At 37.5% G+C, this 144,179-nt stretch overlaps 1 protein-coding gene and 1 long non-coding RNA gene across 2 annotated transcripts; one reads left to right on the top strand and one right to left on the bottom strand.

Annotated features, from left to right (window-relative positions):
- Nucleotides 1-40,043: 40,043 nt before the first annotated feature.
- On the bottom strand, nucleotides 40,044-41,836 carry LOC118900771. Its single transcript, XR_005021220.1, has 2 exons — nucleotides 41,710-41,836; nucleotides 40,044-40,759 (listed from the first exon to the last, which is right to left on the bottom strand). It is a non-coding gene; the product is annotated as an uncharacterized LOC118900771 (long non-coding RNA).
- Nucleotides 40,766-135,160, top strand: ZNRF2 (zinc and ring finger 2). Its single transcript, XM_036863496.1, has 5 exons — nucleotides 40,766-42,090; nucleotides 94,803-94,898; nucleotides 122,932-123,037; nucleotides 130,761-130,840; nucleotides 133,755-135,160. Exons 1-4 carry the CDS (start codon nucleotides 41,640-41,642, stop codon nucleotides 130,816-130,818), a joined length of 711 nt encoding a protein of 236 aa, XP_036719391.1. The 5' UTR covers nucleotides 40,766-41,639; the 3' UTR covers nucleotides 130,819-130,840; nucleotides 133,755-135,160.
- The last annotated feature ends 9,019 nt before the right edge of the window (nucleotides 135,161-144,179 follow it).

Raw genomic sequence — 144,179 nt, 5'->3', positions numbered from 1 at the left:
GTGTTGACTGTTATTAATATTGATTGCTTTTTTTTCTTCCTTGGCCCAGAACTAAAATTTATTGAAACAGCAGAGCAAGTGCCTTGCTGTTGAAATTCTTTAAAACCAATCACCTAAAATACACCCACTATTATAACTGGAAGCAGCAGCAAATCAAGAGTAAGGTGTTGGGGTAAGGTGGTCTGCCCTGGATTCAAGCAATAAGAGGGTCCATTGTCTCTAGAGAATTTTAAAAATAATTTTTTAAAAACCCAAGTAAAATTAAAAATTGTTCTGCTTTTTATTGTCACCAGGTGCCAACATTTCCAAACAATATAAGTGATAAAATTGCCTCCCCCTTCCATCTTATTTGCTAAGTCCTAAAGGATGGCTGCAATTAGTTTCATGTTAGCACATTTTTGTTAGTTATGTTTTTATAAATACTGTATTCTCCTGGAGAACTCCCAGTTATACCATCAGCCTCTGACACTCCAGACTCAGGTGCTAACAGTTTCAGTCCCTTCAGTTTGTCTCCAACCCCTGCAGCCCTTCACACTCCTGAGTGAAAACGGTAGACTCAGAAGCAAGGATGAGAGCTCAGGGCTTGTAAAGACAAGGAAACGAAACTTGAGTTACTTCAATTCTGTGTGACTTCCGGGAATTCATCTTAGTATTTAAAGTTAAAACAGCTAACAGAAGGTGAAGTGTGAGGTGTGATAGTTTTGTTTTGCAGATGCAAATTTTAGTTCATGATATATTTTATCACAGTTGAGTGATCTTTTAAAATGAAATCCCTCTAAAAAAAAAGTGAAATCACTCTTAAAATTATTTATTTGTTTTTTAAATTAAAGAACAAATTCAGGAGATTGTGCTAATTTCTGATTACTACAGAATTTGTGCTGAAAATAATTTTGTTCTGTAGAGGAGGATGGTAAAAATGATTTGCTCCGATTAGATTGTTATGCTGCCCTGGTGCTACTATTAGCAAAGATGGGAGAAGGCAAAGGAAAGTGAGCAAACTACCATATTTCATCAATCCTGAAATGTATATCTTTATTCACATTTTAACCTATCAGAAATCAGAATGCATTTCTCAATCACCATTGGTCGGGTAGTAGTCATGAAGTATTGTTGCCACTGGAGCCTGTGCATCAAACCTAGCAACGGCTTGGAAGAAAATCCTGGTGACAGGGACTTCCCTGGTGGTACAGTTGTTAAGGCTCTGCGCTCCCAATTCAGGGGGCCCGGGTTCAATCTCTGATCCAGGAACTAGATCCCACATGCATGCCACAACTAAAGAGCCCGCCTGCCGCAACCGAGATCCAACGCAACCAAATAAATAAATAAATAAATATTAAAGAAAAAAAATCTGGTGACAATAATGGAGCACTCTTTAAGAAATGCTGTAAGAAAAAGTAAAAAAAAAAAAAAAAAAGAAATGCTGTAAGAGCAACAGCCTTGATGGAACAAAGTGCTGTGGGGAGGGCAGAAGGGAAGGATGCCAAAAACTAGGAGTGACTTAGAAGAGTCAAACTGTGAGTAGGAAATTTTAGGAATACTTGAACCAATTTATTTCACTTTTTATTTTGATATATGAATGCACAAGAGTGATAGAAGATAAATGTCAAAGTATAAGGATCCTCTTTCAATAAACAGAAAATTTTGTAATTAAAAAAAAAAAAAAGGTTTGCTCTGTTGACTGGAAAAAAGTGCACAACCTAAAAGTTAGCCTTACTGAGGACTATAGCTGGGGACAGCACCTCTCAGATAGCTCTGAGGAATTGTTCCAAAGAGGTACAGGAAGAGCCAGGGTATATAGGAGTTTCTGCTGGGAGAAAAAAAACAAAGAAACAGGTAGTCAAATATCTAAAGATTACTGCTAATCATAAAAAAACCCCAGACATGTCAAGTTAATTTTAGTGCTTTTCTATCTATGGGAAGATGCAAGAATCTGGGCTTATTGAAATTATTCCTTTGATATGTACTGTAACTACCTAGGGCCAGTATCCTGTTTTTCTCCATCCTGAATCCCCTCAGGGTGCGCTGTAGGGGGCGGCTGCATTGGCTGAGGGCTGCAACATCCTTTGTTTACTGACATGGCAGGTGACATTCTTTGTCCACAGCTCCGTAGCAAACATATATGCATATGCACATGCCACTGCATAGGAACCAGAGGGACCTTAGAGAGAACTGAGCCCAAGCCCCTCACTTGACAGCTGTCCTAAGGGGAGTTGTCCCAGGTCACCCAGACAGGAGGCAAGGAGAGCTAGAGGGAAGTCCCCTAGCTATGGCTGGGCTTTTTCCATCGTCCATGCTCAAGTTAACTGAAATAGTGCTACAGTGTTGGTGCTTCGAAAACTGTGGTAAAGAACCCATTTCTACAATTTGCAATCAGATACTAGTACACAGCTCAGGCCACTTGTGGCTCATTGTATGGGGTCATTTCATCCAAAAGGTCTCCCCCTGCTCAGCAAGACAAATGCCGATCACTTGGCTATAGCAACTGTGTCAAGTTGCCACCACAGTTTCTAAACCAGTGACAGTTCTCAGACCAGCTTTGAGTAGCTCTGTACCATGTCATACAGGGTCTATAACAAAGGTGGATGATCAGGAAAACATCCCTGGATATTACTACGCAAATGCTTAGCCTTTGGGTTGCTCTGTTTTTGTCAAATCCCTGAACACATTCTATGAGAGTTAAGAGTCCAGGTGTGAGCCAGGGTCACTACTAGCTCTGTGGCTTTGGGCCAGTGCCTAAACCTCTCTAAGCATGAGTTTCCTCATCCGTAGAGTGAGGGTATATTAGTACCCAGCTCAAAGGGGTCGACAGAGGTATGTATGTGTAAACACCAGCGGCGTCTGCCACATAGTGGGCTCTCATAAGCATTAACTATTATCAGTGTTATTGTTACCTGAAAACTGGGTTCGCCTCTTGGTGGGTGTCGAGCCAATAGACAAAACCAGGCCAAAGATCAGAAGGAAGGATCTATTATTACTTGCAGCAGGTAAGGAGAACACTGGGGATCCTTCCCGAAGCAGTATCTCCCTGAACAGCAAAACTGGGGTAGTTTTAAGCGAAGAGTACATGCATAGTCATGAAGGGGCTTAAACAGAGGGGAACTCAGCAGAGAACTGGGGCAAAGGTCCACAGAGTCCAAGCTTTAGTTGATTGAAGTCAGGAGGGTCAACATCATCATTCCATCCTCCACCTGGGTGGGAGCCTTAGTTCCTGCAGAACTCAAAGATATATTATGTCTACCCCTTGAGGAGGAACTAGGACTTTGCTTTATCACTGTACTATTCTTTGAAGGCCTTTTTTCTGTTCCTGCATGCCTTTGTTCTCTTAAGATCATTAATTACTGACACCTGTTCAAGGGCAAGCATTGCGGCCAGGCTTAGATCACAAAATGGCTTAGGCCAAAATGGCTTCTCTTATGTCAAGAAAGCCATGCCTGGTTCTTTTTCTCCGGGGCCCCCCTACCTTATCTGCTTGCATTATTAGCCCTCCTCTCCTTTTTGGGTTGAGGAGATGTGGGTTACGGGTCAGGGTGTAGCTACCATTGAGGCAGCATAGGGCAGAGAGCCCTGAGGCAGGGATCAGGCTTGTTGGCTCTGGCTCTGTCCTCTGGTGACCAGGGATGAGTCCCCAGGCTGCACGGGCAGTCAGCAAGCCATAGCGGGCACTGCCCGGGGCCAGGCCTTGCGCCGGGCACTGACTGAGAAATGGTCTCTGCCCTGGAATCTCTCACATTATGGAGTAGGCAGAGACGCTGACAGCGCACAGTAGGTGCCATCACAGAGGTCGGAACCGCGGGCAGCTCGGTGGCAGCACGTGAGCCTCTCCATCCTGTAAGTTCTACGTTTGAGCCCACGGAGTGAGCATGAGTTAGAACGGTGTTACAGGGGGATACTTTCCCCTTCTTTGCCTCCCGGGAGGAGACATTTTGACCGAAAGACACTCTTTACTCCCTCCGGGTGTGATCTGAGAGGTAAATCTGGGAGAACAACTAGGAGCTGGGTGCTGCTGGGCGCTCGGCTTAGCGGCTCCCTCATCTCGCCTCTTGGGAGCCTCTGCGGGTGAGAAGCTGGTCCTCTGTCTGGGCCCCAGGGGCAGGCTGCCACCCATCCTGGGGCCCTGTGGGGACCCCCCAGGCCAGCTCTGCCTGCAAAGGTGGGGGGGCTTGGCTGGTTTGGGTTTCAGGTCATAGATGCATTTGGTCCTCCCACTGAGCCATTCTCCGACTTCACCTTTACCAGATACGTGATACATGTGGGGCTCCATTTGCCAATACTCTGATTTACTTCTCAATAAGTTTGGAATTTGGTCAAGATAGAGGGGTGCTATTTCTTGGCTCCCTGGGGGACCCCAGGAGTTAGACATTCCATGTCATTAGACAGACAACAAGCTCCTTGCTGTGGGCCCACGATTATGTTGACAGTGCCGCATCTCTGCCTGGGGCGCATGTAATGGTTGTTCACTGATATTGGTTAAACCGATTAACAGTTTCAGGGGGCTGAGCAGAGGGAAACAGGAAAAGCTTCAGAGAAGAGAAGATGTTTTATTCAAGCTTCAAAGGATAAGAAATCTGCCAACAAAACAAGGTAGACAAAGGCACTCTAAGACCTATGAGGGATGGGGCATGTTCTGTGACAATTTGTATGTCCCCATCTTTCCGAGAACCAGTTTTCTTGTCTGTAGAATGAGGATAAGAAAACTGCCCTTGCCTCCCTCACAGGGTCCTTGGGAGTGTCATATGACATACCAGAGGCAGAAATGTTTTAAAAACTGTAAAGTGCTGTACAAATCATTATATAATACTCAGCCACCAGCATAAACATCAACTGTCAGCAGAGAGGGTCAGAACGAATTTTTTTTTTCCAAGTTGATGAATTCTTTTAATCTTTTATAAATTGAACTCTCCCAGAAATGATTTTCATTAATGTCCAATGCCCACAATTGAACCACCAAGCTTCTTGGCTCCTACTAAAACACTGATAAAACACAATCTGGCTTGCCTTTATGGATATCTTAAAAATTATATTTTCAGAGAGAACAATAGAAAAACAGTGTTGTCAGTTTGACATTCCTTGCTAGGATATTTTCAGGCTGCCAATGTCTATATGCAAACAATACATTCAGAAACCAAATGAGTGCTTTATGAATTTCTTTCTTCTGCCCAATTTGCATAGAGGGGAGGCCAGTAGAAAATGTAGTGGCAATCAAATTTCAATGGTAATGAAACAATAAGGCGTTTCTGACTGTAGGTGGGTGTTGAAATAATCATGAAAGCAGCAGCTGGCTCCTTTCTCTCTTTCGTCCAATTAGGAGCTGTTTTCTGTGCGAGGAATACTCAAAGGCAATCATACCTTGATCCTCCTTGTGTCAAAAGTCTGTCTGGAAGACTGACTTATCATCCAACGCCATCTAAAAGCAGAAACAGCACATTTATTTTTCTGTCTCAGTATGACACCACCTCAGAGAAAGGTTGCTAGCTTTGAGCAGAAATCTTATTTCCTTCCTGGTGGGTAGGCGAGGGCTGCGTCTTCTAGGGATTGGAGAGAATTGTGCCAGTAAGTACCCAGCATAGCCAGCTGCTGGCAGCAAACAAAGGGTCTCCGTGGGACACGTGAGAAAAAGTGTCCGTTAGGGCGAAGAGGTTCGGAGTACATCCGCATATTAGCGGCTCTGGGAAGAGAGAAGCTCTGTAAATAATCCACTTGCAGACAGCTTAATATTTTGAACATAGTAACAGCCCACGTGCAGAAACCACCGGATAGGGCAGACAGCAAATTTCACTTCCAGCAATACAGTTGTGCTTTCACGGCAAACGAAGGTTCTGGCAGCCCGGGGAGGAAGAGGAAAGAGAAGGAGGAGGGCTTTGAAATACAGCCGTAGCCTTCCTCCTGCCTCTGGGGTGCCACAGGGAAGGAGCTCTGTTGCAGAAGGGATTCTAGCTATGGACTAGAGCCAGTGTCATTTTTTTTTTTCAGACTTAAGACAGTTCCGCAGTTGCTGACAGACTTCAGAGTCTGTAGTGTTCCCTGGCCACCTCTTGTATGTGCAGCGTGGTGCTAGGTCTTCTGGGGGATTCGGAAGAATCATCATCATAATCCCTAGCATCCGTAGAGTGGTGTATGCTTTACAAAGTGTTCTTCACTTAAAGTGTTGCATATTTGTGCCGATAATCATGAGAGGTAAGAAAGAATGTGGACGTTATTTCCCTGGAAGAGGGGTAAAATAATAAGACCTCATCATAACAATAGCTCAAATGTATTGAGCATTTACCAGACTTATTTTCTGAATTGTCACATTTAATTCTCATAAGCCCCTTATAAAGGAGGTACTATTATGATCTCCAACTTGTAGTTTAGAAAACAGAGGCTGAGAGAGATGAAGTGAATTGCCCAGGTCAGACCAGTAGGACATAGCAGAGCCAAGCCTCCAAGCCAGCTGAAGGAGAGCCTGCAGTCTTCTGAGCCCCCAGCCTATGCTGCCTGGGTCCCCTCTGTTTTGACACAGTCCTGTTCCCCCCCAGGGGAGAGACATTCAACAAGCATTGAGAGCCCACTGTGTCAAGAGCAGCTCTAGACACTGGGGATGCGTGCATTCATTCAACAAATATTTCCTGAGTGTTCATTACTGGCCAGGCACTGTTTTGTGCTCGGAGTACATGAGCGAACACTGGGCCTAGCAGACAATAAACAAGATGTGTTTAAGGAAATAGTATAATATATTAGAAAGTGATAGGTTCTATGGAAAAGAGGAATCATAGGGCACAGTAAAGGGGACCAGGAGTGCTGGAGTGGGGGTGAGGGGACAGGATCCACTTGTGCAGAAGGTGGTCATGAGAGCTCTCGTTGAGAAGGTGACATTCAAGTACATATATTGAAGGAAGCGAGGGAAGTAACCATGCCTTTACATGGGGAAGAGTGTCCCAGGCAGAGGGAATAGGGAATGCGTGGTGTGTTCAAAGAACAGCGCGCGCAGTGGAGAGCAATGGGAGATGCGTCAGAGTGTAATGGGGTGCCCGGTCATGGTGGGCCTCGTAGGCCATTGTACAGACTTGTCTTTCACTCAGAGTGAAGTGCAGGACCCTGCCAGGCTCTGAGCAGAGGAGCAGCTGGTTCTGGCTTCTGACTTGAAAGGACCACCCTGGCTGCTGTTTTGAGAATGGACTCCAAGGGGCCCGGGTAGAGGCAGAGAGGCCAGTTGGGAGGCCACTGCAGTGATCCAGGTAAGAGAGGATGCTTTTTTTTTTTTTTTTTTTTGACTCGGCCTGTGATGGTGAGAAGAGATCAGATTCTGCATGAACTTTGAACGTAAAGCCACACTGCTGGTCTACCCAATCATTAGACCAGTTGGAACCTGGTGAAAAGAAAGCTGCTTTATAAAAGAGGAACAGAACATAGGAACTTGTGAATGGTGATTAAAAAAACTGAGAAATAGAGCCAGCTAGGAATGAACTATACTTATAATGACCCAACAGAAAGCACGACAATTGTAAAACTAGAAGACATAATAAAGTCTTTGTTTTTATTCTTTATATCACTGAATTCAGTGTAGGCATGCAAATAAGTGAGCCTTACTAGCAAAGCCATATCATTTATAACTTTATCCTCGTGATTGTGCTGTGAGCACAGTCCATAGAAATACAGTATTGTTGGAACCTTTGCTTCTTTGTTTTCCAAGCTGACCTCTTAACTATTTTAATCCATTGGGAAATGCAAATAAAAGGAGAAAAAGGGAGCAAAAGAATGCATGTATTATTTAACTGTTCCTGATCCCTATGACGATGGACACCTTGTGATTATGAGAACTGAAAGGAGATTGGGTTTTTCTTTTCCTGTAGATTCCATATAAGATACTGATTCAGAAAACAAAAGTGGCCAGATGGATTTGATTCACATCCTATTTCATGAGAGGACAATGAGTTGTACATAGTGAGGAAGGCAGTCATCCTCCGGCTTGGTGTTTTTATCCTCTCTAAAGATAGCAAAGAAGTGTTTTGCTGTTAAGATGGGTTGGATCATCATTTGACCTTTGTTCACGGATAAGTGTGGGCAGGAGATGAGTATCAGCAATATTTACCGACTGACTTTTGTGTGCCAGCACTGTGCTATCTTATTCACCTTTGTATACCCAGCTTACAGTCTTTGAGTTTTGCCTGATATTGTTCTTTATTGAGACGCACACCATATTGAATGTTCACAGTTGAATGAAGATCTTGCTCTCTGCTTAGTTGTCTGCTTAATCATCTTATGTTTTATTTATTTATTTATTAAAAATGTTTTATTGAAGTACAGTTGATTGACAATGCTGTGTTAGTTTTAGGTGTATAGCAAAGTGATTTAGTTATACGTACACGTATATGTATTTTTTTTCAGATCCTTTTCCCATATAGGTTATTACAAACCTATGAAGTTTAGTTTCCTGTGCTATACAGTAGGTCCTTGCTTATCTATTTTATATGTAGTAGTGTGTATATGTTAATCCCAAACTTCTAATTTATCCCCCCCCTCCTTAATCATCTTATATTAAGGGGACATTATTCTCAATGGAGCCGACTCTCAAAATTGGACTCTGATGCTGGATTCAATTCTAAGCATCAGAATCTAGGCTGGAAGATCTATACACTCCTGCTTGTCAGGTGGCAAATTGTGCAGCCAATATCAGACTGTAGGTTAAGAAAGCATGAACCAAGTTTCCCATAAGGAAACAACTATGGGTAAGTGTCTAAGCTTATTCTCTTCAAAATATGTTTAAAAAAACTCAAGGCATTCTTATTAATCAAAATCACTATTTCTGGAAGTTCTAGCCCCTGAAAGACAAGAAAATGAAATAAGTAAACAATACTTTTGAGAATTAAGTAGAAGTAACAAAAGTTCAATAAGGAGGCACTGCTAGAAATCACCTTATACGTCTTTGAGGAAAAGCTCAGAAAAGATCACCAGTGGCTGGGCAGAGCATCAGACATCAATTTTCTCACTTAAGGCAAAAGGGACATTTATTCTTTCATTGAACTTTGTTAACACTCGAAGGTGAGATCAGAAGAAAGGGAAAAGTTTGCAAACCTCATGTCCAAGAATAAAAATGTGGGGCTAAAAACTAAGTCTTCCTTATTTTTTAACCATCTCAAAAGGGAGTCAGACATTCCAGACCAAGGACAACCACTGTAGGAACTCTGGATGTATAGTCAGATTTCTCACATTTTTAAAAAACAATTTGTATTCAGGAGCAATGATTATGAGATCTTTGTCCTATCCTACAGCCAGATTTGAGAAACCCCCAGGAATACAGTAGATGGTGACTGAGGTTGTAGCTAGGCTGGATTTGGGGAAACAGAGTGCCATGTGTTTAAAAATATACCCCAAATTCAGCTTGGAGCTAGCAGATAAATCCAGCACTGAGAATGACTGAGGGAGGCAGGGATGATAGCTAGACCTCTTGGGGGTCATCTCAAAGAATATTAGAATAATTTTTCTTTTGGTTTCAAAATCTCTCCTCCATAGCTTTCAGTTCACAGATCTTTGTAAGTGTGTCTGTATCTAAAAAGATTCCTTCATGGTAAGGCATACTCCCCCCTCCCCACTGCAGTTGCCATGGAAACAGCACTTGCCCATGTGTCAGGAGCTCACACACACACAACACACACACACACACACATACAGCAGATTAATAGATTCTCAGGGAAATGCCTTTTATGCCTTCTCCTTCTGGTGTTCTTTATACTTCTAAAAAGACACATTCAGAGCCAAAATTCTACTAATTCCTACCATCCAATTGTTATCTATTGTGTCCTTTGTTTTGATGTTAAAAATTCTGATTTTAGGTTTTTCTTTAACATAATCTCTCCTGGAAGTGAAATAATCTATTGATATTATTCCCCCCTTCACCTACCTCCAACTTTTCTCCCACCCCTTAAATGAACATACTGTAGATCTCAATACATTTAGTTTATTAACTAAAAAGAAACCTATTTCAGATTCTACTCAGTTTCTTTGATGAGTATAATGATGCATTTCATGTATTTCATTTCCTTAAATAGTCTCTACCCAAAATACTAGTTTTAACTGGCAAAACAGCAATTCTTCTGAAGGATGTTGATGAATCACAAGTTCATGTGAGTATAGGACTAGAGTTATCTGGTTTAGTTTTTAATCTAAATGAACTTGAAAAGAAACTAAAGGAAAATCTGATGCAGGGAAATAATTTATTTCAACCAGTATTTCTTGAGCACGTACTATCTGACTGTATCTAACCCAGTTCCCTTGAGAGCTGATTCTGATTACATGGAGAAGCTCATGATCAGCCGTAAGGCCCATGGGTGCAGCATGGTGCACGAGGGTCGGGAAACTCACCTCGATTTCACCACCAGTTGGGAGCTTTCACTTCAACTGAATTGGGCCATAGAATTGTAACCTGTAAGATGAGGAACTTGAACTAGACTATCACCTTGGTCCCTTCAGCTCCAAGATGCCACGACTATAATTCAGCTTCAGAGCGGCCTGATGGAGGCACATGGTTGATTAAGCAGCCTTAGCCCACAGTCCCGGGAGTGACTCAGCCGTGGCCCTGGGTGAGGTCTGACACCCATCGGTCTTCCCACCTCTTGTTGTACCCACATCTATCCAGTGCCTCAGCCCATGGGGTGAGATAGAGCTCCTACCAAAGTGTCCCTTCGGACCATTCCTTCTTCTGCCTTCATCAGCTCTGACTGTCCTTTGTCACAGCCCTACTGAGGCTTGCCAACCTGATACACTCATTCACACCAAGTTATCCAGTGGGCTTTGTTTGTACTCAAGGCAACATTCTTTAATTGTAAAGTCACTTTTTGGAGCTACCAGACCCTAGTAAAGTCTCCAATTTAGTTCCTACAACTTTCCTTCTCACATGCTCTGCTTCAGCCTCAAGGGCAATTCCTGAAACTCACCAAGCTCTTGATTACCCTGGACCTTGGCCTGAGGCCGGTGCTGCTGCCACTGCCCAGAGGACCCCCCTCTCCTCCCCCACTCAGCTGCTACCTCCTTCCCACCCTTCAATCTCAGCCTCAAAGTCTTTTTCTCCAGCTGAGCCCTGGCTCTGCTCTCTTCCTTCTTAGATTTTGCTACCAAATATTACAACAATTTCATAATCACTTAATGTCCATCTTCCCCAGGAGATGATGAACACCACGACAGCACTGCACCACTGTACACCCAGTGCGTGGCCCACACAGGGGTTCAGTTAGTAACTGTCAAGTAAGTGCATGGATGAACAGATGAATGAAAACACCGTCTTGACCCAAAGAAGAGACAAATGGTGGGAATTTCAGGCCCTGGCACATGCTGAGGGGGGAGAGACAATTTTTAAAAAAATTTTATTGACGTGTAGTTGATTTACAACGTTGTGTTAATTTCTGCTGTACAGCAAAGGGATTCAGTTATACATATATATATATATATTTTCATATTCTTTTCCTTTATGGTTTATCACAGGATATTGAATACAGTTCCCTGTGCAATACAGTAGGACCTTGTTGTTTATCCATCCTATATATAATGGTTTGTATCTGATAATCCCAAACTCCCAATCCTTCCTTTCGCCACCCCCCTCCCCCTTGGCAACCACAAGTCTGTGGCAGAGACACTTTTAACAGGTAAAACTTGCCTCTCATCTCTATCTGCAGTGCTAACCTAGCTCTTGAAGGACAGACACCAGCAGCAGAAAACATCATTTACTACTAAATGGTCTATAACTATTTGTCAACAGTAAGGTTTTGACTCATGATGAAAGCTTTCTTTATATAAATCCAAAGCATTTTACTTTGTGTTTGGGCAAACATGTTAGTGACCGCAACCCTTAGACTGTGAAGCACAATGGTAGGGACATTAGACTGAGATAGAAAAGTTGAGAAACTTGCTGCTATCTCACAATGAGCCTTTGGCAGAATGGGGACCAGAATCCAACTTTGGCCGGTCAAGTCACTTTGCCTCTCTGGGCCTGTTTCCTTCCTCTGTAGATGATTTACTCCCTTCCCCTGCTCCACTCCTCAGTGGACCCTGAAACTCCTTGATTTACATGCAACTCTTCTGACGTCAATAATGCCCAAATCCTTCACATGTTTAAAAAAAAAAAAAGGAGTATAGAAGTATGTCAGGCATTTAATTAACACTCATATAATATCGTTTTTAGATTTGTGACATTTGTGATTTATCAGCTTTTAAACATTTGTTATATTCTCTAAATAAATATTTACATTTATATCTTAAAAAAAAAACACATGTAAACTTTTCTTTAAATAATTGGCTTATAGAGTACACATAATCTTGGGAATAAAAAAAGGCATTAATGTTGTTTTTGCTGTCCAGACTGTTGCTGGCAGATTTACAGTTGCCCTACTTATTCTATTTGTGTGTCTGCAGCATGGATAGGTGACTGGTAGATTGCTCTCAAATCTTTGAATATCAGTTCCAGCTTTAAAATAGGATTTTGCATCCTGTTTTCACCACTAAATCAATGTGAATTAGAAAAATTATTTAACCTCTTTATGTCTGGTGTTGTGTTTGTTTGGTTTTTTTCATATGTGAAAAAGAAAGAGTAACTTTTTCTACTTCTGTCCCGAGGAATTTGGCAAAGGCTGTTGGAATTAGTGTCTGTGGCTTTGCCATTTCCATGGAGAGGCCTGACCTCAGGGCTGTACACTGATACAGGCTTGCCAGGGATTTGTGGCACCTCTGCTGCTGGGTCCATGGAAGGTTTCTAGAGCAAGATGCTGATTCATGGAGTTATGTGGCCTGAGAAGACAGATGTGGTGTTACTTCTAGAACAGTGGCTTCCTAAAAAACCAGTTCCAAGCGGGTCTTTCTATCAATGAGAAAAAAAGGATAAATGTGGTGTGTGTGTGTGTGTATGTGAATGTGTGAATGTGCGTATTGTTGCCAACTGTTCTTTCTTCTGATATAATGTTCTTCCTATTTTTTGGCGTTAAATTGGTGTTTTTAACAGCCATAAAATGTACTTGTCCATAAGATTCCAAAGTCTGCTTGGAAACACTGAGCTGAAGGACAACCTTGTTATTGTTTCCTAGATCTTCTGTGACCTGGTTTTGTCAGTCAATGATTAACTTCCCTTGGCTAGCAGAGATAATCTAAGCTTTGGAAATCTACCCAGCTTCTTAAGTGGAAGGACACTAACATTTACTGAGTGTATACTGTGTGCCAGGAACTGCATTTGGTGCTTTCATATCCATTATTACATTAAATCTCCTTAGTAACTCTATGAAGTTGGAAGTATTATGCCAATTTAAAATGGGAAAAATCTGAAGCTCAGAAGACAAGTCACTTGATCAAGGTCCTGAGCTGTTAACCGGCAGTCTGAATTTGAACTCAGTTTGTCTGAGCCCAAAGTCCATGGTTTTCTAGCCTCACTAGCCTATTTCTCAAAATAAAACCACTGGACACATATTTTAATCTGGGATATACTTTTGATGTCAATTGAAGGCTATTTGGGGAATGGCATTTTAATCCTGATGCCTAAAAAGAAGTCATGAAAAGACTTTAGGGGCACAGAGACTCACCGTTAACAGAGGCAATCCTGGGTTGACCAGGACTGGTTAATCCGTTGACACCGGGGCCTCTTCTGGTCTGTTGAGGGTGTAAGGGACTCTGAAGAGGTTCCAAGGCCAGGGACCAAGTGAGACCAAGTGCCCAAGACACACTGTGGCCCTGAGTACCTTCCAGAGCTGGGCGTAAAATATCTGGATTATCTCTTCTTTTGTATAACCTATCCTCGCTTCTCCTTCTGTCCATAAGAATGATCGATGTTGACTAAATTTCATGACATAGAAACAAATGGTTCATTTGCCCTCCAGGGCCATAACCAGCAATTGACCTTGTATTCAGTGATACATGGGCCAGTGTTTATTTCTAGGTCTGATACCTTGTTTTATCTGTGATTAAATTATACTATGATGATGACAAAGAAAGGCTAATGTTCTGTATTGTCAAGACTTTATTGTTAAGGAATCAGTTCAAGAGAAGGCCAAGTCTTTGGGCAGAATGACGAAAAGTCTTTAAGCCTCAGGTTTGCAAACTTTAGTTAAAAACTGTAGAGTCCTTGCCCTCTTGTCAACAGGTCTGGGGTGAGGGGCCTGGAATCAGTATTTTAACAAACAGACCAGGGGACTGAGTGCAGGCAAAGGATCCAAGGAGCACACATCAGGAAACAGTTCTAAGATACATTTCATTCAAAGGGTATGTAATCATTCATTTGCTCAGTGGAGGCTTTCCCTTTATTGCTTTTTTTCAACCGACAGAGATAAAGGACAGCGATTTTTTACCCTAGTGCTGAGATTGAAGTGCATAAGCCTCCAAATAACAACTCATTTTCTTGGTATGTTTCAGTATGAAAAATGGGCCAAAGAGAAAAAGCCTTAGCTGTGGAGAATTCCAGAGGGTTGAGGTGGGGGAGGGGTGATGACCAAGTAATGCTAAAGATCCAAGAGAGGACAGCCTTAGCATACCCTTCAGAAGGACAAGGAATGTGCTGGGCCCCTCAGCATGAAGGCCATAAATCTGGACTGGCAGTCACTCTAATTCAAGTCCTTTGGAATTTCCAGACGGTTCTGTTTTTACTGAGTATACACGTCAGCATATCTTTTAAATGCTGCCCGAAAATACCAGTGCTCTGGCTGGATGCCATGCTTCTTCAAGGTAACCCGCACCATTGCAGGGCTGTCTTCGTGGCTGTTTATGGGCAGGGAGACATTGGTTGATGAGCACCTGAGCCGAACCAGTTGCTAAATATACTAAATGTCTTCCCTAACTCTGCCAGTGCCTCTTGGGTAAGTTGTGACCATGGAGAGTCACAAAGAGTGAAGGGCATGAAGGATGCCTTAGGAAAGGAGAGCTGGAATCTGAGGCCGGTGGCAGAAAAGCAGGAAATACAGCGAAAAACACTTAGTCTGCTGTCCCCAATGAATTGGGGAAACTAGGTCAGGGGTGGCAAAGTTTCTTTAGGAGGATTAAAGCTGAAGGACAGGTAGTGGCTCTGTGCCCTGAGCTGAAATAGATTCGAAGACCAGTCTCAGCAGTGATCATCTACAATGATTGATTACCGATGTCTGCCAAGGGCTCAAGAAGGGGCATACTCGTGTATAGGTGGCATACTCATTGTTATACTCTAGGTGACATGGGGCTACATTTTGACCTCTCTGGCTTTTGCTGATCTCTCCTTTCAGAGACACGCACCAGATCTTTCTTTCTCTCCATGAATATACATGGCCATTTCCATGCTGCTTGAATAAGAGATTTATAGTAGTTTAGGAAAAATCTCTTAGAGGTATCTGGGCTAATGAGCAGTAAATGCCACTCCGCATGTGTCTCTAAAAACTATGAACAGGGAAATCCCTACAAGTTGGCTTTCCCTGTGTAGTCACTTATTCTCTTTGCAACAGATGTCCAACGTGTCAGGTTCCCCCATGCCCTGGAACCAACTGTCACCCTCAAATTCCCTGGAGTTTATCATGACTGTGGTAGAATTTACAACATCTGTCACTGGGCTTCACATAGAAGACATGGTAGATTCATATGAATTATGACGGTGAAATCACCACTACTTTCAGTCATAACTGAGCTCCCTGGACCTGATGGTGTTGATGTTCCCAGTTGTGACTGGCTGAATGGATGGGAAGTGGTACAGAGAGGGGACTCACCGTGCTTCCTTACCACTCCACTGCCTGGCTTTTGGCCATTTTTAAAAAAATAAAAATCAAGTTTCCTTAAATGTTAAATAATCTTGTCTTCGGGGACACTCTCCTTTCTAGAAGGTGTGCTTTCGTTGGAAATCACCAGCCTTTGATAATGTAACCAAATTTTCTAACAACCAAGAGTTTGCTTTGCAGTTCGACCTGAAAGTGTTGTGTTTTGGGCTTTTAGGGAGTTGATGTGCTTGTGGTACTGGGCTGCGTTAGTCAGGGTTCTCCAGAGAAACAGAACTGATAGGATATATAGAGATATACATAAGAGGAGTTGTATTATAGGAATTGGCTCGTGTGAATATGGAGGCCGAGAAGTCCCATGATCTGATCTGCCGTCTGCAGTCTGCAGGCTGAGAACCAGGGAAAGCTGGTGGGGTAATTTAGTCCTAGTCTGAAGGCTCAAGAGCCAGGAGCACTGACTGATGTCCAAGGGCAGGAAGAGATGGATTTCCCAGCTCAAGCAGAGAGAGGGATTTCTCCCTTCCTCCAGCTTTTTGTCTTATTCAGTTCCTCAGCGGATTGGATGATGCCCACCTGCATTGGTGAGGGCGATCTTCTTTACACAGTCTACTGATTCAAATGCTAATCTCTTCCAGAAATCATATTTTACCAGCTATCTGGGCATTCCTTAGCTCAGTCAAGTTGACACATAAAATTAACCATCACATGGGTTGAGAGCATAGTGCCTTAAAAAATCATTAAGATTTAGAGAAATAATGGTATCTTTCAGGTTTAAAAGGAACAGTGAGTGATTTGATTGCTAATGCTTATCGTAGAAAAATGCCATTGAAGAATCGTGTGGGAAAATACAGAGGAAACTGCAGTAGGATGGTGGGGGTGGGGAGATAGCTTTTGGCCATTTAACCTGTATTCTGTTAAGTGACTTGACAATTCTGCTTGTTGCCTTGTCAGCATAAAGTAGAAGTTCAGGAACCACATCTGACTTCAAATCCTAATCCATCATTTACTAGCAGTGTGATCTTGGGCTAGTTATCTAATCTCTCTAAGCCTCAGTTTTGTCAATTGTGAAATGGGGGTAATAACAGCTCCTACTTCATGAGATTCAATGAGAAGGTATGCCAAGTAATTTAGCACTGTGTCTGGCACACAGCAACTGATAATTAAGTATAGGCTATTTTTATTATTATTATCATTATTTACTAACAGTATGGTGGGAAAGGTAAGCACTAGGAAGCAGGAGCCCTTTCCTCAATTACTTACTTAAATTAATAATTACAATAACAACAAAGTAGCAAACACATGGCTGGGGTCCTTACTATGCATTCATTTTCAACCCCCCAATGAGGTAGGTACTATTATATTATCATCCCTAACTTATAATTGAGGAAACTGGGTCACAGAGAGATTACATAACTTGCCCAAAGTCACACAGCTAACGAACAGCAGGACCAGGAGTTGAACCTAGACCTAGTTGAACCTGTTTGCAGAGCCAGCATGCTAAACCACCATGACACATTGCCTTTTGGCTGGTGGGGCCTTGGCTGGTGGCAATGGGTAGACCAATAATCTGTTGGGATCTCCTCTATGTCTGAGATCTATGATCCCTTGTAAATGTACCTGATTTTAGATTTATAGTTATGATCTGTAACAGATAGTAAAAAACATGGTACTAAGTCCTTAGGCTGGGAAACTCTCATACATTTCACTTAATACAGTCAAATGGTACACAATCCAAAAGTAAAGGGCACATGGTGTAAAGTCTCTTCTTACACCATCATCCAGCCAACTAGTTTGCCTAGAGGTAACTAATGTTAGCTAAAATGGGGTTGATTCTGAGCAAATTGTTGATCTAAACCTTACCTCTTTACTATCCAAGACATTGTTGCCATGCCCCACCTCCCCTCTCTGTACTTACTTCCTGGCTGGAGAGAGAATTCTTACCTGGCTAGTGCTTCCCTCTCTTTTCCTCATCCCCGTTCTAACCCCACCCTGGTCTTTCTTTCCCAACTCAGACTATTAGCACTTTCCACTAAACTGAAGGGAACCTCAGAAGACTGGGATTATCTACTTTTTCTTCTACAACCCTCTTCTCTACCATGACTGTTGTTCTGAGTGTATCACCAATTAATATACCATACACATTGTGAAGTATAAGGGCTGGTGCATCTGGACTCCTTAGGGAAACTAATTCTCCATAGTATTCCTAAACACAGAAAGAAATAGGTTTTTCTTTTTCTAAGTATTCTAGTACTAAACCTTGTAGCTCTAGATGTACAGGAATGGACAGACGTTATGACATGTTATTGATCACATTTAATGAAAAGCAAAAATTATAACATAACAAACTAAGTATATATATACACATTGACTAGCACATTAAACTGCTAACAGTGAATAAGTTACACGCTAAACATTTTAACTTTTTATGAGAAGCATGAATTTCATATATATATATAATTTATATAATTTTCAGCTCTTTTCCCCCCTTTTTAATGTGATAAAATATAGATAACATAAACTTTACCATTCTGACCATTTTTAAATGTACAATTCAGTGGCATTAAGTATATTCACAATATTGTGCAACCATTACCATCCTCCTAGAGCTGTTCCCACTGGCTCTCTCCCTTTCATGTTGTCATGTGTGGAGAGAGAAAACATAATATCAGCCATGGTCATGGCCCCTCAACTCGGTGGGAAGTCAGATTGGCTCCCTAAGGTTACTGCAGTATTCTCTCTCATCTCCTTTACCCCGGTTCCCTTTTCTTCATCTGACTCACCTCACCTTACAACACTCCCACTCGCTTCTACTCCACTTACACATGTAAGCATACACACACACACACACACACATACACACACCCTTCATTACCACCTCATACAAATCTGTTCATCAGAAGATCTTTTACTAACCTTCCATAGAGTCTTTGTCGTGTTTTGGTACAATGTGGTTTTTCCCCCATTCAAAACTAAACCTGTTCCCTTTATCCTCAACACCCACCTTCTAGCTACATTTCCAAGCCTCTGTAAGCTTTATGTTTGCTGAGAAGTTCCAAGCAATCCAGGTATTTTCATGGTCAAATGGCTGGGGGGAAAATGGTGCAGGGTCAGGCAGACATAGGGGATCTCTGACATTTGTCTTTCCCACTTCAGGAGCCCTGCTACTTCCCAGTGAGACAGTGCTTTAAGATTTGCCCCATTTTCATCTCAATGAGAACTTCTCAGACAAACAAGATTATACTGATATCTTGGATGCGGCTCTGTTAGCATGTACTCTTCACTCATTTATTTTGGCAAGAGTTAATCTTTGCTGTGACCTACACAAACTGGCCTGGTGTGGATCAACTTCAAGTGCATTGAAGGGTAGTTTGACAATAGCAGAAGCAGTAGCAGCATCTCTGCACAGTCATCTAGTATATGTGTTTTTTCCGACCATACCTTCTGATAGACCATACAAGCACAATGTGAAGGCAGCAATTAATTTTTCTTTGGTTATTGCACTTACTGAAGAAGCTTCACCTGTGAGGTCTATGCATGCTGGCACAGCATAGAGACAGCCCTGCCAGAAAGAAGAGTCCTTTATTAAGACAATGTTTTGTGTGCCAGGAATGTTGAGATTCAGTGCTAAGGTATTTTAGTCCTTTGGAAATCCTTGGGGGAAAATTAGTTGGAATAGTTTTGTAGTAATAAATCCAAAGACTTCTGATGCAGGACCAATCTCTTCCTTGCTTTTCGAAAAAAACTAAACAAAACAAAAAACTGTTACCCGGTGCAATATGCATCGTGCAATAAAGAGTTTTAACTTCAGTTACAATTCAACATGTACTGAATCGCAATTATTGGCTCTAGGCTCTGAGGATGCAACACTCTTTAAGATATAATTCTTGTTCCCCAAGAGCTCATTGCAGTGGGGGAGACAGAGACTTAAAGAAATTAGAGCTGTGTGATAAATACTGAAAGCGTGTAGGAGGGATGGAGATGCCACAGAGGAGGAAGTGATGAACTCTGGAGTGTTCAGGAAGGCTTTCTGAAGGAAGTGGTGCCTGCAGTTTGGAAGGATGAATAGGAGTTAGCCTTGCAAACAAGGTGGAGAAAGGGAGGTCCTCCCAGGTAGAAGAAACACTAAGGGCAAAAGCAAAGACAGCTAATCTGTATAGGGAAGGCAGTGAGACCAGGAGTTAAGATAAATTGGAAGGAAATGGTGAGATCAAGAGCCTTAAGGTGTTAATGAAGTCTTTTTTTAAAAAATTGAGATATAATTCACAACCATAAAATTTGCCCTTTTAAAGTATCCTTTAAAAGTGGTTTTTAGCACTTCCCTGGTGTTCCAGTGGCTAAGACTCCGTGCTTCCACTGTGGGGGGGGGCGCGGGTTCAAGCCCTGGTCAGGGAACTAGGATCCCGCATGCCATGCAGCGCGGCCAAAAAATATAAATAAATAAATAAATAAATAAAAGTGGTTTTTAGTATATTCCCAAGGTTGTGCAACCATCACCACTATTTAATTCCAGAACATCTCATCACCCCAAACCCTGTACTCATTAGCAGTCACACCCCTTTCCCCTCCTCCTGGCTTGCTTCTGGAAAACACTAAGCCACTTTCTGTCTCTATGGATTTTCACTATTCTGGACATTTAATATAAATGGAGTCCTATAACATGTGGCCCTTTGTATCTGGCTTCTTTCACTTAGCATAATGTTTTCAAGTTTCACCCGTTACTTCATTCCTTCTATGGTTGAGTAATATTCCATTGTATAATATATCCCATTTTGTTAATCAATTGACAGACAGTTGGGTTGTTTCCACCTTTTGGCTATTATGAATAACACTGTTTACACCCTTTCGTGTGACATGTTTTCAAATCTCTTAGGTGTATGTTTAGAAATAGCATTTCTGGGTATTATGATCACCCTATGTGTAGGGTGTTTTTGAGGAACTATTAAACTGTTTTTCAAAGTGGCTATGCCATTTTACATTCTGTGAGCAAACCTGAGGGGTTCCAATTTCTTCACATCCTACCAACACATGTTATTGTCTGTCTTCCCACCACCCTCATGATTCTGTTTTCTTTTAAATTATTTTTGTCTGTCTTTTTTATGATAGCTACCCAGTGGGTATGAAGTGGTAGCTCATTGTGGTTTTGACCTGCATTTGCCTGATGACTAATGATGTTTAGCATCTCTTCATGTGCTTGTTGCACATTTGTAAATATTCTTTGCTCATTTTTCAATTGGGTTATTTGTCTTATTATTACTGAGTTGTAAGAGTTCTTTATATATCCTAGAAAGCAGACTTTATAAGATATATGATCTCCAAGTATTTTCTGTTGTTAAGATCATATGGTTTTTGTCCTTTATTGACATGGTGTAGCACATTGATTGATTTTCATATGTTGAACCAACGCTGTATTACTGGGATAAAAATCACTTGGTCATGATAGTGTATAATCCTTTTTATATATTGCTGGATTCAGTTGGCTAATATTTTGTTGAGGATTTTTACATCTGGATTCATAAGGGTATCAGTCTACAATATACTTTTCTTGTGATGACTTCATCTGGTTTTGGTATCAGGGTAATACTGGCCTCGTAGCATTAGATGGGAAGTGTTCCTTCCTCTTCTATTTTTCAAAGGCGTTTTGAAGGATTGTAAACCTTTGTTAGAATTCATCAGTTTCTTCATACAGTGAAGCCTTTTGGTCCTGAGCCTTCGTTTATGGAAATTTAAAAATTATTAATCAATCTTTTTACTTCTTATAGGTCTATTCAGATTTTGTATTTATTCTTTTGTCCATTTTGGTAGTTTGTGTCTTCTAGGAATTTGTTCATTTCATCTAAGCTATCCAATTTTCTGGCATAACAATTGTTCATAGCATTCCCTTATAATCCTTTTATATTTCTGTAAATTTGGTAGTAATGTCCCCTCTTTCATTTCTGATTTTAGTAATTTGATTCTTCTCTCTTTTTTTCTTTGTCAGTCCAGCCAAAGGTTTGTAAATTTTATCATATTTTCAAAGAATCAATTTTTGGTTTTATTGATTTTCTCTATTGTTTTTCTCTAATTTATTTCTACTCTAATCTTTATTGTTTCCTCCCTTCTACCTAATTAGGGTTTATTTTGCTCTTATTTTTCTAGTCTTAAGGTAGAAGGTTATTTTATTGATTTGATATCTTTCTTCTTTTTTAATATAGGTGTTTATAGCTATAAGTATCCATCTAATCATTTCTTTCACTGTATCTCATAAAATTTGGTATGTTGTGTTTTCATTTTTATTCCTCTTAAAGTATTTTCTAATTTCTCTTGTGATTTTCTTTGACTTATTGGTTATTTAGAAATGTGTTGTTTGATTTCCACGTTTTTGTGAATTCCCCAAATTTTCTTCTGTTAATTGACTTCAGTTTCATTCTATACTGGCCCAAGAAGACATGCTGTATACCTTTAATCTTTTAAAATTTCTTTTAAACTTGGTTTATAGCATAACATTATAGTCTATCCTGCAGAGCATTCCATGTGCACTTGAGAAGAGTGTGTATTGTGCTGTTGGCAAGTGGAGTGTTTTATAAATGTCTCCTAGGTCTAGTTGGTTTAAAGTGTTGTTCAAGTCTTCTGGTTTCCTTATTGATCTTCTCTCTAGTTCTATCCATTATTGAAAATGTCATATTGAAGTCTCCAAATATTATTATTAACTTGCCTCTTCCTTCATTTCTGATAGTTTTTGTTTGTTTGTTTGTTTTTGACACTTAAGTCTCTCCTCAGTTAGCTTAGTGGTTAGGTAATTATTAGATAGAGATTTCCTTAAATGTTGGGAACCAGTGAATCTCCCAGTCTTTACAGAGGGTCTCCGTGTACATGTTGGGTCATGCCTTCAATATCCAGTCAGGCAATTGACAACTCTGCCTTAGCCTACACTTCCTACTTGCACACAGCTTCAAGTTTAGGTTACACAGAGGTAAAAACTTAGGGCCTACTTGGGTCTTTCCTGAGCTCTCACACTTGCACAGCTTGAGCATGTGTACAGCCCCATGCATGCAAATGGCCTTCTAGTTTCCCAGGAGTGTGTTGGAGTTTTCTAAAGGCCCTATGGGCATTCCCCAGCTTTTCCTTTTAAGCTTCTAGTTTAGCCTATTGTTTGCCAACAGTTATCCACTGCCTCAAGTAGTAATGAAATTAAATAATTGCCTCTAAGTATTTTCAACAAAAGACCTCAGGGAAAAGACTTTTCACACTGGGTGAGCTCCAAAGAAGTCAAATAAAGACTGCCTTATGATTGGAATATTCCAGGGAAACACCAGAGAGGTCAAATCATGACAGTTCTGTGAGAATGAGTCTTTGAAGGTGCTCTGGTTTTATTTTACCCTCTCCAGTTGCTGCCAGCATGCTGGTTTTCACTGTGCTTGTTGGCTGTTGATTTTCAAGGATACAGAGTTGGGGGATGTGGGTAATGGGAACAGGACAAATTAAGCTCACTGTTCTTAGTGAGATTCAACTGCTTTTCTTGAATAAAAACTCCCTGGATTGCTGCAATATTTGATTAATTTCCAGAGTTTTGAAAAAGTTGATTCTGACAATTTTTGCCAGTTTCTTCATTGTTTTTATGGAGGAGAGAATTTTCAGAGATCCTTACTCTGCCATTTTCACTGACATTACTCCAATGAGGTCTTAATGGGGAAAACAAGTACACATTTTGAAATAGTGGAATAGTTTCAAGTAATGACAAGATCCGGGGTAAGATCATGGGAATGGATAGCTGGAGTGGAGTGTAGGTAAATGTTACTGCTGTGGGGGAGAGGGGCAGGTAGTGGATTTTTGAGGCCAGGCTGATGAGAGGGTAACATGGTCTGTATGTTTATATCCTCCCAAAATTCATGTGTTTAAATCATAACACTGAAGGTGATGGTATTTTGAGGTGGGGCCTTAGGAGGAGTTACCTGAGACTGATGGATGGTAGCAATGCCAGTGTTTGAAATTTGAGAAATAAAAGTTATTGTATGCATAACCAGTATGATAAAGCAGTGATAGAGAAATTCTCAAGGTGGAAGATGACCAAAAAATTTAAAATGAGAATTGTAAGAATATGAAAATTATACCAAGATAAAAAATGGAGAGCCGTTATCAATATAACCAATATGGTCTATCAGTAGGAACATTTCTTAATGCCAACAAATTATTTTCACTCATCCCTTCGTGCATCGGGAGGTGAAGGCAAGAATTGCAGCCTTGATAGCTGTATCTTCTCGTAGAGTTACCCTCTATTCATTCTTCAAGGGAGTCCTCATTCTCTGAACTTTGTATTACCTGGGTTTCTCTCTAGCTTTATATTATAGTAGAGCCCACAACTTTCTGTCGCTGGAGATGACCCACCACGAGGACAAGTTTGGTAACCTGCATATCTTCAGACCAAGGTTAGTCAAGGCCTCGAGAATTCAAGGTGCCCCACACTGTCTTTGTCTTTGGAAAATCACTGCTTTCTGCAAGCTCTGAGGGCACTGATTGATCCATCTTTGGTCTTACACACAGAATCATGAGTATTCATTATATAAAATTCTTTTAATTGACATTTTCACTATTTATAATAGCTAAGCTATAGTGGCCTACAACATATGTGCAAAAGCATTATGCACTGAAATGCCCTAACTGGGCCATTACCAAGTTACATCTGAATACAAGACCTCAAGATTTGGGGCTGGAAAACACACTCTCAGCATAATTGCTTAAAGCTACCATCAATCTGGACAAGGAAAAGCACTTTAAGTTCAGCTCTCCTGACTGTGACAGTGAGACCCAGGGGACCTGGGGTAAATTCAGCTGCTTTTTTCTAACCACATGTTATACCAGACTTAGAAGTAAACAGCATGAGGAAAATGAAGCAGGGAAACTGCCTCCCCTTCAAGCTGCTGTAACTCCTTTTTCTGCTGGTCGTTGTTGACCTCCTGGAAAGAGTGGTCTATATTTGCCTTCTAGTACTCATTCCCAAGCAATCTTCAGTAAGCAATGGCCTGGCTTCCGCCTCCACCACTCTAAAAAGATCAACAGTGAGGGATGCTGTCCTGTCAAGGATGATGTCAGTCTTTATCGTTCTCCACCTGTTTGAGACTGCTGAATGAATAACTCGATCCTTTGTTCCCCTATATCTCCCATCTCCACCTGTGAGCCCCATGCCTCCAGCTCTGCCTGTTTGACACTGATATTTAGCGAATATCTCCAGCTCAACATGCCTCAGATTGTACAAGCTGTTTCCCCCAAATCTGCTTCTCTTCTTGTCTTCCTTAATTCCCACATCAACCAGCCTGGAAACGCTGAGTCCTTACATTTCTCTCTCTCTCTCTCTCTCTCTCCCCCACCTCCCTCTCTCCCTCTCCCTCTCTCCCTCTCCCTCCATATATTCAATTCATTCCGTTTCTGAATAAACCATTCCTAGATGTCTCTTCTCCATCCCCCCTGTGTTCCTAGCTCTCCTCCTGACTATAGGCACCCCTTCTGCTTTCCAATCTGCATTGCTACCAGAACCCCCTCTATAATACACACATCTGAACATTGTCAGGCCTTAGAGGTTTCCCAAAACTAGGGTGACTGAATGACCCTGTTAGCTCGGGAAAGTGCAGTTTTATGTGGGGTGTTCTGTTATCCCATCTGGTTAGCATGCCCTTCTACTCTCAAAAACGACCCATTTGGATGATGAATTATGTGGTCATACTACCACGGCTGACAGGATAAAATCCGAACTCTTTTATCTGACGTACAATCTGGCCCCAGGCTAACTTTTTGGCTCCATACTCTTCCATCCTGGCCACCGGACATTCCCCAAACACACCAAGCTGTTGCCACCTCATCATCACTGTCCATGCTATTCCCGCTTCCTGAACAACTTTCCCCCCATTTCCCATTTACCGACTCCTCCTTGACCTTCATGGCCCAGCCAAAATAGCACCTCTCTTGTGAAATACCATATCCTGCCTGGCCCTGTCTCCACGTGTCAGAGCTTGCCTCCCACTATCCCCCAGACCCCCACCTGTGATCCTATAGCAATTTGTTCAAACCTCTGTTTTAAACTGGTACAACACTTGGCACATTGCAGGTCTTCAAAGTGTTTTGAAAAAGAGGCTTTAGAGAAGCATGAAGCTGGGAGTATTTTCTCTGGCTCTGATTAGAATCAAGAGCTTTTATCCTCCATATGGAACATGCTTGAGAAAATCCGTCATGTCAGAGCCAAGTCTGTGTCTTCTTCATCTGTAAAGTAATATGGAAAATAATTGCTTCTACCAAAACCTACCCATGTGAACTCAATAGGGTAGTAAAAACAAGTCCTGCTGTTGAACTATAACATGTTGAAATGAAGAGATGAGCTTTCCATCTTTTGTTATCTGTCCCCACAGCCTAGGACCTGTGGAGGGCAGGGGCAGGAGGAGATTCTGAGATCTGGCAGATGGCTAAATAGAGAATGTACCTATGGGGGGGTCAGAGTGATTTATTCCAGTACAAATGAAACTGATTTGAAGAACCATTTATTGACCATGTACATGGGTCAAATACCGTGCTAAGAAGTTTACATACCATTTCTTTATGTAAAGCCAATCTTGTAGGATGGATATTACGAGTTCCCATTTTATATTTGAGAAAAATGAAACTCAGAGAGGTTAAGTAACTTACCAAGGACACAAAGCTAGTAAGTGGAGTGGGAATACATAATCATGATACTAATAAAGCACACGTATGTGCCAGGGTCTTTATGAAGTATGCTGCTTGGTCTTCACAACCACCCTATAAGTTAAGATACTGTTATGTTTCCATTATCAGATGGGAAAACCTTTAAGTAACTAGCCCAAGGTCACATAGCTAGTAAGAAACTGTCCCAGGCAGTTTACCCCAGGAGCCACATGCCTGGTCACTACCTTCACTATCTTCCAGGTCTGTTTGATTTTGTTATCTTGGTTCATTCTATATTGCCAGCCTCCATAAGATACTCTTCCATAGCTCCTCAAAGTCAGCAATGATGCAAACCAGCAGCATTGTATGTTCCAAAATTCTTGAGCCCCACTCCAGACCTAGGGACCCAGAATCTGCATTGTAACAAGATCCCAGGTCCTGGTCTAAACCAGTGGGTATCAACCTTGTCTGCACATTGGACTTCCATAGGGATCTTGAAAGAATCCAGATGCCTGGGTTCCACTGACAGTAATTCTGCTTTGTCTGGGTATGGTCTGGGTATTGAGCTTAAAAAAAGCTTCCCAGGGGATTCTTATGTGATGCCAGGTCTGAGAACCATTCCCTTAAGCAAATATAGCTTGTTGGTTCCTTCCTTCCTTCCTTCACTCATTTCTCTTACGTGCAATTGACTTTGTCAAAGTATAGGCACAGCTTTATGGGGAGATGAAAAAACAATTACAATATCGTAGAATAAGCACTATGAAAATCATTATCCCGTGGGCCACGGGAGATCCAGAGGAAAGCCTGACGTCCAAGTCTGCATGAAAGAAACAAGGCAGATTGCTCCCAGGACACCACATGAGTCTCAAGGGCAAATAGGAGCTCTCGGATTTGTTGAGGGGGATGGTGAGCTGGTGTGGGTGAGGGGAGAGTTCTGTGTTTACTATGAAAGTTAGAGTCATAGAATTTGAAGCCATAACAGATTATAAAGACGATTTGATGAGTACAATGAAATAATATTTACCTTCACTACATGTGATGCACTTTGATGTTTTCTAGTCTTTCAATACTCTTTTCTTTCGTTAGGAAAAAAAATACTGGTCATGCCTAACTGAACTGGTTTCCTGCACCACTAATGGGTCACAACCTGCAGTTTGGAAGACCTGACTTAATCCCTTTCATTTTTCCTTGAGGAAACAATAACCCAGAATATCGAAATAACTTAAACTGGAAGAGTGAAGAAAAATATGTTCAAATTCCAGTATGAAGGATTGGTGTCAGAAACAAAGAAAGCCTTCTGTATGGTTTTGGTTGTTGGATATTTCAGAAGGACTTGCCTTCCCTGGAAGTCCTACCCATTTTCTGGGAGGCTAAGTCACAGCCTTGTAGAGAAGGCAAGATGGTGAATTAATAAATGAGGTGTCCAGGTTCTTTCTAGCCCCACTCAAATATCCTATTATATTAATACTACTGAGCAGGAATTCTCAGTTTAGCTGGGTTTGGGAAGGGGTCATTGCCACCTGGGAGTGGGGAGAGGGCCTTATTAGAATCACCCAGGGCCTTTGTCTAATGTACATGACTCCCAGCTATTCTGATATGCACCCTGACCCTTTAAGGCCAAAATTCCAGCTGACAATTTGGCGTATTGAGGCTCTGGTTGATGGAAGTGTATCATACCACTCCAGTGTGTTGGGAAAGGTAGGGAAAACAAAGGTGATAACCACTGATCTCCTCAGCAATGGTTCCCCACCTTTTAGGCTTCACAGGCCAATAAAAATTCAAAATGAGCTTGGGAATCAATATCAGGGTGCCAATGTTTCATTGTGTCAAATAAGGAAGTAAAAAAATCCCAAATAAACAAAAAAGCAAATCCCCCAAATCCCTCTACAACTATCATAAGATTAGAAAGGACATAATCTTAAACAAAAGGAAAGTTTTGTGAAATGAATATGTTTAGCTTTAAGAAATTTTAAAGAAATTTTAAATTTGGTAACAGATAATTTATCATCTTAACCATTTTTAAGTGTACTGTTTGGTAGTGTTAATTATGTTCCATTGTTGTGCAACCAATCTCCAGAACTTTTCATCCTGCAAAACTGAAACTCTGTACCCCTTAACAACTCACAATTTCCCCCTCCCCCAGCCCCTGACAACCACACTTCTACTTTCTGTCTCTATGAATTTGACCACTCTATGCACCTCATATAAGTGGAGTCAGACAGTATTTGTTTTTGTGTTTATTTTTTAGTTTTTGGTGACTGACTTCTTTCACTTAGCATAATGTTCTCAAGTTTTATTCATGTTGTACCATGTGTCACAATTTCCTTCCTTTTTGCTCTCTCTCTGCTCTCCACCATGTGAGAATACAACAAGAAGACAGTCCTTTGCAAACCAGGAGGCTCTCACCTGATACCAGATCTACTGGCACCTTGATTTTGGACTTCCCAGCTCCAGAACTGTGAGAAATTAATGTCTATTGTTTAAGTAAAAAAAAATAATATCTGAATAATATTTTATTGTATGTATATACCACATTCTTTTAATCCATTCATCCACGGATAGATATAGGTTGCTTCCACCTTTTGGCTATTTCGAATAATGCTGCTATGAACAGGGTGAACAAATCTGTTTGAATCACTGCTTTCAATTCTTTGGGGTATATACCCAGAGGTGGGATTGCTGGATCATATGGTAATTGAATTCCTAATTTTTGGAGGTACCACCATACATACTGTTTGAAGACAGTTAGCTTTTTTTAGATAAGGAAGCAACTACTGCATTGTCCTAATTTTTCTTAGTTCACTGGGAAAACTTCATCACAGACCTGCATTGGTCTGTAGATCAGTGCCTAGAATTACTGCTCCAACAGATATAAACTTCTTCCTGAAGCTATTTACTCTTCAGATGAGGAAATCTGGATTCTTTATATCTTGCCTGACAAGAAAGATAATTAATTTTTCATCATAAAATATCCAGTAAGTAGTTTGGAAAAGTATACAAAAACCATTAGCTTGATTACACTAAATTATGAAAAACAAGACCGTTTCTATTATTCACTTTATCAAGCCATCGCCATTTCAAATTTGACTATGGGGCATTATCCTTCTAATATTGAGCATTGAAGATAACAGACACTTGTTTTCCCCTGCATAATGACTGAGTTTACAAACATCCTAGAGGAGATGATCTTCCTTTCCAAAACTCTTGCTTCTCTGAAGTTCCTATGTATCAAGTTAAGTAAATTTCCTGCATGGTGGGTTTTTAAAAAATTTTCTTTAAATTGTACATTTTCAATTCTTTGTGAGCTCCAGAAGAAACTCCTCTGCTACTAAAAGTCATGAGTTATTATCAAATAACTATAATTCAGTAGAAAAAATTCCTGCTGTTTTAAAATGAAGTCTTAATCGTAGCTGCCATTCTCCTCATTAATATTGGCCTTGACAGTATTTTTCATGTCACCCAATCATTGGAGGGGGGCAGGCATGAAGAAACAGAGCAAAATTTATAAGTAGCATGACATCTGTGAAAAGACATACTAGAGAAGTCGGAGAGATGTAAGGCTGAACGTTTAATTGAAATGTTGCGTTTTACTGAAGAAATTCCAGATCTCTCCTAATTCCTCCCTGGAATTTCAATGAATCACAATTTTAATGTATTACAAATTCTAAAAAGTAACAAATTGTCATTTCCAAACGTATGAATCTGCTGTTTGCAAAAGTCATGTCTGAAGTTCCTTCCTATTCGAATATCTTTTCCTTTTTTTGCTTGCCTCACCAAAGGAGCTCAATTATGGAAATGTTTTTACCTCTCTCTTATTTCTGACACTCAACACTGAATCAGAGATGCCTCATGGAGTGTTACATGTGTGTGTGTGTTTTCTTTTTGCTCTTTCTCTGCTAAATCTGTGTGCTTTTAGTGCAGCACATTTCCCATCTGTATGATTTGCTTGAAGCTTGGTATTTATATGTCATAAAAGAAAATGTTCTAAATGTATGAAGAGAAATACATTTCGTTGTAAAATCTGATTAAGTTATTCCATACTGTTTAAGTCTGTTTGTTTCAATGAGACAGTTGTAAGGACCTGTTGGCATTAATCTTTTAGAGTTTAATATTGGTTCACAATTTGCCCATGCTATGAAAATGAATCTGCATCCAATCATTTCATTAGACCTGTAGACTCTTCTTCCATTCCCACTGTTACTGATGTGGGTCAGCCTCTCATTATTTTTTTTTCTGGTGGTAAAATATACATAACATAAAATTTACCATTTAAAGCATTTAAAAATTTTTATTTTATTGAAGCATAGTTGATTTACAATGTTGTGTGAATTTCTGCTGTACAGCAAAGTGATTCAGTTATACATACATATATTCTCTTTCATATTCTTTTCCATTATGATTTATTACAGGATACTGAATATAGTTCCCTGTGCTATACAGTAGGACCTTGTTGTTTATCCAAAGCATTTTTAAGTGTACAGTTCAGTGGCGTTAAGTACATTCACATGGTTGTGCAACCCCGTCATCATTTTGTACCTGTACAGCCTTCAGAATCCAGTCTTGCTTCTAATTTTGCCCCCTTTAAGGAGAGAAATAGAAATTGAATATCTGTGTTGACTTATTTTCACCATGCATCGGAGAAAAATGGAAAAAATGGAAGGGGCTTTCTTTGCCATTTCTTCTGTGCTTTAGGCTACATAGCTGATGAAGATCAAATGCAGATAAAGTTCCAGGGGCAAAGAAGGGCATGTATCTGCTGCACTTGCGCATCCCTGAGGCAGATTATTTCTTGCTCTGGACATCACAGTCTAAGGGATTGTTTTGTGAACCTGGAAAACATAAATGCTCTTAAACTCATTTGGCACTAAAGTGTCTGGCCACCAGAAGCACAAAAAGGCTTTTAGAAGTATAATCTGTAGCTTTATAATGTGCAGAAATGATAATTTCTAAAAATTAAGATGCGAAACTCTTAGATGGCTGAACTTTGTACCGGTGCACACAGCATAAAGGAGTCTGACCAGCCTCGGCTCCACCCACGGCCGCTGACGTCACCTGGTCCGTCTTCGGGTCCGCGCTGAGTCTTAAACCTTCTTGGGGGGTAAGTGCATCGAAAATGAGGAGCCCGTTGACACAAATGGTTTCAGGTTTGGAGCCTTTGGCAGTGCAGTTTTGTTATCACTAGATGTCAGTGTGGACTTTTCCGACCGCCACCCTCTCTCTGCAGGAGATGTACCAGACAGCACCCTGGGCCCTTCCCCAAGTCCTGGCAAACGCAGGGCTATTTTCAGAACTGTAATTTCACCAAATATATTATATATTTACACATTTTAACTTTTCAGAGTTCTTTTAAAACACAGAAACCCTGAACCAAAGGCTGTACTTTTTAATGCTGTAATCGTCTAATCTCAATGCTTGCATTTGGAAGGCAGCCTACCAGGCTGTTCTGAGGCTGGTAATGGGAAGTCCCAGCTGTGTTCCACTTAGGGTCTTTTAAAAGCAGCATGCGACCTCAGATACCTGTAGTGCCCAGCTTCAGGAAACCAAGCATCTTATGCTACCATGGCTCAAGAGTAGGGCGGGAAGCCAAGAAAAAATATGTATGATTAGCTACATAAGGATTTCATTGGCCATGTTTACTAGAATATTTATTTATTTATTTATTTATTTATTTATTTAAAGCAGCTTGTAATCAGGGAGCTTCTGAAGTCTTAAAGAACAGTCATTATATTAGTTTCTTATGGCTGCTGTAACAAATGATCACAAACTTAGTTGCTTAAAACGGCACAAATTTATTATCTTGCAGCTTTAGAGGTCAGAAATCCTAAATGGGTCACACTGGGCTAAAATCAAGATGTTGGCCGGGCAGTGTTCCTCTTGGAGGATCTGGGGAGGATCCATTTCCTTGCCTTTTCCAGCTTCTAGAAGCTACCAGCATTCCTTGGCTCGTAGCCCCCTCTGTCTTCAAAGCCAACAATGGCACATTGAGTCCTTCTTGCACTGCATCACTCTGCCTCTGCCTCTCCTCCTCCCTCTTTCATTTATAAGGAACCTTATCATTAAATTGGGCCCACTCAGATAATACAATCTCCCTATCTTAAGACCCTTCATTTATTTACACCTGCAAAGTCCATATTCACAGGTTCCATGGATAAAGGCATAGACATCTTTAGTGGGCATTTTTCTGCCTATCACAGTCATTATTTTAAATAAAAATAGTATAAGATGCAATTTTTGAGGTGATGAACTTTTTAATAGCCTAATTCCGTGTGATAGAAAACTGCTGTTTGTAGTAAACTGTGTGGGAAAATAATAAGGCCTAAATTTCCTTCAGTCATGGAATGTTAACAAGGAAGAGAAATAAATTTGCCACACCCAGCATTAATATTTGGTGGCCCTCCAACCTGACTGTGCACAGCACTACCTCTGCTACCCCTTGTGACTCCCCATTTTCAGGATGTCGATCCTAGGAATAGCACTGAGTTGGTTCAGGGTGAAGACACAGGGAGAGCGGGAGACATGGTTCCTGCACTGAGAAACATTGTGCAAAATGAAATCCAGGGCTCTGAGAAAGCTGTTTATAGCCCTGTGCAAATTCAGTGTAGGATTGGATGCCTAAAGCCAACAGAACTTAACCCCATGCCTTGCTACAACCTGAAGGCTGGTTTTGTTCTGCCTTGTAAAGCTGAATTCATCTCCCACTTCTCAAATTGATCTTTCCTACCTAGTGCTCCCAGGGACCCGAAAGCTTACCTGTCATCCTTGAGTGTCCCTTCTCAGTCGTGCACAACACCCAATTGGTCTCCAAGACCTATGGTGGCTATTCCCTTAATAGCTTTTGAATCTGTCCTACATCAGTCTCCTAACTAGTCTTCCACTTCACAGTGCTTTCCTCCCTCCTATCAGGAAATTCTCCAAAATACTGCTTGAGTTATCCTTCTAAACTGTATATATATTCATGCTACTTCCCTGTTTATGAAAGTGGTTCCTTTTTGTCTTCTGGATTGATTCTAACCTCTTAACCCAGCACACCAAGCCAGTTAGACTCTGCCTCAACCTGCTTTTCCAGCCTATTCGCTCACCTCATCACCTCCTACCCTTCGTTCCAGCTGTCATGAACTGCATGCCGTTCTTCAGATGCTCAGAGCTCTCCCTTGCTTCATGCTCCCTCAGCCTGGAATGCCTGTGGCTGCTCAAGCCAACTCTCTCTCTCTCAAGATTCAGCTCAGTATCACTTCTGGGAATTCATCTTTGTCCTTCACCCAACCCCCATCCCTGCACTCGGCCCCAGCATGTATTTACCACACTGCACTCTAATCATCTCGTTATTTATATCTATGTCCTCTGACTCTATGCTGTAAGGTTTTTGAAGGCAGGGACCCTGTCTGGCTTAGCTTTGCATTCCCAGTGATAAGCACAGGGCCTGGCATGACAAATGCGCAGTCACTTTTTGCTTAAGGGATGAAGACATCTCCAGTGCAGGTCCCAAGGTATTCTGCTGTTTCCATGCACCAGGGATGACCTAGTTCAGGGCTATGTTCCAAAACCTACCCGGTTTAGACCTGTATCCCTAGAGTGCAGCCAGAGCCCAGCTAGCTTCTGGGAAATAGAGGGCGGGGCAAGTTGAACAGTAGCTCTTATTGCTCTGTTTTCTTTCTGGTTGCCAGGGAAAGATCATCCTGCAGTTATGAGTTTACCACTTCCGACCTGGCCTAACCTGGGGGCATACGTCAATCAATAGCAACTCAAAGGGAATTGGCCACCTAAGGTATGGACTGCCCTGGATGAAAAGTGTAGAAGATGGCAAATGGGACACATGCAAACTTAATGCGGTAATGACAGCCTGCTAAGTCAGTAGTGATTCAGGACAGGTATTGTCACTGCTGTCTCTCGTGATCCACAGCAGTTACTGATGTCTCCTGTGTGCAGACTGTCTCAGAAGCAGGCACTTGTAGGGAGTTAAAAATAAAACAGAAACAGAGTTCTGTGCTTGGGAGGCTTATGTAATCTAGGTCTAAAATAAGGGGCTTGCTTTTATTGGGGCTTTTGGCTACCTTTTCGGGTAAGGGAGGAAGTGGTAAGGGAAAATGTCTTATAATACTATTTAATCATTCATGTATAACCATAGTGATTTCCGCAAGTGACAGGAAGCAGGGAGGTGGTGCATATGCACTGGAGGAGGGACCACATGCATTCTGTAGCAGAGAGCTATTTTTTCTTCAAGCTGTTCTTCGTTTCTGTAGGCAGGGAAATGCCCCTCGGTACTGACCTCATGACACACCTGTCCACTAAATGTTGTGTTTTTTCAACAGTATGCCCCTCATAAAGAGCAGGGATTCCTTTTAAAACATTCTGTATGGAATCTGAGCGTTTTCTTCATAATGGAGGAAAACCATCATGCGTTGTGGTCGTTTTGTACTAACGGTTTTAAAACAAGGGCTTTTAAAGATTTTTAAAAAAATACTACTTGCAATCCAAAGTGGATTAATTGAGAAGAGAGCATAATATAAATATTTAAGCTCTTATTAATACTCCACATCATTTTGATAAGCAAGAATTAAGTTATTTTTATTAGTAGTTGCTTACATTGTATCTCGTGCTATATTTGGAGAGAAAAATGATCCCAGAATCTATGTTTGACGTAGCTTAGGGATCTGGCCACTGATTGATTAACATGAAATGCTTTCACAACACATTTAGTCCTGTTCAGGACTCCGAAGACTCCTTAGTGAAAGCGTAATTTAATTATCCTATAGAATCAAGAGGTTTTTTTTTTAAAGCTTTAGATATATTTCAAATAGCTAGTCCCTGGTCTCTTAATAACAATTTCTTTTCACATTTCATACATATACATACATGCGTACACATTCATCCATCCAATGATAGAAAGATGTAGGTTTGTCATCATGACATGTCATATTGTCATCAATATTAGAGTAGTGATATACATACTTATTAGTAAATTACTACTAAACAATTTTTACCAATAAATTCTCAAGTGCCAATATATATTAAAATTATAGGGGACTTCCCTCCTGGGGCAGTGGTTAGGAATCCGCCTGCCAATGCAGGGGACATGGGTTCGAGCCCTGGTCTGGGAAGATCCCACATGCCGTGGAGCAGCTAAGCCCGTGCTCCACAACTACTGAGCCTGCGCTCTAGAGCCCAGGAGCCACAGCTACTGAAGCCCGCACGACGAGAGCCCGCGTTCCGAAACAAGAGAAAAGCCACCGCAATGAGAAGCCCGCGAGCCTCAACAAAGAGTAGACCCCGCTTGCCGCAACTAGAGAAAGCCTGCGCGCAGCAATGAAGACCCAGTGCAGCCAAAAATAAATAAATAAATAAATTAATTAATTTAAAAAAATTATACAAAGTGGTAAAATCAGTCCCAGTCAGTGTCAGTATATATTAAACTGCACAATATCACAACCTGCTAGAGGTAACATGCAAATTATTACAACCTGCTAGGGATAATAACATTGAGATTAAAATGTGTGTATCTGTTAACAAATTTCAAAGTAAAGAGAGACTGAATCTTTTGAGACTCACAACTACTCTGTGAAACTGGTATTATGATTATCTGCATTTTACAGAGAAAACAGTTTTAGCCAGTTTAAGTGGCTTGTCCTAAACCCCACAGCAGTGCTAGGCAGAGCCAGGGGCGAACGCTGGCCTGAGCTTACATACTTCATGGTGTGTGCTTATAATCCTCTCATGATGGCTCCATCCTTTGGAAGACAGGTATGATTGATTAAAGAATCAATGAGAGTAAAGGGAAGGAAGTATTTGGCTTACTCATGACAGAAAAATAAAAGTGTGTTAAAGATATTATCCAAATTTTTGATGTTCTTTGAAAAATTACCCAACAGTGCGATTCCTAAATATTCCTCTAAACTGACTTCAGTTTTATTAAGATCTAAATTTCTAATCACTACTAAAATCTTTTGTAGGTGGATTAAGATAAATTTTAATGTTTAGATGCCTCATTTATTTCTTTGAAAATGAAATATAAGAATAGGAAAAAAGCCATTTAAAGATAGGTAATTATACATACAGTCCTATAGTTTGGTAAGGAGACTAGGTAGTATATAATACCCCTCCCCCCCAAAAAGAAGGCAAAACCATGGCCATCTTTTAAATACTATAATGAGAGGAAAGTGGGATGGCAGAGACTTTAGCAGACAGTGTAGGGCTGGTGCTGACTGCAGGACAGCATGTGGGAGGCTATGGGCCTAACTGAGCAGATTAAGGGGTGTGACAGGTCTTCTGCCCGGTGCAGATCTGCTGTCCTACGTGTCAAAGACCTGATCCATCACAGCTTTAAAAGAGTGGGCAACAGAGAAAAGAGAAGCACAAAAAAGAGTAAGTGCCAAAGGGAAGAGACTCACTCCAACTGCAATTCAACTAGATAACGGCAAAATGATTGGTCAGGTATTTTTATTGAGAAGCCCACAACTAGCTTATCTGTTCCAGTGTGGGTTTCTGGTCACCAAATTTGTCAACATGAAGTGCTTTAACAATACAAACTACTTGTGAACCCCAAAAGTCTGTGGTCAAATATCATCATTTAACCCTGTCAGGAGGAAGAAAAACAAAGCATAAAAAAGCTTCAAATACTGGAAATTTTAAAGAGCTGGGGCTCTGGTCTCTTGGAGAGTCACTGAGACATTAAAACAACAGTTCTGATTATGTACAGGAGAGTGTCATTTAGACCAGTACTTCTCCAAAGACGGTCGGACGTCCTGTGGCATCAGCATCACTGGGCTGCTTGTTAGAATGCACATTCTCAAGGTCCAACCCTGATCTAAGGAAGGAGGATCATTGAGGGTAGGGCCTAGCAGTCTGTTTTAACAAGGTCTCCAGTTGATTCTTTCATGCACTAAAGTTTGCAAAGCACTGATTTAGACCATCGTCTGTCAAACTGCAGATTACAACCCATTAGTGGGTTATGAAGTCAGTTCAGCAGGCAGTAACCAGCATTTTACAAAAGTGAAATGGAATAGACTAGAAACTGGAGTGCATCCCACGTAGCATGGGTATGATCTCATAAAACTTTGTTCAGTTCTATACATGTATACTGATTTGGATGAAGCAGCACTTTTAATTTTTGAAGAACTGGTAGGGTAGAATAAAGAAGCTACAAATTTTAAATGAAGTCAGAACTGTTTGGCTGACAATAAAACACAGTGACAGCTTAATGTGGATTCCTGTTTGGAGAGAGACAGAGGAGAGAGGAAAGAGGGCCAAGGAAAGAACAAAGCAGGCCAGTTTCATAACTCCAGAATCCTCGAGGTGAAAGAAACAAAAAGTCCCACCCAGAGAGGAAATAGAAGGGGCATCTACCACAGGGGAAATGTCAAGGAAGATAAGGTCATGTGCGACCTTCAGGAAACCATTACTGAAGCTGGAATATTCATTCACTCCTTTATTCATTCATTCATTCATTCACAGATCACTTATTGTACCGTCACAGGTCCCAGGCACTGTGTTAGATGCTGGGGGTACAGATGTGAGGCCTGTCATGGACAGTGTTGTTTAATGACAGCCAGAAGATCAATAATAATACAATCGTGCTGTGAAGATCAGTGCTGTGAAGGGATTATTAACACAGCACTGAGTGGGAATACTGAAGTTAGCCTGTGACGATGGGGTTAAGAGTTGGGTGACAGGGGAGATCCATATGGAGAGGGCATTTAATCAAGATGATGACCACATCTTTTTTTTTTTTTTAATCTTTTTGAATTAGTGTTTTTATTTTCTTTGGATAACCACATTTTAACATGATGTTCTATTTTGAAACTAATCAGTTGTGCTAGATGGTGTTTCTAGATACACAATTTAAAGCAGAAGGAATTTAGCTGATCCACACGGACACAAAAAATGTTTCTTTATGATATTTTGATGGCTTAATACCAGGAACTGACACTTGAAATTTTTCATGTAACTTTGTTTATTGTAAAATGTTTTACTAAGATTTCATATCTAGCTTAGATATTTGATAGCCTGACAATTGTTCGTGTGTGTGGCAAAGACATGCTTGCTATGTGCTTGCCAAAATTTTTTCCTTCTCTTCCTGGGCACACACACAAAACCGCATTTTCTGACCCCTTTGCAGGTAGGTTAGCCTATGTGACCATTTCTGCCAACATGGATAGTGGGCAGAGGGATGCAAACCCTTCCAGGCTTGGCCAAAACTTCTTCCAATATCTGCCCCTTTTCTTTGGCCAGCCAGGTGCACAGGATCTAGTGACAGACTCTGTGAGGGGCCCAGGGGCCTGCTTAGCACTAGATAAGAGCCTGGGTCCCTGAGTCACCCCTTGGAGAAGAGACACCCAGGATTGCCACTTAAGTGGGGAACTGTTCAGAGGGAGATGAGAGGGTGTACCAAGTGAACTTGTAACGTGCTTTCATTCTATCAAGACCCTGAGGTTGAGGGGCTTGTTTCCACTGCGTGGCTTAGCCTGCCCTGACTAAGATGCCGTCCCTGGCACTGAGTAACATAAAACACATGTTTATGAGCTGAATGAATGATCATTACAACTCCAATTTTTATCCTCTGTATCCAATGTTCAGCCTGTAAATGGCCTTCTCACTACTCATTTATTCAACAAATACTTACCTAGAGGTTACTGCTTGTCAAGCACTGCAACAGTGAGCCAAAAAACCACACTTTCCATGCCCTCATGGAACTTACAGTCTTGTGAGAAACAGACATCAATAATCAAACAAATGTAAAATTCCAACTGTTTTGAGCGGTGTGAATGCTGGAAACCTGGCACTGTAAGGGGATTTTTTTCCTAGGTAGGAATAAATGAATAAATGTTGAGTGCTTTTCAGGTGTAATTAATGTCTGGGTAAAAATCACTTAAAAATATAGGTTTGGATGTGATGAAGCAAAGTATAACTAAATCTGGATATGAGTAAGAGTCACAGAGTTAAATCTTTCCATTGAATAGTTTTAACTAATAAATGGGGTTTGTTCCATATTATAGTTATCTAAACTTTTAAAATGCATAATGTATAAATGATGTATAAAATTTTATACATGATAAAGTATATAATGATGAGTATGAAACTCTTTATCAGTTGTTAGCTCCTCAGAGACTTGCAAAAGTCTTTTACTCCTTTTTAAAAATCATAGTTTATTACTTTTCTCTATTAACAGTAAGTTCTTGCCATATTGGTGACAAATTCCTGCTGAACCACAGTTCTGCACCCAAGGCCTCATTCAATAAAAGTTAAATAGGATCAAATCACTAGATGCCTTCTTAAATGAGAGCTTGTCATTCTGGTAACACTTTGGTGTTTCAAACTTTTCTTTGCTTACCAAGTAAACGTTGGTTTCAGTAAGCTCATACCCAAGATGAAAGAATGTTAGATTTGAATTGAGTAGCTTTGTTTGTGTGTGTGTGTGTATACATATATACACACACACACATAACACATCAATATCTATACATATATCCTTCACTTCTGTTTAAAAACTTGATTCTCATACCTCAAAGAGTGATAAAAATCATTACAAAGCTTGATAAAAATGATTACATAAATGACTCATTACAAATATGGAAAAACGATAAAGTATTTACATCTGCATTTTGTACAAAAAACACCAGTTGCAATTATTTTCATATAGAGGACACTTTTAGGCATTTTAAAAATGGGAGGGTCAGAGCAGGCTGTCCACTGGGTATCCAGACCATGCTTTGCTACCAAGACACCACATTACAGTTACGAATGGAGTGAGAATTTTATTAATTGCCATTTTAGAGAAATTACAGGATTTTAAAGCAGCAGGTACCCTCGAGATTTGATACCAAGATCCCAGGTAAGAAAACTAAAGTTCAAAAAGGTAAAATAATTTGCTTATTACACGTAACTTAGTTTTGGTCCCAGACCTAGACCCCAGGTCTCCCGAATCGGGTGCTTTCTCTGCGCCACAGTTTTTGCCCTACAACTGAAGATCAGGCTGGATTATCCTTAGTTCTATCAACTCCGTGCTTTCTCCACACTCAGAGTGTTTAAATGGGATAGATCTAATTCAGATCAAGTTGGCTTCTGCCTCCTCGGTTCTTTCTTTTGTTTTCAGTCTTTTATCATCAGCATTGGTGAGCTTCTGTTTTACTTAAACGACACACTCGGAGTAACACCAAGGAGGAAGTTGACACCCACCCAAACTAAATGACTCGGGACACAGGACCGAGCCACTCCCAGCCCCAAGCTGGAAAAAAGTGAAGTAGACCCACGGTCCGGTCCGGCGTCCGAGGGCCACGTGCGGCAGGAGGGGCCGCCTTCTGGTTGGCGCTCTGAGGGGCTCGGTCCCTCCAATCGGCGTAGGCCCTGCGCTGGAGAGGGGGGCGCGCTCCCTGCATGAGGGGGCGGGGCCAGCGACCTGTCCATCACCGATTCCGCGGCTGGCAGCACCTACCACACCAAGGCACCTAGGCGAGACAAGGCCGAAGCGGGAAGGCCGCGGCTGGGGGAGGCGGGGCCAGGCTGGCAGGAGCCAATCCGCTGGGCGGCGCCAGGGGGCGGGGTCACCGCGCGCGACCCAAACACTCGGGCCCTGGCGCATCCCGGAGCAGCGCAGCTTCTCCGCCTTCCGGTGAGAGGGCTGCAGAACCTCCTCCCCTCCTGGGCACCCCTACCTTCGTGGCCCACCTCCCCCCCACCCCCGCCCCTCCTTCACCGGGGGAGCGCGGTGACGGTTGCCGGGAAGCACGCGCCGCCCCTCCCTCCCCTCCTGCGTCCTCCCCTCACGCGCCACCCGTTTTTCCTCCTTCTCCGTTAATAACAGCTGGGTGGCTGGGGGAGGAGGGAAGGTGGCCTCGGCTGAGTCTGGGCGGGCGCCTCCCACTCACCCGCGAGCCGCCGTGGGAGCAGGAGGATGGCGGCGGTAGCGGCGGCCGCCCGGGAGGAGGCGGTGCCGAGGCTCCCGGCGCAGAGCGCGGCGGCGGCAGAGAGCGGCAGCGTCCCGTCGCGGCGCAGCAGAACCGAAAGCAGCGGCAGCCGCGCAGCCACCTGAGCCGCCCCTCCCGCCGGAGCCAGCGAGCGGCGCCCACGGGAGCCGATACCTTCTTGCTCTCCGCCTCTCCTCGTCTCCCGCGCCCCCTGTCAGGCAGCAGGTCTCGCCCGCCAACGCCGAGAAGAGCGCGCCGGGCGCAGACCGCCCCTCGGGGCGCCGGGCTGCGGCCCTGGACGTGCGGGCTTCTGTGTGCGCCGGCCTCGGCGCCTCGACCCTGCCCTCTCGCTCACGCGCTCGCTCCCCCCCTCCCGGCGCTCCGGGCGCTACGCGCGGGCCCGGCCCGGGACAGGGCGGACATGGGCGCCAAGCAGAGCGGCCCGGCCGCTGCTAACGGCCGCACCCGCGCGTACTCGGGCTCGGATTTACCTTCCAGCAGCAGCGGAGGGGCCAACGGGACCGCGGGCGGCGGGGCGCGAGCCGCGGCCGCCGGGAGGTTTCCGGCTCAGGTGCCCGGCGCGCACCAGCCCAGCGCCTCCGGTGGCGCCGCGGCGGCCTCGGCGGCCCCGCGCAGCCGCTCCCTCGGCGGGGCCGTGGGGACCGTGGCGTCGGGGGCCCGCGCGGCGCAGTCTACCTTCAGCATCCCCAACAGCAGCAGCGGCCCGTACGGCTCCCAGGACTCGGTTCACAGCAGTCCCGAGGACGGCGGCGGCGGCGGCGGCAGGGACCGGCCGGCGGGCGGGGGTCCCGGCGGGCCACGCCTGGTGATCGGCTCCTTACCAGCTCACCTCTCGCCGCACATGTTTGGAGGTATGGCCCCTTCCCTCCTTGGCTCCCGCGGGCGGCACGTGGGCCGCGGCTGCGCTTATTTTTACCCTTCTCCTTTTCTCCTTCAGCTTGGGCGCCGGGGGTTCGCCGCGCTGCCGGGCCGGGTCACCCCTCTTGAGGGGGGGAGTGGGGGGAGAGAGATCGCCTCTTAACCCCTGCAGCGCTGCTGCCGCGCGACCCTTGCGTTTGGTTTTTTTAACACAGCGTGCACCGTCACCTCTTCGCGGCTCCTTAGTCCAGAAGGACCTTGTTTGCCCCCCGGAGGTGAAGGGAGCAAATACTGTTTTAAAAACAAACCGACGCAACACCCTGGTGCTTGTGGGTTTTAGTAGCAGGAAGTCAGGAGGAGACCCGTTGCTAAATGTAGTTCTATCTGGTGACTCGAGTGGTGAGCAGTTTTTAAAGGCCAAAAGTCAGAGTCTGAAATGAACAGATGAGTATTTGAAGAAGAAGGGAGTTATCGCCTTTGGAGTGACTGTTAATATATAAAACTGTAATTCTTATGTCTGTAAATAGTCCCACCTATTGCGTACACTTTAATTGGATGAATGTGTTAATGAAAAGTATATTTTTAACCCCAGTAAACTGCTACTTTAGATAATGGTTAATGTGAGTCCTGCTTAATTTGGACAGAGCATTAAAAAATTGAAAACAGTTTCTTAAGAAGATAAACTAATTATCATAACTCTGCCTACAAGATGCAGTAAAAGCCCTAGGTGCTTTTGAAAAGCCATGTTCACTAGAGTTCAGGGAAAGACACTGAAAAATGGAAATTTTAGTAGTTAAACGATACGTGTTTATGTAGAAACAGGGGTAAGGGTGCCCCTGATCTGAGGAAAACAAATTCTACCTCTTCAATTATGTTTTATGCTTATGAACTTTTTGTCAAAACGGTTAAGGATAAATGAATTAAGACACCCTCCCTTCCCAGTTCATGAAAAGAAGTAGAAGTTAACTCTGGTTAGAGATGCAGACTATAGAAGATAAACGTTTCCATATCATTGCGTTATGCATCATGATATTACCTACATTCACAGTTGAGCACAGATGAATAGTGAAAACACCATCATTTCCATTTCTGTACCGCTTTTACTCATGTGCTTATAAATGTGAGAAATTTGAGTAGGTGGTTGGTAAAGTGGAATATTCAATAATGTAATTTATCTGCTCTGTTCTGTACTATCAGCATTCCCTTTAGCATAAATTAAAAATGGGAATGACATGTCTAGTTTTTTCCATCTTAATACTGGTTTGTGTATTCAAAATATAGAACAACTCTCTAGTCACCTTACTTTAATTACTTGTTATAAAGTGATTTCTGCCATGTAACTAAAAATATTGACTTTTCCTAAGATTGGCCCTTAAAAAAAACTTTTGTTTTTGAGAGAAAGAACTAGTGCTGACCATACTGTGATTTGTGATTCATAATTAACACAGCTGAAGGTACTGTAGTCACCACATCGAAGAATAACAAAAGACAGTTTCTTGAGAATGGCAGATTAGTGCAAGAATAAAGGCTAATAAGCTGGTTTTTAAAAAATGATTATCTTTTTAAGATTAAAATTTGCATTTAGCAGTTATGTATATTTAGAAGCTTGCTGAAGAAGAGGGAATAGGAAAAGGTTTGTTAAATTAGTAGTTTTTATCTCTTTGGTATACTGATGGAGTGTCTTCAGTTTTTTTATAGGGCTGATAATTTCTTTTAACAGAGTATTTGTATGGGTTTATTTTCTTAAATATGTTCCATTCAGAGCAGGGGCAAATAGTTGACACCTGTGCTATTAATTCATAGTAAAAGAGCAAATGACCTAGTTGCTGAAAGTTGGAGAAGTAAAGCGTTTATCTTTTTTCTTATCTAAATTCCTAGATTTGTGCACTTAGTCCTTTTAGTATTTTGGGGGTTAGGATGACTGGGGCCTAGTGGAAGCACAGTGACACTGAGAACTGTGGCAGCCTTTCTTAACCAAGTCTCTGTAGAGAATGGAGCCCTAATGTCTTAAGGCATCTATTGTATGCAATTAATTAACTTTTTTCTCCTGTGCATTTAGAATGTTTCTAGTTATGTATCTTTCTTAGGAAATTTAAGAAAACAGTCATTCAAATAACCTTGTGTTTGGTAATTCAGATGAGGAACCCCAGTTGAGAAAGTTTGGAAGAGGATGACAAATTACTTGTTCTTATTAAATGATGGGAACAGATCAAAGTGCCAGTACCTTAAATCCTAGTTAAGACGGGAAGATGGAATACACTTAGGTGAAAAAGCATCTTTCTAGCGGCATTTGCTTTAATGAGATTTTTACCTGTATTTCAGTGGATGGGCTCATTAGGGAAACTTAATAGAAGCATGTCTGTCATCATCCTGAGATTTAGGGAACCAGGTGATGAATCTTATTATTTTAAAACCTAGGCTTTATTATCCTCCGTGTTGAGTTAATTTTTTAGTATCTATTATTGTGTTAATGTGTTTATTAAGTTACAAATTGTACAGATGTTTGGGCATTATAAAGGAACTCCATCTGAAAATTGAGAAAAGGAATATTTCTGAATTAGTGGAAAGTTATTTCTGTAAGTTTATAAAACTTATTTTAATTGATGTTTGTATTGTTATTGTCTCCTAATAGGGAAGTATGGTGCTAATAAGATTCAAAATTATCTTTCCTTTATAGGGTGTCATGTAATTTATAGAAAAGGAAAACCTAAACAATACCGCTTTCTAAAAAAAAAATTTAGAAGTCTGACAAGTTGAATTGTTACTAGTTCTGTCATAATGAATTACCAAATTAAATGAGGTTTTCTTTGTTGGTTTATGTTTTTCTCTCTTTGGGACATGTATTTTGGCTATATTCACTCTTATTTAGTTCCCTCTAGAGAACCAGAAGAGAGGTGCTTAATTCACATATTTCAGTTTACAGAGATTTCCTAGAACTTCTTAGAACTGAATTATTGTATATCAGAATATGATTATAAAACATGTAGGAGTTTTTAGGTCAAGTAGGTTTTTCTTCTTTTTGTTATTCTTTCCAGAGTGCTGAGTTTAATACTATTACAGTGAACAAAAACCTTTTCTTGTTTATCACGTTTGTTCTAAAACAGGTCTTTAAGGGAATAGTCTAATATTTAAAAGACTTGGTGGTATCTTAGGATTTTTTTGGCTCTATTGTGTGTCTACATTTTTTCCACTATCAAGTTGCTAATGTTCATAAAATCAGTTATATGGGTGGTAAAATAGTGTTTAATGATCCAGCGAGGATGGCAGAGGTAAATTGGACTCTAAAATTATACCAGTCAATGGAGTTCATTTCTAGAGAAACCATGTGGGCTTCTCTTACATCCATGAGTTTGGAAGTGAAAAGGTAAAATGAATTAATCTAGACAATTTATTGATGGCACTGGGTTGCTTTTGGCCTCCTCCTAATTGATTGGCTTGAGTATCTTTGGGTGTGTTGTGTCTGTGAGTATTTCAGTCATCTGATTGTAATTCAGGTGCCTCCTGTTGCTTGGGAAACATGCTTCCTTTTATTGAAGGAGTTTAGGTTATCACTTAAAACAATATGTTAAATAAAATTTGTACTTCTGGCAGACTTATTTCTCTTACTCTTCAAGATGGATGTGGGTTTTAAGGTGTTAGATTATCTCCATTAATTAACTGTATTGAATTGTACTCAGTCACTACTTCTTACTAGTATCTAGTGCCAAAATGTTTGAACTGGGGATATTGTGATTAATCTACTTTCTAGTCCTGAATGTTCTTTTATTCAATTGAAGGCTTTTATGGGGTGGTTGAAGAGAAATGTCTGCTGCTTCTTAAGAAAAATGACTCTTCTAACCACTATCCCATCACCAACACCCCCCCAACCCCCCCAAAGAAAAGCAGCCCACAAGAACTCTGGTGGTTAATGTTTCTCACTTGTAATCTCACATAATCTTTAAACACTCTAGGGAGATACCTTGTGTTGTATGCTTTGTTATGCTAAGGTGTGGACTCTGCCACAGATGTCTTTGCTTTGGGAGTATTTTGAGTTTTCTTGACTGCAAGGTGAAAGGTGTGCCAGAGGGAGGAGTGGTTTGTGTTGCACTGGGCATCATCTGATATGAGAGCTGCCTGACCTGAGTACTTTTGATGCCTTGCTGTCCGCGTAGCCAGAAAGAGCTCCGTTGTTCTACTAACAGGTAGTGTCTACAGCAAGTCCTCCAGCTGCCTCCAATTTGATTGCTTTGCCTGGCAACAAGTAAGTAGGTTCTTATTTATTTTCTGGTTGCCAATACCACTAATTAGATACCAGGTTTTTTCAGTTTATTATTTATCTTGTTTTTGTAAGAATTGCCTTAATGTTATACTTACTGTATATACTGGGTATATGTACAACCAGGTATTTTAGCAAATGAGTTAAAAAAGAAGTATAGGAACTGCTTTTTGTAGCAGTTCTGCTTTCAAGCTCCCTCCCTCAGGTTGTTGGCAGAATTCATTTCATCATGGTTGTTAAGCTCTTGCCAACTTGCTTCTTCAAAGGCAGCAAAAGAGAGACTAGCAAGATGGGCTGGTGCTACACTCTTATGTAAATATGTACATGTAATCACACACATCCCATCGCCTTTGCTGCATTCCATTGGTTATAAACAAGTCACAGGTCCTGCTCATACTCAAGGGGGAGGGAATGACAGAAAGGTGTAAATATCAGGAGGCAGGGATCAAGTGTGGCCACACTGATTATAGACTTAGGTTGACCAGCTAAACATACAGTTGTTCTAACCATATTTTTGAACTCATTATGTATTTACTTTGAAGAAGTTGTAATATTGTAGGTGCTAAGGGTTGTTTTAGTAAACATGAATTGAGCCCCTTCTAGGGGCTGGGCATTGTAGTTGTCAGGGGTACAAACATGGGGCTTCTTGCTGTTCTTGCTCAGCTCTCAGTTGAATTTGAGATGATTATACACTTGTAACAGGTGCTATAATAAATAGGACTGTTAACCAAATACTTTGTTGAGGTATCAATACTAGGGCAGTCTAAGAATACCTCACAGAGGAAGATAACATTTGAACTGTGTTTTGAAGGATTTAGAAGTTTTCTGCAGGGAGGACAGTAGAGACTAAAGAAGAATCCACAAAAGCCTTGGCTTTGATGGGGAATCTTGAAAAGTTGTGTGTCTGGATTGTAGGGTGCAAGGAGGAATGATGGATGAGAACATGAAGCTAGAAGAATAGCCTTGAACCAGTTGTTGAAGGATTTTACAGTGCTACAAGTTTGTTTTACTTAACCAAGTTTTAAAGCAGGGTGGTATCATGATCAGGCCGGAGGCACCATTACAATCATAGTTTATATGATGGCAGCCTTCAAAGCTGTATACAATTGCCCTGATCATGATTAAATTGCTTGTTAGGAGCGGGAGAGTGGTAGCAGGAAGCTAAGCTAGGACTCTATTAGAATATAATTGGTGGAAGATGCCTAAATTGAAATCATGGTATAGGTGAGGAAGAGGATTTGATTGAGATTTCTAAGATACAACTGATAGAATTGAGAACGGGGCTGTGTAGTGTTGTCATTAACCAATATTAAAAATAAAGAAGAAAAGAACAAGTTTTAGGAAATGATAATGAGTCCTTTTAGGCTTGTTAAATTTTGAGGATTTCCATCTAGAAGCATCTTTTAAACAATTGGAACTATAAGTCTCTAATTTAGGACATTACAAAAAATTGACAAGTCGTCAGTTTACAGATTATAAGTGAAGCTGAACAGTGGTTAAGATACTGAGGGATGGATATAAATTGAGGAGCAAGCATGGAATCCCGGGGAGCAAGAATTTTAAGATACAGGCAGAGTAGGAGGCCAACGATTACAATTAAAGCACAAGGAAAAGTTGTTTAAAATGTTTTTTATTAAAATAATATGTGTTCATTAGAGAAAACTAAAATGTGGAAAATACAGAAAGGCACATATAAGCAGTTGCAAATCATTTGTAATATTACCACGAGAAATAACCAGAATAAAATGTTGATGTCTGTTTTTTCCATATATATGTCTTAGATAGAAAATTTGAAAGTCATTCTAGTATATTCTTTTGATTTTAAACCTTTCTGATGTTCTAATAAAAGATTTTAAAGCTACAGATTTCCCTCCAAGAATTGGCTTTAGCTGAATGCCACAAATTTTGAAGCATTTTGTTAACATTCCCTTAAAAATATTTTCTAATTTCCCTTTTGATTTCTTCTTTGATCCATGGGTTACATATTCCTTGATAAAATGCTCTTTCTACTTCATCAGTTTCTTCTATCATGTTTTTTTTTTTTACAGCATTATTTTTTTTATTTTATTTTATTTTATTTTTTAATTTTTTTTTTTTTTTTATTTTTTTAATGCTATTCTTGTCTGCTTACATTCTTTTTATTTATGTATGTATGTATGTATGTATGGCTGTGTTGGGTCTTCGTTTCTGTGCCAGGGCTTTCTCTAGTTGTGGCAAGTGGGGGCCGCTCTTCATCGCGGTGCGCGGGCCTCTCACCATCGCGGCCTCTCGTTGCCGAACACAGGCTCCAGACGCACAGGCTCAGTAATTGTGGCTCACAGGCCCAGTTGCTCCGCGGCATGTGGGATCTTCCCAGACCAGGGCTCGAACCCGCGTCCCCTGCATTGGCAGGCAGACTCTCAACCACTGCGCCACCAGGGAAGCCCCTACAGCATTATTTTTAATGACTGCCTGCTACTCCAGAATTCATTCAATAAATATTTAATGAAGACCTACTTTGCCTTGTCCTGAGGATATAGAAGTGAAGAAAGCTCCCTGCTTTCATGGGCCTTATATTCTACTTGGGGGAGACGGTAAACAAACAAGTAAAATATATAGTGTGTCAGAGGGTGTAGAATGTGATGGAGAAAATGGAGTGGAAAGGTAGATGGAGATTGTGGGGTGGAGATTTGTCTCTATTTTAAATACGGTTTTAGGGATAACCTCTCTGATAAGGTGGCATTCAAGCAGAGACTTAGGGAGTAAGCCATGAAGGATCTCTAGGGGAGAAGCAAACCCAGGCAGAAGAACAGTAGCTAGAAAGGCGCAAAGGTGTGATTGTAATGAATGTACCTGGTGTGTTCTGGGGACAGCTATGAAACCAGTGTAGTTGGAGTGCAGAGGGTGGTAGAAGATGAGAGGAGTGGGGTAGGGCAGTCTCATGAAATGCCTCATAACCATTGACCTGGTTTTTAGAGTTTCGTTTTAGAGAGAGATGGGGAAGCATTAGAGAGTTTTTTTGAGAAGACTGACGTAACCTGACTTAGGCTCTTAAAGGATTGCTCTGGCCGCTGTGTGGGAGTAGACCCTAGAGACCAAGAGTCAAGCAAAGATGCAGAAACTCTTGGCAAGAGATAACAGTGGCTTGGACAGGGTGGCGGCACTGGCGTTGGTGAAGAGTTGCCAGACTCTAGATATCCGGTTCTTTGAAGATGGAGCCAACTGGATTAGATGTAGAGGAGTGAAGGATTAGCCAACCCTTGAACAATGGGGGGGTTAGGGGTGCAGGTGCTTTGGGCAGTCCATTTTCATTTGTACCCCCCCTCTGAAATCACCATTCCTCCACATCCACGGTTAGGTGTTGGGGGGGGGGTCAACCAACTGCAGATGGTGTACTGCAGTATTTACTATATTGAGGAAAGTCCATGGATAATTTGACTCCCACAGTTCAAACTTGTGTTGTTCAGTGGTCAACTGCAGTTTGTTTGCAGTTTGGTGGTACTATTAAACATACTTTTGCTGTCAAAATCCTGGCATGCAAATTTTTATATTTCTCCAGTTCTTAGAAATTTATCAGAGACAAGGAATCATTAGAACCAAAGATATGCATTTGTTCAAGGCATTTGATCTTTATTGCTGAAATTGCCCTTTAGAAGGGGCAACTTCTTCAAGCAAGGTATAATTTTTAGGACTATCCATATCTTTTTTTTTTTTTCTCCGCATGAAAACTCAAATGAGGTTTTTGGTGCTTAACAAGTGCATATTGGTAGGTGCATTTCGAGTAATAGCTGTCAGAATCATTATTTTATTCAGTGTGTGCGTGCTCCCTCTCTCTCTCTTTTTTTTTTTTTTACAATACAGAAATTTAGTATATCAAAAAATAAGTACGTTGTGTCATTTGAATTTAATAAATTCTGACCATTAGGAATTTAATAAATTCCTAATTTTTGTTTGAATTGTGATTAGTCCATGATAGTTCATTAATTTATCCTATTTGTATACATGTGAGCTGAGAAAAAGAACAAAGAAACCATATATATCTGTGTGTGTGTGTGTGTGTATGTATATATATATATATATATATATATATATATATATATATATATATAAATGGGTTGTTACATGTAATTTGTTTGAAAGAGCCAGGTCTTGGTTTGAACAATAAATGTTACTATTTTTATTATTGATTTTTATTTCATTAGTTGTTTTATCTTTTAGTTTCTTTCTCATTTTGTAGTTAATTTTATTTTCTCCTAGCTTCTTAGTTCATTTATTTATTTTTTTAAATAATAAAAGCATTGAAGGCTATGATTACTCTTCAGTACGTATAGTTACTTCCCACAGCTTTAGACATTTAGTATTTTCATTGTCATTAAGTATACTTCTTTCATTTTAAATCAGCTCTATTGAGGAATAATTTTATTAACTACATTTAGATTTTTTTCTTTAACCTTGGAGTTATTTTAAAGTGTAGCTGTGGTAAAGTTTTAGGTGGTAAATTTACTGTTGTTGTTCTTGCTACCCTTTTGTTATTTCTAGTGTCAACTAGGAAGGCAGCTATGCACACCACTATATCACCAATGCTGCACAGCTCTAGTATTAACTAGGAATATTACATTGTAGTCAGAGAATCTGAACTTTTTCAACTGCACATGATAGATATACAATGCAAAATAGCGTTAAATGGAAAAACAATATATTGTCTCAAATTATTAGAAAGGATCCTAAAATAGCCCACAGAATCAGAGGAACAAGTTCGGGAACCAGGGTCCGTGGAGCTGAAATTGAGCAATTCTCTGTGTGTGCGTGCACATCCACACCCTGGTTTCCTTTTGCTTGTTACCTAGTTTTATCCTCTTGTATTGATTATTAGGCCTTCTTCAGGCTGATGGCCTGAAGGCTCACCCTTACTTCCATCCACATGTTATCTGAGTGGCCTGAAGGGTATATTTCCCTCCAGCTCCAGCAGAAGGACTCTGATTTGACTTCTGTGCCTATCCATAAATCAGTCACCGAAGTGAAGGAGATGGAATGCTCTCTCTGTATGTGCAGGCAGTATTCTGTTATTATGGGGAAGAGTTTGGGTTTTCAAGTCAGGCTGCCTGGATTAAGTCCATCCATAGTGTGTGATCTTAAGCAAGTTATTTAATCCCTCCTTACCTTAGCTTTTTCATCTCTAAAGTCAGGATAAAAATCTTCTTTTGTGGTATTGTGAGGCTTAAAGTAATCTGTATAAGGTATGTTATATCATTATTTTAAACTAACATTTGAACCTCCATCAAAAATGAAAACATTCAAGACTCACATCCCTCTTCTCATTCTCACCCTCTTCTGGAAGACCATGTCCTTTATTCTTCTCAACTTCTCAGATTTTGCAAAAAAAATCCAAAAATTTTAGTTTTAGTTTTTCTGTATGTCTGTTTCCATGAATCTCCCCTGAATGTTTGAATTAAGTTTTACAGTGCATTTACTGTGTTAGTCAGACGGTAAAAACTTTGTAAATATTCAGTGTTTTTCAGATACATTTTGTATTTGATAACAAGGCTAATGATCACCAAAATTATTGTTTATTTACATCATATATAAAAACTTATTTCTCCAGAGAGAAGCATTATGTTTTTATTTGTGTAAAGTAGGTATATGTAAACTGAATTTTTGAGCCAAAGAAAATAGGTATAATGTGGACTATACAAATGGGGACAATCATAAAGTTGTCTTAGAAATAAGATTATGCTGTGCTTAATAATAGCTCTTTTTTTCATAACCATTTGACTGTGCTACAAAACATTCTTTAAGAATTTCACTTTATTTATTTATTTATTGGCTGTGTTGGGTCTTCGTTTCTGTGCGAGGGCTTTCTCCAGTTGCGGCGAGCGGGGGCCACTCCTCATCGCGATGCGCGGGCCTCTCACTATCGCGGCCTCTCCCGTTGCGGAGCACAGGCTCCAGACGCACAGGCTCAGCAATTGCGGCTCACGGGCCCAGTTGCCCCGCGGCATGTGGGATCCTCCCAGACCAGGGCTCGAACCCGTGTGCCCTGCATTGGCAGGCAGATTCTCAACCACTGCACCACCAGGGAAGCCCCAAAACATTCTTAATCAGTCTGAATATGTTTAGTGGGTGGTTGGAGATGGTTGGGGGAGATGGTTGGTGAGAAGTTAAGGCAGGTCAGTCCTTTTGTTAAGGGTATGCTACTTCTCCAGGGAAGTATCTGAGAAACTTAGCATTTTTATATTGTATGATTTACTGCATCTCAGTCAACCTGGTTGACATGGCATTTGATAAAGCAATATACTGCTTTGCTGGTGTTTTGACACGCTCTGGTCTGAGATCTCTAAGGTCTTGATTTGGAATTTTTCAGATTTCCTGTCTATTATAACATGTCTTCAAAAAGTACATCTGGTCACCTTGAAATCTCAGTTCCTTAGTAACTCCCATGTTTCACTCTTTCTACCGTCTTGCCACTTAAAGAGTTCTTCAGGGGAATGTCGTTAGTTTCCTTAAGAAAAAACATAAATGAAGAATATTTAATATTATAGACCACTTTTAGTGTCTTTTTAAATATAGAACTAATACTATTACTTTTATGTAGTAATTTATGGATTTGGAAAGTGACTTCACAAGCACTAACTCATTTGCGTCTCATAAGAAGTGTGTAGGGTAGGTAATTTCCTTGGTTATTTGGAGATGTGAATCAGAAGTTAGATGAACTACCTGCATTTGTTGTATTTTAAATGTTACTTATTCTGTATCTTAGTTGTAAAGTGTAATTAACTTCTACTAATTCAGCATCCTGTTCACAGTTGGCTGCTTTTCTTTTCCTGTACAATTAAAAAATTTTTTTGTATAGTTTTGCATGTAGTCGCCAAACCCTCCCTCAGTTGTATATTTACATTTGTTCATAAGCTATGTATTCTGTGAATTTCATGTTCTTGTTAAATCTCTTCTGGGGCCTTCTGACCAACCCCATTCTGAATTAGTTATTGGGCAAGGTCTCTGTTCATTATCATTCTGGGAGTTTCATTTTTCTCTCAGGTTAAATCTCCTAGTTCCTTGGTCTCATGTCTTTTCTTTCTTCATGTACTACACTGTTTTTAGTAGAACACACTCTTCTGTGTCTTACTGAGAAAGAATGTGTGTAAAGTAAAAGACATTGAGACTTCAGTGTCTGAAAGAAAATATTTTATTTCTGCCCTCACTCTTGACTGACAGTTTGACTTGATATAGAATTCTAGGTTGGAAATTATTTTTCCTCAGAATTTAAAATTTTTAAATTTGCTCTGTTGTTTTCTGGCTTCTGGTGTTGCTGTTGAGCACACCCATGTCATTCTGGTTTTTGATCCTTTGTGTGAAACATCTCCTCCCCCTACCCCCCACCCCCCACCCCAAGCATTTCAGATCTTCTTTAGCCCTAGGGTTATAAAATTTCATTATTGTATATCTTAAGATACGTTTGTGTTCATCCATTGCACTGCATACTAGCAGGCCCTTTCAATCTGCTAACTCTTGTCTTTAATTTTGGGTAATTTTTAGAAAATTATTTCTGTGATTTTGTCTTCTTCCAATTTCTTTTCTCATTATTTCAGTGTTGGACACTTAGAGTGATCTTTTTTTTTTTTTAAATAAATAAATTTATTTATTTATTTATTTATGGCTGTGTTGGGTCTTTGTTGCGGTGCATGGACTTCTCATTGCGGTGGCTTCTCTTGTTGCAGAGCATGGGCTCTATCTAGGCACGTGGGCTTCAGTAATTGTGGCATGTGGGCTCAGTAGTTGTGCCTCACGGACTCTAGAGCGCAGGCTCAGTAGTTGTGGCGCACGGGCTTAGTTGCTCTGTGGCATGTGGGATCTTCCCGGACCAGGGATCAAACGCGTGCCCCCTGAATTGTCAGGCGGATTCTTAACCACTGCGCCACCAGGGAAGCCCTAGAGTGATCTTTTGCTTTATCTTTTTTCTCTCTCTCTTTTTTAAAAAAATCTCTTTCGATCTCTTTTTGGGGGGATTTTTTTCCCTAACTTTATTTCTAACCTTTTAGTGAATTTTTGTTTCTGTAATCTTTTTTACTTTCCAAAAGCTTTCTTTTTATAATGAATTTTTTCATACATTCCGTTTTTGTTTTGTGGGTACAATATCTTTTTCTAAGAACATTAAAATGTGTCTTTGTGTACATGTGTGTGCATATGCTTTTTTTTTTTCCTTCTTGATCGGTCAGTTTCTTCCCAGTTGCATTTTCCCTTTGTTTAGCTTCAGTCTTTCATTAGGTTCTTTCTTCGAATGTTTGATCATCTTTGGCTGGTTACTCATTCTTCAAGGCACTGAAAAGCTGATTGGAAGCTGTCTCTGCAGGTAAGGTGATCTATCTGGGCCATTTTCTTAGGAATACTAAATTACTGTCTTTTCTCTTGGCTGCTTATATTTTCCAGAATGGCTTTTCTCTTTTCTTACCTGGAGGACATTCTTTTTTATACCAGTGTTCTAGGAGCAGATTGAGAAGAAAGTTGGGAGACTTAATGCTCAATATGGTACTTTCATTTAATCTTCATATTCAGTATCAGTAGGTACCTCTGCCTTTAGCTATTCCTGTTGTCCCCAAGTCCAGAAACTTCCCTCTTCAAACCTCTAGTGCTAGGGTTGAGAAGGAACAGTTGCCTAGTTGTTTGAAGTCAGAGAGGACAACTGGAGGGCTCTCACTGCTTCTTACATGGACTTGCAGTGAATCTTTCTCTTTTTTGTCCTCTTCTGCCTGCCTGCAAATTCTTGTGCATGGTGTAAATCAGGTTGCTACTCTGCTTTCCTGGTTCTGCAGTGAAAGTTACCACTCATTTATTTTCTTTCTGTAGTCTAATGGATGGCATTGCTATTTTTTTTTAAATTTATTTACTCCATCCTTTTACAGGCTTATTCCCTTAAAAAATACATTTATAATGATTTTAGTTAGGATGTTTGGACTGAACAGAGGCTGATAAACATGTTCAGGCAGTCATCCTTTTTTTAAAAAAATATTTATTTATTTGGCTGCACTGGGTCTTAATTGCAGCACGTGGCATCTTTTTAGTTGCGGCATGTGGGTTCTTTAGTTGCTGCACGCAAACTCTTAGTGTGGCATGCTAACTCTTAGTTGCGGCATGTGGGATCTAGTTCCCTGACCAGGGATAGAACCCAGGCCCCCTGCGTTGGGAGCGCAGAGTCTTAGCCATTAACTGCAAGTTCTCTTTTTTAATTGCAGAAGAAATATGAATCCATTTCTATGAAATTTAGACCAGATGAAATGTAAGTCCCTTTCAGTCCTCCTCTGGTGATCTCATTCTCCCTCCAAATGTCACTGTTATCATTTTTTATATGTATACTTCCTAACTTTAACAAATTCACTTACTTATAAGTACAGAGAAAACCAGTTTTGTATGTGATTTTGCAAGGGAGGCTGTTATTGTTAAGAATAACAATATGTGGTCATACTATATTCTTCTAAAACCTGCTTTTTTCTCTTTAATGTGTTTAAGAGGTTTTTATGTGGGAGGATATGGAAATGTAACTTTTTTTTTTTAACTGCTACCTACTTACTGTTCTGTAATATGCACGTACCGTAGCTTATTTTACCATTCTTCTATTGGTAAGCATTTAGGATGTTTATACTTTTCCAGTGTTGGGATAAACATCTTTATGAATATGTACATATGTACAGATTTTTCTCAGGTGGATACTATAATGACACCAACCATCTGGAGTTAGTGTCAGACTCAACAGGTTTAAGGGCACTGACCTGAGAAGACTGCCCTCACTTCAGATGTCAGCCACTCTTTGGGGGTCCCTAGGCCACCTGCATTTCTCCTCTGCAGAGGTTGGCCTGGCTCAAAGCCCTCATCCCTTTTCTCTAGTGGTTGGTCTCTCTGATGATTAACTCCATTCTGAATAATCTCATTAGCATAAAGTCAGGTGCCATCCAGGGGGCTAATGAATAATGAAAACACTCTTATCACTGGGAAAATTCCAAGGGTTTTAGAAGCTCTGTGTCGGGAACCCAGGAACCAAGACCAGACAGGTTCTTTATTATACAACAGATTCCCAGAAGTAGAATTTTCTGGTTGAAAATTTTTAATAGATATTGAAACTCCCCTCAAAGGCATTAGTAATATATTCTGCACCAGTATATGACAATACTAAATTTTCTATAGCTCTGCTGGTGTTAGATGTTATTATTTTTTCTTCCATTTCACTTGAAAAATTTTGATTTGCATTTCCTGATTGCTGGTGAAAATGAGCATTTTTCCATGTGTTTATTACTAGCCATGTATATTTTTTGACTTGCCTACTCAGTGACTGCCCATTTTTCTGTTGGGTTGTTCATCTATTTTATATTGATTTGTAGTTTACTATATATTCTACAGATTAGTCTTTGGCTGTTTATATGTTTTAAATATTTCCTCCCAGGCTGTTGACTTCTAAGATTAAATTTTTATGAATTAGATTTATTGTGTCAATTCTAATGGTGCAGGGTTATGAATTTAAATTATTAAAATGGTGCTTAAAACTCTACTGGCTCCTATAAATGAAGAAGAAAGGGTCTTTATTAATGGCAAGATTTTTTGGTGATTTTTAAATATCTTAGCTATTGGGTCTAATTTAATAGAGATTTAAATTATATAGGCCCTTGGCTGTCTCTTTCCCATTTTTTGGAACACTTGAACTCCTTTAAAGAGTAATTAAGAGTAAGAAGAAGAGGAGAATATTTATTGTGGCAGTATGATGGGAGAAGTCCAAAAGTAATAACTAATTCTTAAAAATTCTGTGGATGGTATTTATCCACATCATCCCTCTTCTGTTTTATTAAAGGTGATTTAGAAATGTCCATAACTCCAAGTGACATAATTCTATAGATATTAATTTCTCTATTATAATAATTTATTATATGTATAACATCTTTATAAATTGCTATGTGGTATATTCTTTATGGAATATAGAAGTATGTAGTAGAAGACTTAGTTCTTCCCATTTAAAATTTTACCACTGAAGAGATATTTTAGAAGTTTAAATGCTAATTTTTTTGGCATAAAACTTTGAAAAACACATAAATAGCCCCAATAAATATTAATCAAGCTTTGTTTCTAGAACTCTTAGTTGTGTATGTATTGAATATATCTTAATATGATAGCATGAATGTTATCGTGTTCATATTGATCTTGTGTAATTTTGCTGTCATATCTGTAGATATTTTATAGTTTATAAAAGCATATTTACATACTCTGTATCTTTGAGTAACACTTTGCAAGAGTCAGAGAACATAATTTCCTCCTTTTATATTTATTTATTTATTTATTTAATTTTTTGGGCTGTGTTGGGTCTTTGTTTCTATGCGAGGGCTTTCTCTGTGGCAAGCGGGGGCCACTCTTCATCGCGGTCCGCTGGCTTCTCACCGCCGCGGCCTCTCCTGCTGCGGAGCACAGGCTCCAGACGCGCAGGCTCAGTAGTTTTGGCTCATGGGCCCAACCGCTCCACGGCATGTGGGATCCTCCCAGACCAGGGCTCGAACCCGTGTCCCCTGCATTGGCAGGCAGATTCTCAACCACTGCGCCACCAGGGAAGCCCTCCTCCTTTTATAAATGAGAAGACTGAAGCTCTGAGATGTTAAGAAATTTGGCTTTTAAGTGGTATAATGACTTAAAAGTCATTAGTTAGTTCATAATGACTCTGAATCAGTTCAGTGCTTTTTTTCATTTCACCATGTGTGTTATTTTCCTATGGATGCTGTAACAAGTTACCATAAGCATGGTGACTTAATATTTATTTATTTGGCTGCGTTGGGTCTTAGTTGCAGCATGCGGGATCTTTAGTTGCTGTATGTGGGATTTAGCTCCCTGACCGGGATCGAACCCAGGCCCCCTGCATTGGGAGCGTGGAGTCTTAGCCACTGGACCATCAGGGACTGCATGGTGACTTAAAACCACACATTTATTATCTTATAGTTATGGAGGTCAGAGGTACACAATAGGTCTCACGGGGCTCAAAGCAAAGTGTTAGCAGGTTGATTCTGGAGGTTCTAAGGGAGAACCTGTTACTTGCCTTCTCTGGCTTCTAGAGACCACCTTCATTTTTTGGCTTATGACCCCTTCCTCCACCTTCAAAGTGAGCAACATTGGGCCAAGTCTTTCTCATACTGTCAGCTCCCTGGTTTTGACTCTTCTGCGTCACTCTTCCACATTTTAAGGACCCTTGTGATTAAGTTAGACCTAGCTAGATAATCTAGAATAATCTCCCTATTTTAAGAACATGATTAGCAACCTTTATTCCATCTGCAACCTTAATTCTACTTTGCCATGTAACCTAGCATGGTTCCAGAGATAAGGCTGTAGACATCTTTGGAGGGCCATTATTCTGCCTACCACACTATGATAACTCTTGAATATCCTTATTGTTTAAGGAAAATGCAGTATTTTTAGTTATATAATATGTTACCAATAGGAGAGAAAAAAAAATGATTGAGCTAGAACTGTAAAGAAAGTATTTTGAGATAGCTATTGTACGTAAAAGAACGTTATAAAGAATTCTTTATCAAAAAGATGGTTAAATGAGTATTTTTGAAATCTTCTGTGAAACAATAAAAATGAGTGAGCTGGTAAAATTTTAAAAACCTACGAACAAAGGGAAAAAATGCAGTGATCATCTGCTGTAGTCTATTGAACAATTTTTATTCATATTAAGTTAAATATTGAAATTGTCTAGTTATAGAAAGAGATTCTTTGCTTACAGTCAGTAGGTCCCAGAGTATTTCATGGGTAAACTTCAGGTGGCCCATAAAGCTTTTGAAATTACATACAGAATTTTGTGGTTTATGTTCATCTTTCAGTAGGAATAAACCATAGATTTCATCAGATTCTCAAAGGGGTCTGTCGTCCTAAATTGATTTAAGAACCATTGGTCTGTGAATTTTTTACATCTCTGATTAAATTCTTGACTTTTTTTTGTAAAGCTCTCTGATGTTTTTGTATAGTTCTATTATTATACTTGAAAATTTATGTGTAAAACAAATTATTGAGCTTCTGTTATATACTAGGTGCTGATAGTAGTAATTGTAACATGGACCCTGTTTTCATCAAGCTGGGTAATTGTCATGTTCTTTTCTCAGTATTTTTTCTACCCCCCCCCAACCCCGAGCCTTCTCTAATTTTATTATTGTTGGCAACTGACCTCTTTGTGGAAAGGAAGCAACTACTTTTCCCCCTTTTTTAAAATTTAGGATTATTTTGCATATGTTGGAATGCACAGATCCTAAGTGTACTTTTGAAGAGTTTTGACAAATATTTTGACAATACACTGTGTAACCAACACACTATCAAAGTAGGGAGCACTCTCTTCATCCCCAAAAGTTCTCTTACGCTCCTTCTCAGTCATTTCCACACTACTTCCAAGAGGCTGATTAGTACTACCTATTTCTATCATCATAGATTAGTTTTGCCTGTACTTTAACTTCATATAAATGGAGTCATATAACACGTACTTTTTCACGTTGAGGGTTTGGGGTAATTGTAAAGTAAGTTAAAAATGGGAGACATTGTAAAGGTTAATAAAATTCTCTCTTGCCACTCACATTTTCTCTATCCCTTTCACGCCACTCTCTCCCTAATCAGATACTGTACAGTAACACTGCAATATGTGGACACTAAGCCTAAGAATACCCAAAGTGTTTAACTAATGATGGATTTATAATAGAACACTTGAGTGTATAAATATCGCAAAGAGAAACTTAATTTTAAAATTAATGCTTAAATTTATTTATCCTTATACTTTGTCCATTGGCAAAGTTTTTGAATGATACTAAATGTTTTAGATGGTATTCACTATCAAAGTGGGATATAGTGGTTAATTTATTTGCAAATTGTCAATTCTCAGGAAAAGGACAAAGTTCAGGAAACTTTGTTTTTTTAGGGTCAGTATTTCTAAGCATGGGAGAAATTTAACTTGTCCAAGGAATGTAGGGAAGTGGTTGAACAAAGATGCAGGAGTTGGGAATTTATTATGTTTTTGGTTTAGTCTAAATCTTTTAAAAATTAAGTAGACAGTGGCTAGACACATACTTTTCTTTCTGCCTATGTATTTCATTTTCATATATGAGTCCAGGAAGTATAAATGAGCCAAAGATCGTATTAAGTTTTGTGTACAACTTAACTGTAATCTAAAATAACAGCTCGGTTGTAGAAATTCCAGTCTTATGCAAGAAGAACCAGAAAAAGGAGTTCTTATGGCTGTTGTGACAATGAGACAGATGTACCAAGTCTTGAATATGGATTCCATATTCACCAAGGATGAGAACAGGAGGATCTGCTTATTTTTTATATGGTGCATGTATTAAGCTACATGGATTGAGAAAGGTGATTAGGATGGCAGAACCTCAGCCTAGGAATTCCTTTAGTACCTATGGAGAAGAGTATTCTTAAAAAGTTAGTAAAAGGGCCTGACTAAAATTCCTAAAAGCAATCTGGGGCGTGGTTAGCTGCATTCACTTTTTATATATTAAATATTTTTGGAAGGGTCATTGGTTATGGTGAGAAAAGTTCTACTTTGAAGTCAATAAAACTTGTTTTATGACCTTCATCTTTCATTCTCTTGGGCTTCAATTTCCAGGATAGACTAAAGAATAATGAGGCTTAAAAAAACAACTACAACTATGTCCATGTCTTGGACTTGAATATACTAGTGCAGACAGTTCCCATTATTACAAACTCCAAAAAGGTAATTAAATTTGCTGTATAAGAACAAACGATTAGGACAGCAGCCTAGAGGAATATCCTCTTGTAGGTTAGTTCACTAAAGAGAGTCATAATGATACTTGCAGAAAGGGGCATGGTGTTGCTTGTTCAGAGAAGGAGGTGGTTTCACTTTTTTCAGAGGGGGTGGTGAACTAGTTCTGTCAGCATTATTCCTTGGTGTTCTGAAAGCAATCTTCCTCTGTCGGAGAGTCAAGAGCTCTAGAGGAATTTGAGAAATCTGACAAGCTTCCGCCACAGAAAGTTGAGGTCCGTTGGGAACCAAATTGTCTATCATTCCATAGATGTTATTCTTGCTTTTGCTGTGTATCCACATACTTAATGTCTTAAGGGTTTTTTTAAGAAAGTAGTTTTATAAAGTGGCAAGGACTAGAAAAAAAATATTTCTTATACTATATATGAAAATGTGACAGTGGACTTTTATAAGCCAAAGCACAGCACTTAGATATTCTTTTGTATTTTAGCTGGCTTGAAAATTGAGTATGGAGGAAACTTGAACTGTTCTCATTATCATACACAGTCTGTGCATCTGATTTTTCTTTGTTTCTTATTCACTCAGTCAAAAAATATTCAGTACCAGCTGCAATAGGCTTGGTAGGCTTTCTGGTACTGAGAATGCAAAGGTGAAAACAACCTTTGTCCTCAAGAAGTCTAGTGGACAGATTGTTTGGAAACAAAAATATAACACTATGAAAATAAGTGTAAAGTAGTATGGGTTTTGTTTTGGTAATTTTGTTACCAAATTCATGTATATCTGTGTCCATAAGAAAAAAAGACCAGAAGGTAATATCCATATACTAAATATTGGTTATCTGGCTGGTAGGAATACTGCTATTATATTTTCTTCTTAGGTTTTGTCATATGTTTTCTTATAGTAATGCCTGTATACCTTTTATAAACAGAAAAGAACTGGTAGTAGTATTGGTAGTAGTATCATCATCATTGCTCTTCTTACTATTACTACTCCTGTACTACCATTACTCATACTTTCAGAGCTCATTTTCATACTTAAGTTTATCTGACTTAAGGTGTGTGCCTTTAGCCCTCAGGCCCCATGGAGCCAAATCTGCTTTGGGACAGTATCATTGAGAGTTTAATCCTATTAAACACTGGTCCCATAAGATTCTCCTGGAAGAGAGAGTCCTGTAGCCAAGCAAGCTCTGGGGTTTTTTTTGGCTGCATTGTGTCGTCATTGCTGCGCGCGAGCTTTCTCTAGTTGCAGCGAGCGGGGGCTACTCTTCATTGCTGTGTGTGGGCTTCTCACTGCTGCGGCTTCTCTTGTTGCGGAGCACGGGCTCTAGGCGTGAGGGCTTCAGTAGTTGTGGCGCGTGGGCTCAGTAGTTGTGGCTCGTGGGCTCTAGAGCGCAGGCTCAGTAGTTGTGACGCACAGGCTTAGTTGCTCCGCGGCATGTGGGATCTTCCCAGACCAGGGTTTGAACCCATGTCCCCTGCATTGGCAGGCAGATTCTTAACCACTTGGCCACCAGGGAAGCCCCCGAAGCATGTTTTATAACAAAGTTCTGCAGTAAAAAAAATCTGGTTAACTCATTTTAATTCAGTATTTACCAAATTAGTTTAACAGTCGTTTGACTCTTTTTTTCATTAGTCCTTTATTGATGTTCTGTGGCTCTCAAACTTTAGTGGGCATGAGAATCACCCCCACCCCCAGAGTTTTTGATTCAGTAAGTTTGCAATGGGGTCTGAGAATTTGTGTTTCTGACAAGTTTCGAGGTGCTGCTGAGGCTGCTGGTCCGAGAATCACACCTAGTACTCTCTTTGTTAGGTGATTTGCAATCCCATTTTGCCTTGAGATGTAAACTTGTAGAACTTTTATGTTAGGTTATGATGCTCGTGTTTTCCTGATGAAAGAAGGTATCTAAAAATCGGAAATAATTGTGTTTAGCATGGAAAGAGCCCTCAAAGGGGGTTTCATTAACTAAATTACCCAAGGGGCATCATTTCCCTTCTATCATCAGTATTCTTCTGATACTGTGTGAGCTTCAGTTTAGCCATCTGTAGATGGAAATGATTAAACCTACCTCAGAAAGTTGTAGTAAGGATTAAATGATGTAATATTTGCAGAAGTGCCTAGTACTCACCACCTAGTGCTCACATTCCAAGTGCTCACCACCTTGCTAATCAAAGTATGGTCTGTGGACCAATGACATTACATTCAGGAGCTTATTAGAAATGCAGTATATTGGGCCCCATCCCAGATGTACTGAAACAGAATCTGCATTTTAAAAATGCCCAGGTGATTTGTATGCACATTACCACATGGGAGGCACCGATGGTAGCATACACCTTGAAAAAAGCTTCCCTAGTGCAGTATGTGACTTATTCTCCGCTTTACAAACTGACCATCCAGGGCTGTTTCTGTATAGATGTTACCAATTGGAATATTATTTATTCTAGAGCTTAGAAATACTTTGTCCCAAGTGATACCTACTTTAGCGTTTCCTGTCTGTAAAGTAATGTATGCTATTTATAAATCTTGAATTCTATTGTTAAAATCTTGAAACAACACATAAAAGTATAACAAAGAAAATAAAAATTACCTGAAAATCCACTAAGATAAATTACCTGAAAAATTACTTGAAAATCCGCTAAGATAAACACCATGACACTTTGGTACACTAGTTGGTACATCTCTTTATTCATGTATATATGTGCACACCAGTTTGTTTGTTTTCTCTTTCTTCTTTTTATCCCCCACACCTTTACCTGCCAGATAAACTAATCTGGTGTTTATCTTCTGAACCTTTGTGCTATGCATGGATATAATAATATATACACATATATAGGGATTTTGTGGTTGTTTTATAAAAGTGGATTGTATTATGAATACTTGTCTGCATCTTGCTCTTTTCACTTAAAACATTTTGAAAATTCCTCAAGGAATATACTTCAGATTCTTTTTAATGACTGCAAGATATTGCATAGTAGGGATGTCGGACAAACTATTAAGCTGTTTTTATTGACAGTCAATTTTTTTTACTACTACAAACAAATAAAAATTATTGTGCATATGTTCTTTGTATACTGATGTTATCCCTAGGATAAATTACCAGGTGGAGATTGCTGGATCAAAGGGTAATTTTTAAAAATAATTTTTATTATGAAATATATTTTACATGCAGAAAAGTATATAAAACATATATACATCTTTAAAGACTAATAAAGTGAATCCTTTTGTACCATCACCCATTCTAAGAAATAGAATGGGTGTTTTTTAGAACCTCCCTCTGTGCCCTTCTATTGTATTATCCTTGCTTCTGGGAAAAACAAATATTTTCCTTACCTTTTTTTTTTTTTTTTAAGGTGTGTTACTTTTTTTTAAATTAATTTATTTTTAGCTGCATTGGGTCTTCGTTGCTGCCTGCAGGCTTTCTCTAGTTGTGTCGAGCGAGGGCTCCTCTTCGTTGCGGTGAGCGGGCTTCTCATTGCGGTGGCTTCTCTTGTTGGGAGAGCATGGGCTCTAGGCTCACAGGCTCAGTAGTTGTGGCGCACGGGCTTAGTTGCTCCACGGCATGTGGGATCTTCCCAGATCAGGGCTTGAACCCATGTTCCCTGTATTGGCAGGCAGATTCTTAACCACTGTGCCACCAGGGAAGTCCCCTTATCTTTCTTTATAGCTTCACCACTCAGTTATGCATCTCTAAACCATAAGTATCCTCAAATAATAGGCTTGGTTATGAATATTATAGGATTCATTCTAAATATATGACATTATTTGTACATTTCATCCATGTTATTGTTTGTAGCTATAGCTTATTCATCTTCATTGATACATTGTATTCGTTGAATGAATATACCACAATTTATCCATTTTTATTGTTGATGGAATTGGTGGTGTTTCTGATTTTGCATTATTATAAACAATGCTGCTGTGAACATTTTTATTCATGATTCCTACTGCCCATATTCACAAGTACTTTGGGGCAGTGATCTTTAAACCCTTTTGCTTTTTTATCCCCCAAATAATTTTTTAAAAATTGAAGTATAGTTGATTTCCAATGTTGTGTTAGTTTCTTGTGTACAGCAAAGTGACTCAGTTATATATACGTATATATTCTTTTTCAGATTCTTTTCCATCATCGTTTACTACAAGATATAGTTCCCTGTCTATACAGTAGGAGCTTGTTGTTTATCTATTTTATATATAGTAGTTTGTATCTGCTAACCCGGAACTCCTAATTTATCCCTCCTCCCCTCTTTCCCCTTTGGTAACCAAAATTTATTTTCTATGTCTGTGAGTCTGTTTCTGTTTTGTAAATAAGTTCATTTGTATCATATTTTAGATTCCACATGTAAGTGATATATATTTGTCTGACTTCACTTAGTATGCTAATCTCTAGGTCCATCCATGTTGCTGCAAATGGTATTATTTCATTCTTTTTTTATAGCTGAGTAATATTCCCTTGTATATATATATACCATATCTTCTTTATCCAGTCATCTGTTGATGGACATTTAGGTTGCTTCCATGACTTGGCTATTGTAAATAGTGCTGCTGTGAACATTGGGGTGCATCTGTCTTTTCAAGTTAGAGTTTTTTCTGGATATATACCCAGGAGTGGGGTAGCTGGATCCTGTGGTAACTCTATTTTTAGTTTTTAAAGGAACCTTCGTACTGTTTTCCATAGTGGCTGCACCAATTTACATTCCCACCAACAGTGTAGGGGGGTTCCTTTTTCTCCACACCCTCTCCAGCATTTATTATCTGTAGACTTTTTAATGAATGCCATTCTGACTGGTGTGAGGTGGTACCTCATTGTATTTTTGATTTGCATTTCTTTAATAATTAGCGATGTGCATCATTTCATGTGCCTATTGACTATTTATATGTCTTCTTTGGAGAAATGTCTATTTAGGTCTTCTGCCCATTTTTTGATGCCCAAATAATTTTTTAAACTATCTACCTCCTTTTACATTTTTAAGTTGGCATCTAATTTTTTTTATCATAATGTTTAAATAGTTGCTAGGGATGTAATTTCAGGAATATTAAAAATATTGATGTTTTAAAATATTAATATCACTCCTAAATGTATCCAGTGGAATATAAATATAAATACTCTAGTGTCTGGAGATTTGCTTGCATCCTTTAAAACATCCATGAACAAGCTAGTCTATAATTTCTGGATATTTTCCATTGTTCCTTTTTCACCTTGAAATCATATTTGTATTTTATTTCCCCCCACAGAATTTTACCCCAGAGGAGCATACTTTTATGTTTGAGTCTTCATTGATCACTTTATCATACTCCTCTTCATGTATTTATATACACATATGTGTATATTATGTAGTACTTATACATAAAAGTTAATATATATATATATATTTTTATTTTTTATTTTTATTTTATTTATTTATTTATGGCTGTGTTGGGTCTTCGTTTCTGTGCGAGGGCTTTCTTTAGTTGTGGCAAGCGGGGGCCACTCTTCATCGCGGTGCGCGGGCCTCTCACCACCGCGGCCTCTCTCGTTGCGGAGCACAGGCTCCAGACGCGCAGGCTCAGCAATTGTGGCTCACAGGCCCAGTCGCTCCGCGGCATGCGGGATCCTCCCAGACCAGGGCTCGAACCCGTGTCCCCTGCATTGGCAGGCAGACTCCCAACCACTGCGCCACCAGGGAAGCCCAAAAGTTAATATATTTTAAATACACTTTAAATTTCATTAAAAATTTTATGTTGCCATCAAGCTCTAGATATTAAACATTGCAGTTGATAATAATAGACAATTGGTCGAAAATAACATGGAAATTACACCAATTTTATATATATATTTATCTGTTGGGGGGGGGGCAGCAGCAACCTGTTTAAATAGGCCATCTAGGTGATTCTGATGCATGTTAAAGTGTGAGAATTTCAATGTAGGGTTTTTAGATCACCCAGGAATTATGAATTCAGACAGCAGATGCAGCAAGAGTTCTATTTGTGGTTCTAAATTCTCAGTGGTGATTTTGCCATCTCCTCCCCACCCAGTGTCAAGGTTCAGTGGATTTTCCTTGAAGTTGCTTGGGAGATGGTGGTAAGGAGAGGAAGGTTATTTCTAATTTACTGTAATAGTGAAGTTGTAGCCATTCGAGGGTATCCTAACTCAAGGCAAAAGCCTATGGCTGTTCATTGTACTGTTTTGGGTTTTCAGCCTTCTCTCATATTCTGGCCTAGGAATTTGTATCTTTCTTGCCAGCTTGTTAATGTCTTTAAGATTTTTTTTTTAATCCTGGATTTTGATTTTTTGTGGGTGTTAGGGTTGGCCTAAGTACCTATTCTACTATATTCCTGGAACAGCATTCCCTATTAAATGCAATAGATTTTGCCGGATTGCTTTCTAGGGAAATGCAAACTAAAGTAGTAATGTGATAGCACTTTATTCCTGTCAGATTGGCAGAAGGGAAAGTAGTAGCAAGACACATTGCAGGTGACAGGGGTTGTAAGTGATACTGGTGTGAATGTAAATTGTTCCGGTGTTTTAGACTTAAAAACAGCTCGTGTCAGGCAAAAACCATCATGTCGAAGGAATAGGTTGGGGGGAAGTATGTTTCCAGCAAATGCAACTGACCACTGCTTTCATTTTTCTTTGGTGAGGACTGGAAATGAATGGTTGTCTTATGTTTAGGGCCTAGGGGTGGGGTTTGCTTAACTGAACAAAAAGAGTAGGTGGACTTAGGGGACATTTACATAGGCTTGGAAGAAATAATTGAAAGCACTGTTGGATTAAACTGTTATGTCTTCCTTACGAATCCATCAAAAAGTATAATAGGAAAGTGAGGGAAATGAACGAAGGACTGGGGTGAATTAAAAAGGGAACTGTATGCCAGTGGTGTGCTGGAACCAGCTCTTCCTGGAGTTGATAGTTAAATTCAGGATTTTGGTAGCCATCATTAAAATTATATAAACTTACAATTAGATAAATTACACTTTGAAGAAAGATAATAAATAATCAAAACTCATCACTTCCTAGTTATTTTATTACATTTTACTATTAATGTGTTCTTGAGGTTATTGACATCTATTGATTGTGCCTGTATGGTGGAAATACTATATAACGATGTGCTACTGCTCATCTCTTCCCAATTCTGTGTTCAGTGATGACACTTCGGTGGCTTAAAATCAGACATAGAAATCATGGAAATCAGCAAATAGCAAAAGTCAGGACTTTTTTTTCCCTGTGGAAAGCAGTTGTTACACATTAACCAGGACACCATTGGGTATAACATTTTGCTGTTTGAGATACCGATTGCTTTTAATCTCTGTAAATGTACTTACTTTCTCAAGTTTTAGGCCTTCCAATATTATGTGTAAAGCTTTAACTGTTCTTAGGGAAATACTCAATTGTTTTAAAAGTATCTTAAATTTAAAGGAAGGTACGCCTTCTTTTATTTAGCTTTTACTTGTATGTAGACTGTATTTTTGCAAACTTGTTCTCCTAGTCTTTTAAAACATTGTTGTTTAAAGGTATCTTGATAAATCTTTGTCTTTCTTGTAAGCCATTAGTTTCATTTATTGAGTTCCTTGTAGCAAGAATATACTTTTTTGTCCTTTTTAACATGGGGGTGTGTGTGAGAGAGAGAGAGAGAGGAGAGAGAGAGAGAGAGAGAGATTGGGAGATTTAATTCTTATAGCAGTGTTATTGATGAAGTTGGCCAGTTAACACTAAGAAACTTTTTTTCTCTAGTATTTTTATTTATGACTAGAGTTTGATTTTTTTAAATAAGATTAAAGTAGTATTGTTTAGTTATTTCCTACTTGTATATTTGGTGTCTTTATGTTCAGGTACTTTAGAAAATCAATGAATTAGAAAATTCTCCATAAAACTTTTGATTCATGTTGCATTGATCTGTCATACATATTTTCAGCATTCAGAGGAATAAGAAAATAACATTGAAATATTGTGAAAATACTATGCTAAGTTGCTTACTTATTATTCTGTAGCATAGTCGTTTACAGTTTTGGATCTGTAGTTGGGCCTTTTCGACTTTGGCCAAATCATTTAAATACTCTAAGCCTCTATTTCTTCAGTTAAAGTGGTGATAATAAATAGTACCTGCCTCATGTGGTGGTTTTGAAGATTAGATGAGGTAATGTAACATTCAGCAAATTGCTTGGCTTATAGTAAAGTGCTCTGCCAATGTGAGCTAACATCCTTATTACCAAAATAATAAATCCTCCTATCTACAAGTTGCCTTGAATGGTGGGTATGAAAACTAGTAGTAAGTAAAAGATTATATGATATACTTTATAAAATAATAAAAGTTATTGAAGCAAAGTTGTGAGTAAAATTCAGTCTTATTGCATATTATGTGCATGTAAGTAAGGTGATTAAGTGTTGTCACCTTTCATTTGTTCAGAGTGATGGTTAGATATGAACCATACCAGCAAATAAGAAAACCATCTTATTTTATTCACTGAAATGTGAAACCACTACTTTAGTTGTATAGATACATTCTGGATAAACTTAGGTGATTTTCCAAAAATATTAGGTAGTCCAATTGCTATAGAATAGAATTTAAGGATTCTTGGTTCCCTTAGTAATTTAAGTTTCATATTGACTTGTTGGCCTTAATGAAAATTACAGACTTTACCTTCTTTGCCCTCCCAAGTCTGCTCTTTAGTATAGCTGCTAAGGAACTGTGTCCAAATAACAAGCAAAACAGGAGTAAGAAGCAGAAGGGGGCACCAATAACCCACCTCTCTATACTTTTAGGAAGTTGGCTGCTTAACCTCATATGTTTCTATTTATTTGCTATTTTATTCTAGGTGCCTAGAGTTGATATTGTGTTGCCACTTTTATTCTTAGTATTGATTGGGTTTTCCCTCTTTTTTCTGCTCTGCTACCTCTATTCCTTCTGGAACCAGTAGGTTAATGGTAAGTATTTAAATAAGATTTACAAAGTTTTTGACCTAGTGAGGAATATTTTACCCTCACCTATGTTGGTGAAAACTTTGTAGACTCCAGATGGTCTCTGTGGTTTCCCAGGTTTTCATTGTTGCCTTGTGTGTGTGTAGACTGATGAACTTTAGTTTTGAGGTACTCCTGTCCTTGCATGCTGTGTCAAATGGCGTCCATTGTTTGTGTGTTTCATAGTGATGTTTCTCTTGGAGCTTGCACTTTCCTTTTCCCCTTCTTTCTGCTGTTTTTTTGGGGGGGGGGAGCAGGAGGGGGGCTTTTGGGGTGGGAAGAAGAAAAATATTTCTCACACCTGCACTTTTATTCCTCCTACAGTATTTGGAATCTTTACAAATCTTGCCAGTTAGATATCTGTAAGATGTTTGTTCTATACAAATTAAGAACATAATTACTATTATCTTTGGGCAGAGTTATAGATTGAGTGATTCTGCTCAATATCCATTGAGCAATATCCATTAAGTGATACTGCTTTCATCTATTGACTCTTCACTGCTAAATTTGCAATCAGATTTTGTGTTGCTTTATTTCTCATTTCAAGTTTCAAGGTATTTGAGCCTTTTAAGTATTTTTAAAAGGTAGAAATAGGTTTTTTAGGATTCATCATAGCGATATCTGTTTGTTATGCTGTTCCCTCAAAGCTTTGTACTTTAACGATAAATTACCATTGCATTTACGACCAAAACTAATACTTATTTCTTTGAACTTAGATTATGAAATATAATTTAACTGATTAAAAGGATGAGGCTAGATTTAGAGCACTGAGCTTCAAATAGTAAACTTTGGGAAGTAATTTTCGTAAAATGCTATCAAAGAAAATATCTTAATTTTTTTGTTATACATAAGAAAGATGCATAAAGTAGAATAATTCATATTTACAAAATGAATACCAATGCAGCTATTGCCAATGTCCCGAAGTAGATAGAACATTGCCAGTACCCCAGAAACCCTCCCCTGTGTCTTCCTGATTATGAAACTTTTTCTTTCTCCTAGAATAATCATAATTTTTTTGATAACCATTTCCTTTTGTCTGTTTTATCATTTACATATGCAATCTAAAGAATATCTTTAATTTTGCTGGCTTGGTATAAGTGGAATCATATTCTTATTTTGGATCTTCTTTTCTTCAGTATTATTTTTGTAAGATTCATTTATATTGTGTGTAGTATATGGAGGGAATAATAATTTTCTCTCTACCCTTCTGAGTTTTTAGCTGAGACTCTGGTAATAAAAGACAGATTAACATGAGAAAAACAAACAAGTTTATTAACATGTATGCTTTATGTATACATGGGAGGAACCCAGGGAAAAATGAATAACTCTCCAAGATGGCTTAGAATTGAGGCTTAAGTGTCATCTTTATAGGGAAAGGGGAGAGGGATTGTAGGTCTCTCGGGAGAGAAATGATTTTTAAGAAAAATGAATGGGCTTTTAGAAGAATAGATGGAAGATATGATAGTTTGTGACAAAGTTTGTCTGGATGTGGTGTCAACTTCTTGTCTTCTCTCCTGTGAGTCAGTCTTCTCTGGTTGATGAAATTCCTGGGGCAGGGAGGAAGGAACTCCCCAGTTGAGTTCCTTCTGGAGGATACGTCTTTAGACAGATGAAAGGAGTTCGGAGGGAGTCTCTCCATGGATTGGTTGTTTTTCAAGTGCCTACAGCTCAAAAATCAGTATACCAAAGTGGCATATTTCAGGGTGGCATATTCTGCTACCCTTCAGTAGCTGGTTAATTTCATCATTCCGTTTTATAAATATACCACAATTTATGTAACCATTCCATTGTTGGATATTTGTTTCCATTTCATTATTATGAACACTGCTGCTGTGAATATTTTGTTAACATGCATTCTGGTGCACATGTGCACAGATTTCTGTAGGACAGTATTAAAGTGTGGTCCTCCAACCAGCAGCATTGGTGTTGTCACCTGTGAGCTTACTAGAAATGCAAATTCATGGGCCACACCCTCACCTACTGCATCAGAATCTCTGGTATCCAGCGAACTGAAACAGGCTCTTCAGGTGAATCTTATGCACATTAGAGTGAGAATCACTGCTCTGAGATTTATACCTTGAAGTGGATTGCTGAATTAGAGACTATGTATACTTCAGCTTTATTTAACAGTTTTCCAGTGTAGTTGTATCGGTTTTTACTTAGGCCTGTGGTGTTTGAGAACTCCTCTTGTTGCTCTGTAAGAATATTGTCAAACTTTTAGGGTTTTGTTTTTTGCTTTTTTTAAAATTTCAGTATTTTCTGAGTTCACTTTTAATTGCAGTTGAATTTTGCCTTTGCAGATTTATCGAAAAAATTGACTTCTTAAATTTACTGAAGACTTTCTAAAAATATTATTAGAAAAGTTTTCAAACATTCTCAGAAGTAGAAATAGTACAGTGAACTAATAATAAGCTTTATTATATACTCATCATCCACATTTACCAGTTAATTATGTTTTTCCATATTTGCTTTATCTATCTCTTTTCTCTGAAATATTTTAAACCAGATCCCAGATGCTGTATCATTTCACCCCATATACTCAAATGTGCATATCTGAAATACATACCATTTTCTTTACATGATGAGACTATCTTTAGAGGGCCTTTTTTTTATTTTAAAAAGTTAGACAACATATTAAAAACATGTACAAATTCTAAAATAATGACAAAGCACAGTTTATAAACTTATTATTTGGGATATTATGAGTGAGAGATTTTGAACGAATTACAGTCTTTCAACAATTCTCTGCAATCTTCTAATGTATTCAATTAGGTAATCTTCCTGAATATTGTCTCTTTCACCAATAAAGTCAGAAATTTAGCTTTCTTAAAATGATTAACTAGGTTTTACTTTTAGGGATAAGAAAATCTTTTGAGTGCTTAGAAATGTATTACTTCTCTGATAAAACTCAACATGTGTAATGGTGTCCTAGTAGGTGACCAGAGTAGGCTGCTAGAAGAGATTTTATTAATATTTTGACTCTTTATTCTTAAAAGCAACCCTTTAAGAGCCTAGACATACAATCTTCCACATTTGCTACTGGCTTGCTGTTGAGGTGTGCTGAGTTTAGTACCCTGAATCTGCATAGCCCAGTCTAAACTTACAGCAGAATTAAGAACACATTCATGGTTTTATAATGAATCAGCAGTGAGTATTTTTTGAGTGGGTCTAGTTTGTTGGTCATTGTTGAATAAAAGTGAAAGTATAGGTGACTTTCAGGGTAGATGGGAAGGCAAAAATTAGATACTCTATCACTGTATGTTATTACTCAGTACAAAAAATGCTCAGTAATATTTGGTTGATTTTTGCATTATTGTGATTCAGTTAAATACTGAATCATGCTGATCAGGAAACTACAGATTCATAGTATGTAATATATGTTATTTTAAAAAGTGTCAGTTAATTGTTGGGAGAGAAATGAGGCTGAAGTTGGGAGGGGACAGGCTTTGTGTAATGAATAAAAAGTTTCTCTCTGTATTTTTTTTTTTTGGCCACACCATTTGGCTTGCAGGACCTTAGTTCCTGACCGGGGATGGAACCCAGGCCCCCTGAGTGAAAGCGTGGAGTCCTAACCATTGGACCACCAGGGAATTCCTTCTCTCTGTGTTTTAAACAGGAGAGTGACAAGATTGGGTCTGCGTTATGAAGATGGGCTATAAAAACAGTTTGGGGAAGGGGAGGGCTAGAGCAGAGATGTGTATAGAGGTTACTATGGTTGTCCAGGAAATATAGTAGCTAGATACAGAGCAGTGATGTCTGAAGAATTGGTTGAATTTGACAGATACTTGGGGGGTAAAATCTACAGGTTTGTGATGGACTGAGGATAAATAGGTTTGGCTTCAGGGAAGCAGTAATAATATTGGCCTGACTGGAATATCATCATTATTCGTCAACTCTTTCATAGTCTAAACTTTGTAATCAAGTTCACTGGCAGCTTACAGTTTTTGTCATAACCCAAAATTTTTGAAGTGGTTTTCCTAGCTCCCTCTTTGAAACAAATACTCAGGCATTTTGAACAATTTTTAATGACTTATTCCAGGGATCAGCAAGCTTTCAGTAAAGGGACAGATAATAAATATTTCAGGCTTTGCAGGCCATTTGATCTCTGTCAATTTTGTAGTGTGAAGCCAGCCATAGAAAATATCTAAATGCACGCACATGGCTGTGTTCCAATAAAACTTTATTAGTGGACACTGAAATTCGAATTTCATATAATTTTCATGTGTCACAAAATATTCTTCTGGTTTTTTCCTCAGGCATTTAAAAATGTAAAACTGTTTTTGATTCAGGGGCTGTGTGAAAGCAGACTGCATTTACCTCATAGGCCCATAGTTTGCCAGTTACTCCAGGTGCGGTTTCTTCACAAGAAACTTTAAAGATAAATAGTCAGTAGGCTGTAAGATGTTAATTCCTTTCATTCCTGAGGATACATAAATCCTTAAGTCTGTAATGCTATTATTTGATCCTTTCATTGTGGGTTGGGGGGACCCAAGAGACAGGGAATACACATAGCAACAAGGGAACTCCCAGCAAACTCAGTATAGCTGGGGAAATATTTAATGCAGAGTGAATTCCCTGAAGAAGTGTATCTTTAAGGAGGTAATTAACGCCATACCAATGAGAAGTAGTTTCCAGAGGTCAGCTCTTATGGGAAAGAAAGTCAGTAACTTTGTCAGACTAATTGCAGATGTGTTAAGAAAGTGGAGTTGGGTTATATTGTAGTAGTAAGGAACCTGATTTGTACTTGGGAGTTGGCATTTCTTTTAGCCTTTGCTCTTCTTGGAATACCATAGACTAGTGATTTCACATCTTCTGCTAAACTTGAAAATGCTTACAGAATCAGTCTTTAATTGTAAATCAAATTCGACATGGTAAATCATGAGACTTAATTTATGTATGCATGGTATTAGGAAATACTGGCAACATTGTCAGATTTTTTGAGTACAAACATAATGGGCAGAGTTTTACCTATGAAAAAGCAATACTGATTACAGTTAGGTGCCCAACTGCTATAATTAACATTTGATTTTAATTGTGATACTAAACTTTCTCTTTTTTTTCCTCTTTTTTGGTTGTGGCTTGCGGGATCTCAGTTCCCCAACCAGGGATTGAACCTGGGTCATGGCAGTGAAAGCCCGGAATCTTAACCACTGGGCAACCAGGGAACTCCCAATACTAAATTGTTAATGTATGTTAACAATTACCTCTTCGTAATTACCTCTTTGTCCTGGTGGCCATAAAAAAATTAAATTATTGACAGTAACAGCAAATACTTTTAACCAAACACATGTAAGATTTTAAAGCCCCAATTGCCAAAAGAGTATTTTTAAAAATCCTGTCAAATTTTGTTAGCTACATTTTGCATTCAGTTGGGTATCTAAAAACAGTTATTTGGTAAAGAAAGTGAAATAGATTTATGTTAAATTTTCACACGCTTGTGAATTACTTTATTAATATTTATTGTCGATAAAAAATCTCTAAACATCAAAGCCATGTTACTTTTAACAGAAAACAATATAATATCTAAAATAATATTTTAAAATATCTGCTACTATTTAAATTATAATTTTTGTTTTTATTTTTGTCTCACATTTCAAATTAGTACATTAGTACATGGGGAAAAGTAGGTTTACTCATTCAAGTGTAAGATATAACTGTGATGGCACAAATATAATTTAACTCTAATTCTAGAAGCTTAAAAAATGTAAATATTTTGAATACTTTGTCACTGTATATAATGTGTGCCCCAGTATTTTTTCTTTCAACATTTTTTTTGCATTTCCAATTAAAGTATTTTTTTCTTTTTTCATTTTTGGACAGTATAGAGTACAGTGAGAAAAGAGGATATATTATTTTTATTGTATATTATTTTTATTCTTTACTCTATCTTCCTATTTTCTCACCTGTGTTCTAACAGCTCTGCTTTAGCCAGTGCACCAGGTTCTTATACTTTCTCTTGCTCCTTTAAGCCTTCCCAGTTGGATCTTAACCTTTCTTCTTTTGCTTCTTTGTTTTAAGTAGCTATTCTTGGGGAATTCTTTAAGTCTCTAATTCTATGTGAGTGAAAGGAATCATTAAAGATTTTTAAATTTAGTTGATCAGGATGAGTGATAAAAGATTATCTCCCTTAGAAATAAAGTGCACACTAAAAATTTTAGGATTTTATTAAAAAGTAAGTCCTCTAAGAATGTACTGTGTATATCATTCCCTGATCTTTTTTGAAAAACATGTTTTTATGGTCGATGAGGGAGAATTTATACTATGTTTACTTATCAGGAGAATATGTACCTCATTATGTCTGCTTCTCCCTCATGTTTCGTGGCTGAGTGGAACATTAAACCACTTAAATGTATGTTTTACCTGAAACAGAAACAGAAAGGCGCCAGGTATTGTTCACCAAATAACTATTGTATAGTTATTCAGTGAACTGTTGTTCATTCCATCTTCTCCTACTTTCTAGAAAATTAAGTGTCACATATTTTGTTGTCTTTAATTTAGGTTTAATTCTGATAGTTGACAGCATGGTAAAACGTCCATGTTGTGTGTGGGTGTTCCTCTGTGTGTGAGAGAGAGGGAGAGAGGGTGGGGGGGAGGGAGAGAGAGAAGCAGAAGGAGGAGGGAGGAATGGGGGGGGTGGGAGAGAAAGAGAGAAACATAAGTGAGCCATGCTTTAAAAATGTCATCTAGCTAGCTTCAGAGCTGCCATTGTTAACTTGAACACTAAGGAGAGAATTGTGGAGAGAGAAAAAATTCCACACTTCATCGTCAAATTTGGGCAAGAGGAAGGATACATTAGAGGGAGTACTTTGCTGTTCATTCATTCAATAAATATTTATTGAGTGTCTACTGTACTTTGGCATGGTGCTGAGAGGTACATATCTTGATATGAAACATGAAGAAGATATATTTTAAAATCATTCCTTATTTTTTTAGTTCAGCAGAATATTTTGTATATTTTATATCTGTATTTGAAAGTTCTAAAGACATTTGACTTTCATTAAGACTGTAATATAATTAACTGCTTGTAGTTCTTGAAAAAATTTTAAGTCTAACGAAGTCTGGTTACTATGCTAGTAGTAATTTTGGTCTCATTTACATTTTGAAAAGACCTAAAGAGCCTCAGTAAATTCAACTGAACCTTTAGTAAATCAGTTTTGGAATAGCTAACACATGGTAAGACAACATATAAATATGATAGGAACAATATGTGTGTCTTGCAGAACCTAAAATGAAACAGGTGATAAACAATTATAAGCCATGTGGGCTGTACCCAAGTTGATACTCTGTTTCTAGAGCTTTGGTCATATGATTTCTGCAACTCAGGGGAACTGGAAATATGTCTGTTTAGAAGCAAACTATTTTGGGACATTGAGCTTATTGAGAATTTTAGTTGTACAGATTTTTCATAGTATTTTGCTTCAAGCCAACGAGTGTAAAAAGTTATAACTGTGGTGGTTAGAGTTCATTGTAATAATTATTCTGAAATCTATAGTTATTTAAATTTTTTCCCTTCATTTGATTTCTTTGTTAATCTAGAGCCATGACAAAACTAACGTGGCTTATATGTTACATATGATGCCATAGGCTAGTGGGCATTATGCAGTGGTACTGTGTCTTGGATGAGAAGCTGTGGCTCAAAGGTGCATTTCTCCATCTAGTATGTGAATTCCCAGAGCAAATGCCATTACTCTATCCCCTGCCTCCCCTCTTCCCCTAACTGAGAGAAAAATTCCAGAGCAGAGGTTATTGTCCTATTTATAAAAATGAATAAACTCTTGACTACTGTTGAAGCTCGGTTCCAAAAGTGCCATGCGTACTGCTGGGATCTGAATATTTGGGCCCCCACCTCTGAAATTAATATGTTGAAAACCTAATGATGATGGTATTAGGAGATGGGGCCTTTGGGGGATGATTTGGTCATGGGAATGGAGGCTTCATGGAAAGGATTGGTGCCCTCGTAAAAGAGGCTCCAGAGAGCTCCCTAGCCCCTTCCACCTTGAGAAGATGCAGTGAGAAGCCTGCAATCAGGAAGAGGGTCCTCGCTCGACCATGTTAGCACCCTGGTCTCCAGAACTGTGAGAAATAAATTTCTGTTATTTATAAGCTTATCTAGTCTCTGATATTTTGTTATAGCAGCCTGATTGCACTAAGACATGTATCTAGTAAAGTTTCTGAAACTGAGAATTCAGAGACTAAGTTACCTTTGGCACTGAGGCATCCTCCTCCTATTCTGATAGTGAACTTGTTTCCATCAATGAAAGATAAAAACTAATTACCTCCCTTTGGCCTTTGTCTATGTTTTGGTTATTCAGTGCCCTGTCTCACTACCCTTCTCCCCCAGTGGGGATATGTGGCCATTTTGAGGTTCACTGATGAAAGATGTTCAATATATTGAATTTTACAAGACTCATTTGTACTAGTTAAACCACTGATCCCTAGGTCCTTATACTGTTATTGGCATTACTACTCATACTCATAAATTAAGGACACCTTGTTTATATTGCCACATGGAATTTATTTAATTTTCCACAGGAGCAGACCTGCTGCATACTACCGTAGTTTGTTTACTTTTCTACCATTCTGAATATCGTTTGGTTCTTCTGTTCCCCTTTCCAGGTGTTTAAAAAGAGCAGACAATTGTATCCTATTTGGCATTCTTATGTAAGGTAGATTAATTTCTTAATTCAGTCATACAAGTTTAAAAGAGAAAGATCTAATTGTTAGTCTTCCCAGAGAAAACATCCATGTTGCTGAAGATCTTTATTTTCTAATAAAGCTGTAATTTTCCATAACAGAATTATCTTTCTATGTATATTGTAATACAGGGCTCACACAAATTACAGTGACAGGGAAGCGTTCTCTGTCAGTTGTGGCCCTCCATTAAGATCTTATATAGTTACTTTAATCTATCACATTTGTAGGTTGTATGTATTTAAAATAGTCTAGACAATAAAAAAGACAAAATATAGGATGAGAAATAAAGGTAATGGGATATTTTGGGGAGTGGGGTGGGGGAAAGAGAAAAAAGTTGACGGAGAGTTGATTGATAAGCTAGAAGACAATAAAAAGAATAATAAAATACTGAAAGATAAATAATAGGAAACAAAAGTAAAAAGATGGGCATCTTCGCAGTGTTGTTTAAGATTGTGGTTATGCCAAAGACATAAACATGCTAAAGACATGTTTTTCTTTCATTTTATGACTACAAAATTTTTTTCAGTTGGTGGAGGAAAATTACTGAATCTCCAATAATTTTTCTGGGTTTCTGAACAGTTTCCCAAATATGGGAAGTACATTTTTTAAGATGTCCAGTAATTGGTCCCAGTATGGATTTTGATTTGCTTGTGGTTCCTGGTATATGTTCTTAATCCTAGCCATTCATTTTGTAGAATTTTGCCACTGTACACAAGGAATATCACCTCTTCTGAAAACAAACAAGTTCAAAATAGATCCCCTACAATGGTTGAATGGTTGTTATAACATTTTTATGTATAAGGTATTGTAAATTGTTAGTTTAACTGGTTATAGATGCTTATGGGAGAGGTCTGGTAGATGAATAGACTGGGGAGTGTAATGAAAAGAGCCCTAGTTCTGGCCCTACTGCTGACTTGTTTTATAACTTTTGGCAACATTTTTTTACTTCTCTGGATTTTTGTATCTATAGAAGATTAGAGTAGATGCTCCCTTCGGACCCAGTCACATTCTCATAAAGTTGTATCTAAATGACATGGGAGTACTATAGTGAGTATGGAGAAGTGGCTCTTTTTAAACAACACTGAGGTCATTGTTAGGTGAACTCAGCATAAAGCATATAAAAATGTCCAAACCATAAGTATTTTTGTTGTTTTAAAATCAGGAACCAAAAGAGGGAAAAGAAATTATACCCTCCCCCCCTTTTTAAACTACAAAGAAACCTTCAGGACATATTTAAAGTACCTTTGTAGAATATTTTATGAAACATTTCAGTGTGCTCATATTTAACTTAACATGAAAAAATAAAACTTCTTTGGATAGCCTTTCATTCAATCCAGTATTTGAATGTCTGCTAGTGTCATAATAGGCATACTAATGGCTTTGGGACTACAAAACATAGATCATAATTTTCACTTAAAATTGCTCCATTTCCTTTTTCCATTCTCATTGGAAATAGTTCTTTTTAAGAAGATAGTATATGAAAAACTAATAAAGTAACAGAATTATCACAAGTGGGTACATGGTAGAAAATAATGACTTTCCCTAATGGACTTAAAATCTGATCCTGACATAAACTAAGCTCTTCAGTAATGTTCATTATGCAAATTGATATACACTGATGTTATTTTGTAGGTTCTCAAGGATTGTTTCCGATGATTTATAGAATTAGATATTTAAGCATTTACTCTGGGAAATATGCCTATTGAGCAAGGTAAAAAATGTATTCTATCTTGTGGAAACATTTGCTATCCTGCCATTTTAGTTTTGTTAGAGATATTTTTGTCTTTTATTAAGTAGCTGTCATTTTTAAACACTATAGATTTTACCTAATTGTTTCTCTTTGACTTTTTGATCATCTTTTTTCTTGTAGCAGAAGTTTTACCAATTAGAAAACCACGATAGAGAGAAAAGAGTCTACAGCTCATCTTGGTTTTTTTTTAGGTAAACTGGCTTACATTTTCTGAGGAAATTTTTCAAATCAGATAATTCTCTATTTGCCAAGCTCTGAACATGTCCTACTGGCAAATGAGATCTCAGTTTACACTCCAGACCTTTTGCTGTATGTCATATACTGTATGAAACTTTGCTTATGGAAGTTGCTTTATTTACCTTTCTTTTTATTGGCATGTTTAGAATTTTACCTTTAAACTAAATTTCTAAAAAAAAGAAGTGCAGATTATTCCTGCAGACAATGCTTAGGACTATTAAATTGCAGTTAGAATTACCAGTAATTAGAATTTCCTAATCTGCCTTTAATTGTACCACTCTTGCCTGTGTAGAACTCAGGTCAGCTATGCAATTCATTCATACATGCATTTAGATATATTTATCGAGTCTTGACTATAGGTCTACCTGGATGCTGGGGCAGGGTGGTTGTATAGAATACTTAGAAGAATATACAGTTTCTGTCTCACAGGTATTATCAAACTTGGGAGATAAAATCTACACAGAAGAAATGTAGTAGCTGCTGATATATATCAAATGAGTGTTATCAGTAAATGGAATATAGTAGGACAGAGAAGGACGTGGTTTTGAATTCTTTTAAAAGGTTTTATTGAGGTAGTAAGACAATCTGGGCTTGAAGGGATGGGAGTAGATTTTTAATACATAAGAGAAAAGGTATATGGACTTAAGAGCAAAGGCATAGAGGTATGAATGGGTGTAATCTTTTGAAAGAAGAGGATTAAATTGCCTGCACCAAGTTTGTATTAGGGTAATAGTGATTATGCAAAAAGTCTAGTGTAGGGGAAAACACGGTATGCATGTGTGTGTGTGCAGTAATGTAAAAGATGATTACAAGTCAGGATGCTGTGGTAGAAAGCTTGATAGTTTAGGAATCAGAAGAGCTGAGTTCTGTCACTTGATTTCTTTGCACTTAGACTGCTCTTCTCTTTAAATGAGCAGTTTAGACCAAGACAGTCTGTAGACTCCTTTAGCTTAATATTCTTCATTTCTGATATTGAAGATAGAAAATGGCAACTACTGTTCTGTATTACTTGGAGAGATTGGTGTAGCAAATTGAGGTCACCTGCTGTAAAAATCTCCAGAATACAGTCCTCTGTTATTGATTCATTCCATTGTCTGTCACTTTCAGTGCACATATACCTAAGGGAGTTTTAAGCCTATAGTTTTCTTTAGAAATTATATTAGTTAAATCACCTAATTGAGATTAGAAGGAATAGAGCTTTGTTTAAGGGAAAGTGTAGATGAATAGTTTTGATTTTGGGTAACGTGGAGTGCCAGCTTTGGGTAGAGAACATCGATACCCACTGGGGGGTAATAGAAGGGGGTGAGCACACCTGGGGAGGGGCAGAATATTTGGATTTTTAATAAGGGTTGAAGTGGAAGAGTACTAAAATCAGGCATCTGTTTTATCTCCACAGCAGCCAGCACAGTTTATCTTCCTATTTTTTCCCCCTGAATTCTGGTAGTGGTTGAGAGGATAGCTTTTCCAGTATGACCCTTTCTGGCTGGTTTCTTTATTTTGTATTTCTATAACTATCAACTAAGCAAGTGCATTTAGATGACTTGTTTGCAGTTGTAGAGTGACGATTTGATATTTAAATCTCATAATAGGACCTGATTCTTTCATCTTTAGTCTTACCCAACAAATTCTGACTGTGGTAGCAGATTTTTCCTGCTGATTGGTGTACAGTGTCCCTTGGTGACTACAGGGGAATTGGTTTCAGGACCCCCATGGGTACCAAAATCCACCCATGCTCAAGTCCCTTATATAAAAAATGATGTAGCATTTGCATATAACCTATGCACAGTTTAAATCATCTCTAGATGACTTGTAATACGTAATACAATACAAATGCTGTGTAAATAGTTGCCAGGGTATGGCAGATTCAAGTTTTATTTTCTGGAATATTTTTTCCTCCTCAATATTTTGATCCCAGTTGGTTGGATCTGCAGCTATGGAACCTGCTCATACAGAGGGCCTACTATATTTACCAGACTTGGGTGTAGGAGCAATCCTTTTTGCTTGTGGAAGGAGGAAATGTACAAATACTAAGTAAATTTAGGGTTGGGCCACAGGAAATATAAAGAATCTTTTTGCCTTAGTCATCAAAGTGGAAAATGGTAAGTATTCACAGTTACTGGTGCTACTGGTGTTTATTTTACTGTATAAAGTAACTTTGATATCGCGGGTACATCTCATTGAATTGTTACAGGAAGTTCTCCTTCAGTCCAAAGAATCTGGATTTTACCATTAAAGAATGTCATTTTAGAACAGTACTGTTTTAAGAATGTAACGAAGAGTAAGTGAATTGTCTAAAAGTTAAAAAAGGGACAATTTCAATAAATAATAGCCACTGTTTATTGAATACCTACTATGTTTTAGGCACTTTATATACATTATTGTAATCTTTAATCCTCATCAGATTGCCAGTATGTAAGTGATATTATCAATGTTTTATAGGGAAAAAATCAGACCTGGAGGACTTAAGTACTTGCCTTCCCTGGGGTCACATAGTTTGTGTGTAGTAGAAACTACATATCCACATCTGTACCCAGGTCTTTTGGACTTCAAAGACTGTATTTTCACTAGACCATTAAAGCTAGTAAGGAAGATAGACATACAAGTAAGTAATTAGAGTGCCATGTGCTATATTGCAGTATTGGAAGTATCATCAAAGTACAGAAGAGATACAAAGGGAGGGGATGATTAAATCAGCATTGAGGTGGAGCATTCTATAGCCTTTAGAGAAAGACTCTTGGAGAAAGGTGACTCCTGTGTGGGGTTTTGATGACAACCTAGAAGTTCTCTAGGGTAGAAGAGAGAGAATAATAACATTAGTATTTCAATACCTCCGTACTTAGCTTTAAAAGAACAGGATGATGTAGGTCATTTCTACTGTTCATTCTCTTCTTGCATCCCAGTCTTTCTTGTTCCTTTTTTTTTTTTTTTTTTTAATTAATTTTTTATTTTTGGCTGTGTTGGGTCTTTGTTTCTGTGCGAGGGCTTTCTCTAGTTGCGGCAAGCGGGGGCCACTCTTCATCGCGGTGCGCGGGCCTCTCACTGTCGTGGCCTCTCTTGTTGCGGAGCACAGGCTCCAGACGCGCAGGCTCAGTAGTTGTGGCTCACGGGCCCAGTTGCTCCGTGGCATGTAGGATCTTCCCAGACCAGGGCTCGAACCCGTGTCCCCTGCATTGGCAGGCAGATTCTCAACCACTGCGCCACCAGGGAAGCCCTTCTTGTTCCTTTTATACACAACAAGATCATGCCATTCTCATCTCAATTTTTGTTAGTTATATCATTTTTACATTGTTGACATTCCTAATATTTATATACTTTAGCAATAATTCCTACCATTCTTTATACCTATTCAATTAAATAAGTAATAATGTGTCTAGTGTAGTACCAGTGTATGTGTGTATGTTTGTGTGTATATGTACATATAAGTGTGTGTATGTATGTATGTGTGTGTATATATATATATATAAAACACCACAGCTTGTCCATTCCTGAATTCTTTATTTTGTTTAATCTCTTGATTGGGTCTTTTTTTTTCTTTCACTTTTATGTGGAATCTTTTTTTTTTAGAGTTTTTGAATTTTATTTATTTTTTATACAGCAGGTTCTTATTAGTCATCAATTTTATACACATCAGTGTATACATGTCAATCCCAATCTCCCAATTCATCCCACCACCACCCCCCCAACCCCCCACCACTTTCCCCCCTTGGTGTCCATACATTTGTTCTCTACATCTGTGTCTCTGTTTCTGCCCTGCAAACTGGTTCATCTGTACCATTCTTCTAGGTTCCACATATATATGTTAATATACGATATTTGTTTTTCTCTTTCTGATCTTGATTGGGTCTTGAGTCTTTGAACTTTTGAGGATATAGATTACTTGAGTCCTAATTTTTTTCCCCTTTTTAAGAGTTCTGAAGACACCCCCATCCCCCTACACATCAAATGTGTCCCAAGTAAAATCTGTGTATTATTCTGTGGATAATTCTGAGACCAGTATTATTTCTGCCATCCTCACTGTCTATTGTAGACATCTTACATTTTCTGTCTAGATATTCACTAGGATTCTTTCTTTTACTGTCTTTGGTAATTTTGTTCTGTGCTTTGGATTCAAGTCTCTTCTTTGAGAGAACCAATTAGCCTTTTGTTTTCCATACATTTCATCTTTTTTCAAATCACTGTCATCTCTGTTTTGTTTTTCATAAGTCTGCAGTCCATGTCAGTGATGTTATCCTTAGCTATTTCTACTTCCTTCTGATTCTTCTGTAGTTTTTATTTCTGTTACTGGTATATTGTTATATTTAATTTATTTCCTGAACTATGACAGCTGTTTCTTGAGTTAATTTTCTGAGTTGTCTAATTTATCTGCTTTTTTAATGTTTTTGTTTTCCTGAAGTAGTAGATTCAATGGTTAGGTCCCATAATGAATTCTTTCTTATTGTTCATCAAAGAATGGAGCCAGTTCTAGTTGGGCCTGTTGTAAGTGAAGACATTGTGTGTGGGCGGGGGAGAGGGGGCAGAGGAAGTGATCTGGGGCAGCCTACAGCTTCAGTTGAGACATGTTCCTACAGAAACATTTTCACTTGGCTAATATGTTCTATGCTTTTCTTCCTTTAAAATAGTTTAAAAAAGTAAACTAATGTAATATATGTATATATTTTGAAAATATAAAATAGTCTTATAATAAAAATCATCGTTCTCTTGCATCAACCTTCCCCAACTCCGAGTTTTTAATTTCTGGGGACACCTATTTTCAACACTTGTAGGTGTTGGTTATAACATTTACTTTGGTTGGTTATAAGTATGACTATTTATATTTACTGAATATTACTATTTATAAATAATGTGCCTATATTCCTGTTTTTAATTTACTTTAGATGCTAACTGTTAACTGCCTGTTATGGAAGATGAGGATTTACATACCTCACCTGGCTTTACTTTTATCCTTCTACCTTTTGAATGTCCTTTTAAATGACAGTTTGCTTAAATTGATGCTCATTGTTTATGACTGTGGATTACATTTCCTTTTATGTGTTTGTCTCATAGTTAATAATTGCCTCATCTATTTGCTTACTTAATTTTCTAAGTTCCTATCAGTTTTTCCCAAACTTGCCCAAAGAATTATAAAACTAAGTACAGTACTGTTTTCCACATGATTAAACACATCAAGAAACCTTATCAGTTCATTCCCTACTCCTCCCCCATCCCCTCCTCCCGTGCATTTCCCTCTCCTCCCTTCCCCTCCCTTCCCCTCCCTTCCCCTTCTCTGTCCTCCTCTCCTCTGCCTTCTCCCCCTTGTTGAGCAGTCTACTCTCCTTACAATCTGGACTAATAACCTTCCAGACCTGCTATACAACTATCCAAGGACTTTCCTTCACCTTTCTCCTATGAGAGATCTTGTTTCCTTGATCTTGGTGTCTTTGTCTTGTTTTCCTCTGCTCTGTTTGCTCCCTTGTTTTAGTGGATCACATGTTCTTAGAAATTTCTCAAGAGTACACATGGGAAGGAAAGTTTTTGATGCTTTTTTAATCAGGAAAATATGTTTTTATCAATCAAGTGTGAATATGTAATAGTTTGTATATATAGTCTAAGTGAAATAGTTTTTTTAGAGTTTTGAAGTTATTGCTTCACATCTTCTTTCAAGTGTTGCTGTTGAGAACACTTAACGCCATTCTGATTTTGAAAAACAATTGGACTAGACTGTCCAAAAATATTACTATCTTGAAAGACAGAATATAAAAGTCTGGGAAACTGTTGTAGATACTTTACATTGATCTTTTTTCTTTTTGAAAACTTTTAGATTTTGTTCTTTATTCCCTAATGCTCTGTTATTTCCTGGTAATGTACTTTGGTATGGCTCTCTATTTTCAGTTGTTGTATGGGTACATTCTTTCAATCTGTATGCTCATGAGCTTCAGTTTGGGAAATTATGTCTGATAGTTTCTTCCTCTTTTTTCAATTCTGTTTCTAGCTGATTAGATGTTAGACCACCTGGATTGATCTTCTTATTTTATTATTTACTCTCCTGTTTGACTTTTGGTTTTACTTCCTGGGAGATTAAAAAAGATGAGTAATGGATTAGGCTAAGAATTAGGCTCTGGATCCAGAAGGCCTGTTTGAATTCCGCATTGCCAATTTCTAACTGTGTGATCTTATATAAGTTAATTACCCTTTCTCTTTCTTATCTGTAAAATAGGGTTAATATTGAATAGCAGTGCCTAACTCAAAGGATGTGAGGATAAATAAGTTAATTCATCCAAAGTGCTTAGATAATTTCCTGGTACATAGTAAATGTTAATTGTTATTATCGTTTGGCATCATTATTACCTCAAAGTTAATACTCTAACCATCTATTCAAATTCTTAATTTCTACCAAAAGTTTAATTTTCCAGAGCTTTTGTTTGCTTCTCTGTTCCTAGTTTTATAGCCTCCTGTTCTTATTTCTTGGATGTAGTATCATCTTGAATTATTGGGACAATTGAGGAAATTTGGAAAAAAGCTCCGACATATAAGGTGGACACCAAAACAAATATATAGAAACAAAATTAAATAAATAGAAACAAAAATAAATAGAAATCTTTTAATTAGTTATAAGATTTTTGGGGTGTCAGCAGTGTTGAAGTTTTTTTGTTTTCTGCATTGACTGTTTTATCATAGTTTCCCTTTTCTATTAATTTGTTTTGGTGTACATCTTATATGTTGGAGGCTTTTTCTAAATTTCCTCATACTTAGGTTCAAATTATATTTGGCAGTAATATACTTAAGTATCATGTTCTCAGTGTGTCATATCAGGGAGCACGGATAGTCAGCTTGCCCTTTTGTTGGTGATACTAAGTTTAGACATTTGTTTAAGGTAATGTCAGCCAGTTTCTGCATTTTAAAAGTACCTTTTAATCTTTGTTAATTAAGTGATTTGGGGTTGATATTTCAGAATGTGTAATTATCCATTTGTACTTTTGCATTCTTATTAAATTTAAAATATTTAATTTATTATGTCATCCATTTTGATGTTTAGATTGTCCAAATTTGACAGGGAGAAGCCCTTTGAAACTGGCTTCTGTGCCTTTTTGTGTGTCCATATCAGTTTTTGAGCACTTCCTTAATTTGGCACAACAAGATATTCAAGGCTCACCTTTTACTCCCTGCCCCAGACTTAGAACCAGCCATTTTTTCAAGGATCCCTGGTTCCTTTTTGGGGGGGGGAATGATATTTAGAACCCAGGATCTGGGGGTGGATCCTTTTTGCTACTGAAGTGTCATTGCTTTTAGGCTCTTTTAGTGGACTGAGCTAAATAAGTTTGTGTGTGTGTGTGTGTGTGTGTGTGTATGTATATATTTTTCTTTGTATCTATTTGATATATAGTTAAGTTCATTTGTTTCCATTTATATTTACTTTTACTAGGGACTTTCCTCATCCTTTTTCATTTTTAATTTTTGACTACATATATTATTAACATTGTTCAAAAGTCAAAAACTTTATTACTTGGCGCAGCCAAATAAATAAATAAATATTTTTAAAAAAACTTTATTAAAGGATGGACTCAGGAGTACCTTCTTTAAGTTTTTCTTTCACTACATTCTCATTTACCACCTGTAGGTAACATGTATGTAAACCTTTTTTGTTTGTTTGTTTTTAATTTATTTATTTTATTTATTTATTGTTTTTGGCTGCGTTGGGTCTTTGTTGCTGCGCACAGGCTTTTCTCTGATTGTGGCGAGCGAGGGCTACTCTTCATTGCGGTGCGAGGGCTTCTCATTGTGGTGGCTTCTCTTGTTGCAGAGCATGGGCTCTAGGCGCATGGGCTCAGTAGTTGTGGCTCGTGGGCTCTAGAGCACAGGCTCAGTAGTTGTGGCACACGGGCTTAGGTGCTCCGTGGCATATGGGATCTTCCCAGACCAGGGCTTGAACCCGTGTCCCCTGCATTGGCAGGCGGATTCCCACTGCCAACCACTGCGCCACCAGGGAAGCCCCTGTAAACCTTAATTTGAAATTTATCCTTCCTTGTTTTTCTTTTTGCTGGTATACACATACACATGTATTCTTAGTTACTCTTCTTTGTTGCCTAGTAGCTAGCGTAACATACGCCTGCTTTTTCATGTTGTTTTTTCCGCTTAATATAGCCTGGGTATCTCTTCATACCAGTCTATAGAGACTGTTCTCATTTCTTTTTTATAGTTGTGTAGTAACTCTGTTACATAGATGCATAATTGTTTATTCACTGAATCTCTTATGTGTTTCCAATATTATGCTGTTTCAAAGAGTGCCACAGTAAATTACTGTGTGTGTGTGTGTGTGTGTGTTTTAATTAAAACATAAATGTATTATGTCTTGAGGTTCTGTGAGTAAGGTAGGACCAGTAGATGGGCTTCCCACTTGGGATCTCTCAGGCAGTTGCAGTTGGAAGTTGGGATTGGAGTCGTCTGAAAGTCAGAGTAACTCAACATTCAAGGTAGCTCACTCAGTATGCCTGGAACTTAATGATATTGGTTGTTAGCTCAGAGTTCAGCTTGGGCTGTCAGCTGGAATGCCTACCCATGACCTCTCTGTGTGCCTGGGACTTCCCAGAGCATGTCAGCTGGGTTTGAGAAGGAATGTCCCCAAAGTGAGCATCCCAAAAGGCCCAAATGGGAGCTGCAAGCCATCTTAAGATTTATCTCAGAAATCCCAGAATATCAGTTATGCATTCCATTGATCAAGCAACTTATTAAGGCTGACCCAGATTCAAGGGGAGAAGAATTAGACTCCTTAATGTGAGGAACAGGATACATGAAATTGACAGCAGCTATCTCTGGATAGCTTTTTGTGGGGGGAATGATATTTAGAACCCAAGATCTGGGGGTGGATCCTTTTTGCTACTGAAGTGTCATTGCTTCTAGGCTCTTTTAGTGGACTGAGCTAAATGTTTGTGTGTGTGTGTGTGTGTGTGTATGTATATATTTTTCTATATAGGTAGGTTGCTAGTGCGCTTTCTAGCAACCATAACTCACATCCCTTCCATATGTAAAGCGTACTCACTTTGTTCCTAAGACCCAGACAGTCTCATCCCATTAAGGGATCAATTTGAAGTCCAGGATCTTGTTATCTAAGTCAGGTCCAGATATGGTTGAAGCTTGTTAGGTGCAGTTCCTCCAGTACAGCACCTTGTAAACAGTTTCTCTTGACCTGAAGACCTTTACAGAGATCTTTATTTCTCCATACGGCTTTGAGTTATTATCTAATATCCTTTCATTTCACCTTGTAGGACTCCATTGAACATATCTTGTAGGGCAGGGCTAGTGGTAACAAACTCCCTCAGCTTTTGTTTATCTGGGAATTTCATAATTTCTCCCTCACTTTTGAAGAAGTTTTGCTGGATATAAGATTCTTAGTTGACAGTTTTTTCCTTTGAGCACTTTAAATATATCTGCCAACTGCCTTCTGGAGTCCAAAGTATATCATGAGAAATCTGCTTGTAATCTTATTGAGGATCCCTTGTATGTAATGACTCACTTCTCTCTCGCTGTTTTCAGTATTTTCTGTTTGTCTTTTGAAAGTTTGATTATAATGTATCCTGATGTGGCCTCATCTTACATGGAGGTTGTTGAGCTTCTCAGATGTTTATATTCATGTCTTTCATCAAATTTGGGAAGTTTTCAGCTATTATTCAAATATTTTCTCTATTGTCTTCTCTCTTCTCCTTCTGAGACTCCCAAATGCATATTTTGGTCTGCTTGTTGGTGTCCCACAGGTCTCTCTTAGACTCTGTTCACTTTTTTCAAACTTTTTTCTTTCTGTTCCTCAGACATGATAACTCTATCCTCTAGAGTTAGAGGACGATTCCTCTATCGTCCTATCTTAACGTTCACTGATTCTTTCTTCGCCTTGTTCAAATCTGCCTTTGAATCCCTCTAGTGAGTTCATTTCAGTTATTATACTTTTCAGCTCTAGAATTTCTTCTTCGTTTCTATTTAAGTTTTCTATCTATTGATATTTTGTTCATACATCATTTTCTTGAGTTTCTCCACACCTTTCTTTAGTTCTTTGAGCATCTCTAAGACAGGCATTTTAAAGTCTTTTTCTAGTATATCTGCCATCAGTTCTTTTTCATGGACAGTTTCTGCTGATTTTTTTTTTCTTTGAATGGGCCATACTTTCTTGTTCATTTGTATGCCTTATTTTTTGTTTTTTTCTGAAAACTGGACATTTAAATCTAATAATGTAACTCTGGAAATCAGATTCTGCCCCTTCCCTGGGGTCTGCTGTTTTTTATTACTGTTTTTTTGGGTGTTGTAGGCTGTCTCTGTGCTAAGGATCATCAGCCTGAGGTATAAACTTCTCAGGTCTTTTCGGACTTCTTCCTTAATTTGCATAGTCACTTTCTAATTTTCCTCATATAACCAATTGTTTTGAAATGTGCTAGTCTTTAATGTCTGGCTCTCCAAAGGGGAAAAAGAAAAATGAAGAGGGGCAGAGAGGCACAATCCCTTTAAATCCCCTTGAAGTCTCTTCAGCTAGAGGGGAAGGGGCTTACAACAATAGAGGGAGGTCCAACAACAGTGACTGCCTTTTTCTTTGTCTGTACCTCCTGGATCAGAAGCAGCAATCAGCAGTCAGAGCGCAGATTCCCAATATTTGGAGCACAGGGTCCTTTTTGCCTACCCTCACTCCTGTAATCTGTGTGCAAGGTGCTCCAGGAACAAGTGCACCACTGCCTGCCATGTGGCTGGGATGAGGGGAAGGATAACTGCCTCTGTGCTGAGAGCTGAAATTAACTGCAATGTATTGTCCAAGGCTTCCTTCCCTTGGAAGTTGCAAGCCTTCAACAGATTCCAGACTTCCAAAATAGTTCCTTCAAACAAATTCCACCCATTCAATTTTTGTCTAGGTGGGAAGGTAGATTCCCTCAGTGCTTCCTACTTTGCCATCTTCCCATAATCCTCTATCTGTGCATGTGTTTTCTGGTATTGTTGGGGGCATACCTTCAAGGAGAGATCCTAGAAGTGGGATTGCAGGATCAGAAGGTAAATATACATGTAATCTAGTTAGGTGTTGTGAAATTACCCTCTGTAGAGGTTGTACGATTTTGCACTCCTACTAGCAACATATGAAAGTACATGTTTCTCCACAGCCTCACCAACCATGTGTTGTCAAACTTTTGAGTTCTTGCCAATCTGGGATGAGTAATGATATCTTAATGTAGAGATAAAGTAAAGCCCAAGGAGAGAAAACAGTATGTACAAAGAACCACCTGGATTTTTAGTTAAAAAGAGTGAATTAAACACATGTGTTTCTTTCCTCCCTCCTCAACACACTAAAATGAGAGTAAAGAAATAAACAGAAGAACTTGAGAGGAAAGTGCTTCTTTCATTATGACACTGTGCAGTTTTTCATGTGTTTAAGGGTTAGCTGCATATCTTTCTTTTTGGTGAGATGTCTGTTTAAAACTTTTGCCCATTTTTCTAACAGGTGTTTGGTTTTCCTCATTTTTTAGGAGTTCTTTGTATATTAAGGATATTGTCCTTTTGTGATAAGAGTTGTAAATATTTTCATTAGTCTTTTGAATTTGTTTCTGCTGTGTTTTCATGTGCAAATTTTTTTCTTTTATTGCATTATGTTTATGAGAGAAGCCCTGAAAAGCTGTTTGGAAGCTTTATATGTAAGACTTAAGACTTGTCAACAGATAAGGATCTCTTGCTGTTTCATTCTGTGGAACTTTTGATTTAAGAGAAGACTCTACCAATTTCTTGGTGGAGATAGAGAAAAGGAGATTGTTGGGAAGGGCCCTTTTCCATACATAGATATTTATTTATTCCCTTGTTTTTTTCCCTTCCCCTTGCTGTGCCTGGTGTCCTCAAGCCAGTCTATTTTGGGTCTTTATTTTCCTGTAGTAGACCTTCATTCTCCTGCTCTATTTGGGGAACTGTAGTTGCTTGGCTATATGTCATGGGTTGGAGACTTGGGGATCTTTTTTATTAAGTCTTTCAGTCAGTCTGGATTTTAACCTCATGCCTCATCATTGTCTTGGGAAGTTATTGGAGGTATAGATTCCTGAGTCCTTTGAGAATTATGTAGTGAGAATTGGCTTACTTCTGCAGACACTTAGGACGTCTGTTTTCTCAGTCCTGTTAATTCCTTCTGTTCTCATCTGCTGCTGTCTCCTTTCAAGTTCTTTATCTTGTTATATTTATTCTCACTTTTAGTAGGTTTTAGGTGTAAGGAGAAAGAAACACATCAATTTATTGTATTTAATTAGAAATGCAGTGGTTCTTTATACATACAGTTTCTCTCCTTAGGCTCTACTTTGTGGGCAGTTGGATGGCTCTCAATGGTTCATGGTATTGCACTTTTGTTTGATAATTTAGAGTTTATGTGCCAGTACTTAGATGATTTTGATCAGGAGTTGGAAAATTGGTTACCTTTTTTTTTAAGTCCTGTGTAACTTCAAGGGAAGAAAGTTTTTACAATTTTAAGCAAAAGATTGTTATTGGTCCTGGAAATAGGAATGCTGCTTGAGAGTCTCTTTGTCTTCTCCCCATTTGATCCATATTTTGCAGTATTGCTATAGTCTGTGTTTGGGGATTATAGCTATTTTGTAGTTTAATTTTAGATTAATCCCCTTTGCTTTTTCTTCTTTTTCATTTTGGTGGTTTTGAAGAAGTGGGAAGTAAACATACCTTTATTCCTTTCTTTTAAAATGTATTTAATACAGCGTGAAAAACAGTGCTCAAAAACATGTATTTCATTTAAGAAGTCGAATAACTGGATTAAGTACCCATGCCAAAACCTTTTCATATTCAGTAAAGCTTTGCACGAGGTATGACTCTAGTCTGACATGTTGGGTTGCAGTGAGTTTCATGTCACAACAAAGGGAGGAGAGTGTCTGTAAGAACACACATGTACTAGAAGTAGAGCTACCAGAATCTGAGGCAGCTTTAGGGACTGGATTTTTTTTTTTGGTTGTTTGTTTTTTTTTTTCACCACCCTTCTTATTAGTTGTTGTCTTTCACAGCACTTTGCTCCTCTCTGCACATCTGCTCTAAGATCTCCATGTGAACCATTTTCCTGTGCTTACTGATAGTTTCTGTTCTCTTACAAATTCAGCCTACAGAATAGACACCCCATCCCAGTCTCTCTTACCTTTACCTACATGTGACCTTTCTGCTTCAGCTGTCTACAGCTGACCAGTGTACTCTCTTGCTGTTTCTTAAGTCATATTTCCAATAAAAACGAATTGGCCCAGACCATCTTTTTGTGCCACCCTGGTTTGTTGTTCCTAACCAAACCATAAATGGACTTTCTTGGATCAGTTCACTGCTCAAGCAGGTTGGGGATGTTGGAGAAGGAAGCAGTAGGTCAGCAGGGAAGCAGCAAGGAACCATGGATGGACAGTTACCCTTGGTAAGTGAGGGAGCAGGATATAGCTGAATGTATAACATTTCTTCCTTCAGTCTACCAGTTTACTTTTAATAGAGTACTTCAGGCAAATTCTTAGTACAGATTGAATATTGTAGGAAACTAGCTAATATTTGTGTCAAAATTGACTGAGAAATCTGCTGTTTGGTGCTATTTTCTGTTTGCATTGTGACTTTAGTAGCATGGTATGGCCGTAAGACCACTATACTAGGAGTCAGGATAGATTCTAGACCTGATTTTGCTGTTCTGTGAAAGGCTTCACTTTCTTCATCAGATAAATTTTTAAAAGGTCAGTGGAGTAGAATAGTTTCTAAGGTACTACCTAGCTATAAAACCTTGCGACTCAAAGTGTACTATAACCAAGCTGGGAAAGGTACTTTCCGCAAGGATGGTCAGAATACACAACTATTATAATGAAATCATAAGTTCAGATTAATGTAAAAAATTAGAAACCAGAATGATTGGACCCATACATTAGAAAAGGGTGCAAGAGTTTTGTAGTGAACTAAATTCTCCTCATTTAAGCTTGTTTTATTTGAAATCGGATGCTGTTTATAAACTGATTTAAGTCAGATATTATAGTCACAAACTGTTTTCCCAACTTAAGTTGCACATAGGTAGTGTATTAGTGTAAGTGTAATATTGAAGTTTGAAATTCTTCTTCTTCCCTGCTTTTTTAAAAAGCATAGTTGGATATTCAAAATAGTGAAGTAACATGGATTTCTTTTACTTTTTAGGATTTAAGTGTCCTGTATGCTCAAAATTTGTACCCTCAGATGAAATGGATTTGCATCTTGTGATGTGTTTAACAAAGCCAAGAATAACCTATAATGGTAAGTCCAGTGCTTTAAAATAATACTTTAAATTAGAATTATCTTAGATTTTATGAATTTCAAGTTTCAGGTAAAAGTTAAAAGGCCGGGAAGGACTATCTATGAGCCCTGAGCTAACTGGTATCCTAATTAGGTGTGGTGCTTTGGCTGTGCCATTCTTACCTGACCACAGTCTCCAGATACTCAAAACCATAGGAGAGATTTTCAGTGTAGTCCTGGTACATTTTGAAATAGACTTGGAAAAAAAAAAGGAATAGTTCATTCGTGACTTCAGATGAATAGAATGAAATAAAGGAAAAATGAGAGCTTTTTTCAGAATTTTATAGATAAAAAGACAAACTTCAAAATCTGTGGAGAAATTTTAGATTTTTCAAATGTAAAATTTGGTTTGAAATAGAATGAGTAAGAAGAGTACCAGTAAACAATGAAGCCAATTGAAAGATTGACTTCTTGATCAGCAAATGTTCTTTGAGTACCTGTCAGGTATGAGGTATATAGTGTTAGGAACTTGGAATATAGCAATGAATAAAACAGATGGATCCTACAGCCTAGAATCAACCAAAGGTCAATCAATGTAGTAACACTTAGTCAATAATCTGAGATTTCTCCTCAGATTACAGAAATCTTGTCGGGGTAAAATTTAACACTGAAGTGAACACGTTATTTTGAGTAGCTTTTTTGCAAAATGATTTAGGAATCTCTGTCTTGATAAGGTAGTGCTTCAGCCACACTATTATAGTAATAATTGAGCACTTTTTCCCATTTTCCAGTGTATAAGTAAAAGTAGCTTTTAGCATTCCCTTTGAATAGTAAATATACCTGTTGATTATTATATATAAACCTTTCTGCATTAGGAAATTGAATTGGCTACTTTTCATAATCTAATTGAGATTTAGTTACTTAAGAAATAAAAGACATTTTTATTCAGGTTCAAAATTTGAGGTAAAATTGATTGGGCTTGTTTCTTATACTTACTCTATTATCTTATCATTACCCTCCATAATTATTATGTTTATTACAAGTGTTTTTAAAATAAATATCCTTAAATCTTAAGACTCAGGCCTTGAATTTTAAAAGCCAAGTGTATTTCCTTTTACCATATAATATATTTGCATTTAATCTTAGTATTCTGTTTATTTACTTTTTGTATAGTGTATTTGGATATAGTCTTTTTATGTGTTGATATTTGGCAGTTTTTAATTTCCTGATTTAACTGTGCTCAAGTCATTAAAGTTTTCTACTAGATCACTTGTTTGGTGGCTTAAAAAGCAATATGTAACCTTCTGCTTGGGGATACTGTGATCCAAGAATTCAGGTTTTAAATATTTGACAGTATTCCAATTTAGAAGTTAGTAAACTTAATGCAAAAAGTAAATAAAGTTGCAGCCATTTTTAAGAATGGCTACCTACTTTAAGGTAGTTAGACCTGAAATTTTTTAATTTGTTACCTATAGATTAACGTCTATAAACATTCACAACAAGAAGCAAAAACAGCTTCTTTATAAACATATATGATTCTTGAATTTTTTAAATGTGGACAGTGGCCAACTGTGAGTTAAAAGAAGGAGGAGCTGTGATTGACGGGTTTAGGTTAGATAGAGGTGGCAGATTGGTAATGTACTTTCCCATCACAGGCTAGGAGAATTCTAAGGTTTTGAAGGCAGAGCCCTGTAGGGGAGGAAAAATAATCCCTTTACCCTTCTGAGTTCTTGGCTGAGATCCCTGTAATAAAAGACAGATTAACAAGAGGAAAACAAATACAAGTTTATTAACAAGTATACCTCCTGGTGTACATAGGAGGTACCCAGGGGAAAAATGAGCTGATCTCCAAGGTGGTTTAGAGTGTGGGCTTAAATAGCATCTTCAGCTAAAGACAAAGAAGAAAATGAGGGTGGGGAGGCCAGTTGTGGGGGGTCACCAGGAAAATCATGACAAACAAGAGGTCTGTTACACGGATATAGGTTAGTGCCTGCTCCACTGAGAAGATTCTCTTGGAGTAAACTTTGTGATTTAGAGCAGCCCTCCTTCTCTTCCTGGTAGTGAGAAGGAAGACACCCTTGCAAATGGAGAGTTCTTCTGTTCAATATTATGTAACAACCTAAATGGGAAAAAAATAGACACATGTATATGTATAACTGAATCACTTTGCTGTACACCTGAAACTATCATGACATGGTTAATCAACTATGCTCCAATATAAAATAAAGAGTTTTTTAAAAATGTAAATTTCCCTTACTGAAGGGTAACTTCTACTTTCAGAGCTTCTCTTGAGTCTGCTATTTCTCAGTCATTTAAAAAATAATCCTTATGCCAAAGAAGCATATTTTAGGGTAGCATATTCTGCTACCCTTCAGTCACCAAAATCTGATCTATCAAGGATATGAGCCTGTGTGAGAACCAGCCCCTTTAACACCTAAGCAGTAATGTAGGATTATTATGAAGTTTAGAGCAAGGTGAGTTGGAGAATCCTGAAATGGAATCTTTTTAGTCAGCTGGACTCCTCACAGCTTCGTATTTTAATTCCTAAAAGTTGATTTCGTAGAGAGAGATGCATTAGAGAGATTGGGTCTGTAAATTGCGTTAATACTCAAACAAGAATTTTATTCAGTGTAGTGCTTATTAACTAAAACTTTTTGCAGCCTTTCCTAAAGTAGCTAGATCTATAATTTTTAAATTTATTTGTTAAATGTATATTAATTGAACTGTCTACAGACATTCACAGTTAGCAAGGAGAATAGTTGGGCTTATTTTTCAGGCTGGATATTATTTATAGTCAAACTCCTGAATAGGATGAATTCCAGAAATTTGAATATAACTTGGTGATTTGGAGTTTCAAATTCATAGTCACAGAGATGATATTCTGAATGTTGGTTTGATTTACCAGGCTAGCCCACAGAAGCTTTCTTATTGTTTTTTAGTCTGTAATATATTCAAATACCCAAGTCCTGGCAACTGAAGAAGAAAATTGACTCGCCAGGTGGAAGCTCTCAGGATTTAGGCAACTGGCTCAGCAGAAGTTCAGGTAGGAGGCCCAAAGCAATCATGGTAGGGAATGATTCAGAGTGATGTGAGTGGTTATGTATTTGCAGGTGGTATTTTTGGCAGAATGGAAAAAAAGTTCAGAATGACACAATGAGTGTTCGTAGATAGATAGCCCTTAAGTCAGAGACTGCCCGCTTCATATACTTACCCCTCATGGACTTACCCCCATGGACTTCATTGTTTAGTTCATGGACCTAGTAATTTGATATATGGTCTTATGAACATAATATACATGTTGCAAGCATAGAGTCTCTATTTCCTTGTTCCTCATCTTCTTAAGTACTTCAGAACAAACAAAAGTGAAATAAATATTGATAGCAAATTTTTACTCTTGATTTTCTTGGTCTTTAAACTTTACTGGATCATAGCATGTTTTGCATCATATAAAGTTCAGTTTTCATTTTAGACTTCTGTGATTGAACTCTGTATTTAAGAAATCTTTGTGTTGTTTTATTTGTAGTTAGTACTCTGTGTGCGCATGTGCACCCAAAGGAGGTGTAACTTGAAATAAGTTTGTCTTCTGAGAGTTAATTATAAACCTATATAGTGAATCAAAAGAGAGCTTTTCAAAATCATCAGAAAGAAGACTGACTTTATGGACAGAGTAAGATGAATATTACTCTTTTAAAGTAATCATTTTTGAAGAAAGATTGAGTCAATTTCTTTTTTTATAAATTTATTTTTGGCTGCGTTGGGTCTTTGTTGCTGCGCGCAGCTTTCTCTAGTTGCGGCGAGCAGGGGCTACTCTTCATTGCGGTGCGCAGGCTTGCAGTGGCTTCTCTTGTTGCGGAGCACGGGCTCTAGGTGTACAGGCTTCAGTAGTTGTGGCACACGGGCTCTAGAGTGCAGGCTTAGTAGTTGTGGCGCATGAGCTTAGTTGCTCTGCTGCATGTGGGATCTTCCCAGAGCAGAGCTCAAACCCGTGTCCCCTGCATTGGCAGGCAGATTTTTAACCACTGCGCCACCAGGGAAGCCCCAACTTCTTTTTTTTTTTATTTTTTATTTTATATTGGAGTATAGTTGATAAACAATGTTGTGTTAGTTTCAGGTGTACAGCAAAGTGATTCAGTTATACATATACATGTATCTATTTTTCAGATTCTTTTCCCATTTAGCTTATTACAGAATATTGAGCAGAGTTCCCTGTGCTATACAGTAGGTCCTTGTTGGTTATCTACTTTAAATACAGCAGTGTGTACATGTCAATCCCTAAGATTGAGTCAATTTCAAAGCGAACTTGTGCTGTAATAAAAGTGAGGGAAAAGGATCTCATCTTCTGTGCTGTCGGTGGGAGAGTGTATCTTATCTGCTTACTTGGATGTTGAAGAAAAGTTGCAGCAGACAGTCAGTGCTTGATTCCAATGCACACATGTAGTCTTCTAATGACCTGGCTTTCCTCCGTGTAGCATGTTTGCAAGAAAGTACGTATTTTCTCCCTCTGTAATTACTGTCTGGCTTTCCAGGCAGTTGTGGGTCTCATTTTAAGTTATAAACTTGCTTTCTGCCTTACATACTACATTTTCTTGGTTTTAAGACCACCCCCCCCACCCCCACCCACGCCCCCGGCACTCCAACACACACATTTTAATCTTTCTGAATTCAGGAGGCTTTCTGAAATTGGCATGTCTCTTATAATTAAGGTTAAAAAATATATTTGTCAATTACGGAGCAGAATTTTAAATAAGGAGGGTAGTTATCATTGCCTGAGTTTGTGTGACCTTTGCCTTCTGTGGAAGATATCTACTGTCTGATTTGATGACTCTGTTCATCTATTTGCATTAATTTTTGTGGTTGAGTTTTAACCACAAAATGTGGATTCCTAATAGTGGTTTTATTTATTTTTTAAAATAAATTTATTTATTTATTTATTTATGGTTGTGTTGGGTCTTTGTTGCTGCACGCAGGCTTTCTCTAGTTGTGGCGAGTGGGGTCGTTGCGGTGTGCAGACTTATTGCAGTGACTTCTCTTGTTTCAGAACACGGGCTCTAGGCGCGTGGGCTTCAGTAGTTGTGGCTCACGGGCTCAGTAGTCGTGGCTCACGGGCTCTAGAGCACAGGCTCAGTAGTTGTAGCTCACGGGCTTAGTTGCTCTGCGGCATGTGGGATCTTCCCGGACCAGGGCTTGAACCCGTGTCCCCTGCATTGGCAGGCGGATTCCTAACTACTGAGCCACCAGGGAAGCCCAAAATGTTTGTTTTTAAATCATTAAAATCATTAATAAATGAATAGGAAGTAAGTAAAAAGATATATTGTGAATAAGATGAAAATTGAACTCTTTAGACATTAGTCACTGAAATTAAAATCTCAACTGATAGGTTAAGCAGCAGATTAGACAGAGCTGCAAGGAGAATCAGTAAAGTATAAGATGGATCTGAGGAAATTACACAGAGTGTAATAGAGAGGTACGTGGCATGGAGCCTGTAACAAAAGATCCACCATACATACAGTAATCTCCTAAAAAGAGATGGAATTGACTTCTGGTTTCCAGTTCCACATGTAAGAAGTCTGGAAGTAGCCACTCAGTCCTAAAAACAAGTAAAAAACCAAACAGACTGAAAAATCAACAACTCTTCTTAGATCCATAACAGATGGGAAGACACAGGGCAAACCACTGCCCCCGCAGATTGTGGAGACAGGCAAATACAGAGAGTCACGGGTTTCAGCTTACTGCAGCAGACTCAGTGGGAATCAGTGCCAGGGTAAGGAAAACCTGGACTGTAATTGTTGAATTGCTGGGGGCTTAGTGTGGACAAATCTGAGAGTTTAAAAACTTCAGGGAGATCCCCACAATATTTTAAGATTTACCACTAGGAGCTGAACCAGGTTCCCATGGTAAATGTCAGAGAAAAATACCCTTCTCCTTCTGGCAGGGGGAAGGGAAAATGAACTATCTTGAAATATACCAGAGGACTCTTAAAAAGGTTTGCCTCAAGGGAAGCTTGTTAACCAGAGCCTAACTGACCTGGGAGAAGGGTAATACTCAACTTGGGCCCACTCTGGCCATCCTGTTCTACCTAATGGGGGAGAAGAAATCCTGAGAAACACTTGTTTTTTTGTTTGTTTGGTTTTTTTGTTTTCTTAAATTTTTATTGGAGTATAGTTGATTTATAATGTTGTGTTAGTTTCAGGTGTACAGCAAAGTGAATCAGTTATACATATATCCACTCTTTTTTTTAGATTCTTTTCCCATACAGGTCATTACAGAGTATTGAGTAGAGTTCCCTGTGCTACACAGTAGGTCCTTGTTAGTTATCTATTTTATATATGGTAGTGTGTATATGTCAGTCCCAATATCCCGATTTATCCCCTTACCCCCTGGTAGCCATAAGTTTGTATTCTACATCTACGGCTCTACTTCTGTTTTGTAAGTAAGTTCATTTGTACCCATTTTTTAGATTCCACATATAAGCGATATCATATGATATTTGTCTTTCTCTGTCTGACTTCACTCAGTATGACAATCTCTAGGTCCATCCGTGTTGCAGCAAATGGCATTATTTTGGTCTTTTTTTTATGGCTGAGTAATATTCCATTGTATATATGTACCACATCTTCTTTATTCATTCCTCTGTTCTTGAACATTGAGGTTGCTTCCATGTCCTGGCTATTGTAAATAGTACTGCAGTGAACGTTGGGGTGCATGCATGTATCTTTTCGAATTATGATTTTCTGCAGGTATATGCTGAGGAGTGGGGATTACTGGGTCACATGGTAGTTCTGTTTCTAGTTTTTTAAGGAACCTCCATACTGTTCTCTGTAGTGGCTGTACCAGTTTACATTCCCACCAACAGTGTAAGAGGGATCCCTTTTCTCCACACCCTCTTCAGCATTTATTGTTTGTAGATTTTTTTGATGATGGCCATTCTGACTGATGTGAGGTGATACCTCATTGCAGTTTTGATTTGCTTTTCCCTAATAATTAGTGATGTTGAGCATCTATTCATGTGCTTTTTGGCCATCTGTATGTCTTCTTTGGAGAGATGTCTAGTTAGGTCTTCTGCCCATTTTTTGATTGGGTTGTTTGTTTTTTTTAATATTGAGCTGCATGAGCTGTTTATATATTTTGGAGGTTAACCCTTTGTCTGTTGATTCATTTGCAAATGTTTTCTCCCATTCTGAGGGTTGTCTTTTCATCTTGTTTATAGTTTCCTTTGCTGTGCAAAAGCTTTGAAGTTTCATTAGGTCCCATTTGTTTATTTTTGTTTTTATTTCCATTACTCTAGGAGGTGGGTTAAAAAAGATCTTGCTGTGATTTATGTCAAAGAGTGTTCTTCCTGTGTTTTCCTCTAAGAGTTTTATAGTGTCCAGTCCTACATTTAGGTCTCTAATCCATTTTGAGTTTATTTTTGTGTATGGTGTTAGGGAGTGTTCTAATTTCATTCTTTTACATGTAGCTGTCCAGTTTTCCCAGCACCACTTATTGAAGAGGCTTTCTTCTCCATTGTGTATCCTTTCCTCCTTTGTCATAGATGAGCTGACCATATGTGCATGGGTTTATCTCTGGGCTTTCTGTCCTGTTCCATTGATCTATATTTCTGTTTTCGTGCCAGTACGATATTGTCTTTGATTACTGTAGGTTTGTAGTATAGTCTGAAGTCAGGGAGTCTGATTCCTCCAGCTCCGTTTTTCTCCCTCAAGATTGCTTTGGCTATTCAGGGTCTTTTGTGTCTCCATACAAATTTTAAGATTTTTTGTTCTCGTTCTATAAAAATTGCCATTGGTAATTTGATAGGGATTGCACTGAATCTGTAGATTGCTTTAGGTAGTATAGGCATTCTCACAATATTGATTCTTCCAATCCAAGAACATGGTATATCTCTCCATCTGTTTGTGTCATCTTTGATTTCTTTCATCAGTGTCTTATAGTTTTCTGAATACAGGTCTTTTACGTCCTTAGGTGGATTTATTCCTACGTATTTTATTCTTTTTGTTGCAGTGGTGAATGAGATTGTTTCCTTAATTTCTCTTTCTGATCTTTGATTGCTAGTGTATAGGAATGCAAGAGATTTGTGTGCATTAATTTTGTATCCTGAACCTTTACCAAATTCATTGATTAGCTCTAGTAGTTTTCTGGTGGCATCTTTAGGATTCTCTATGTATAGTATCATGTCATCTGCAAACAGTGACAGTTACACTTTTTCTTTTCCAATTTGTATTACTTTTATTTCTTTTTCTTCTCTGATTGCCATGGCTAGGACTTCCAAAACTATGTTGAATAAGAGTGGCGAGAGTGGACATCCTTGTCTTGTTCCTGATCTTAGAGGAAATGCTTTCAGTTTTTCACCATTGAGAATAATGTTTGCTGTGGATTTGTCATATATGGCCTTTATTATGTTGAGGTATGTTCCCTCTATGCCCACTTTCTGGAGAGTTTTTATCATAAGTGGGTGTTGAATTTTGTCAAAAGCTTTTTCTGCATCTATTGAGATGATCATGTGATTTTTATTCTTCAGTTTGTTAATATGGTGTATCACATTGATTGATTTGCATATATTGAAGAATCCTTGCCTTCCTGGGATAAATCCCACTTGATCATGATGTATGATCCTTTTAATGTGTTGTTGGATTCTGCTTGCTAGTAGTTTGTTGAGGATTTTTGCATCTATATTCATCAGTGATGTTGGTCTGTAATTTTCTTTTTTTGTAGTATCTTTGTCTGGTTTTGGTATCAGGAAGATGGTGGCCTCGTAGAGTGAGTTTGGGTGTGTTTCTTCCTCTGCAATTTTTTGGAAGAGTTTGAGAGGGATGGGTGTTAGCTCTTCTCTAAATGTTTCACAGAATTCACCTGTGAAGCCATCTGGTCCTTTTGTTTGTTGGAAGATTTTTAATCAAAGTTTCAATTTCATTACTTGTGATTGGTCTGTTCATATTTTCTGTTTCTTCCTGGTTCAGTCTTGGAAGGTTATACCGTTCTAAGGATTTGTCCATTTCTTCCAGGTTGTCCATTTTATTGGCATAGAGTTGCTTGTTGTAGTCTCTTAGGATGCTTTGTATTTCTGCGGTGTCCGTTGTAATGTCTCCTTTTTCCTTTCTAATTTTATTGATTTGAGTCCTCTCCCTCTTTTTCTTCATGAGTCTGGCTAATGGTTTATCAATTTTGTTTATCTTCTCAAAGAACCAGCTTTTAGTTTTATTGATCTTTGCTATTGTTTTCTTTGTTTCTATTTCATTTATTTCTGATCTGATCTTTATGATTTCTTTCCTTCTGCTAACTTTGGGTTTTGTTTGTTCTTCTTTCTCTAGTTCCTTTAGGTGTAAGGTTAGATTGTTTATTTGAGATTTTTCTTGTTTCTTGAGGTAGGATTGTATTGCTATAAACTTCCCTCTTAGAACTGCTTTTGCTGCATTCCGTAGGTTTTGGATCACTGTGTTTTTGTTGTCATTTGTCTCTAGGTATTTTTTGATTTCCTCTTTGATTTCTTCAGTGATCTCTTGGTTATTTAGTAACGTATTGTTTAGCCTCCATGTGTTTGTGTTTTTTACGTTTTTTTCTCTGTAATTCATTTCTAATTTCATAGCGTTGTGGTCAGAAAAGATGCTTGATATGATTTCAGTTTTCTTAAATTTACTGAGGCTTGATTTGTGACCCAAGATATGATCTGTCCTGGAGAATGTTCCATGAGCACTTGAGAAGAAAGTGTAATCTGCTATTTTCGGGTGGAATGTCAATATCAATGAAATCTATCTGGTCTGTTGTGTCATTTAAAGCTTGTGTTTCCTTATTAGTTTTTTGTGTGGATGATCTGTCCATTGGTGTAAGTGGGGTGTTAAAGTGCCCCCCCCATTATTGTGTTACTCTCCATTTCCTCTTTTATAGCTGTTAGCATTTGCCTTATGTATTGAGGTGCTCCTATGTTGGGTGCATATATATTTATAATTGTTATATCTTCTTCTTGGATCAATCCCTTGATCATTATGTAGTGTCCTTCCGTGTCTCTTGTAGCATTCTTTATTTTAAAGTCTATTCTATCTGATATGAGTATTGCTACTACAGTTTTCTTTTGATTTCCATTTGTGTAGAATACCTTCTTCCATCCCCTCACTTTCAGTCTGTATGTGTCTCTAGGTCTGAAGTGGGTCTCTTGTAGACAGCATATATATGGGTCTTGTTTTTGTATCCATTCAGTGAGCCTGTGTCTTTTGGTTGGAGCATTTAGTCCATTCACATTAAGGTAATTATTGATATGTCTGTCCCTATTACCATTTTCTTAATTGTTTTCAGTTTGTTTCTGTAGGTCCTTTTCTTCTCTTCTGTTTCCCACTTAAAGAAGTCCCTTTAGCATTTGTTGTAGAGCTGGTTTGGTGGTGCTCAATTCTCTTAGCTTTTGCTTGCCTTTAAAGCTTTTGATTTCTCTGTGGAATCTGAATGAGATCCTTGCTGGGTAGAGTAATCTTGGTTGTAGGTTCTTCCCTTTCATCACTTTAAATATATCATGCCGCTCCCTTCTGGCTTGTAGAGTTTCTGCTGAGAAATCAGCTGTTAACCTTATGGGAGTTCCCTTGTTAGTTATTTGTCATTTTGCCCTTGTTGCTTTTAATAATTTTTCTTTGTCTTTAATTTTTGTCAGTTTGATTACCATGTGTCTCAGCATGTTTCTCCTTGGGTTTATCCTCCCTGGGACTCTGCGCTTCCTGGACTTGGGTGGCTATTTCCTTTCCCGTGTTAGGGAATTTTTCAACTATAATCTCTTCAGATATTTTCTCAGGTCCTTTCTCTCTCTCTTCTCCTTCTGGGACCGCTATAATGTGAATGTTGGTTCATTTAATGTTGTCCCAGAGGTTTCTTAGGCTGTCTTCATTTCTTTTCATTCTTTTTTCTTTATTCTGTTCCACGGCAGTGAATTCCACCATTCTGCCTTCCAGGTCACTTATCCGTTCTTCTGCCTCAGTTATTCTGCTATTGATTCTTTCTAGTGTATTTTTCATTTCAGTTATTGTATCGTTCATCTCTGTTTGTTTGTTCTTTAATTCTTCTAGGCCTTTGTTAAACATTTCTTGCATCTTCTTGATCTTTGCCTCCATTCTTTTTCTGAGGTCCTGGATCATTTTCACTATCATTATTCTGAATTCTTTTTCTGGAAGGTTGCCTATCTCCACTTCATTTAGTTGTTTTTCTGGGGTTTTATCTTGTTCCGTCATCTGATACATAGTCCTCTGCCTTTTCATTTCGTCTGTCTTTCTGTGAATGTGGTTTTTGTTCCACAGGCTGCAGGATTGTAGTTCCACTTCATAAATGTTTATGTCTTGCCTTTTGTTTTCTTCTTTTCATATTACTTTCATAATTTTTTTAAATCATTCCAACATTCAAGGCAAGTTTTCCTGATCATAAGAAATCAGAAGAAACAACACAGAGACATTGAAAAGACTTTTGGAGTGCAAGAAAACCCAGTAAACCTTTAGAGCTGTCCTCAGAGGGAAATGATTTTTTCCTCTGGTCCCAGTTCTTACTTTGGTTGGGATGTGGTATTGGCAGACTCTCATCTTAAAGAAATTCTAATGCAAATTAATAAAATGCATTTCCAAATTTATCTCATTTTTAAGTTTCTTCTATATTAGAGCAAACGTAGGACTCAGCTCAAGTCTATCAACAGTTTTGCCCCTTCGTAAAATATTTTTTATGTATGTACATAGTAAAAGGTAAACTAGTCTATTTAGATATTTAATCTAGACCTTGAAAGGATTAATAAGATTTGGAGAGAAATGCAGGGTGAGCTCAGAAATAACAACTAGGTAGGTATAGTTTGGGGGAGCAGAGCATGATAAAAGGGAATTGTAGGTGAGAAGATAAATTTAGTGCAGTTTTTAAATAAATTATGTGGAATTTGGAAGATTAATCTTGCGTTCATGTGCAGAAATGTTTGTAAGGAAAGTAATTTCTTAAAGACCAGTTTGGAGAGTGGTGTGGTATTTTATGTAGGAAGTGGTTAGATGATATATTACAGGAGAAAGAGACAGATGAAGAAATTGAATTGGGTTTAGTAAGTGCTGGAAATGGGGAGGGAGGTGTCACAGGTGACTTGAGGATTGGCAGTGGAGGACTCAGTTTCGGGTAAAGAGATTGTAAGAGAGTACCTAGCTGCTCTAACTTTGTGCCAGGGATGTTGGTCTTTGCAAAATGTGAAAATTGTGAAATGTGATTTTTTTCAAAGGATTTTTCCGAAATGAGTAAGGGTTAGCGTTAAGGTCACTGAGTATTTTGTTGATTTCAAGAAAGATTTTACAGAGGACTATTGAAGAAATGGCTTGTGAATATTTTTTCAATGACCATTTATTACTTGTATAACTTTTTTTTTTAATGGTTTTTCTCTCTCCTTTAAGCCATCTTGGCCCTGATAACTCAAAACACTGCCCTGCATTTGCCTCAGAGATGGCCTTGAGAAATATCTTCCCAGCTACCGAGTGGTTTGGTTTCAGGGAAGGCAGTATTAATAGAGTGGCTTTGCCTTTTTGGTGAATTGTATTTAACTCTTAACATTTTAACAGTGTATTAAGGTAATAGAACAATAAAAATAATAAAAATATTCTAGGTAGTTTCACTCCTTTGCTATTTAAATATTTATAATATTTATGATTTGCTTGATTTCTTCCATTTTTTGCTGGAATGATTTGGGATCTCTAGGCTTCTTGACCTCTCAATACCTCCTAGATTATTGTTACTTAGGATTCCTTTTATCTTGATTGCTTTAAACTGCATTTCTTGGTATTCAGTTCTTAGACCTTTCCTTGTAATGCTTTTTGGTATGAGAGACCTTTCTGTAGCTGAAAAATCTTTGACACCCAGTACCCAAATCTTGGTTTCTAAATACCATTCTCCTGTAAAAAGAAAACAGGGCTTCTTGGAGAAATGGCTGATTCGAGGGCTGGAGCAGAGAAAATAAAAGCCTGGAGATCTTGTGTTGTCTGAAAGCAAGGAAGTGCTCAAAAATCAAAAAGGTGAGGGCATAGGAGCCAACCTGAATGAGCTCCCAGTGAATAACTTGAGCAAGAAAATTAATATAACATGGTATTGGATTATAACTCAAAGTGTAAAATAAATATATCTGGTTCCATCAATCAGTCAGTAAATTAATACAGAAGAGTAAAAGTTTAACTTGGAAATTAAGCCTAAGAGACATTTCTTTAAAAAAAAAAAAAGTTGTTTTTTTTTAAAAAATTTTAACGTTCCTATTTGTGGTGATTTAAAAGAATTTTTTAATGGGCCATATGTGCTCTCTGATTTTAAGTATCCCCAAGACACACTAAGACATATTCTATATGGCACAGATATAACTTGAAATACGTAATCTTAGTTTATTATCACCATTTCAATAGTGGATGAAAGGGATTTTTAGGGGGATGAGAGCTACTGTTGTAAGCCCCGGCAACAAAAGACTTTATAATTTTCTCTTCCTCAGGTTTTAGAGGGAAAATGCGAGTTAATTTTCTTAGGTTTTATATTGTGGAATTCTCATAGTGAAGGGCTCCTATTATGAAGTCTTACTTTCTAGCTTCAGACATTTTATGTTTATTATATACAGAATACAGATGTGTGAATATAAAGTATAGCCTATTATTCATTAACATAAGACTCAACTGGACTCTACATGTTTTACACTTTATTAAATCTTACTAAGAAAGATGTTCACTGTCTTGCTCAATGCTTTTTTTTTTTTTTTTTAAGATTTTCAGTTTATCTATTAAGGAACATGATTTGTCTCTACATTTGTTTTGATTCATTGAGAACCTATATCTTTAGTGTTAAACTTGTTAAATTTTTGTCTCGTATAGTTTTGCTACTGTTATAGATGACATTTGCTTACCATTTGAATATCAAATTGGTTTTGCTGGTATAAAAAGAAGCCTGGTTGTAGGCGAGTCTTTGGATTTTCTAGATTTATGACTTCATCTGCAAATGAAGATAGTATTTTCAAGTGTTTATGCACACGTTTTGTTTCTTTGTCTTACTGCATTAGTTTGAAGCTTACAAATGATGTTGATAATAGTGGTGCCAGTGGACATGCCCATCTTATGTGTCCATAGTGTTTCATTGTTTCATAGATGCTTGCTTAGAATTTTGGTAAATCATCTTTATTGTATGTATGTCATTCTTGTCTCATTCTCTTTTACTTAGGGCAAGAAACAGCCTAATTTTAGTAAATGCTTTTTCCCCTTTTTATTTGTTGATAAATTACATTGGTAGATTTTCTAATGTTTTAGTTGAATTGTGTTGATTTCTAATGTTGCTGGATTTAACTGTTTGATCATGGATTATTACTCTTTTAAAACAATGCTACCAAGTTTGTGCTGGCTAAAGATTATGCTAGCAAAGTAAGTGGGAAAGCTTTCCATCTTTTCTCTTCTCTGGAATAATTTGAAAAACCCAGGAAGGACTGTTCTTTTCATATCAGATAGAATTTGACTGTAAAACCATCTACCCCTTTTTTTAAGGTAGATCTTTGACAGTCCTTTTAACTTCTGTGATTATTAGTATATTCATGTTCTTCTACTTCCTCAGTCAATTTTGGGAATTTATATTTTGTTAGAAAATAATTGTTTTCTTCTAAATATCCTAATTAATTGCCATAGCATTGCATTAACATTTTCTTACAAATATTTTAATTTTTACAATATTTTTGATTATATTGCCCTTTTCGTTCTAATGTTATATATTTTTGTACTTTTGAACCTTAGGCTAGCTAAAAGGGCTAATGTTTAATTGATATTTTCAAAGAAGCTACTTTAGAGTTGTAAATAAAGCTACTAATTTATTAGTACTATGTACTGAATAAAGCTACTTATTTCTTTTCAATTTTTAAATTTTAATAAAAGTATTTTAGAAATAGAAATATTTTCTTATAAGAGCTTTATTTGTATCTGAGGTTTTAATATGAAATATTTTTGTTAATGTCTAGATAATTTCTCATTTCAATTTTTAATCTTATTTTGATTCAGAGGTTAACTAGAAAAAAATCCTTCTGAATTTTGAAGATAAATTTTTTTATGAGGGGAGGGGTATGTGTGATGGGAAGTCTTTTTGATCTTGATATTAGAGAATGCTGCCCATAATAGCTATGTTTTTGAAATTCATTGATGTTTTCTTTGTGACCACGTAGTTCACTGACCTCTGTAAATCATGAATATAAGAGAAGCATATATGTTTTCTGTAGAGTAAAAAATTTACTTCTACTATTATTCTTTTTAATTCATATGTATATAAGTACTTCCAGTAAATTGAATTTGGTTGTATTATTGAAATATTCTGTATCCTTGCTTATGTTTGGTTTACATAGTCTGACAAATTTGGGAAGAAGTTTGTTAAAGTATCTATCCCCTCTGTGGCCATAGTTTTACTAATTTTTTCTTATTTTTTTTTAAGTTCCTTTTGGTGATAGTGTCCTTGCCACAATCTTTTTCTGGCTTTATATATTTCATAGCTGTGTTATTTGAAAAACTATTTATGACTTATTTTCCATTTGGGTTGAATCTTTTTATGTTATAGAGTACACTTCTCTCTGTTCTGCTTTCTCCAAGATTATTTTGACTTATGTTTACCAGAAGCTGTGAAGGGTCTGAGATTTTACCCTACTTGTAAGCTAACATATCAGCCTGCCACAGTTTCATGAATTCTGGCAGAAAAGAGAATCAAAGGACTTCTATTATTATTAATCATAACAGCAGCCAGAGTATCAGCATTTTCTTGTGCCACTTCCTAAAGTCCCTATTCCCACAGGGTGATGGTGAAGAGGGCAAGGGGATATCTGCATGCTGAGCGATTTGCATTACACAAGAGGAACCCTGAGCTTAGGGAAGTAAGCAGGTCCACCCTCGCACTGGAGGGGACACTGTATCTTTCAAGGCTGTTTGCTCTACAAAGATCCTTGAAAAGATAGTCCAAGACTTGAACAGGAGAGACCCATGGAGAATTGTTACCCAACTGTTTTTATTTGTACCTGCCTATCTTTGCTTATTCCTTTTTTTCTTTAATTAATTTAAATTTTATTTTTGAATAGGTAATATGTTTGCCAAAGCAGAGAGGTACAAAGGATGTACCGTGAAAAGTTCATTCATAATGAACTTTTTAATTTTTTAGGTATATAAGTTATATATTATCTAATCATAAATCCCACATTTGTTTTAATCTTACAGTTAAGTAGATTCAGTTCTCACTGCAAATCCTTTTGCTTTAGCTATTCCAGGCATCTCTTGGTTAGCTTAGGTTTATCCTCATATAAATCCTTTGAGAAGGGCTCATGGGAAACTGTTCACTAGACTGCTTCCATGTTTAATATTGGTTGTCTGTGTTTTTTGTTTGTGTTTTTGAATTACAGTTTGGGTGTAAAATCTTTGGGTTACGCTTCCTTTACTTGAGGATATTATAAGCTTTCTTCCAGTCTTACAGTGTAAAATGCTTCTCTGGAGATGTCTGAGACCAGCCTGATTTCACCTCCTTTTAGAATTGACAGTCTTTTTGCCAAGGTGCCCAAAGAACTCTATTTTTTGTGACCAATATCTACTAGCATATATTTTAAATAGTGTTGATTTTTCATGATTAGTTTTCTCTAGGATTCAATTCAATTCTAGGATTTAAGTATATAGATCTAGATCTATTTTTGTTTCTGTGATGTAATTTTATTTTTTACAATACTGTAGGTGTGTAATAGGATCTCCCTTTCTTGTCTTCCTTAGGTAACATTTTTTTCTGTAATTATTAAAGCTTTTTTCATTTCCAGTTTACTATTCTCACTTTTGACCCCTTGTGTTCCTAACTGTGATATCAGGTATGTCTGTTCTTTCTTGTTCTCCTTCTAGCTTCACCTTCATCTTGTAATAGGTTTTTTTCCCTCTTCTTTTTCATCTTCACTCCTGAGCTCTTATATTTTGGCATGTGTTCTAAGACAGTTGCTTCTCTATGTTTCCCTGTTTTGTTTATTTTTTCTTTTTAATTCATAGTAAATAAGTTGATTTGTTGAGGCTAGATAGTAGTTATATGATGTCCTGTTATACTGTTCAACACACATACATTTACATTATAGCTGGTAAATTTAGTGTTGTTCTTTCCCTTATTTTGTATTTATTGTCTATTTTACTTTGTTCTTTCCAGCCTTCTCTGGATTGATCAAGTTACTTTCCCTTTCCTCCAGATTAATGCAGAACTTTTACTATACATCTTTCATTCCTTCGTTGGTTACCTTACTTTAATATATATTCTTAAACATATACTTCTGTTTTATTCTGTCAAAATTAGGAGTTTTCTTTGTGCTCATCCCCCTAATATATTATTCTTGCTCACTTTCCTGTCCCCTACTCCCCTCCCCCTCTATCTCCAAGTCCTGGATATTATGAAATAATTTAGACTTTACATCCTACATTACATATTAAGTTTGCACTGGCAGGATGTTACTTTTGTTTCAAAAATCCTTAGTTATGTTACAGTTTCAATCACAGTATTATCTATTTAGATTTAAATTTCACTTACACATATTTCATTGCTCACTGCTGTTTTCTGTACTCTTTAATTTTCTCTTTCTGTATATTGAGGGTTTTGTTGTTATTTTAATTTTCTTCTTTGTTAAAAGCATTTTCATGAATAATTTCCTTAGAAAGCCTTTCATGGATGGTATACTTAATGAGCTGTTGGATTCCCAAGTGTTTCTTGTTCACCTTCATATATGATTACTATCTTTTGCTGAATATAGGATATTTTTCTTTTTCTTTTTTTTTTCCCCTTTAAGTCTGTAAAATTGTGTACTGTCTTACTCCCATTATTATAGATGTGAAGTCTTGCTGGGTCTCATTGTTTTTTTGTCTTAATTTACCTGTTCTTTCCATTTGGAAGCTTACAGGTTAATTTTTTTTTGAATGTTGGAAATCCTCTTTTTTTCCCAGGATGTATCTATTTAAGTGTTTTTTCACTCGACTCCCATCTTTATTAATCCTGCTTGAGACTTTATAAACCTTTTCAGTCTAGCAACTCAAATGTTTAGTCAGCTCAGGGATTATTTTCTTCTAGTATTTCTTTGATTATTATTTCTTTCTCTGTTCCTTTTTCTCTTCCTGTGATTCCTATGATTTCAACATTAGAGCTCCTGGATTTATCCTCTGTGTCTTATGTTTTTGTTAATTTTTTTTTTTTTTTTTTTTTTTACATGATATTTATTCTAGATTACTAACTTAGTTTTCTGCATTGGCCTTCCTTTTTCCCTTCTGAAATATTAAATTAAAAAATAATGGGTTTTTGTTCTAGGAATTTCTACTTGTGAAGTCATCATCCCTTTCCTCCCTCCCTTTCTTCCATTCATTCATTTGTTCTGATATTATAGTAGGTGTCTATTTCAGTTTTTCAGCTTGCTTCACCTTCATTCACATTGTTGTGTATACTTAGTTTATGACCTTTCTCTGTTCCATAATGTTAGCACACATGTAGATCATACTATTATTTCTTTCTCAAATAGAAGTGGATAGAATGTAGGATATTCTTCTCTTGTGAGCCTTGTGGTCATTAGCTTGGCACACACTAGCCCTTTTTGTTTAGAAGTGTGAGGAAAGAAGTTTCCCTGTTCTTGGGTGCAGAGAGAGTTCTGTCCTCAGGCCAACTCAGTAGCTTCTTTTTTTCAGTAGTGCTTTCACTGTCAGAGCAGCCTTCTTCCCTTGTTCCAGTGGGATTCACTCAGGTACTGAAGTTGCCTGGGCAACTGAAGGATTGGTAAACTTTGAGCAGAAAGAAATAAACCTGTTTCAAAATCAGTGTGTTTCCCCTCTTCTTAAAACAATTTTCTTATAAACCCATTTTACACTTGCTCTCTCTTGATTTTTCATGAGGTTTCATTATCTGAGGTTTCAGATGAATCTAGATTTAGATTCTCCAGGATCCAGCAATTAGTTACAGTTATTTTAGTAATTTAGTCGCAGTATTTAGTCATTTAGTACCAGGGTGAAGAGGGATCAAGAAAGAACTCTGAGTTGTTAATGTTACATGACTGTTGTCAGAGCTACTGGTTCTCACCTTCCTGCTTTTTCCTTCAGGTACATATGAGTTTCACTCTTTGCTCTATTATTTTAGGAGTGGACATTTAAAATCTCTCTCCTGTGCATACATAGTGCTTTTAATTCTTTACCCATACATGCTAATCAACCTATAATTATTTATTGGCAAACTCCGCATATACTCAGTGCTTTCTGGTTGATTGGCTGATATGAACCACTGGATAAAGACGAAGTCAGTACACTTAAAAAAAAAATAGGTCTGAGCTCAGCTGAGTCACCAGACTGCAAGTGCAGTGCCCAAGTCACTGAAACACCAACCCCCTGGCTTTGGGGCATTTTCTCTGCCATTGGTTCATTTGTTGCTTGGTGCTTTCTTTAGTCTTTGGAGATCTTTTGCTTCATTAGCTGTTCAAAAAATATTTATCAAGCAGTTACTGTGTACAAAATACTATGCTACGTGCTGGAGTAAGCAGAACCTACAAGGTTCCCTGCCCTCATGGAATTTACTGTTTCTTGAATACAGAGGTTGCAAAGTATTGGCTACATCAGGCTCACAGACTTTTTTTGTTTGCTTACACAGTATCAAAGATGTTTTTGAGTCAATATTTTGAAAATGAAGAAATTTCATCTAAAAACCTAAATTTGCAGCTGCTTTAAATATACCTAGCCACACTGGCTCTTTATTCCCACATGGCATTCTGCTATAGTAGCAACCGCCCCTTTAGATAGGACTGTGGGCACCAGTTTGTCACAATTACCTGTTAACCCCTAAAACTAAGGCCAAATTCAGTTGACATTTATTGTCACAACTGTTTTGTTCTTTTTTCTTATGAAGTAGTTTAAAAGATGAGCTACTTTTTGAACGTTTTCTGGCTTATCCCCCTTTAGGCATTTTGAGTTTTGACCCTGTACATTATCTACCAGTCAGCCTGCTAATTACCTTGTAGCCTCAGGGGGAAGCAGCAGGGAAAGACCATCAGGCTTTAGCCTCAGTACGTATACATACACATTGTAATACACCTTCTCAGATTCATTCTAACAGAATGATAGATAGAATCGTAGTTCATAAATCTGATAATAGTTCTGACATAATGTGTTTTGTTGTATGCTATAATACAATACCATTGTATTGACATTTTTCAGTTTCAATACGATAGTAGAATTTTGTTTAATTTAGCTAACATTTAGAGCCTTAAGCATTTTTACATTCATTATTAGTTCTTTTATTTTTAATCATCAATATGAAAGACTGTGAGATGCAGGTATTATGACTTGCAATTTATTTGAAGAAAACGAGACTCAGAATTTTGTGCATTGTCCAAAGTTCAGACCTGTTCTTTTCCGTAAGACTGCAATTCTATTTGCGTTATCTCATTAGATCTTCATAACACTTTTAAGAGACAAGTCTAGCAGGTTTCATCATTTCTTTAGATTGGAGAAAACAAACTCAGAGGAAGTGTCCTTTCTTGCCAGTAATCACATAGCTAGTATTCAGAACATACCTGCTCCTTGCCAGGTACAGTGGTAGGTATTTAACAGATATTATTTAATTCTTACCACTGCCCTATGAAGTAGGTATTGTTGCCCCATTATATTCCTAAACCCGTTGCAGAGTTGGAATTTGAACCTAGAACTGTCTATAAGTAACACTTTTTAAAAATTTGCTACATTATATTACCCAGATTGTTTGACTCTTTTGTTATTGCCATTAAAGCCTACATTATAATTTAATACATTAATCTAATTCTAAAAGTATACAATCATAAATTAAGTTTGAAAATCAGCTTTTTTGTTTTTTTTAGGACTGATGTTTTTCTCTCTGCATTGATTCAAAACAAAAATGGACCTGAAACTTTTTAGTTCAAAGTATATTTTATTTTAATTTTGTATATATTCAGCAGTTTCTTTTCTTTTTTTTTTTTTCTTTTCTGTATGTGTGTGTTTTGGGGTATTTTTTTGTTTGGTTTTTGGGGTTTTTTTTAACTTTTTAATGTGGACAATTCATTTAGGTAAACACTTGTTCAGGGTTTAGCAAATCAGTGATTTGTAACAGGGAGGGAGTAAAGGAAAGTAATCTTAATTTGGTATGAAGATTGGGAAGTAATTTGGTAATTTAAAAATTTCTTAGATGACTTGTATAACTTCTTGCAGCTTATTAGGTACCTTTTTTTTAAAAAATTAATTAATTAATTTTTGGCTGCGTTGGGTCTTTGTTGCTGTGCGCGGGCTTCTCATTGCAGTGGCTTCTCTTGCGGAACATGGCTCTAAGCGCGCGGGCTTCAGTAGTTGTGGCGCATGGGCTCAGTAGTGTAGCTCGCCAGCTGTAGAACGCAGGCTCAGTAGTTGTGGCACACGGGCTTAGTTGCTCCGTGACATGTGGGATCTTCATGGACCAGGGATTGAACCATGTTCCCTGCATTGGCAGGCGGATTCTTAACCACTGCGCCACCAAGGAAGTCCCGGTAGCTGGTTTTATAAAATACTTAATCCTGAGCTATTTTTTTAGGCGAGTTAGAAATAAAAAGGTCCAAGAAAGCTAAATCTATAAGTATTTAGTTAGTGTTGTTTTTGTATATTTTACCTTTTAGAGTATATACTTTGGGTTCCATTTTATTTTACTTACATTTTCTTGGAGAAGGTGCCAAATGTCAATTTCCAAAATATTCCCAAGAGTACACATCTTTCCTTAAAAGTCATCAGAAGAGTCACAACTTCTGTCTCCTCTTGAAGAATAGTCTTAGTTTTAAAGTAAGTTTCTAACAATGCAAATGAAAAGTGGCTATATGTTTAGCCAATTCTCAATTATATTTAAACTAAAGAAAGCATTGATGCAGTAAATGTCAGTAGCATCTAGGCAGAGGAAGCCCACAATTTCTCGTCAAACCAGAATAAGAAGTTTCCAAACAGGGTAAAATTTGACCCTGACCATGAACTTTGAGTTTTAGACAGTTTAGTAAAGGTTATCCCCATGTTTTTATTGATATATTAATCTTACAGTGAAAATGACTGTTTTCCTTTGTTAAATATCATTTCTAACTCCCCTTAATGATACTTGAGTACAGTAACATCTCACGGATCTATAATCTAGAATATTAATGTTAACTTCTCTTAAGTCCATTAGATATAACTTTATATCTGAAAGTATTTATTAATAAACCTTGTGAGCCACAATTTTTCATTCTTTGAGTAATTGCTTCTTACTAATGTTGTGAATTTTTTTAATTCTCGATTTTTCTAGGGATTATTTCACATTTCAGCTGCTTTTGTTTTCTACTGCTATCATTGAGGGTTCAAGAACAAAAAATAAGTCTTCAGGTAAAATGCCTGATCCATAATAGTGCTTGGCATTGTATTTTGCTGAAAAGATCATATACCTTTGGATGCTTGATCTGAAAATAAGGTTGTGATGATTATGAAATTTTCGCATGGAGTTTTGTTGGCTGCCTCTAACAAATTTGGTCTTAGTTGTTGTTTTTCTCCCCCACCACCCCAAAGGATTTTGGCTGTCTGCTTTTGTTCATGTTGTCTTGATCTGCAGTAACTATATGGATATGTGCTTGTACTTGCTAAATATTTTAATTTTGCATATTTGGCTGCTTGAATTTTAAGTAATTTCTTTGGGTGATGCAAATTAAGAGCTTGAGGCTATGAGTAAGATAACAATTTACAGAAGTTTTTAGTTTACAAATGTATGTTTCTTATCTACTATATTGAAATATATAGATTTCACATTTTGCAAAAATTAAATTTACAATTCAGTTCCTCAGTTGCACACATTTCAAATGCTATTTTCAGGCCATATGTGGCTAGTAGCTACTGTTTGGACAACACAGATAAAAGATTATTTCTGTCATCATAGAAAGTTCTGTTGGACAGGGCTGTTTTCCTGTTCCATAGAAGGAAGTAAGCGGTAAAGTGTGAGTTCATTTCTGATACCAGTTTTTATAGCAGTTTAATAACTCCAGAAGATAAAGCATATGACCAGTCTTAAGCATACTTCCTCTAAATAGGTAGCCATCCTCACCTTTAATATTCAAATCTAACGTTGCCTAAAACAGTTTGCTTCTGTATTTATACTCTTAAAGTGAAATTGTTTTGTAGCAAAATTCATGAAGTTGTAGAAAGGCCAAAGACTTACCCTAAATTTGAATCCTGACCCTAGAACTTACTAGTTTAGTAACTTCTGGTAAGTTACTTAATTTATTTGAGCCTCAGTTTCTTTATCTGTAAAATGGAGGTAACCTTAGTTACCTCATAGGATTAATAAAAGACTTAAGTACTTCTAAAAGCATGTAGCAAAGTGGACATTTATAATACTTTTAAATATAGAATGAAGCCAAAACGTTTAAAAGTTCATTAGGCAGTATCATTTGTATGGAGTTGTTCCCAGTCTGGCAATTATAATAGGTCTCTAGAAATGGCTGGGTCAAGAGTATCCTATAGAAGTTTCTGTTGGCCATGGGATTATTTATGACAATTTATAAAATTGCAACAACTAGAATAACCAGAATGGGGAGAAGAGGAAAGAGAAAAATGACCAACTTTGTTTTTCAAGAAGTCATAAAGGTTTTTCTGATAATAATGATAAAAACTAATATTTTGTATAGTGTTTTTATAACATGAAATTTCACACAAGAGTCTTTAAAATTTCATCTCTATATAATATTTTGAATACCTTTATTAATGCTAGTATTAAAGAAGAGTAAAAGGAAACTCAAGGGTGACCAACATTTTGGAGGTTATGTACCTAACTAATAGTGAGAATGGAAATTCATATATCGCTTGCAACTTTAAATCTTATGCTCTTTCTATTTCAGCATGCTCTTTCCTTGATAGCAGTTGTTTTCTGAAGCAGGTGTATATTTCAGAATCTCTAGGGATGGGGCCCAGGTATATGTTTTTTTGTTTTGTTTTGTTTTGTTTCTCTGTTGAGCAGAATACATACCCAAGTGATTCTGGTGCCTACTTCTTGATAAAATCATTGTTCTATTCCAGGTTTAATTCTTCTTTTCCTGTATCAGTACCTCTAAATTAATGCATAGACCATGTGAATAAGTCAAAGAATTAGACTGATAAGGAATACACTGATTCCAGCTGTTAGGTGGGACATCAACACTTTTGAAAAAGCAACACAAGTTTAGTTTCCTGTTCACAGTCTTGAGTATCTCTCCACTAATCAGTGTTTGTGGAGAGCGGGAATTCCATACTAGCCAACCATGGTAGTTAAATCTATTTGTGTTCCCTTCTCTGCTTTTCTCATATTAATTTTGGCTAGTTAGTAGTCTACCCTTAAGGTATTCTAGTCCTAAAACATTGACTCCTTATTGCCTGAGATGGTTTCTTCATGACGGTTTTCAATTGATTAGCTAAAGACTTTTAATAATCTTTTCTCAGCTGTCTTAAAGATGCTTCAATGTCCTGGATTTAGTGGTATTTCTAGGCCCTATTTAACTCTGCATGTATCTCATTACTAAGCTGAAAACTTCCCTTTGAAAGAAAGTACAATGTCACAATAGGGTAGGAGAGGGGCATACTCTAGAAAACCTCCAGTCAAAAGTTAATCACATTGCATAGTAACTTTTCAAAAATAAATACCTTCAAACGTACAAAGACAGATTCTATTGGAAATAAGACTTTCAAATTTGAAAATTAAGCATTTGCTACTTGGGGCAGTAACTGTTGAGAACGAACTGTCTTTTAACTCAGAGTTGCTTATCAAAATGCAGTTGAGCAGTGGCTATAATATGTTAATGTTAACTTTTAATTTTCTGAGCAGAGATCATTTCATTAGAAACTGTTTACATTGGCTATTGGGCTGCTTCTGCACTGAAATTAATGTGTTTGGAATGTTCGTATATGTGTGTGTGTGTGTGTATGTATATATGTATATACATACACACACACATATACACACATATACATGTATGTGTATATATATATATGTATATCTTAACATAGAAAGTACAGTTCTGCATATTTTTTATTACTTGGGCTTTAGGATCTTCTGATTAAAATGACTGACATTAATATGTCATTCTAGATTAAACTAAAAAGATTTTTTAAAATTAGTACCTGCAAAGCATATCATTATATTCTTAAAATATATATTATTCTGTTAATTATATGCAGATTGGATTTGTCTTTGTTGTACTGTAAATAAATTTTCTTATAAACAGGATAACCAAGGCCTTTTAAAATACTAAAATTTTCCCAACTCAAAGATTTTTAAAACCTATTGTAATAAAGAAATGAGAGTTGGTAGTTATAGGTCAACATAAAAGCATTGTAAGACACATTTCTGTGAACAATGAATTCAGAAGCTTTTACTTCGTGGATTTCTACCTATTTTTATTTTGTGTTGAGAATCTGTTACATAGATTTATATGGCAAAAATGTGGCAATACTTTTTATTTTTTAAAAGCTGGTCTATCTAATTTATGTTAATAGAGATTTTTTGGTTCCTTTATACTTAAATCTAGATGCATTGTTACTGTATTCCAAAAGGTAGAAAATTTGATACCCTAGTCCATCAATTCTAAGACACACTTCTTTTTATAAATTTTAACAACTCTGAAAAATGAGACATGTCTTAAAATTGATTTGTGTCATAGTTTAATGGAAGCATTTTTTTCTTGGTGAAATATAAAACTCATGGTGCATCTTATAATTATTGATGTCTTAGGCTTGATAAAAAGTGATGGTTAATTTTTTGAAGTTAGTTGTGGGACTTGGATTTATGTTATGATGTGGTATATCTTTGTGGTGAAAAAAATCTAAGTGGTGAGAACATACCACAAAAAATTCCATATTATTTGGAATTATACCTGTACTATGATCCTTTAATGTTTCCTTCAAATCTTTTCCTCTTTTTTTCATTGCTATCATCCTAGTGTTAAATGATAAAACTAAAAAATTTGGTAACAAGTTTGATGTCCTTTATTCAATGGAAAAACAATCCATAGATTGGGGGACTACACTGCCTAATAAGCACCTCCCCAGGGGATTTTGGGCAAGAGTGAGTTTTATGGGGCCTTAGAAGAGGCACTGTGAAAACAGGACATGATTAGCTAGGAGGCTGGGGGTTTCCTTATAAGGCTTACAGGTTCTATTTTCTAGGGCAAGGTAGGCTAGCTAAAGCTGAGTTGGAGGATTGTGATTGGTGTTGGGTTTCCTTGAGAGTGAGGTATTTTCTGTAGTGCAGGCTGACTTAGGTATAGGTTTGGGACGTGGTCAGAGCCACTGAGATGACTTCCATTTTGTGGGTTCCAATATACCAATTAACTTTAACACTAGTTAGGTGCTTTACATTAAACTGGTCCCCTATCTGTGGAAAGCTATCCAGAACAATAAGAGGAACATGGAGATCAAGAGAAGTAGGAAAGACTTGGGGTTGCAGGTGGGGTCGGGGTTGCGGTTGGGACCTCCAGGGTCAAGAAAAGAAAAATGGGGAGAGGACTCTTGACGGGAGTGTTAATAGGCATCATTTTTCATTTACCCAGTTCCACTTGCCCAAAAATCTTCTTCTGGTTAAGTCTTTGATGTGATATATTAGCTTGTGAGCTACCCAATAGTTAGCTAAAATTACATCAACCATATTCCCTAGATTCTGAAAGCATAAGCCTTCTTGCTAAGGCCTTTCCTTTTTCTGTGGAAGTTGCCCTCTTACCCCCTCTAGCCTTATAGGTAAATCATCTGCTGGTACCTTACTTTCTGTAGGCCAAATAGAGTCTGTATTTCATCTTAATGTGCTATCTCAAAATGAATAACTAAAGGGGGAACTACTTATAGAATGGATTTTTCTAGAAGGAACTATTACAGATATGTGCACAATTAAATTTGTTGGTGTTTATAAGAGGTATGGGACTAGCAGATAAATGCTTAATTTTAGGAAACTTTCCTACCTTGCTCTGTGTTTAAGCACTTAGGTAGAGATTAATGCAGCCTTTCCCCTTTAGCTTGTTTGGTTTTTATTTCCAAAACCAGTAATTTATCTATTTGTGATATAAATTTATATTGCATTTTCCTGCTTTTGCTTTTTGTTCTCTAAACTTACTAAGAATGTGTACTCTTCAACAGTTTTAATGGCATGTTTTAGTTATTCCTCATTTAAAAAGAGTCACAAAGTATGTCCGGCTAATATACTCTATTTTAGGCAAGATCCTTTTAAAATTAAAATTTAACGTTAATAAAATGTAATTTAAATTAAAATTTCAGTATAAAACATAAATTGAGAGAAGCTTTTTTTTTTTTCCCGAAAGGAATTTTTGCTTTATAAAGGCTTTCACCATAGGAATATTTTAAACAAAGTGATTAAAATACCGTGCAAGTTAGTCTAATTGCTGCCTGGAGTAGACTTGGCATTGTCATGGGAAAGGATTAAGACCTAAATATAGTACAGTTATTAAAATTGGGAAATTTAATGTTAAAAAAAAAAAGGATTAAGAAGAATTGTTGAGCCTTATGCCTGAAATCCTCAAGTTTCCAAAAATCCCTTTCAGAATCTACACAAAAGCTTTGATTTACCTTTGTATTTTCTTGAATTAAGCAGATTTTTTTAAAAGTCCTATATTCAAGATGATTTCTTTAACTTATGCAATTTTGTTATTTTAGAATTTTAAAAATTACAATAGTATTTTCATGTCTTTTCTGCCATGTTATACTCTATACACTTTTTTTAACTAGCTTGGGCACCAAATTAATATTGATTAGTAGGATAAGGACAATAAATTCCAAATTCCAAATAACTGACTTACTGATAAAGTTTTATAGCAAAGTCTTTTGCAAGTTGGAGGATTCCATACTGTTCTTAATTACTAACTGCAATGCCTCAATGAAATCTAAATGGAAATGAGAGACACTGTCCATAAGTAAAGGTAAACATTATTCACTGATTTGTGAATAGCATTTCAATTATAGGTGCTGAGTTTTATGTATTTCTGACAAAATATGCCAGTCACCACTCTTTATAAATTAGCATTCACATAATTCTTTCAGTTTTATTGTCCTAAACTCATTTTCTTTTTTCTCAGAGGATGTGCTGAGTAAAGATGCTGGGGAATGTGCAATATGCCTTGAAGAATTGCAGCAGGGAGATACTATAGCACGACTGCCTTGTCTATGCATATATCATAAAGGGTAAGTTTATTTTTATGTTAACCAAATTGATATTAGACTAAAAGACCTTTCTCAAGTTTCACACTTTTGTAGTTAGGGCTGAAAAGATTTCTTCTTCATTGAAACTCCCTTTCCCCATTTCTTAAAAAACAATAGCCTTACTGTTGGTGGGAATGTAAATTGATACAGCCACTATGGAGAACAGTATGGAGGTTCCTTAAAAAACTAAAAATAGAACTACCATACAACCCAGCAATCCCACTACTGGGAATATACCCTGAGAAAACCATAATTCAAAAAGAGTCATGTACCACAATATTCATTGCAGCTCTATTTACAATAGCCAGGACATGGAAGCAACCTAAGTGTCCATCGACAGATGAATGGATAAAGAAGATGTGGCGCATATATACAATGGAATATTACTCAGCAATAAAAAGAAAGGAAATTGAGTTATTTGTAGTGAGGTGCATGGACCTAGAGTCTGTCATACAGAGTGAAGTAAGTCAGAAAGAGAAAAACAAATACTGTATGCTAACACAAATATATGGAATCTAAAAAAAAAAAAAGGTTCTGAAGAACCTAGGGGAAGGACAGGAATAAAGACGCAGGCGTAGAGAATGGACTTGAGGACACAGGGAGGGGGAAGGGTAAGCTGGGACGAAGTGAGAGGGTGGCATGGACATATATACACTACCAAATGTAAAATAGATAGCTAGTGGGAAGCAGCCGCATAGCACGGAGAGATCAGCTTGGTGCTTTGTGTCCACCTAGAGGGGTGGGATAGGGAGGGAGGGAGATGCAAGAGGGAAGAGATATGGGAACATATGTATATACACGTATGACTGGTTCGCTTTGTCATACAGCAGAAGCTGACACACCATTGTGAAGCAATTATACTCCAGTAAAGATGTTAAAAAAAAAAAAAAAAAAAGGCCTTCTTTTTCCTGCTAGTACTAAAACTTAAGCCCATATCTGTTTGCATCCCAAAGGCTACCATTTGTTAAGCATTTACTGTGACCCAGGTGTTGTCCATAGCTTCTTGAATAGGTTATCTTATATAAGCCTTGTAACAATCTCATTGTACAGCTGAGGAAATAAGCTGGGGACCATAGGCAATCTCTCCAAGGTCGCATAGCTGGTAATAAATGGAAGAACTGAGATTCTAGCCATGTCTGTTTGACTCCAGAGCCCATCTGGTTTCTCATAAAGTGTTCTTGGTTTCAGGAAAAATTTGATTTAAGATGATTTAAGGTAACCTACAAAAAGAATAGAAAACTATAACTTTAAAAGCAATAAAAGAAATAATGTGGAATTTTATTTAAAAGCAGGGCATGGGGGTTGGGGAAAACATAGAGAAAATAGTAAATAGTACCAAAACAAAGAGGCAAAAATAAATCCAATATCAGTAATTATAATAAATCCAAATAGATCAAAGTAACCAGTTGAAAACAAAAGATTGGGATATGCTGTTGATGAGCAACACACTTAAATGTAAGGGTTATAGAAAAATATGGATGTAAAGGGATAGTAAACCATATCCAGGCAAATATTAACTAAAGTAAAACTGACAAAGCTAAATTAATATTGGACAAAATTAATTTTATTGCAGAAAGTATTAATATTTTATGATGATAAAATTATATAAAATTCAATTTTTTGTGTACTAAAGAACACAGTCTCAAAATATTCGTAGAACTGTCAGAAAAAATTGACAGATCCATCATGATAATGGGAAATTTCAATACACTTCTCACTGAGGCAAGCAGACATACACAAAATTAGTTAAGACCTAGAAAAATTGAGCAATACAGTTAACAGATTTGATCTAATGGATGTGTATGTGTATATCTGCACCCAGCAATTAGTACATTTTCTTTTCAAGTACGTATGAAGTATTGTAGAAATTGATCATGTACTAGACCATAAGACAAGTCTTAACAAACCACAAAACGTTGGTACCATACAGAATGCTGTTCTCTGAGCTCAGTTTGATGTCAGTGACAAAAGATAAATATTCTGTGATCAAAGAAGAAGTCATAAGGGAACTTAGAAAATACTCTGAACTGAATAATAGTGAAAACCAAGGCTTGTGTTAAAAGAAAGACTGAAAAGGACTCCCCTGGTGGTGCAGTGGTTAAGAATCCTCCTGCCAATGCAGGGGACACGGGTTTGATCCCTGGTCTGGGAGGGTCCCACATGCCACGGAGCAGCTAAGCCTGTGTGCCACAACTACTGAGCCTGCGCACCTAGAGCCCATGCTCCGCAACAAGAGAAGCCACCACGGTAAGCCCGCGCACTGCAATGAAGAGTAGCCCATGCTTGCTGCAACTGGAGACAGCCCGTGCGCAGCAACAAAGACCCTACGCAGCCAAAAATTAATTAATTAATTAATTAATTTAAAATATTTTTTAAAAGACTGAAAATCAATAATCCAAGTTCTTACTGAAATTAGAAAATTGGTAACAATAAACACAAAACAATAAAGATCAGAGAAGAAAAAATTGAATGAAAAAATTACACACTAGAGTAGAGACTGACAAAGTCAAAAGTTGGTTCTTTGAAAAGAATAATAAAATAGATTAGCCTCTAGCAAGATTGTCTCTAGAAGGAAAAAATAAACAGTATAGGAATGAAAAGGAACACGTAACTCTAGATATGGCAGAAATTAAAAACGATTGGAAAATTCTGTGAAAAATTTTATACTTTTCAAGTAAAAAATTTAAACAAAACAGGCAGTTTCCTTAAAAATATAATATTGTCCAAAATGACTCAAAAAGAAGTAGGAAACCTGAATAGACTAATAACTATCATAAGTAGTTATTAAGACTAACCCTGAAAAACCACAAATATTTTTTAAAAAACCACACCAAAAACCTAAAAACAGACCCACGATGACAGTTTGACAGCAAATTTACCAGATGTCCAAAGAACACCATGTTAACAGTAGTAAATTCCCCCCAAAAGTAGAAGATGATAGAAGGTTCTCCCACTTATTTTATGAGAATAGTATAAACTTGGTAACCCAAATCAGACAAGGACAGGATAAGAAAGAAAATTAAAAGGAACTCTCATTTATGAATATAAATGCAAAATCCAAAAACATACTAGCAAACCCAAATTTGTCAATATAGATAGAAAATAATGCCTTTCAACCAAATTGGATTTATGCTACGAATGCAAAGATATATGTGATTAGAAAATTTATGTATATAAGTTACCACATTAACAGAGGAAAAAGACCGTATTAATAAATTCTATATTATTAATAATTTAAAATCAAAAGCAAAGAATAAATATTCGATAATATATTAAAATTAATAAGAATTTAGCTGGGTTGCCAGATATGAGCTCAACATATGAAAACCAGCTGCATTCATATCCCAGTACAAAAAATATATATAACTTTTTTTTAGAATAAAAACATTAACAGCAACAGAAACTACAACGGGAATAAAGTATGTTGAGAATAAATCTTAAGATATTCAAGACTTTAAAACTTTATTGAAAGATATTATGGAAGGTTTGAAGTAAATACAGGTACCTTTTTGTGGCTAGGAAAACTCAATGTCATAGAGATGTCACTTCACCCCAAATCTATGTAGTTAATGCTATTCCAGTCAAATCTCAACTAGTTTTTTCATGTAACTTGACAAGTTGATTCTTAAATATATATGGATAAAAGAACAAAGGGCCAAGAATAGTCGAGACACTCATAAAGAAGAAAGCGATGCTGGGGGCAGGGAGCTTGTCCTGTACAAATTCACCATAGGACTATTAATTAAGACAGTTTGGAAAGGATATAGGTGGGTAAGTGGGAAAGAATAGAGTCCATAAACACCCATGCATATACGGAGAGACAACGTAACTTGGAGGTTAAGAGCATGGACTGTTGGGAGTCAGGATTCCTAAGGTTTGAATTCCAGCGCCTCTGTTAATTCACTGTGTCATCTTGGTCAAGTTACTTAATTTTTCTCTGCCTTAATCTGTAAAATGAGGCAATAGTACCAACTTCATAAAGTTCTGAGGTTATTTTATTATTATTATTTATTTATTTAATTTTGGCTGCGTCGGGCCTTTGTTGCGGCATGTGGGATCTTTTGTTGCGGGGCACGGGTTCTTCGTTGTGGTGTGCGGTCTTCTCTCTAGTTGTGGTGTGCAGGTTTTCTCTCTCTGGTTGTGGCATGTGGGCTCCAGAGCACGTAGGCTCTGTAGTTTGCCACACGCAAGCTCTGTAGTGAGGCATGCGGGCTCAGTAGTTGTGGTGCGCGGGCTTAGTTGCCCTGCAGCATGTGGGATCTTAATTCCCTGACCAGGGATCGAACCTGTGTCCCCTGCATTGAAAGGCAGATTCTTTACCACTGGACCACCAGGGAAGTCCCTTTTCTGAGGTTTTAAATGAGTTGTTTTTAGAAAGTTCTGGCATATAATAGGTGCTATGTAAGTGTTTGTTTAACATGAATGGAAAAATTGGTTTCCCAAGGGTGGTATTACAGTATAGTAAAGATAAGAATGAACTATTCAATGAATGGCACTGGGATCGATTGATATGTTATTGATATGAAAAAATACTGTTATTGATACTGTTATGGATATGAAAAAATAATTGAATCCTATTTTACATTTGAAATAAGAATTCCAGATTAATTGCCCGTGGAAACTAAAATCTAAAGTGTTGGAAAGAATATAGAGAGATGTTCTTAACCTCATGGTAAGGAATTATTTGGGGGGCTAAGATAACCTCCCCATAAAAACTTAGAAGAAAAGTTGATGAATTTGACTACGTTAAAATTTTAAACTTTTTTTGCATCATGATACTGTGAAAAAGTTAAAAACTAGACCTCAGAGTGTTTTCATAACAACAAAAGTTTTTCTATCTGAAACAGTACTCTGCTTCAGCAACTTTCTGTAATGCAGTTAGCTCATTGCAGTTGGTAAAGGTATAGAAGGGCGACAATATAATCACATCATACTGGTTCATATATAATATTTTTCAGCACATTAATGCTTTGCTCCATCAAATAAAAGCAAATATGGAAGCAAGCCATGGAAGAATACAGTTAACTTTAAGGATGCCCATTCACCAAGTAGACTCACACCCAATTCAGTTAGGCCCTGGGATTTATTTTGGAAGTGCCTGCTTACTTCATAGTTCTCAAATTTTGTGCTTTGGCTTTTGTCTCTGTAACTCAACAGTATCAATCCTTCCTTAATCCTCTTTATATCAAGCTAACCTCACCCTTTTTTAAAAAATCCTATATTTACAGAGGTATTTTATTTGTTTGGAAGGAGCACAGCTTTGTTCCGGTTACAGGGTTGTATTATTTGAGTGGTCTGCCTTTAACCTGTTTTTTTTCTCTCATAAACCCTGTTATTTTTAGTGAATAGTTTTGTAGAAAGCAAGGTTCATCAAAAATGTGTGTATTATGTTACAGCTGAAATATCTGGATAATAACTTCTTACAAATCTATAAGGAAAAGACAAATCAAAATAGAAAAATTGGCAAAAGTTGTTGACAGCCAGTTCATAAAAAGGAGCCACAAGTGTCCAGTAATCATACAAATGTGTCTGCTGTACATATCCTACAGCTCAGTAATTCCACTCCTAGGTATATGCTCTGGAGGGATTTTTGATCTTGTGCTCCAGGACAGTGCTGCTACTACTACTTAGTGTGCAGGTACAGGGTGAGATCAAGGAGCTTGTACCAGAAAATAAATCAATACAGTGCTGTCTTCATTGAGAAAGTTGTGCAGTGCTTAAAAAAAAAAAAAAAAGTCAATCAAAACAATGTGTTTAGAGGACTGGTAACAGATAGCTCAAGGATTAGCACTGTGTGTACCACCTTTTGAGTAGTGCTGGCTAAGAGATGTATAAGAATGTTCATAGCATCACTGAAAGTGTCCATTGGTAAAAGAATGGATACATAAATTGCAGTGTGCTTATACGATGGAACACTATACACAGTGAAAATGTAAAAACTAGAGCCTTATTTATTAACAATTGCAAACCTCAAATTGACTGAAAAAAAGCCACTAGAAAAAAGCATACCTTATAGTAGTATTCAAATAAAATTTAAAACATGGAAACAGTACTATACGTTGTTTTGGAATACTCATATATATAGTTTTAGAGTAAGAAAATGCCTAAGAAAGTAAAGCACCAAAATCAGGAGAGTGATTTTCTGCTGGATTTTGGAGAGAGAAATATAATATTTTAAATAATGTGGGCTGATAGCAATTTATGTAAGAAGGACCTGGGATTTTAAATGGTTTCTTTGTCTAGATAAGCCGAAATCATATGATTGTAAAATAAGAAGTACCCATTTTAGATCACAGAGGGTGTACTATTCAGATGTATTGGGAATTGTTAACACATCTGGAGTATTTTGTTCATTTCTCAGTACTTTGTTGTAAGAGGTATTCTGGTAGACCAGAGGACGTCTAGAGCCAAGTGAGTCAAATAGAGAGCAGGCTGAATGAAAACAGTGTCATAAGCCAAATTGGGCATGTTTATTTAGACAGCAAAAGTCTTAATGACAACAGAAATTGTTTTAGATATTGAAAGAACGTCATATGGTTGAGATCTTTTACCTTCTTTCCTTTTAAATTTATCCATCATTTTTACCTATCAAACCAACCTGTCAGGATATGAGGTTGGATAAATATTAATTTTACCCTTCAACGTATTAGCCAAGCCTTCTAGCTTTGTGGCATATGCAAATTTGCAATGTGTCGACAGTGAGAATGTTGAACAGTATAAAATCTGCTTGGGTAACTTCCTAGCTGTTGAGCAAGTTACTTAACCTTCTTAAGGCCTTGAGTTTATCATTAGAACTTTCTGCAGTGATGGAAATGTTACATATCTGTGCTATCTAGTAGAGTAGCCACTAGCCATGTGGCTGTTGAGCACTTGAAATGTGGCTAGTGTGACTGAGGATGTGCATTTTTCTTTAATTTTAATTAATTTAAATTTAAATAGCCACGTGTGGCTTGTGGCTTACTGCACTGGACAGTGCAGATCTATAAAACTAAAATTAAAAGGCTCTGCTGCCCTAATATAACTTAGGGCATATTTAACTTCCTATATTTAACTTCCTATAAAATCATGAAATAGTATTATTTAACTTTAACTTCCTATAAAATATTTAACTAATATTTAACTTTCTAATATTTAACTTCCTATAAAATCATGAAATAGTTTATAAATACAAATGGATGATGGTATATTTATTTGTATATGTATATGTATTGCAGGAAGGAAGGGATAGAATTAAGTTTTCAATACTCACATCACATAAATATGGTCTTTTAAAATGTAATGCAGTATTGTCAAGAATTAAAGCTTAAAAGTTTGATGTATGGCATGAACTGGTTGACATTTGCATAAATGAACAACTAGTTTGAAGAGAGAAATATCTGTCCAGATTTGTCCTTTAATTTTGAATATTGGTAAAGTGGTAGTTCTTTAGGTTCTCTTTTGGGAATGGTTGTTCTGTTTAAACTTTAAAGTACTTTATAGCATAATTTTGCAAAGATTCATTTTCCTAACTGCTTAGAATAATCAGAATGTAATAAACATATTCTTATCTTTTATTTCTATATGCCAAATATGGTCGTTAAAAATATTGAATTTTTTTTCCACAGAGATATATTAATGTCAAGAAGTAAGCATTTTTATTATGACTGTTATGATATAAATAATTAAACGTAAGTGTTTCCGTTTTTCTGGTTTATTTCTTTTCTAGCTGCATAGATGAATGGTTTGAAGTAAATAGATCTTGCCCTGAGCACCCTTCAGATTAAGCATCAGCTTCCTGTTTTATAGGTAATTCTCCCTTTTTCTGTTTTAATTGCTTTTTAAACTGTTACCTGAGTTATACATTCTCAACCACCGTTTTTATTCACTCATTTATTAATTAAGGGGTGTGTGTGTGTGTGTGTGTGTGTGTATGTGTTCCAGACATTGTATTAGGCTACTGTATAGAAAACTCACATTAAAAGATACATAAAAACAACTTTCTTGATTTCCCGAAGAGAGTCATATATTAAGTAAACTCTATATTTTTGGTACTTTAGAACACTTTAGCTTATTTAATTTTAGTTTAATACTTTAAAAAACCCCATGAAGTAAATATCATGACCCCATTTTACCAATGAGAAGCCTGAGGGTCAGAGTAATTAAGTTCTATGACATTAAGAAGCACGTTGCACCAACAGTCCAAGGACATGTAGTTAGCAACAGAATCAAATTCCATACTCTTATCCATAACTTCCCAGGTATGTTTTTAGGTAATGCAATATAATATAATTCTAATCATAATAATTAGTTAGCATTTATATTGCATTATTATGTGCCAGGGATTGGTCTAAGCATTTTACATCTATTTATAACTCATCTAATTGGTATAACAACCCTTTGAGCTCAGTACTCTTAACTACTCCTGTTATGCAGATGATGAGATTAAGTTTTAGAGAGGGAAACTTGACTTGTCAAGGTCACATAGCTAGTTCCTTAGTAGAGCTGGGAATTGAATCAAAAGATTGTGTTCTTTGCTATTTTGCTATTATTAGGTAGGAACAGTTTCTTCAGAAAGTTGCATTTGTATTCATTCGTTCAATTTAATCTTTCACTTTTGTATCCTACCTATACAGTAGACAAAAAAAAAAAATTGAATTTTAAACCAAATACAGAATTTGTTTTCCACTATTGATGTAGCTTATTCATGACTCTGCATTTTCTGAAAATGTTTAGCGAATTGAAATGAAAACCTCACTTGAGTATTGCTTTTTTCATATTCCATCATTTAGCTTTGAAAAAATAGTTAACCTAATTGCTATCTTCATGTATATGAAAAGCTTTTTATTTTTATCATTTCAAAAATGATATAAAGCATTGTGTTTTATATGAAGGCAGAATATTTTAGCCAATCTTGGAATTGTTTTGGAAGGAGTTAGAACCTCTGTGTTGAGAGACTCAAGATAGTCACAGACAACAATCTTTCCTCAATGTCTAAGACTGGAGGCAGGAAACTAGAGCAGATAATACCTGAGATCTAGTCCTGTGCTGTTCCCCCATTTCCTTTTATTTCAGTAACTCCTGGTCTTAAATTTGAGGTGTTGAGATAATAAACACATTCAAGGAATTCTGTTCCCTCTTAATGAGGGTCATTTAATAGCGGCAGATAAGAATATTGGCAAAATATATTTGAGATAATAGCAGCTGAAATAAGAGCTGCAACATTGAGAGAGACCTCTGTCTTAATAACATTAGGGTTATGCCTGTGAAACGTGAAGGCCTGGGTAGACTGTATCAGCTTTTGAACCTTTTACTGTGAGATGATTCAGATCATCATACCTTGACACATTTGAGGTATGAATTGGGATTAGGTTGCTGTATAAGAGAAGTGTGGTGATGGAGTGGTATTTTGAGGATACATGCATGTATGTATGTTTTTATTTTACTGTGTAAAGGGTTTTTTGAAGAGGAGGATGCTTTGGAATGTCTTCAGGGTCACCTTACATCTGGGCCAATAAAGTAAAGCTATAGCTAAAATTTTAGAAGCTTTTTAAGTACTAAAAACCAATGCTAATAAAATGAAATTTTTACCTTAGTATTCCACATATCAAAATAATATGTCTAAATCTTTCACCCATAGATAAAATTTATCTTTTTAGTCAATAAACTTTTTTGTGTGAAAATGGAATTTTATGATATAAAATATTTTATTACATGGTCTAATCAGCGAAATTTTTCTTTTAGTGTCACAATGAGGTTATGGGATATGTGGACCATGCATCTCATCTCATGGTCAATATGCATGTCTGTTGGTTTTAAACAGCATTTCAGTTTCCTTACCTTATATATCAATGTTATCTTCTTATTCATTTTTTTTTTCATTGTGGAACCTGAGTTCGGTGGCAGCTGCCCTCAGAAATGTGAACCAATGGAATCTTTCTCTATGGGTCTTGAAGAGTCATTTCTGAGAATGTGTAGACATGGAATATCTCAACTCTTTCACGTTTTTGCTTTTGTTCTGACTGCCCTTATTTGTCAAATGATAAATTCTTCTATCCCTTTTGCTGTCCTAGATTAAAAGTGTATGGGTTTGGGTGGGAGGGAGGCTCAAGAGGGAGGGGATATGGGGATATATGTATACGTATAGCTGATTCACTTTGTTGTACAGCAGAAGCTAACACAACATTGTAAAGCAATTATACGCCAATAAAAATGTTAAAAAAAAATGTGTGGGTTTGAAGAGGATTCAGTGTTGTTAAAACTTTTTTTTTTTTTTAAGGCAACATGTAAGTAGCACTTCTGATACTCTTCAGCATACAAATTTAGTAGTCAGCCCAAAACGGAGATACATGAATATCTAAGGTCTTGATTAGTTAGGAAATTGTTCACTATTTGTAATTCGAGGTTTTTAGTTACTTGGAGAGGGCTTAGTAAATTGTGTGTGTTTGTGTGTGTGTGTTTTCTGTAGTTTGGTGTAGTCTTTGTTGTGGAGGGGGAATGACTGTTACTTAGTGGCTACTTTTTGTAACTATTTTAAGCTTTAATTGGTCCTTCTGTGTCCTTGATTTGTTCTTTTGCAGAAAACAAATTTTATCAGTTTTTAAAATACTAAGTAAGTGTATGAAAATTTACAGTCTAAAGCAATGTTCATGGGGAAATGTATTTTGATTTGTATTACTATCATGGACCATTGCTTAAACTAAATGTATCCACTTTTACACAGGTTTCCTTGTCTTTTCAAGATGCTTGAAAAACTGAGAGGATATGAAGATTTATCTCTGGAAAAGCAAAAACAAAAATGCAGGCACACTCAGCCAGAAATCTAAGTTCTGTGAGACTCAGTAATGCAGAGATGGACAATCATACAGGGAAAAAAATCCTGCTGAGGAGAGGACAATTGTCACAGAACTCAGTGTACCAAACATGCATATAAAGGACACACAGGGATTTTGAAAATGCTGCACATCCCTTAATAGTCATCTACGTAGGTAATACTGATGAACATTTTATATTCAGACACCAAAGTTAACTGATTTAAAAGTTGATTTACTTTTTATTAAGTTCTCTAGAGCTGCGCAACTAGTTGTTTTTAATTTGTTTTGGGTTTTAGTTTGGGTTCCCTTTATTTTCCCCAACATGATGTTCCTGCATTCATCTATTCTTAAATTGAAGACCACGTAATTTACTTCTTAAAAATTAAAGTCTTGAATGTGAAACCAAGAAATGTAATCAAGCAGTAAAACATTCTCTGAATGTAGACCATGATCTCAAGTTCTTTGATTTTCTTTTTTTTTCCCCAAGAGTGGAAAATAGACTTCTACATAGGAAAGCTGAAGTATGTTAATACTTTAAATTAAAGGTTTAACATTATCAGAATGCAGTCCAAAGAGTAAAAAAAAATCAAGTTACATAATTATATTTTAATTAATTAAATTTGGATTATCTACAGAATTGCAGTTTATTAAATATGTTGTTTCCTTTTTAAATAAAACTGCTCAACAGTTAATCAGCAATGAATCATCTTGCAGCTATGCAACTTTAAAAAAATACTAATTACCAATTTTAAGTGCTTCCAGCTACAGTAACTTTGTTTTAACCGGTATTTTTGTTTGTTCTTTTCATGTAATTATTTTATTGTGCTTTGCATCTCCAGGCAGTTTTCCTACATTTGGGTAAAATGTTTAGCAGGTTGTAAACTTAATAACTTATGAAAAGGGTAAAATAAAATTTTCTTGAGTGGAACTTGGAATAATTTGAGGGACATTTTTATATACTTTTAAAAATCAGAATTTAATTGGGATGCCAGATTTATAGCAATTTGCATCTTTAATTTTCCAGATAATCTGGGGTTTAGCATTTGATAAATGATTTTTTAAAGCAAACATGAAGATTTTGTTAATTTATAATTTATTAATGTGTTATTACTGTAATTGAAAATGTTAGAGACTTTTAAATTCAGTCTTGTTTAGAAAGAAATGTATTAAGCAAAATTATGTGAATAAATATTCCCACAAAATACATCTGAATGGTTAAAAAATACTGGAAGAGAGCTATCAGGGCTGCAACAGTGAATGTCTTTTTTTTTTTTTTAATATCAAAAATACCAATAAATAGATTTCATGTTTTCAACATAGGGAAAATATTATCAGTGAACAATTTAAGCAGTGCACTTTACTCAGTATAATTGAGAGTTACACAGTACTGTTTCCTTATTTTAAGCTCTTCTTTAATGTATTTAAGTGTTTGCTTTTCTGTTTATTGCTGCTATTCTTATCCTTCTCAATTTTTTTTCTACTCTATTGCTTCTGTTTCATATTTTTTAAAAGGGCACGTACAGGAGCAACTGCTGCTACCCAGAAAAATATGTATATTATAAACAATTAAAAGAGTTTTTCATTGCTTTCAGTGTGATCCTAAACCAGGTAATGTTTTCCCTAAAGTTATTACTGTGAAATGTCTTTTGTTATGCTGCAGTTGATAGAAGAGTCCAAAACCTCCATTGTGACGGCTGACAGCACAGTTTCATAGGTGCTTTTTTTTAACCAGTTATGGAAAATATTCTTCGCTCAAAGAAAATATTCTTTCCTTAAATTTTTTCTGTTATCACAAAATCTTAATATGAATACACTTTAGTTCACATTTTCAATCTTGTAAGCTTTCTCTCCCTCTTGCTCTCCCTCTTTCTCTCTCTCTCACACACACACACCAAGAAAAACCTCTTAGAATGTGAATAATTTTTTTTCTACTGGTGTATTGTTATGGTAAGAATTATTTTCTCGTCTTCCATTCTTGAAGGAAAAGATTTACTATAGCTGTGGTAGTTAACTATTGATATTCTCTTCGAAGTTGATTTTCTGATATAATTTACTCATTGACTTTTAAAGTTTATTGGCCTAAATTCCCTTTTCCTTCTTTATCCTGTACCATACACTCACAGTCGTATTCACTTAGCCTTTGTTTGTCATACGGTTCCGTGCTGCAGCTCCTACAGTAGAAGCTCCTGTGGTTTAAGAGAAAGTTCAGTGTTTGTCAGTGTCAAGTGCTACTTCATTATTTGTCTAGAACAGTATCTACTTAAATCTGTTTATAGTGATCCCTTTTTTGTTAAAATTTACAAAAGGTAGCATTTTGTTTTTTTTACTTTAAATTCAGTCTCCATCAGTGACTTCCTGAAAAGAATTTAGAAATTGACATTTTTTTAAAGCCCAGATGCTCCAGTTTTTATTTAAATTCAAAATTGCTAATCTGGAAAATATTATAAGTAATATTGTACATAATGTCACTTATAATATTTGTAAATTTATATACAGACACTGAATAGTGTAAGTAGGACATAAAATCACGTTACATGTTTAAATGTGTAGCTGAAACTACTGACAACTGAATATTATGGAGACAAAATAAAGAATGAAACCCTAGTTATCAAGTTGGTTATAGTTTTCTAGAATCTTTGTAAATACTTGTTTTCAAATAAGATCACAGTTGGGTATATAGAAAGCAGTGTGTTCTGAAATTTCACTTCAGTGCCGCTCTTTTCTTCATAATGGGTTTATTGCCAATTTTGACTCATCTTATGGTGATCTGGCTTTTTTTCCCCCTAAATGTGTAAGAGAGTGTAAGAATGTATATGAGTACAATTATTGTCTTCTTTTGGCTCTTTCCCAGAGAAATAAACTAAGAATAGTCTTCATCTGTGTTTTTCAGATCTGGTTATAAATCAGATATAGATTGTGTTTTAAGAGCAGTGTCTGATTGAAATATAAATAATGGTTTCTATAACTCATTATTTTGTGGTAGCCAAAACAACTAAAAAAGTCATGTTAAACTGTTGGGTACTGGGTAGGTTTTAGTTTCTTAGTGCAAGTCTTCTATTTCTTTTAAATGTTATACAGTTATTTCAGTTTTCACCTACTAAACAGTCTACTAGCATGCAGCCCCAAAATGCCTGAGGAGCATACTTGCAGTATGTATTTCAAAAAGATTCCAGTTTAAATGAGTTAACGAAAATACCAGATTTTTTTCAAAGCTTAGTTCGCTTGCCAAATTTGGGTTTAGTGAAGTTTAAGAGCAGTTGTTTAACATATTATAGCAAGTCACAGGGATATTCCTTTAAATGAAAAGAGACTGTAAATTTAATGTAAATATTACCTAATTTTATTTACTAAAAGAGAGTTAAAGAAGGGAAATTTTCTTACAATAAGCTACATTTGAACAAAGCATGAAACTCTTTTTTAAAATTAAAGAATAATTGAACTTACCATCTGATTGACATCCACATTATATGTTGATATTAATATCCAATCATCTTATGTTTTCAAAGAGAAAGTTTCCATATAAATCAGATTATTAGGAATTTTATAAAACTACATAGAGGTAAATATTGCTTTAAATATGAGTACAGTTTGTTAGTTACAGGAAGTTTTCTAATTCATTTGGGCCGTTTTCTCGCATTTTGATTTATCCTGAGGTAAACTCAGAACATATTGACAGTGAGTGGTTAAATGTGAAGTGTCCCTTGTTCTTTCTTAGATATATTCTAAGGTAAAAAAAATTCTAGCATGCCAATATTTTGTCTTTGGCCCATTCCCCTTTGTTTCTGAAGTATGTAACTTCTGATCTTTTTCTTTGCTACAACATACTGTGAGGAACATTATGGTAGTTACGTTATCTGTGTTGTCCACTTTCCTTCTCTACCCAGATCTTTTCATTCTGAAACTAAATTGTTACTTGGTTTTCTTTACAGGAAATTGCTACTTGGTATACTCTTAGTAGTGATCCTTATTCAGGAACAGCTGGTAAAATTTTTTTGGTAATAACTTACCCAGACAATACTTCAAATACCATATTCTGTGAATGCTGTGCTTAAGCTAAGAAACTGGATGTTCTTTTCAAATCACAGAATCCCTGTATTATATGAATGGGAAATACCTCGTCTTTTAAGTTATCTGATTCTCTGTGGAAAGTAAAAGGCATCAAAGAAAACCAGATACGTTAATGTTGAGTTTTATTGAAAATGCAACATTACTATACTTAGGGGAGTTGACATATTTTCAGATATTTAAGCCATCATTAATTTTAGACCAATAGCTAATAATAAGATAGATTGTTGGTTGCTTGTTTATAGAGAGGTAAAGAGTGGCATGGCATAAGCTCACATCCCAGAAATAAATGAAATTTTAAAAAGTGATATTACAGTATCTGTTAACCAACCTTGTGCTTCTTAACTCTGCCCTGGACTGTGAGGCACCTTTCAGGACCCCGAGTCTTAGAATCAGAAGTGATTATTAATTTCTTCTATTACTAAATTCTCATGACTTCCTTTTTCATTTGGTATGCTGAGATTGATAAATACTGATGATTTATATTTATAAACTTAGAGTTCTATCAGTATCCTGTTACCAGTGAATCTGGTGCCAGCATCTTGAAAAGCTTTCATTATTAGTCAAAAGCATTTTGAGCATCTGTGTGCATGTAATACAGTTAGCAGACCCTATAGAGAGATACAAAAGAGATTTTGGAACTTGATGATGATATTGATCTGTATTATAGCAGTCCATTACATTTTATTGCTTTGCAATGACTATATGAGTTTCCTTATTTGAAAATCATGATAATGATAGATATTTACCTCTACTGCTCTGTTCATGGTTTCCTCAACTCTTCTGTAATACTTTATAATTTCCTCTACTAGAAAATATTTTCCTGTTAAATAAGGTATCTAAAGCATCAATCACAAGAAATATAGAAAACGTGTTAGGAACAACTTGTATTAGTGTGTTCTAAACTAAAATGGAACAATTCGTTATTGATATTTTAATAAATAAGACTTCCAAATGATCTTACCAAATTATCCCATTATTTAGAAGTAGAAAATAAGAGAAGAATGTTTTCAAGGAAGTTTATCATATCCACCCTTATGTCTAGAAGTTGACAGTGCATTACAATAAAACAGAATTACCTGAATGCTGAAAGGTTACCATGAATTAAGTGATGTCACAGTTTCTTTATTTTTGTATACAGAAAAAAATTGAATTTTTACAATTCAGCCCATTACCACAAAAATTGGATCTAAAAATATTAGTTGAAATTCTGCAATAGCTTAATAAACGACTGTTTGTAGTGGTAATGGACAAAGAGGCCTTTTTATCGTAACCGTTAGGAAAGATGTACTGTGAAATTTCTAATGTAAAACCTATTTTGTAAATTTGTAATTGAAATATTACTGGAGAGCTATTAAGTTTTGGGGAGGGATGGTCTGCCAGTGCACAATCATAACTTTTAAAATTTAGATTGTATTTTAGTAACATTCCATTATGTTTTTAAAAGGAGAGTTATTAATCTTTTGAAGCACAATTTTCATGATGGAAGAGGTATTGAATTTTGTAGCATAATGGTTAACCACATGAGTTCTGGAGCCAGACTACCGAGTTTTGCCATCTCCTTGACATTGGACGAGATACTTCTCTGTGCCTCGCTTTCGCCTATAAAAAGAGGTAATACTTCTGCCTACTTCAGGGTTGTTGTGAGGATTAAATGGGAAAGTAACGTGTATGCACCAGGCACAGAGTAAGCACTTAGTAATGTTAGTAGTTTTTATAAACAATAAAAATATTTGTGCCCATCTGTGAATAAATTTTGTTATTCTCTTCATTCATGATGTGTAGGAGTAATTCATAAACCTTAACTGATATGTTGAAGAAACCTAAGTATTCCAGAGGACAGTGCGGATTCTGATCTTGCTCTTGCTGAAATCTAGAGATTTATTATTTCAGCAGTTATATATTAAGCACTGCTTGGTTCTGTGGGCTGTTAGGGAGCCAAGAATACAGAAATCAAGGAAAACTGACCTCTAGGAATTTAATCTTTAGTGGGTGAAGCAAATACGGAGTAATAAATGCCGTGATAGCCATTGGTACACACAAAGGCTGTTGTGGAGGTAATGAGAAGGGTCATTAAACTCAGACTAGGCAAGAGAATGACTAAGTCTTTAAGAATAATCATAGCCCTAAGGGATATGGATAAAAGGACATGTGGAGCAGGAGGCTGGGAATGGGATTCCCAGGCAGAAAGCTTAGCACATACAAGCATGGCACTCTTGGAGGATTGCTATGTCTAGAGAGGTAAGCAGGTGACAAATCATGAGGAGATGTATGTGCCAAACTATGATTGAAGGATTTTAAGCAGGAAAAAGACAATCAGATTTACCCTTCAGGTTAGAGACGAATGGGACTAGAGGTAGAGAGACCTGTAGAAAATTTATAGTAATTCAGGCAAGATGATGAGGGGCAAAACTAAAGCAATGACAATAGGGAAAGCAAAGATGGAAGAACTTAACTCATCTTGGTAGTCATTTAGATGTAAGGGATGACAGATAAGACCAAGACAACTCCCAGCTGTACTTTTTCCACATCTTGAAGGGTGGAATCTTTTTTTTTTTTAAATAAATTTATTTATTTATTTTATTTATTTTTTGGGCTGTGTTGAGTCTTCATTGCTGCGTGTGGGCTTTCTCTAGTTGCGGTGAGTAGGGGCTACTCTTAGTTGCGGTGTGTGGGCTTCTCATTGTGGTGGCTTCTCTTGTGAGGAGCACGGGCTCTAGGCACGTGGGCTCCAGAGCACAGGCCCAGTAGTTGTGGCGCATGGGCTCAGTTGCTCCATGGCATGTGGGATCTTCCCGGACCAGGGCTCGAACCCATGTCCCTTGCATTGGCAGGCAGATTCTTAACCACTGCGCCACCAGGGGAAGTCCCTGAAGGGTGGAATCTTAAGGACAGAATGTCTCTCCTTGGGAAAAGCCAATTATGCCAGAAGTATCTGCTGGAGGGAGAACTAGAGATAAAGAACAATTCTAACATGAAAGATCTTAAGTGGGAGGCAGAGCCTTGAGAGAGAAGCCAGACTGGAATTGCTTGCTCTGTGTGTGTGTGTGTGTGTGTGTGTGTGTGTGTGTGTTAGAGTTCAAGGGGTGTCTAGACAAAAATGTGGCCAACACTGTTAGAAGTTCATGGTAAGTGGGCTACACTGAACTAGATAAACGACATCTGGGTTGGGTGACTTGGACTCCTCCACCACTAATCTCCCCCTTAACCTCAGATACCTGTTGGAGTAGAGCCATTTCACTAAGTAGGTTTGCTTAGTGAAATGCCAAGATGTACTCTGAAGCATTCTTTTTTTTTTTTTTTTCTGAAGCATTCTTGAGGTTTTCTCTTTGATTCATTTGTCCCATACCCTTTCCGTTGTACCAGTCTTCTACTACTCTTGGAAGCAGAGTCTTTTTAGTAATAGGAAGGATGAATCCTGTTTTCCTGATGGATATTGCTGTTGGGATGAGAGGGTTAGGCTATGCAAGAGGAAGGCCAGAAGAGGTTTATTAGCTCCTGAAAGACCTTGGGATATCCTTGTATTAGATTAGGTCAAGGAGTCAAGCTCCCCCCCACCCCCGCCATTCACTAATCTAATAACAGCATATCCATGGGAACTTCCACAAAATCTCCAAATTGTTTCAAAGGTGCTCCTGAAGACAACTTGGAACTTCCTAGACTAGGAGTTTCTACAAGGAAAGCCTGTGAGAATAATAGAAACTTAACACACCTGAAAGGGAATTGTTCTAAAATGTCAAAAATGCTTATATTCATAAATATTACCACATGATTTAAAATTTGGTTTCCCACATAGAGTGAAAACAGTTTTTCTGCAGTAAGTACCTTAATGACAGAGTTGTTATACCATACAGTGCCTTATTTCTGTGGTTCTTTCCTGTAAACTTATGAATTCAGTGTTCATTATTTTATGAGATTTCTAGAAGTACCTGACCAAAAAATATCCTCCCAACAAAATCAGTTTGAGATTTAAATGCTTTTGAATTGTCTTGATCATTTAGTAGCTGGATAACTGAAAGCAAACTGTACAGTATTAGCAGTGTAAATTTGTATTTGGGGAAAATATCAAGTTACTGTATGTCATGAGCCTTTCAGAGTAACTCATTAATATTTGAAATGTTATTAAATCTGTACATGTTAAGGATATTCATGTCCAGGTATTCAGAGGATAGCCATCACGGAAGTCAAACGGTATATGGTTCAACCATTGCTGGAACTCAAACATTGCAAAGGCTATAAAGGCCTTCCTGAGGTATTTCAGTATCCAAAAGATTATCATTTTAGTATATAATCAGTTTAAAAACTATCAGTGAAATATTTTACATTCTTTTTGTTTTTCAGTCTTTGAAATCTGGTACATATTTTATATTTATAGCACATCTGTATTCAGAACTAGCCAGATTTTAAGTGCTCAAGAGCCATATGAGACCAGTGGCTACCGTGTTGGACTCACAGGTCTAGATGACTGGGAGGTTGTTTTTCTACTCTGTCCTTAACCTGAATATTTTTGAAATCCTTGTGATCACCAACTTTGCGAAGACCTGAGTTTCTCAAAGTTAATGTAGCTACTACGCATGAGCAGAGCTAGTCCTATGTTGTTACTAAATTGAGGCAGAGTTGCCAGATTTTTTCAATGAAAAGGGCTGGAAATATCTTGAAAAGGTTGATGGTCTAATGAATCCTCTTTGTGTGCTCTCATAGATGTCACTGGCTTTTGTCATCATCAGTTTTTTTGGTGAGCACACACAGGCTCTGAATAACTGGTCAGTTTGATAGTTAGGAATTAGTGTATGAAGTTTTAGCCAATTGAGTAGGAATTGTGAGCAGTGCTGATGATAGCACTAGTCTAAGTTGTCCCCTGTGTTGAGCTCTGTGGGGGCAGTTTCATGAGTTTCAGGCCTTCTAGCCAGTAGTTCACTTTTTTACCACATCCATGCTTAAACTTCTAAACTTGTTCACCTGACCCTCATTCACAAAACTGAGACTCTTCAAAATCCAGCTTGAGAGTCACCAGTAAATTCTAAGCTCTCTTCAGTAAGATGTTCTCTAGTTTGTGTGCGATTCTGTGCTCAAGTGAGCTGTTGAAAGGAGTCGGGGTGGGATTGCCAGGGAGTTTGTCTGCAAGAATGGACTACACCGAGGGAAGACAGATATTATACTCTTCTGCTTTGGGATCCTCATAAGCCAGTGATTCTCAGCACTTGGCTAAACATTAGATGAACTCAGAAGGTAGGAAGGGAAGGCAGAGGCAGCTTTTTAAAGATATTAAAGATCCCACCCCAGAGATTCTTGAGTTGATTGTTCTGGTGTGATCCTGTTGTGTAGCCAGTGTACAGCCCTTATCTAGGGTTTCCTCACACCCCCAAAATAGGGTGTCAGCCGTTGAGGAGAGTGCCAAACATGTTTTCAGACCTCTGCAACTAAGCTGTAGCTTCATCCCCTCCAATTCTCTTTCCTGCTTGATCGAACTCTTGGATCTTTTTGAATGAGAAAACTGCTCCTGTATTATTATGCATTCTTCCCAGCTCTGTGGTTCGTAGAATAAACTACTTTATTCAGCCAGGCTCACATCCTTGATTTGCCCAGCAACGCTTATAGATTCTTAAAAGCCCTTTCTGCCTCCAGAACACGGCTCTGATAAATCAAAAGCCCTTTGGCCTTCAGGCTCCCGGCTCTTCCTTTGGCTTTCAAAAACTCAGCTTTGACACTTGAAATTGTCTTTGTTTTAATCCATATTGTCTCTCCCTACTGAAGCAGCAGCTGCCAATGAGTCACTGAGTAAGCTGCCATAAGCAACCAGGAATGCAAGGAATGAAAAATGTAGCAGTTAATAATTCAAAGATAGTGTTTTATTACACTCACATCAATCACTAGAAAGCACTGTGGTAACTGTGTGGGCGTGTGAGTAGCTATAGTCTCATATAGTTTTCATTCTTAATGTTGGTAATCTTCAGAAGTCTTCTCACCGTGAAGAAAAATGTGTGGGAGTTACTTGAACTAGAATGCCAGGTTAACTGAAGTGGTTCATTCATTTAGCACATATTGATTGAACATTTGAGAGATGGAAGATACTGTGTGAGACACTTTGTGAACACTGATCAGGAAAAAAGATAGATCCTGCCTTTAGGGAGCTTATGGTTCAGTATTCCTAGCAGAAGTTGGTAATCAGCTATGGCACAGCAGATATATAAGTAACATGGATGGATGCATGAAATCTAGCTCTTTTTCTTTCTTTCCAGTTTTATCAAGCACGTGTAAGTTTAAGGTGT

The sequence above is a fragment of the Balaenoptera musculus genome, chromosome 9 (assembly GCF_009873245.2).
Source record: "Balaenoptera musculus isolate JJ_BM4_2016_0621 chromosome 9, mBalMus1.pri.v3, whole genome shotgun sequence".
Lineage (NCBI taxonomy): Eukaryota > Metazoa > Chordata > Mammalia > Artiodactyla > Balaenopteridae > Balaenoptera > Balaenoptera musculus.
This window is presented reverse-complemented; position numbering and strand designations above follow the sequence as displayed.

Coding starts and splice junctions, on each gene's coding strand:
- ZNRF2 (XM_036863496.1), top strand. CDS start 41,640: ATGGGCGCCAAGCAGAGCGGCCCGGCCGCTGCTAACGGCCGCACCCGC. Junction 42,091..94,802: donor CTCGCCGCACATGTTTGGAG/GTATGGCCCCTT, acceptor TTTACTTTTTAG/GATTTAAGTGTCCTGTATGC. Junction 94,899..122,931: donor GCCAAGAATAACCTATAATG/GTAAGTCCAGTG, acceptor CTTTTTTCTCAG/AGGATGTGCTGAGTAAAGAT.